Here is a 144,179-nt window from a genome sequence, read left to right as displayed (position 1 = left end):
TGTCTCCAGATATTGCCAAAAGTCCCAGTCTGTGAGCGGAGTGTGGAAAAATACCCAGGTTGAGGACTATTGTTAAAGGGGAAAATCAAACTACAAAATCGCTTCTATACTATAATTAAATCTAATGAAATTAGGTATGCTTCTAGATCAGAACAAAGATTAAACAAAAAAAAAATAAGAACATTGATTTATTAAGGTGGTGGGATTCTGAATATAAATTCTTAATATAAATTTATAAATTCTTAATAAACAAAAATCTGTAGAAAAAATATCAGAATTGGAGTAACATATTATAATTGTAATTTCTTAATAAACAATTTATAAATTTATTGTTTAAAAACAACTTATAAATTCTTAATAAACAAAAATCTGTAGGGAAAATATCAGAATTGGAGTAACACAATATTACAATTGTATTATTTTTGCAATATAAATGGAATGGTGTAGTTAAAATTATAAATGAATGAATGGTTTTTTTTACCTGTAGTCTTAGTGAAGCCTACCCAGTGGACGTCAGTCACCTAGAGCAAATTTCATGATTTATCTTCTAGAAGTTTCCTACTCACCAAATTATGATAACTGAAACATAGTTATTTTTGTACCTCTTTTTTTCCTCAATGACGGAACGTTAGTGTATTAGTTTGCTAGGACTGCCATTACACATACCACAGGCTGACTGGTTGCTGTAACACATACCACAGACTGGGTGGCTTCTGTAACACTCACCACAGAACAGGTGGCTTAAACAATAGAAATGTTTTATCTCCTAGGTCTGAAGACTAGAAGTTCAAATTTAAGATATTGGCAGATTTGGTTCCTTCTGAGGGCTGAAAGGGAAGAATCTGTTCCAGACATTTCTTGGCTTATAGATGGCCATCTTCATGTACACCTGTTTTGTTTCCCTTGTATCTTCATTGTCTTCCCTCTGTCTTCTGATTTTCCATTTTCATAATGATACCAGTCATACTGGATTAAGGTTCACCCTATAGACTCCATTTTAACCTAATTATTTCTATAATGACCCTATCTCCAAATAAAGTCACATTCTGAGATACTAGCAGGTTAGGACTTCAACACATGAGTTTTGGGGGGGCACAATTCAACTCATAACAGTCAGATTCTCAAGATGAGCAGGAGGAGCTATTTTTAACTGTAAACAAAGCCCTGAAAATTCTGATTGGTTTGGTTTTAGGTTGGCTCCTCACACATTTCTTTCTAATGGACAGGTGTCCCTCTTTCTTCCCCTCCTTAACCCATTTCCTAAAGGAGTATCTTGCCTTGGGAAGTCACTGTTACTGATGAGAATGTGTGATATCTTCCAGGTGGTACTGGGGCAAAGTATTAACCATTGGTTGTCAGTAATATTTTAATAACCTAGATAATAAATATTTATATACTATTAAAGTGAGCTTTTTTCCATATGCATCAACTCAATGTAGACCAAGAGCTGAAAATAATATGCCTTCTATGGCTTAAGAACAAAGTAGATTCATATATTGAAAAAAATAATAATAATAACCTAATACTATAAAATATAATCTAATAAATTAGATGGAATGATAAAAAAATTGTCAATAAATTTTATATATTGAAAAAAATAATAACCTAATACTATAAAATATAGTATAGATGGAATGATAAAAAAAAGAACAAAGTAGAAAATTTATATGCAATAGCCATGGATGGATTTATTTCCATAAAATGGCATTCTCTGCAGTTTCAATTTCATGCAAAGAGTTCTAAGATTTCCAAGATGCTACTCCATAGACCTCTGCTTATTTGATGTGCAGTGGAGGAACCTATCTTGGATTCTGTCTTAGTTTCTAATCTAAAAGGATTTAAAGAAAGTAGTATTTTCAGTTCTAAGTCTCAAAAGTTTACCATATTCTAGAATTAGGTCAAACAGAAGACATAAATTATGCTTTCTATGGATTATATGAACACACACTCAAAGTTGATGTTAAACTGAGACCATTTCATAGAGATTCCAGTGTACATTTTAAATGACTTGGCCAAGAGTAATTATTAAGTAGCATTGGGACATTTCACAAATAAGTCAGATGTCAGAGGGGGTCTAGATGTCTGTGTTTATCTATGCTTTTCCTATATGAGCCAAGTGGAAACCCATATTTGGAATTCAAACTCTTCCCAGATTTCCACAAATCATTTCCAATGACTTCAAGGATATATTGGGACTTGGTACACATATGGAAGATCCAGGGATTACTGGGAACCTAGAGAAGGGCATTCTGATAGTTCCTAAGCCCCTTTCTTCTTACTGTCTTTTCTTGTTTTCTCCTTTCTGTGTTCTCTCCACCCTATACCCCTCCTCAAACCTCACCGTCCCTGCAGCAGCAATGACAATTCCTTCTCTCGGGTCATGCAAAACATGGAATGCAGCATGTCAAATTATTTCCTTCAATAAATGTGGTGCTTTCCCTTAACACAATCAGCAGAATAAACTTTTCTCTATTCCATTACACATTGACCATGTAAAACTTTCTTAACCTATTTAAAGGAATACAGTGAAAGTCACTCTATAGGGTCAAAATGGATATACGATGATTGGCAATGACTTCCAGACTCTGATCAGCCCCATCTCAATCAAAGAAAGCTAAAGTTTATTTGGGTGGGATAAAAAGAAGGTGAATACAGAAAGGAAAAGAGGAAATAATCTCAACTTGAGGAAAGCAGGAAGAGGAAAATGGGTTCCTGAATCCTGAATATTTTCCTGGTCCAAACTGGCCATGTAATTGAGAAACTTTAAGACTTCAAACTTCAGCAGGTCAAAGGCAAATATGGATGGTATACTTGGGCCCTGGAACTTCTTGCATTTATCACACACTAAAATTATTCAGTATCTTACATAACTGACGTTTTAGACCTCACTTATGTTATGATGGGGTTTTATATGAATATGGAATTATTTTTAAAGCCCTTTAATATGGCCTAGCACTCTCAAAATAACTACCCCTTTAACACTAAACAACAACAACAACAACAACAACAAAAACCCAAAACAAAACAAAACAAAAATCAGACCAGACACTTCTGAAGAAAGTGAAGTTCTTAACAAGTTAATAACAAGAGTTGGAACTCCTACCGCCCTTCTGATGGCAACGACACGGGTTTTTCCTGGACAGCATGTTTCCTTCCCCAGGAGACCTCATCAAGACTAGATAACAGAAACTTATTTTTCCTCCAAAACATTTATTTGGACTGATATTCAGTTAATTATCTCATGTTTCTCCTGGCTTGTATCCATATGTTTTAAAAGCTATGTGGGCCCATGCCTTCCTACTGGTGGCCTCTAACTGCAAGCCAGGTCTGAAACCACCTGGCAATTTGGTGAATTCACACAGGCAAGCAATCATTTCAGTTAAATAAATAAGATGGGTAGTTTTATGTCCCACCCCACCTCCCCTCAGTGAAACTTTCACTCTGTACTGGTGTAAAGAATTTTGCAATGACATAGAGGTTGAAAGTAGGGGAAAACTGATTCTGTAGTGCTTCTCTGGCTAAGATGTGTAAGAAGAAGAAGAACAACGATAGCATCAACTTCTATTTATTGAGTGCTTACTGTATTGCAGGTACCGTGCTAAGCACATCATATAATTTAATCTTAATTAGAAACAATTTTGTAATCTATCTTTGTCTTTTTCACTATAAACAAAGAATTTTGTGTTCATGACAAAATATCTAACTTATAAAAACAAAAACTCTAGGCGTTGGTGCCTACTCCCTGAATTAATTGAGCAGATGTGAACAATTATAACTGAAACTCCAAGCATTGCTGTCACATGGAAGAACAAGACTCACAAGAAATGACTGTGATATATGATTTTGTATTTGCCTCTTCTTTTTTTTTTTATTTTTCTTTTAATGTTTATTTATGAGAGAGAGAGAGAACCAGTGGGGGAGAGGCAGAGAGAGGGAGATGCAGAATCCAAAGCAGGCTCCAGGCTCTGAGCTGTCAGCACAGAGCCTGACGCGGGGCTCAAACCCATGAGCTGTGAGATCATGACCTGAGGTGAATGAAGTCTAACGCTTAACTGACTGAGCCACCCAGACACCCTGATTTTGTATTTGCCTCTTTTTTTTTTTTTAACATTTATTTATTTTTGAGAGACAGAGCATGAGCAGGGGAGGGGCAGAGAGAGAGGGAGAAACAGAATCCAAAGCAGGCTCCAAGCTGTCAGCACAGAACCTGATGGCGTGGCTTGAACTCAGAAACCGAGAGTTCATGACCTGAGTCAAAGTCGGATGCTTAACCGGCTGAGCCACCCAGGCGCCCTTATATTTGCCTCTTAAACATACACTGCAACGTTTGTTTTCTCTATTCATCTACCTTGTGGGCATATGCTAATGTTTGTTACCCGGTGCTCTGTAATGGCCACTTCTCATGAGATAGAAAATACTCATATGCCTTACAAGAAACAGCCTGATAATACAGTACAATTTGCCTATGTGTGTCAGCACTGCTTGCCCTCTGCTTTCACAAACAACTTTGATATGTCTTCTAGACAAGTAAGGATATTGGAGCAATTTCGGTTTTAAAGTTCCTGTAGCATCGTTTTTTCATGAAGACTTTTATATTTAATCCCAAAGCCATGCAGTCCGTTGGCCATGCAGTCTGAAGCAGGATTTGGAGACCAGAGCCAAAAGAGTGGCCCACAAGTTATAGGTTGCATGTTGGTATTTTGATCATAGGCAGTCTGGGTTTAAATCTCCCTTCTACCATGTATTAACTGTGTGACCTTAGTTGTTTTACTTGTCTTCTTTAAGCTTTCGTTTTCTCATCTTTAAAATGAAGATAAGAATAGTGACTGTCTCATGGGGTTAGTGGGAGGGCTTAGGGAGGTAAGGCACACGTGTTCACGTACTGCCTGGCATAACAAAAGCTTAATAAATACCAGTTATTATGAAAGCGACTCATCCCTCTGCCACTCTTCGGGTATGCAACTTTGGCCGAGTCATGCAATGGCTCTAACCTCTGTTTCTATAGGGAAATAAACCACACTAGATATTGTCTAAAATCTTTTTCAGCTCTGACTCTCTGAGAATCAAAATCATTCTGTACGTGCATAGCAGATAGTATTCACCAAACACTCTACACACTCCTCTGTATTTCTCAGTGCCGTAATTAGTTTGGGATGTCATAACTAGTTTTGGCCAGTGGAAATGTGAGTGTGAATGATGTTTACTTAAAGATCAGCATGTGGCCTAAGAGGCTTGCACGAAACAAGGAAGAGGCCAAGGCACCTAATATGGCATTGTTTTATGTGCAGTTCTAGGATTCTTTTGGCATTTACATATGCCACCCTCTTTCTCATTAGCTGGGTTCCGGGTTTATTTTGCTGTATATCTAAGATGGCTCTGACTCTTACATAAAAAATTCTTCAATCTGTTTTTATACAACCTTACCATTTCTTCTGGTATCTCACTGGTCTTTATAAAATTCTTGAAGCACAATTAATTTTCTTATAAATACACTAATTGTAAGAAGCAAGACTTTTCACATTGAAGGTAAATTGGAAAGGCACACAGTATCTGGTAGTCCTACCTCACAAAGATTGTTGTGAAAACCAAAGTAGATACCAGAAACTGAAGAGCGAAGTGTTGTGTAGTAAGGTGAAGTGGGTGACATGATTGATGGAATGAGAGGTATATTGGAAAGGCACTAGAACCCATAAAACAGTTTGAATATCTGATATAGGAGATCAATATTTGTGAAGAGAAGAAACACATGAAAGTCAAAATACGAAGTATGGCCAGAGACCTACACAGGAACTTTCAGAAGAGGAACCAGTTGCCTTTGTTATGGTATATCTCATTTCCCTATTTTCTTTCTTTAAGAAGAAAAGAGTACCAAACTTAATATATATATATATATATATATATATATATATATATATATATATAAAACAAATAATAGCTCCTTCTTCAGAATAACTGAAATTCTAAGAGCAGTAAGAATGGTGTTTTTAAGTAGCCACATATTTCCACATCTCTGGATAATTTAGGGAAACTGGAATTCTTTGAGTTTGCGTCCATATTTTCTTAACTAGGAAATAATGTTGGTGGACATACATCAATGCCATTTTATTAATAATTATTGATTGAAATGTGAATTGGAGAAGTAAATAAATATTAGTGATTCATCTCTCTCCATCATTTATCAAGATGGGTTTATCCACGCCATTTGTGATTTGGATGGAATGTTGGAACACAGACCAATGCTCCATAACAAACAAGATAGATGAAAATCTCAGAAGATGACTGTTGACTTAATCCAAACAAAATATCTCCTGGTTCCATTTGCTGTTGCCAAGTCTCAGTAGAGTGCTAAGAATAAATATAGCACAAGTGCGGAAAGGGGTCTGTTTGGCTTTCTGTTTGTGATCGTTCAGGCAGATGAGTGATAGAACTGTGAGCTGTTCTCCACCAACTGCCTGGCAGCCACCAAGTCATTGACGTCAATGCTCAAAATGAGGCATGCTGTGGAAGCAGTAGTCCTTCACCAGGTAGAAGAAAAAAGTAAATAGGTGACCTGAAAAAGAGAATGAGGCACGAGGCAATGAATTGGGTCATTGAGGCGAGAATTATGAATCAGTTCTCTATACCAACAGTTACCATCCAGTGAAGCCACACTTTGGACCCTGGTAGAGGGAGGTTTCCTAAAAGGGAGTTACATGGGAACTTGGTGGGTGATGTGAAGAGGCACTTAACAGTATTATATTAATATCAGAAGAGCAATGATCCGTGTATTCTTTGAGCCTTTGAGCTAGGTACATTGTGTAATTTACAGGAGACCTGTTTCTCCAAGATAGAGCCAATAGTTGGCCATTTCCTCTCATATTCAAGCTATGTATTGAATACACTATGATTTTAAAGAGGCAAAAATCTATGTTTAATAATTGTCAGGGATTCTATATTAGATATAACTAACCATCAAATGGTGCCATGACACTGACATACTGAATAGCTGTTTTGTTCCACACCCAGTGTTTACAAATCAGTGAGAGGCTTACTACCAATAGGGATAGAGAACAGGAGTGAGAAGTGTAGACCTGGAGAATGGAGGGAGGAGGTAAAGTACCATGGGAATAAACAGTACTGAGAACATGGTGCCTGCATTTCAATAATTTGGTCTTCTTCTGGCCACAAATTCCCTAACTGGAGGAGGAAAGACTCGCCAGCCAGCTGGTCTCCCCTCAACCTCAGTCCCTACCTCTCTGCCACACACACACACACACACACACACACACACACAATCCTGAAGATTTTATTTCACTTGCTTTTAAAAAAAATTTTTAATGGTTTTATTTATTTTTGAGAAAGAGAGAGAGAGAATGGGAGCAAGCAGGGGAGGGGCAGGGAAAGAGGGAGACACAGAATCTAGAGTAGGCTCCAGGCTCTGAGTTGTCAGTTCCCCATGTCACAGGGCTCGAACCCACAAACTGTGAGATCATGACCTGAGCCAAAGTCAGACACTCAACTGACTGAGACACCCAGGTGCCCCTATTTCACTTTCTTGGTCAAATGCACTGGCAAGAATCTCCAGTACAATGTTGACTAGAGATGATGAGATAAGACATCTTTGCCTTATTTCTGATTTTAGGGGGGAAAACTTCAGTCTTGAACAATATCAGCTGTGACTTTTTTCTTGGTGTCCCTTATCAGGTTGGGAAAGTGCCCTTCTATTCCTAATTTTTTAAGTGTCTTTGCCATGAAAAGGTATTGGATTTTGTCAAATTTCTGCTGCATCTATTCAGATGATTATGTAGGATTTTTTTCCTTTATTTTATTAATATGACATGTTATATTATTGATTTTCAGATGCAAAAACTAACCTTGCATTAATCCTACTTGGTCAAGGTGTTTAATTCTTTTCATATGTTGTTGAATTTGGTTTGCTAGTATTTTGTTGAGGACTGCAACTACATTTATAAGAGATATTGGCCCATGTTTTCCTTTCTTCTAATGTCTTTGGGTTTGGTATCAGCATACAAATGGTCTCATAGAACGAATTAAGAATTGTTCCCCACTCTTCTATTTTTTAGAAAGTGTATGAAGAATTGGTATTAATTCTTTAAATGTTTGGTGGCATTCAAAAGTAAAACTGTCTAGGCCTGAATTTTTCTCTGTGCATAGTTTTTTTTTTGATGTCTAATTAGATTTCTTTTCTTGTTATAGGTCTATTTAGACTTTGTATTTCTTATTGAATGAGTTTTTGTAGCTTGTGCCTTTGTAAGTTATCTAACTTATTGGCATACAATTACTCCTATTATTTCTTTTTAATTCTTTTTTTATTTCTGTAAGGATGATAGTCATGTCCCCACTTTCTTTTCTGATTTTAATAAGTTGAGTCCTCCTTTTTCCCTTGCTCGGTCTAGTCTAAGTTTTACCAATTTTGTTAATTTTTCAAAGAAGCAGTTTTGATTTCATTGATTTTTCTCTTTTTCCCCTATTCTCTATTTCATTAATTTCTGCTGTAATCTTCATTACAGCACTGAAATGAGAAGGGAAGCATAAGCTATCTTGTTCAAAATCCAGTCTTATGAGTGAAAATAAGCAAAGCCTCAAAATCATACTAAAGGAAGCTAATCATTGCCTTAAACTGTCCTTAGACTCTCAAGTTCAATCACCCACTACAGAAGTTGGTTTATGTGTACTGATCTTCCTTGACTTTCTCTGGGGTTATATCCCAATAAACCAATCACAAATTAAAATATCTTCAGTTGAAACTACATTTAATATACCTAAACTACCAAACATCACAACTTATCCTAGCCTACCTCAAATGTGCTCAGAACACTTAAGTTAGTATACAGTTGGGCAAAATCATCTAAGACAAAGCCTATTAAAGTGTCAAATATCATGTAACTTATTGACTATTGTACTGAAAGTGAAAACCAGAATAGCTACATGGATACAGAATGGATGTAAGTGTATCAGGTGTTTCCCTCCTGATCGCATGGCTGCCTGGGAGCTGTGTGTTACTGCTGCTGCCCAGCATTCCTGAGAATATCCCACCACATATCATCAGCCCGGGAAAAGATCCAAATTCAAAATTTGAAGTATGGGTCCTATTGAATGCATATCTCTTTCATAGCATCATAAAATTGAAAAATTATAAGTCTAACCATTGTCAGTCAGGGACCATCTGTATAGCAATCTTGAATCCAAAGCCTTGGAGTTAGATCAAAAAATATCACCCCCTGACAGCACTCCTCATCAAAATCACCACATAATGAAATCAAGTAGTCTTCTATGGAGGTATAGCTTCTACCTTTTCTCTCTCCCTAAAGTGAGTTTATAAATGCTTCGCTAGTCAGACAAAGGTGAATCCCATATCACCAAAGGACTAGAGCAATTGTTCACAAACTTTTCACCACCAATGCAACTTTTCAAAATTTGTTTCAACTGTGCCCCCCATGCCAGTGGAATCTTTAAAAGATTTTGTCTACTAAAAAAGCTGCATATGTTTTAAGCAACACACAATTTGTTCTGCCTGCATTATTACTATTTTTTTTTTTTTTGGTCAGTATTCATGTAGTTTGCAAATGATTTATTAATAGCAAAGTTTATGGTGGTATAATGAACTCACATAAATTGCCATAAGAGCTGAAAGGTTATTAATAAATAAGATAACTAGTAATCCAGTCTTTTAGAACACAGAACTCTTGGTTGCTTAATATTGGTCATCATCGTGGCAGATTCAACCCGTTTAAGTCAAACACTAAAAACAGATGACTTGGGTGCCTGGGTTGCTCAGTTGGTTAAGTGCCTGACTTTTTAGATCAGGTCATGATCTTGCAGCTCTTGGGTTCAAGCCCCACATTGGGCTCTGTGCTGACAGTTCAGAGCCTGGACCCTGCTTCAGATTCTGTGTCTCCCTCTCTTTCTCTGCCCTTCCCCCACTCATGCTCTGTCTCTCTGTCTCTCTGTCTCTCTCTCAAACAGTAAAAAAAAAAAATTTAATACATAAAACCATATGACTTCTGAGAGTTGCATTTGTCTTAGTAGTCTTCTCTTAACTATTTCTTTGATGTCATTGATGGCCAAATTAAGCAGGAATTGTAATAACTTGGTCTTAGTAATATGATCAACACACAATTTAGAAGCTTTGGTCAGCTCCATGGTTCCCAAACTGTGTGCCAAGGGACCCCAGAATATTACAACAAATTCACAAGAGCACACAGAAAGACATTTTAAATTTTCCAGGAAAACATGGCAATTTCTCTTGGATACCACATAAACTATCAATTTGTGTGGATATAAATATTTAATAAACAGAAGTATTAGAAATTTCTTTTGAGGGGCACCTGGGTGGCTTGGTCGGTTAAGCAGCCGACTTTGGCTCAGGTCATGATCTCACGGTCCGTGAGTTCGAGCCCCGTGTCAGGCTCTGTGCTGACAGCTCAGAGCTTGGAGCCTGTTTCAGATTCTGTGTCTCCCTCTCTCTCTGCTCCTCCCTTGTTCATGCTTTGTCTCTCTCTGTCTCAAAAATAAATGAACGTTAAAAAAAAATTAAAAAAAAAAAGAAATTTATTTCGACCTACGAATGCTATGAAAAAATTACCAAATCACTGTGATCCAGAAAAGTTTTACAACCTCTGGATTATCTATTTTAGTTTTCCCCCACAGCCTTATTAAGGATAGCTACAAGGTTTCATCAGTCTTTATGAAATATTTAAAAGAGCTACAAGAAACTTTTTGGCTTCCAGAGCCCTTACTTAGTTAGTAAGATAGACTAAACTGTCTCTAAAATCACATAAACAGAACAATACTTCCTTTTCTTGATCACCTGTCCCCCCTCCAAAATTTTCTAGAGGAAGAGAATGAGCAAAGAGGACACATTTAGGGAGACACTCCATTCATTTAACAAAAAATGACCAAGCATATATTTAGGTGACACTTAAGTCAAAATCTGAATGAAGAGGGAGAGAGTCACATAAGTGATCAGAGAAAGGGTTATAGGCAGAGGGTTGCAGTAGGTGCAAATGTGAGAGCATGTTTGCCATTCCACAGAAGAGTGTGGCATGGCCAAGTTTGAGCCTCTTGCATTTGACTCTCAGATACTGGTTAGCTTATAATACTCACTTTGTGAACCTACAAAGCCAAGAGTCAAGTAAGTTTAGGCATGTCTCAGTGACTTGACCAAGATGCAGACCACCCCATTAAGCCTAGCAAAAAGAGCCTGCCCTTCCTTCCTCCCTCCCTTCCTTCCTTCCTACTTTCCTTCCTTCCTTCCTTCCTTCCTTCCTTCCTTCCTTCCCTCTTTTCTCCACTAAATCCTTGCTGAAAGTCTACTATGCACCATCCACTATTTTGGCACTTATTATGCAGTAGTAAATAAAACAGACATGGCCCCAGCCTGCTTGAAACTTGCAGACTAGCAAACTAGGAGCTCTTGTAAACAAAAAAATCTTGAGCATGATAAGTATTTAATGCTTGTTCAGTGAACCTGGCCCAAATTAAAAGATAAATGTTTGATCAATGAATCAATGTTTGAATGAATGAGCAAATGAAGAGATGGATTGGCTGACCTTTAAGATTTTATAACTCTGAGATTCTTACCATAGCAGGATAATTAGAATTTTTTTTCTCATTCCCACTTTCTATTCCTATATTGGTGTGAGTGAAAAATGTTGAGAAAGAATTAAGCTAAATCTGCCAGTCATAAAACTTCATAAGAAAATCAATTAAGTAGCTCAAAATCATTTCTGTACTTTCAGAAAAAAAAAGAAGCAGCTGCCTGATGATATTTTTAATTGAATTCAGAAGCTATTACCTACAAGAACCTTTAATTTATTCTTACCCAGTCAATCGAAAACAATTTAAGCAAAGCAGAATCTGTTTTCTTCTAAGTTGCAACTGAGCTGAGAGCTGTCATGCCAAGTTTCACCCAGTGTGAATTTCAGCAGCTGAATGATAAACACCAGTAAAAGAAACCCTTTTCTAGAAAGCCAGTAGGACTGCGTTAGCCAAGTTTATGCTACTAGGCAACAACCTAAGAAAACCAATATTCTGTTGCTAATTACCCATCTAAAAGGCGAGAGAGGAAATTACAGAAAGAAGCAATCTTCTTAATAATTCCCCCATTACCCAAACCTGAATCATCTCTTACCCATGAAAGGATGAGCATAGAAGTTTCAGAGAATCCCAGTTCTCATTAAAGTAAAAAAAGAGATTGCCTCTCTAAAGGAATGGGCTTAAGGGTTCTAGGCAAAGGTTTTACCCCCATATAGTAATTTACAATTGTAGTGATTGAAAGTGACAGGCAGGGTAAGCTTCTGGGGGCCGAAAGGGTGGTAGCCACAACCCCAAATTGATGTCAATTCTGTCAGCCACATTGCAACCTGGCCTTTCTTGGTTCAACCATTCACTCATCACATGTGAACAAGACGAAAAAGCTTACAGTGTAATATGGGGGTCAAATGAGATACAGGTAAACAAATAAACATCACAAAGATAATTGTGCCTGGAAGAAAATTTCCAAGGTGATATGACAGGAAGGAACTTAAGAAGCATCATTTAGTAGGGTGATTAAGAAAGGCCTTTCAGAGTATTCTTCTGGCCTAAGGTTTTATTCATGTTGCAAATGCTCTTTGTTCTTTTTAAATTGGGTCTAACCAGACTCCTGTCACATTAGCTAATGGAGCTTTCTCTCTTTTCCAGCCAACTCATAATAAGTCTGTGACAAGGAAGGGAAAGGAAAGGAGTGGAGGAAATTCTTAGCACGATGGCTGAAATAAGCCAACATAAGAATACCAGGAGTGGGGAGCCTGGGTGCTCAGTCAGTTAAGTGATCTCACGGTTCATGAGTTCAAACCCCGCATCAGACTCTCTGCTGTCAGCACAGAGCCTACTTTGGATCCTCTGTGCCCCCTTCTCTTTACCCCTCCCCAGCTTGTTCTTTATCTCTCTCAAAATAAAGAAATAAACTTAAAAAAAAAAAAAGAATACCAGGAGAAAACTCACTTCTTCATTTATGACCATGGCATAAGCAAATTCCTTAGGAAGGCTAAAAAAGCAAGAATATTAAAGAAATAGTTGAAAACTTGGATTTCATGAAAAATTCAAAGCTTTTGCGCTTAGAAAGACATCACTTAAAATAGGAAAAGGGAGACCACAGGCTGAGAGAAGATATCTAATATATATACAAAATACACATGTGTATTTGTATGTATACCCAATATTATGTGTATACATGTATGTATACATATATGTGTATACATGTATGTATACATATATGTGTATACATATATGTGTATTTATATGTATATGTGTGCGTATATACATATAGGACATATGTGTGTATCATATTTCATATATATCTGAAAAAGGACATGTATGGAACATATAAAGAACTCTTAGATATCAGTAAGAAGAAGAGAAACAACTCAATTTTTAAATGAACAAAAGGTTTGAATAGGAACTTCACAAAGGAGGATACACAAAAGGACAATTGTACACAAAAACATGGTCAACACCATGAGTCATCAGACAAGTACAAATTAAAAGCACAATGAGATATCCCTTCACAACCCACTAGAATGGCTGAGATGAAAGAGTAACCACACCAAGTGTTGGTGAGCATGGGAAAAACTGGAAGTCTCTTACAATGCTGGTACACACACAAACTTGTATACAATGTTCATAAAACCTTCATTCATAATGGCTACAAACAGAAACCTACTGCTCATCATAAGCAAATAGATAAACAAGTTGTACTATACCCATAAACTGGAATACTATTCAGCAATAAAATGAGCTACTAATGCATCCAACAACATGGATGGATCTCAGATTCAAAATACACCAGGCACAAAAGTATATGCTGTGTGATACCATATATATGAGATTCTAAAAAAAAGGAAATATAATCTACAGTGATAAAAAGCAGCTCAGGGTTGCTGGAGTTGGGGTTCAGAATGGACTGATTGTAAAAGGGTATAAGGAAAATTTTGGAGGTGATGGAAATGTTTTGTAATATGGTGGTTACAGAGGTGTTTGTATACATCTGTCAAAACTCTAAAATGTACACTACACTTCAAAGAATCACATTTTAGTGTATGTAAATAATAATAATGTTGATTTTAACACAAGGTTGATTTTTTTTTTTAATTTTTTTTTTCAACATTTATTTATTTTTTGGACAGAGAGAGACAGAGCATGAATGGGGGAGGGGCAGAGAGAGAGGGAGACACAGAATCGGAAACAGGCTCCAGGCTCTGAGCCATCAGCCCAGAGCCCGACGCGGGGCTCGAACTCACGGATCGCGAGATCGTGACCTGGCTGAAGTCGGACGCCCAACCGACTGCGCCACCCAGGCGCCCCAAGGTTGATTTTTAAAAAACTTGCTTCTTTCAAAAAGTAGTCTTGGGGCGCCTGGATGGCTCAGTCGGTTGAGCCGCCGACTTCGGCTCAGGTCATGATCTCACAGTCTGTGAGTTCGAGCCCCGCATCGGGCTCTGTGCTGACGGCTCAGAGCCGGGAGCCTGCTTCGGATTCTGTGTCTCCCTCTCTCTCTGACCCTCCCTCATTCATGCTCTGTCTCTCTCTGTCTCAAACATTAAAAAAAAATTTTCTTTTTAAAAGTAGTCTTAATGTTTGCTTATAGTGCTGGTATAGGTGTGTCATTCATTGAATCAATTCACAAAATTTTAGATTGGAAAATTAGGCAGATATGGAGCCAATATAATAGCCATAGCCTCCAATATTGACTGAACTGGTTTTACTAAATTTGCTTGGAAAGAAGTTCTGTGAAGAAAAAGTCTCTCTGATCCAGTAGATTGTAGAAAAAGACTGGATCCTCTACCTGTACAGTCACGTTATATTTACCATAAATTTGGTTCTGAAAATCCTATGAGGAATATCTAGTGGAACACAGTTTGGGAAATTCTGTATTAGTTGATCAATGTAAATCTGGAGGGAAGTGTCTTAGAGTTTTTAATCATCCATATAAGTTTTTTATCTTAAAAAGGGTGGTTTAGTATGTAGCATTTTCCACATGTATTTGAGTACAGTACTCATTTTCAGCTGCCTATTATAAAATTGGTGTTCCATTCCATTTTCTTACAAAAATAATTTTTTTAGAGTTCTTACAAAGAGCGTGGTCCTTGAGTCTATCCTTAAAAACAACTTGGCCAAATGGCAAAAGCTAGATTGTCAAATTTTTAGACGACACAAACTATTTTTTTTTAATGATAATCTATGAATATTACAGAGTTTGAATTTACTAAGATCTTGGATAGGCAATATGGATTAGATTAAAAAAAACTATTAGGTTTGGAAAATCAATTAGTTAAAATATATATGTTTTGTGGGGGAGAGAGGAGAGCAGGCTTTGGAGTTTTAGTTGACAATAAACTCAACGAAAAGTATAATATTGCACCATTAAAAAACAATTCATCCCTAGTCCACACTATTAACAGAATGATGTCAAGAACAATAAGAGAACCATTATAAATAAGTACCACTGTAGATCTACAAGACAGAGAAAGATCTGAGAATAATGCCAAAGGAATAGTGTCCAAAATCTGGGGAAAAGAATATGCCATCATTATAGTATTTGCCTCCAAATACGTGGGGAAATTTCATGGAATGTCATTCAAGCATCTTGATTGCCAGATTCTAGACCTATTTTTAAATGCTCCAATTGAACCTAACTAGGCCTATTTTAATTAGAAATTCGTTCACAAAATCCACAGAACGTGGGAAGACCAGGTTCAGAAAGGACGGTGGGAACTCAGAGACAGTGTGACCAGAAGCCCAGTGGGGGTCACACACAGGACAAACCTTGTCCCTACAGGCCTGCCTCTATCATTAATGGTGAATGACCAGCACCCATCCCATGTTCTTGCATTTGCAGCACTCACTCACAATTCAACACCGCACTTGATGGCAAAAAATTTGGACCAAAATCATGGGCCTGGCCCTGGTTGGATTTATTCTGAGTTCTTCCAAAAACCAGAAATAGCAGTAATGAGATGGTTATTGGCCTAGGACCCTGTAAGGATATCCCTGCTTGAAGAGGGGGTTTATACTAAATGAACTTTTATCAAAGATTCTCTCTCAATTTGGGAAAGGGGATAATTACTCAGTCTCATTCAGTGAGAGCTTTAAAATCAATAACGGAATAAAATTTTTAAAAAATAAAATAAAATAAAATAAAATAAAATAAAATAAAATAAAAGACAAACAAGATTTTAGGAATGGAATGCACCTTAGAGGTAATCTACAACAATTAATCTTTATCAACATGGAAAGTGGGACCTAGAGTAATCACATGAATTTTTTTCACAGATTCTCAGTGAATGAGAAGTGTAGGGGCCAAGGGCAGGCTTCCCCAAGGTGGGCCATTTTGGCATGAAGATAATTTTGAGTTAAAAGCAATCAAACCCCAAATGACTAAGAAAAAGCTGTTTACCATTCCACAGCTGCCTAAAAGAATTTCAATAGAGGACCTGCTCTAGGACTGCTCTGGAACTATCACCATAGATAATGACATTATAATACAAACTAGGTATGGTAGACAGGGAAGAACCTAGCAAGTCCTGTTTGATCAAAGTCTTCTGTGTGTGTCCCACTCTTTCTGTGTGGCCCTATGAACTTTTGTTTACCAAACATTTACTTTTTCATCTTCCTGTGAATTGCATTCCTTTCCTTTTGAAGTCTCAGACCCCTACCCTCTCTTCTTCCTAGTTCAGAGTGACATATATACATCATTGTGCCTGACTGTCTTTGGAATTTTCATGTCTATGTGGATTCCTTATTTATACAAAATTAAATTTGATTTTCTGCTGTTAATCTGTCTCATGCTGATTTGATTCTTAGTCTGGCTAGAAGGACCTTAAAGGGCAGAGGAAATTCTTCCTCCCTGGCAGTATCAGAAGAAACATAGAACCCAGGATCTCCGTGCCTTTAACCTATCCTTCTCTATTATAAAATACAGCTTCCTGGAGCACCTTGGTGGCTCAGTTGGTTGAGCGTCTGGCTCTTGGTTTCAGCTCAGGTCATGCTCTCACCGTTTGTGAGTTCAAGCCCAGCATTGGGCTCTGTGCTAACAGTGCAGAGCCTGCTTGGAGTTCTCTGTCTCTCTCTGCCTCTCCCCTTCTCTCTCTCTCTGTCGAAATAAATAAATAAAAATTAAATACTGCTTCCTTTTTCAACTGGAAATCTCACTAATATAAATATACTGAGATCCCCATGTCGACGTATTGTTGTTAACAGAATGAATGTGAACACAGAAAAGTATGATCATGTGGGGGCAGGGAGGAAGTTAAGGGGGGAGGTAAAGACAAGATAAAAAAATCCATTCAAACCTAAATGAATTTCTTTTTCTGATATGACCTCTAATTTGCCAGCATGTCCTTGGTTTTCATGCTAACCTTTTCTGGTAATTAAAGTTTGAGTGTTTAAGGAAAAACAATGCCTTTAACTATTAGCAAGACCTTAGGAAAATGTCACTGTGAAGGCAAATTATTTTTCATCTGCTTAGTAAACTTTTTGACTGATGAAAAATCAATCTTTCACCAATTCTTCTTTCGGGTGTTGTGTGTCTGATATGTCTCCTATGTCATCTGGAAACAACAGTTTAAATACTACTTTAATGAGAAAAATCACCCATGGCCAGTCTGCTACTGCCTTAAATGGATTTGTGGCTGATAAGTGACTGATAAGATGTTTGCTTGAAACATTTTTGGAAGGACAAATCCATTATTTGTTGCCACTTTTTTCAAGGTCCATGGAGAAATTAGCTTTAATTAGTCCTTTGGTTGCCAGAACACAGCAAATCCTCCTTTTTCTTGAGAAAGAAGGGCAAACATACTAGACACTGATTTTGTTCAATTCTTTAATAAATCAAAACATTGAAACTAGTGGTTTAAACCATGAGACGGCATTCTCTGAATGACAGAGTATATTACATTAATTCTTTCTCCTTATCGTAGAGGCAGAAAAAAATAAGGATTTCCTTAAATGTTGTGTCAAATATCAAGATAAAACATGGAAACTTCGGTCATTCAGATACTTCATGTATATGTCAAATCTAGCCTCCCACTTGCTTTCAAATTGATATAGGGTATGGATTCTCTAACTTCTCCCATCCTGAAACATAGAATCTTTTAGCAACCAAGGATATAGCATAACCCAGAAACATTCATTTAAAAGAAAATCAAAAGAGGGGTGCCTGGGTGGCTCAGTTGGTTAAGCGGCCAACTCCTGATTTTGGCTCAGGTCATGATCTCACACTTTGTGGGTTCAAGCCCTGAGTCAGTCTCTGCACTGACAGTGCAGATTCTCTCTCTCCCTCTCTCTCTCTGCCCCTCCCTGTTCAGGCTCTCTCTCTTTCTCTCTCTGCAGATAAATAAACGTTAAAAAAAACTTAAAAAACAAAGAAAATCAAAAGAAAAATAAGAAAGAAGAATAAAGGACATTGATGGACAGGGAAAAAGAGGCTATGCAAAAATTGAAGCCGCTCATCACTATTATAGTTCTCTCTGCATGATTTCTGGGTTCATTTTCTTTAAAAAAATTTTTTTTAATTTAATGTTTATTTCTTTTTGAGACAGAGAGAGACAGAGAGTGAGAAGGGCAGAGAGAGGGGGAGACACAAAATCTGAAGCAGGGTCCAGGCTTGGAGCTGTCAGCACAGAGCCTGATGCGGGGCTTGAACTGCCAAACCCAGGAGATTGTGACCTGAACAGGAGTCAGACACTTAACCAACTGAGCCACCCAGGCACCCTTGGGTTCATTTTCTAATAGCAACTCGACAATCCTCTCTTCTGTTGATCAGTATCTCTATTAGAGATACTTCTCAGACTCTGAATCTTCTTCTTCTCAGACTCTGAATCTTACCATTTGGCTGATTCTAGACATGATTTTCAGTGACATCCTGTTTCCCACCCCATAATACCACAGGTCAGAAGGGCTATCATTGCTGTTTCTTAGCTAGCTCAGTCTTCTTAGAGCAGAGCTCACATTGTGCAAGTCTCCATCCAGACTTCTAAGTAACCAACTTCTTTCTCATTTGAATTTCACCATTAATTCACCCTGGAGTGTTGGTCATGACATCTCTCTTTACATCCCTGATATTTCAAGAAGAGATGCTCATAGTGAACTAACTCTGGGAACCATCTGGAAGGAAGTGTTTGCATAACCCTTTTCAAAATAACATCATGGCAGGGTTCCCAATTCACAGCCACAACATCCTGTGGAATCAGCTAAACTGTTTAAAAAGCCAACAACCAATTTGAGTTAGAACAATTCCATGGGCGCTCAAGGCAGGAACCTATTTATTCCTAGAATCTAGGATAGAATATTGGTATTCTTACATCATGATCCAGACAGATCTGAAACAAGTTTGACCCCCTCTCCTCAAAACCACACTTAACACAAGTATGGCTTTTTCTCCATTCTATTGCATTTTAATGCTAGTAGTGACCAATTAAACTGTTTCCATGATCCACTAATTGATCATGACCTGTTATCTAAAAAGCACTGCTCTAGAGCATGGAGAATTTCTCTCCTAATCTGAGGTCATTCCAACTCCCGTGTTTTAGAGATTCTAAAGCACTGCTCTACACGAGGGCCACCTGAGACACTATAAAAGTTAAGGTGGCTCAGTCCCCTGACTGGAGAACCGGATTCAACTGGTACCAAGCAGCAGTCATTTGTAAAAGTCTCTAAGCATTTCTAATGTGTGGCCAGGATTAGGAACCATTGCTTTAGTGTAGAGCAACTAATAAGAAAACCTACAAGATCCTTTATTGCAGTACACTTGTCCAAAGAATCTCTCCTTGTAAAGTCATTTTACGTACTACAAATTTGTCACTCCATAGGTTGTTTATCAGTTTGCCACATTCAGTACAGGATGATCTTTAAAGCACTTTACAATCTCTTGTTTTTCCACTTGAGCAGCAGAATTCTTAAAGGCCAGGAGCTCTGAGCGCTTGGCCTCTTGCCTTGGACACCACGTGGAGGCAGGCACGGTTATTACAGAGCCGCCTCTGGTCTATGTGACCTTTCCCCTAGTAAGCTTAATTTCCATGAACAGAAACTAGATGCCTGAGAGCTGACGCATGGAAAGTGACTGCTGGGCCATAGCAGTGACCCTTCACCTACTAAACTTCCCCTTGTTGACTCCATCCCCAGCCGGAACAGCCCAGGCTGTGGGTGTGGGACCGACCTTTCACCCACTTAACGGGAGAGAGGCCCTGCATCTGCGAGCTTCTGCAGGATGGGCTGTATTTCTTCCTTCCAACACAATGTTGATGAAAACTGTGCGGCAGAGAGTTACTTAATTTTTATTTTCAAACAAGAAGTGTAACTATGAATTAGGGCTCTGGCAGAAAAAAACAATCCTTTTGTTCCAATAGGCAGTGCATTTTGAGGTGCCTATTTGCTGCAAGAAGCCGTGGGAGAACCCTATTGCAAAACGGCTGAAAGAAAGAACACAGACGAGTGAGACACGGCCAGGCCCCTTTCTTCCACCAAAAGCATAAACATGTCACCCGAACTCAGCATTGCCCGATGTTGCCGGATCTTCCTGTTTATTTTCCAAAAGATTGAAAGCAGAAAGGAATGTGTGTCTTTAAAGTGTGATTACCGTTAAAGCTCAAGAGAGTATAGTTTTCTCTCCAGTGAAGTCTACCTGATGGTGTACATATGAAGGACACCAGAAAAAAAAAAAAATCAGCATCCTAGAAGAAACAAGCTGTTGAGTTTCCAACATCTTTTTGGTTTGTTTTTGAGCTCAGTTTTACACAGTTTCCTGGTGGGCCAGGAGGACAAACAGGCATTGTTAGTTCTAAAGAGTCAGAAAGGCTAATGTAAAAAATCTTAGACTTCCCAAACCCCAGAAGAGTGTGGCAAAGATTCCCGTTTAAACTGAGATTTAGAAAACTCATGTTTCCTACTAGCTATGTGTCCTGGGTGACTTAATGACTCCCCTGCCTCAGTTTTTCCTCTGCACGTGAAAGTGCTGGATGAAATGGACTGTCATGTTTGCAGTTAACAGCTTGTCACTCAGGGGCAGCTTTTCCCAAAGGGAAAAAGGAGGGTGGAGGCAGGGATTGCAGGCCAAAAAGTGGAGGCTGCTTGGACCTCTAGCCCTGGAATAACCAGGGGTTGCATCTTACAGACCCCACTCACTGATTCACCGGTCTTTAGAGTGCTATACTAAGAAGAATTCTGGGCCAAACCAGACCAAACAGGAAAGGATGTTATGATCTATTGGTGGTGGTGTTGGCCACCGCTGGAGAGGGAAGAACTTGTACAACGTGTGCTTGCTTAAACTAGTTATTTTCAAACAAACACAGTTTTAGTATGACATCTGGCTGGCTGTCCTTTTAACTGCTAAGCAGCGTGAAAAAGAAGAACCACAGGCCCAAAACAGCCTCACGAAGACTGACTTTCCAAACCCAGGCTTAGTATCTAACCAAATTGCAATTTCAATCTCCCCAGAAATGGAGTCCTAACCCTGGACAGTCAGGAGTTTCCCTTCAGTGAAAACGAGTCTGCCACTTGGGCTCTCTTCATCCCCACCAGGCTCCCCTAAGGAAGATGAGGTGATCTGCATGATAAGACCCCTGGCTTTTCCCTCCACTGGAATCCTTTTCCTTTGCTAGGTACTTTCTGTCCCCAGCCTCTTTCTATAAAAGCCTTCCATTTTGTGCAACTCCTCAGAGCTTCCCTCTACTTGCTAGATGGGATGCTGCCCAGTTCATGAATCATGTAATAAAACCAAATAGATCTTCACAATTTACTCAGTTGGAATTGTGTTTTTCTAGCAGCATATAGACGAACAATGCATTGCACATACTAATAGGCCAGTACCCAAGAATTGATTGAGTTAACCAGGCAATAAGGAATGTGTGTATCACTGACTAATTTTTCTCATGTTTAAGTGGATATTCAGTGAGATGTTGACATGGTTTTGACCACCCCCTTGCAGTGGGTTAAGCAAAAAAATCACAAATGGAAGTGACCTCTAAAATTTGTCTTCCAGATGACCTGGTGCCTGATTTGTGTTCCTTTTATTGTCTGGAACCCAATCAGCTCTACACAAACCAAGGCTGAACTTTAGTTTTCACTTTTAGTGTTTTGATTTTCCAAACGAGAGATTCCTGTTTGGATACTGTGTGTGGTGAGGGGCCAGGAGCGAATGAGGGTTAGAAGGAGAAGAAATGTCCTACTTGGTGATAATCTCAGGAAATTTAGGCAATGATCAGTAATCAGAGAAAAGGAAGAAGCCACAGGCATGGAAGTAAAGTTTCAGCTGACTGTAGTTCAATGTCAGTCCACAGAAGGCAATGGGCAGGGATGATAAGGGAGAGAAAGAGCTAATTTTGGGCTCTTCAGGCCTGGAATCTCCACGCCTCTCAGTATACCCAGTGGGGTTAGAACAGAAGGCAGGAGAGCACAGATCCAATTCCCTGTCCTGATTCTGCCTTCCAATTCGGTCAAAAGCCTATTCTGAATGGATATTTGCCAAATACTTTCACCTATTCTTTTGCTACATTTCAACTTTTGAAATAACATGTTTTTCTTTTTTTCTTTTTAGTTTTTTGATCTTTACCTATTTTTGAGAGACAGAGAGACAGAGTGCCAGCAGGAGAGGAAGAGAGAGAGAGAGGGAGACACAGAATCCGAAACAGGCTCTAGGCTCTGAGCTGGGGCTGACGCGGGGCTCAAACTCACGAACCATAAGTTCATGACCTGAGCCTAAGTCAGACGCTCAACTGACTAAGCCACTCAGGCACCCCACATTTGTTTTTCTTATAATTAATAAGTACACATGTTTCATCATTTAACATTTGGAAAGGCACAAGAAAAATAAATGTAAACACTAATATATTTACCCCCCCCCCACCCGCCACCTGCAATAACCACTATGGACATTTGGGGGGTATTTTCTTTATACATATGTTTGTTCATATGTCTGTGCATATAAATACTAAAAATATTAACCATGTATGTTAACATTTCTTATTATCCCATGACCCCTTCCCTCTTTGGGCAGCTGGACCATGATTCACAAAGGAAGCCAAAAATACCTATACATGTTTGGGACATCTGTTTTACTGAGGTATTATGAAACATGTTTTCTTTTTCTCAGATCCATAAAAACCTATGTATAGGTTTCTATAATCTACCCACTAATCCCCTTTTAAGTTTCATTTGAGCTCTTGTCAAGTTTTCTTCAACTTTTTTTCTCTTTTGCAACTCCCAAACCAGAGATTCTCTTTTTGTTCAATAAGTAATAGGTAATCACCTTGATGTGATTTATTGTGTATTTATTATGCTCCAAATCTCTTCAAGGCTTAGGCCTTTGAAACTCATTTTCTTTACCAAAACACAGCAAGGGTAGAAATGGCTGCAGGTGGAATGAGGCACAGGCCTAAATCAGCCTTCTAGAGTTTTCTGCAGCCCAATGTGCACAGTCATAACAAAGGGGCACTGAAGAGGATGGGATATGAGATGATGGTCCAGTATGTTTCAAGAACAACAGAATGAAATGTTCCCCATGAACCCCAGAGTAGATAGGGGCTACACAGAGAGAGACAACTAGACTCAAATAGGTCTTTTGGATGGGAATGAAGGATAATGGAGCTGCAATTTGCATTAACCAACTATCTAGGACCAGATTCAATGAGAAACATCTCAGTGGATGCTAGCATGGCTAGATGACACCAAGCACTTGATGTCCACTTGGCTCGATACTTTGAGCCTATATGAGCTACTGGGAACACAGATGCAGCCTTGGGGGAAAGCATGGTAAAATCCTACATTAACTAAAGGGCCTCAGAATAGACATTAAACTGACGTATAGGAAAGCAAAAGGAAAAATGTCAACAACTGCATATTTGGACTGAAATTTGTACATACTCTATATATTTAGAATGATTTAACCAGGATTGATTCACCCAGTAGGTGAAACAGAGAGAGAGTTAGGAGTTTTCCTAAGACTATAATCATGGTGTTGGACCATGGAGTCCACACTGGGTAAGAAGAGAAGAGATGGCATATAAAGTATGAAAAAAGGCAAAACAGGAGTTTCGGTGAGTTTGATAGATGAGTCAAACACTGTAGGAGAATGGGAGGTGGAATACAGGAAATGACATGTTTGTTTTTGATATTTTGGATGTGGTGGTATTATTCGTGAAGAAAAGTTGTAAGGTGTGGTTATGGAAATGGATAACTAAGATGAACTGTAGATAGATATTGATAAGAAGAGATGGATGAATCGAGGTGTGAAAGTATAGGTGGATCATTCACAGTGATGTTGAAATCAACAAGAATGATGACAGGAATCATGCTGTCAAGGAAGTAACCAAGTACTCGATAAAGGGCAGTGATAAAAAGGTAGCTAGTGGTGTTACTTGATGCCTTGTCTTCAAAGGTCCTGTGATTTTAAAGGAGAATGGCTGAGTAATGTTTTGAATGCAGAGACAAAGCAAACCAGGTGTGGGAAGAGGATGATACCCATCTTGCCTTCAGGCCACGAAATACTTGGAGTTGAGAAGAAAAGCCATCTACACTTAACAGGTTGTATAAGACAGGGGTGCTGGGTGGCTCAGTCGTTAAGCATTTGACTCTTTTTTTAATTTTTTTTAACGTTTATTTATTTTTGAGAGACAGAGACAGAGACAGACCATGAGTAGGGGAGGGGCAGAGAGAGGGAGAGAGAGGGAGACACAGAATTTGAAGCAGGCTCCAGGCTCTGAGCTCTCAGCACAGAGCCCGACATGGGGCTCGAACTCACGAACTGTGAGATTATGACCTGAGCTGAAGTCGGATGCTTAACTGACTGAGCAACCCAGGCGCACCAATTAAGCATCTGACCCTTGGTTTCAGCTCAGGTCATGATCTCATGGTTCCTGAGCTCAAGCCTCAGGTCAGCCTCTGCACTGACAGTGGGAAGCCTACTTGGGACTCTCTCTCTTTCTCAAAATAAATAAATAAACTAAAAAAAAAAAAAGTTTTGTGAGCCATGATGTTCACAAGTTGTGAGGAGAATATAAAGGGAATAGTCAAAGAAGAAACTGGGGATGTAGGAAGTTTGAAGACTAATGCTGAGTTCCAGAAGGCAAAACAGATATCCTTTGAAGATGAGCAAAGAGAGTGAGAAGCTAAGTCACAAATCAATCAGGAGAAGAAACTAGTCAAAGTTGGATGAACTGAGGGGAGGAAATGTCAAGTCTTACCTGAGTTAAATCAGGACTTGAGGCATGAGAGGACTGGTCCTGGTAGACTCTGAGGTCCTACAGTACAACATAGAGCCTAGAGAGCCACTTAGCTGAACTATGTAAAACCAGATGACTAGTATTCACTGTTGTACCTAGATATGTTATGACAGCCTGGAGGAGAAGGGTCCTGAAAATGATCCCATCAGGAACACAGGCTTAGGAAGACCTGAGTCGATATTCTCTCCAGGGGAAAACAATCTCACAGGGGAAGTAATGATGCCTCTTCCTTGGTTAAGAGATAGTAAGACAGAAACAGCAGTGGCACAAGAAAAGGATGAGAATAAGACGGTGAGAATGAAAGAACTAATGAAGTAGGGGAACTAGGGATAAAAGGGGTAAAGAAAAAATGGAAAGTAGCAGGTGAATGACCTATCATTAGCAAAAGGTGTGGTTACAGCCGGAAGATCTTCGTGAAAGCCACAAAAAAACTAGAAAGAGTGAGGAAATGAGCCAAATTGAAAAAAAAAAAAAAAGACAATGAGTTAGGATCAAGGAAAAGGAAATCACTCTGGCTTTCACGTTTTCGGGGATGAGGCTGTCCCCACTGGTGATCAGGCACATGAAAGGGACATTGGTAACAGAAATGCAATGGGTGTCAAATCACTGAGATTAAAGAGTTCAAGGAACTAGGAGGACAGAGAGCTAAACAATTCATCCACCTGGCCTTTGAATTTGCCTAGGATCTACTTTCCAGATCCCCAATTCTGCCTTTCAATTTAGTGACAGTAGTCCAAGATACCCATTGCTGGACCATCATCACTCATTGCATGGCATTTATTTCTCAAAATGCTCTCTCCACTGTACCCTCCTGAACCTCTGCACTCAGGGATAATATAGTCATGCTGGAACTGGCAGTCATGCAGTTAGCAATAATGATGGTCTAGGTCCTAGGTGCTTCAATCCACTCTGTCTTCATCCATAATCCCCTGGGAGAAGAAAAAAGTAAGGTCAAATAAGTGAAGGGGGACAACCTTTCCCACAACAGTGTATTTTATATATTGTTCATTGGTCAAGCACTATTCTTGGCTTTAGTGTATAAAGCACTAGGTCATACAGCATGGACAATGTAATACAGAGGTATAAAGTAAGAAGTGAGAGTTATTGCACAATTATACACACCTTCAATATCATGATTGAGTGTTGGGTGTGGTTCCTTCCCGGTCTCTTTACATGCATACATCAACTTATATTCACATATATAGTTTTTCTTTTCTTTTTCTTAAAAATAAAAATTTGACCTTAGTATATACATGTTGGTCAGTGTTATGTTTTACAATTAACAAAATATAGAGGACAATTTTCTAACATAGATGATGTCAGTCTAGGTCCTCTGGTAAGCAGATGCTGAGAGAGTAGTACAAGAGGGTCTGAGTTTTTTGATTTTGGGTTTTTGGGGATTTTGGAGGTTTGGAGAGAAACAAAAGCATACATTCACCAAATCAGTGGCCGTATAATATGTACCTGGAGCCATATTAATCTGCTTTAGCACAAATACCATGTGTAGCACAGCAGGGTTCCGACTCCATTGGTTTATAATAGTCTAGGGTAATTTTCAAGGAATCACCCAGTTTCCACAGATGAATTCAGTACACATATGATGGGACCAACCCTCCTGAAATACTTATAAGGATGGAACTAATCTCCATCATTCCCCACAGGATACTCTATTGGCTTCTGTTTGCTACCTTCTTTGGGGCCAATTTCAGAAGTTTATATTTGGCCCTCCCCACTACGACAGCTCTCTAACCTGACAGTCCACGGACCTGATGTGGGATTTTTCCAAATGCCAATTGCCATGTTTGTAAATCCCAGTTATATATACATTCCAGGAGCAGGGGAACGACCTCTGTCTCTGCCCAGCGCAGGACTCCTCTAATGGAATGCCTGCTCTGGAGCTCCCAGCCGGGTTGGTTGAGGGATGGCCTGTGAAAGGCTAAGAGGGAGGAAGCAGTATTGGATAGAGAAAGCTGGCAGACAGTGGGGCATAGGTGACATCTGTGGAAGGAAAGGGAGAGCAGGAAGCAGAATTGAGCTGGGACAGACTCACACCACAATGCAAATGTGACAAAGGCATGGCCAACCAAAAGAGGTCCTCGGAGCAAAGAATTGCCATTAGCAGAGTCCCCATTGAGAAGAAATGGCCAGCCGAGGTGCTTATCCATCACTGGAGGCCACGTGGGAAGAATATGGCCTTGGCTCAAATACTACACGGATCCCACAGGTGCTGCAGCAGGATGCTGTCAGCCAACTGCCTCCTTGCAACTAACAGTTGGTATTTTAGTGCACCGGCGTGTCGTTTACTTTTATCCGTTCCCTCTTGAGAAAACACGTCATTTTCAAAATTTTGTTCTTACAGGCAATACTGCAATGAACAGTCTTGTACACCTATCTTTATGCTCTCTATTGGTAAAACTCTAGGATATGTTTCTACAAGTGAAATGACTGAAACATGTGGTGACTATCCTTACAATTTTTATAGATTCTGATAGTAGCTTTCCAAAAAAAAATCGCCAATTATGCACTCCCACAAATAGTATAGGAGAATGCTTAGTTCCCCAAGACTTGCCAACATGAAAAGCTGTTATTAGCCTTTTTCATCATTTGCCAATCTGCTGGAAGAACTATAATGTATCATTATCTTATTACTTTTTGTTTTCCTACTCACTCATTAGTTTGAACATATTTCTATATGTTCATTGCACATTTGCTTTCTCCTTTAGTTAATTTTTTAATGTTTTGGTTTTTTTTTTTTTTTGAGGTGGGGAGGGGCACAGAGAGAGAAGGACAGAGGATCTGAAGAAGGCTCTGCGCTGACAGCAGAGAGCTGGATGCAGGGCTCGAACTCATGAATCATGAGATCGTGACCTAAGCCAGTCAGAAGATTAGCTGACTAAACCACCCGGATGCCCCTCTTTAGTTAATTTTTAAATTCCTTTCTTCCTTTATTGGTTTCTCAACACAAATATCAGACACAATTAAGAAATTTCTTGGGTGGTGGAGAGAAAGAATACTTAGCCCATATTTGGAGCTGAAGCAAATATTCTTTCTTCCCCCAAAAGGCATGATGTGTTAGCTTCAGGATTCACTCGCTTTTTTTCTGATAACATTGAAGCTATAGGTGCCAAAAAGGAAAAATGAACTGTTTTACTTTGGTGTTACTTTAGTGGGGGGAAGGATTTTAACCTTTATAAGTGTAGAGGTGAAGAATGAAACCAAGGGCTTCTCCAGAAGGAAGTATTGTACATAGAAAAAAGAATGAGCTAGAGCTGTAGGCTGGTAGAACAGGGGAGCCTTGTGTAAAGGAACTGGTGAGAGGCTCCCCCATTTATCTTCACTTCTCAGTAATGGCCTAACAGCTTTTGAGTCTCATCTTCTCTTCCCCAGTTACCACTGCCATGACTGTTTCCCCAGTGGTTTCTCATTAGCTCAAAGTGTTCCCAAACTCTCATTTTGCGTTCCCCCTCCTCAGTCAACTTACCCTTTCCTCCTGACCCTTTGACTTCCCTGCTTCTGTTAATGAAATCACCCCCTCCCAGTAGTATAGGGTTAGAACATCATAGAACTCTTTAATTCTTCCTTCTCAGATTTGCAAAAGCTGGAGATCCTACCAGTAAAATAGCTCTTTTCATTCTCTCTTCCCAGGGCCCCAACACCTTTCCTTTTTGTGTGCCTATGAGCTTCATTCAATCTTCATCTCAGACAACATGTCTACTCCTCCAAGGAAGTCTTTCCTGACCTCCCCCAGCCCCAACACATATCTTATAGATACCTCATTATTTTTTCTTTAGATTATTTACATGTCTTTCTCCCATTCTTGAAAATAGGGACTATGCTTTTTTTCATCTTTATTTCTCCAGCACCTATCATAGTGTCTGGTACAAAATGGGTGTTAAATGAAGTTCCGTTGCATTGAATTAACTGCTAACAAATTTGAGCCCCAACAGTTCCAATGTTGCCTACCTCAGGAATCTCAAAGTCTTCATACCAGCATTTAAGGCTTTCATGATATAACCCTAAGCTCCCATTTCCTCCTTCCTTTGGGTACTCAAGATGGCAGCTAGACCAAACTAGTCATTATTTCTCCACTATATCCCTAGCTCCCACATCTGTGCTTTTGCTTAGGTTTAGACATCCTTCCTCACTGTCTACCAATAATTTGCGCAAATCTTGCTCATGTTTCTCAAGCCACCTCCAAAGCCAGTTCTTAGAAGAGGTGTTTTCTGATCCCCAACATAATCTTACTTCCGTACATACCTGAGCACCATTATTATCACCACTAACATGACACATTGATCAAATCTCTTTTATAAACTATTTTTAAATGCATTTAATTGTAATTTTTTTTGCTCTGAGGATTAAATGAAAGTCCCATGAATAAAAAAAAAATGTTTTTTAATTGGCCATTGCTTTCCATCACCCATTATTAGCCTGAGAAACTTGAAAGAAGATGTTTTCCCACCAACCAAAGCATCTAGTCCAGCTCCTGGCACTAGGAGCCTCTAAAAATACCAATTACAAGAAACATCACAGACCAAATGGTGATTTAAGCCTTGCTTTCCCCAATCTCTTCATCAATATGCTTTCACCAATATTCCCTTCTCATTCCCCAAAAGAAGACTGTTCAATCTCCTATAATTATCACTTTGTCAAAGAGACTTTTCTTGCCTACCAAATCTAAGATAGCTCCACCCATTATATTTTTCATGTGCATTTTCTTCATAGCCCTCATTCTAATTTTATGCATATGCTTCTAGCCCATTTGATTTTTAATGCCTATTTTTACCACAGATCTGTAATCTCCATGAAAGAATAGAACATGACTATTTTATTCTTTGCTGAAACAGCCATTTGTTAATTAATCATTTGTCTCTTACATATTTTGTAAATAATTTCTCCAGATCTGCTGTTAGTTTTTTAACTTTAAATATTCTATATATATTCTCCCTCTATATGTATATATATTCTATTATATATGTATGCATACACACAAGTTCTTTTTAAATATATATATATCTTTAAAATATATTAAATACATATTACACATTAATATAATTATATATCATATATACACATATATACAAATATATGTATATGCATATATATATTTAAATGCTCCAGTGCAATATGTCCCTAGAAGTGAAAAAAATTGAAAAGGCATCTCTTTAAGAGTCTTGAAGCATTTTGTCAAATTCCATATGTCTAGCCCTCTGACAAAAGTGTGGCTTGCATTCTTAAATCTCTACCAGTGGCCTCATGTTATTAGATTCTGAAAATTTCAGGAATCAGGTGCATCAAGCAGGGATGCTGTGTTCAGCACTGTGTACAAGGGGGAAGCTTTGGCACTCTCCCTCTGCTCATTAGCACCAAATCATTTGACAGTCTTCTCACGGTTTACCTTTACTTGAATGAATGCACAAATCTGTCCATCCCCATTGCCCTGAAATAATAATTCCCTTTACTTCCATAGCCACTGGATAACCTCCAGGATCTGTGGTCAGCCAGAGAATACAAGTGCCAGTGTCTTTCCAGGACACTCTGTAATCATGGTAATACATAGCATCTTAGCCAACTGTGTAAACAACTTTACCAGGCTATTCCAACCCAGTTATCATAAATGTTGCCAATTATAACAGTTTCTATCATAGAGAAATGACATAGAAGAATGTAATGCACTGTGTGAGTAACCTGGTAAATATTATTGGATGGGATGACATGGAGACAAAAGTTTGGTGACCTCAGTACACACTTAGCCCTGAGCCATCATATGACTTCCCCTGATCTTTAATCATCCCACAACACACAGGAGGGTAGCGCTGGGTAAGCCAGGGGAGCACTCAGTGGGGATTTCCTAAATTAGACTTGCCTGTCATATACCATTCCCATTGCCTTTCCTCTGCAAATAAAGAGTATAATTCTTTATAATATACATTTTTGCCTATTCCAAATCCCACATACATGGGAAGAAAAGCAAATGCATTCTTTCACTTCTGTTCTTAGGATGTAATCCAGGGGGGATTTTTACCTTAAATTTACTTGCTTCATCACAGAGAGTTTTACTTCACTGTCTGGCTTCTTGAACATGGTTTTTGTTTTGTTTTTCTTTTTTCATTTTTTTTTCTCTCTTTCTCTTTTGGCTTCTCCAGCTATGCAAATATGGAATAAAGGATTCAGAGTACAAAAACCTATCTCCAGGAGCAGATGGGTGACTCAGTCGGTTAAGTGTCGGACTCTTGATCTCAGCTCGGGTCTTGGTCTTGGGATGGTGAATTTGGGTTCTGCTTTGGGCTCCCTGCTAGGTATGAAGCCTACTTTAAAAAACAAACAAACAAACAAAAACAAAACAAAGCAAAAACCTGTCTCCAAGTGTGGATGCAACTTGGAGCTTCCCCTGTGTTTCCAAAACTGTTTAAGCTTGAGTAGGCATAAGCAGGGTAGGAATCACAAAGAGAGCATCAGACTTGGTCCGAACCCTGATCTTCTACAGGGAAGGGGGTTCAGAAAGGACAATATAATAGCATAAGTAGTTACAATATAATGACAGAAGTAACAATGTCCATAGTGGGAGAAGGATGGAGGAGAGGCAATCAGGAAAGATCTCTCACAGCACATAGTTTGTGCTGGACATTTAAGAGTAGAAAAGAATGTCTTAGGCGAAGATTTGGATTAAGGGCATTCTGTACAGGAGGTCAGAGTGAGCAAATTCTCTGGTGGTAGAAGAAGGCAAGTTAAACTGACATATTGATCCCTTTTTAACTGTGTTTTTCATTAAACCTAATGAAGAGAGTTAAACCTAATGAAGACAATGTATTACTGGAGAAAAACAAATTGATGGCCTTTTATGGCCATAAGAAAAAAAATGTATTTGGGACAGTTACCCAAGTCCGAGTCCCAGCAAAAGGAACTTTCAGTTCCTGACTTGTACCCTTTGCTCCTGGAGAAAAAGCTGGAAGAACTCTTTAGGCTATTTATTTCTTCTAGGCAGAGAAGCTCATACTTTTGAGTGCAGCTGATTGGCTACTGTAAAAGCCCGCTCTGAGCAGGAACCAATCACATCCCGGAGCCCAGATTCTTGGAAATAGTTTCCGGCCAAGAATGCGTGACATTGAGACAGCCTCCCACTTGTAAACAAGGACGAGTCTGGGCGGGTCCCCAGCCTACGCGATCGGCGACGCTGTCCCAAGGGGCTGATGATCTTGACCCCAAGTACCTCCAAATGTCCGCTTCACCTTTCCTCCTCCCCCCACTTACTCCTCACAGCCTCGGGTACTGGTGCCAGGTCTCTCCACCGACAGGACCCCGCGGCCGGGGGCGGGGCCCAAAGTTCTTTATCTGAGCTGATTGGCACGGCCCCAGTTCTGGACGCGTCTCCAAGTCCCAGTGACTCCTCCCCTTTGGAATTGGGGGGAGCGTGTGGGGACACAAATAAAACCACGGGAGGCGGCGGGTGGTGGCCAAACGCGAACTTGAGTCTCCAGCTGCTCTCTGTTCCTCCGACTCACAGCCGGCCACCTCCACTCGGAAGCATCCCCCGAAACTCAGCCCAGGCCAGGTGCACAAGCCAGTCCTCTCTCCCTAGAGGCGCACTGCCCCCTCCTCGGTCCCTGATTTTGCTTTCCTCAGTCTACGTCCCTTAAGCCAGCCCCAGCGCTCGCCAGGCAAGGTGGGCATCAAGATGAAAGCGGCCCGCTTCGTGATGCGCAGCGCCGGCTCGCTGAGCGGCGCCAGCCTGGTGCCCCGCGAGGTCGAGCATTTTTCGCGCTACAGTCCGTCCCCACTGTCCATGAAGCAGCTCCTGGACTTTGGTGAGCTGGGAAGTAGGGGTGGGTGGGGGCGCTGGGGTTGGGGAGCTGCCTTAACTTTCAGCCCTTGTGCAGGGAGGGCTGGGCTCACTGCTTAAAATAACTGGGGTCCCCAATCCTGCTGAACCCTGTAGCCTCGACGCCTGTGCACCCTGCCCTTTCCTAGATCTGTCTTATTTCTGACACTTTGTGCCTACAGGTGAAGGCCACTTGCTGACCCGCTGATACTGGATGGTTTGAGCTCATCTTTCCGTCCAAACCTTCCAGTCAGAATACTTTTTGCTTTCAGTCACCATTTCACAATGGATTAAAAACTTTATCCCCTCCTCCACAACATAATACTTTTTGGAGAAGATTCCTAATGTTATAAAGTAGCCTCAAGTTAATTGAAATTTTAGCCCTTAACCACCTTCCACCCGTTCACAGGGTATATACATATCTCTGCATTGCTGACAAATTTGTCTCTTCCATATATTTGTATTACTGCCAAAAATGTTTGCAAACTTTCTGCAGTAATCTTATGAAGAAAATTTCAAGGATTTAAATGTGATATTATTTAATACTAATCTGGAAACATCATGACTCTTATCCACCCTCTTATCCCTCTGCTCCAATTTCATATCTAGAACTCTCTGAACCAAGTTGTCTGGTTAACATAGTGGTGTTGACTGAGCTACAGTATATTCTGACTTCATGGAAATTAATCCTCTTTCAAAAAAAGAAAACAATAATTCTCATATTGGTCATCTAAAAAAAAAAGTAAAGAAAAAGACAATGAAGAAGGAGATACTTACTTATGAATTACCTATAAATAATAACCCAACTGAGGGTGAACTATAATTGTATGATGTGTGTGTGTTCAATATTGGATATTTAATGTATCATTTGGATCTACTTTTCTCCAAAAACTAAATAAATGTTATCTATTACAGGTTCTGAAAATGCATGTGAAATGTATCATTTGGATCTACTTTTCTCCAAAAACTAAATAAATGTTATTTATTACAGGTTCTGAAAATGCATGTGAAAGAACTTCCTTTGCATTTTTGCGACAAGAATTGCCTGTGAGGCTAGCCAATATCCTGAAGGAAATTGACATCCTCCCTGATCGATTAGTCAATACCTCTTCAGTGCAATTAGTTAAAAGCTGGTAAGTGGTCAATCATTCCAAAACAGTCTCTGTTGTGAAGACAAGTATCTGAGTATGAATTCTTGTAATTTATTAACATCATAATTGGAAAACGGGTGGTCTGAACAGTGACTATTTTTGAAAGATGTGAAGATTTTTTAGTAATTCAGAGTAAGTTATCATAAGGACAGTTATATAGCTATAAACAGACATTTTATCCTGAAAAAGTACATAATTTCACAATATAATTGTATTTTAAATAATAAAAGACAGGGTTTGATATTGCAAAAGAAATCCTACTCGAGAAACAGACAGGAATGACTGCTACTTAGAGGGTCTAATCTTTGTTACTTACAAACTGATTAACAGCAGGCTTTGGGTTCAAATCCTGCCTCTGCAGGATTCGCTATGCCTTAATTCCTCCATCTGTGATAGAGGAAGACAAAGTATATGCTTCAAAGGAATATGTGAATGAAATTAAATGAGCTAATTCGTTAAAGTACTTAAAACAGTACTTGGCACACAGGCAGCACTTAGTAAGTGTGTTATCATCTCATTTTAAAGATAAGGATACTGAGGCTTGGAGAGGGTAAATCACCCAAAGGAAAAGATTTTCAGAGAACAGGACCAAGGTATGCAGACAGTCACCTTGCATCACTCTAATCCACTGACTGCACAGCTTTTTGTTCATTGATTCAAGAAATGCATATTATATTATATTATATTATATTATATTATATTATATTATTAAGCAATTATAATCTGAAACACATATTAAAAATTACCGTTTGAAACTCATATTAAATCTGTAGTATTTACTGACTTTCATGACTTCTACTCACCTATGAATGAATATAGTGGGAAAAAATAGGACGGAAGTCTTCCTTAAAAAGTTATTTCTAAATGCAATAGAAAAAGAAAACATTTGTCAGATAAAACAAAAAACTGACTACTGATTTGGAATGATTAAAGAAATATAAATTTTACGTTAGAAAGTTGAACGTTAAAGTTGTAGCTTCATATTTTTTTTAATTATATTGTTTTCCAGAGGTCTTGAAAGAAAGTTTTAATTTTATTTATTTATTTTTAAAAAATTTTTTTAAATGTTTTATTTAGTTTTGAGACAGAGACAGAGCATGAATGGGGGGAGGGGCAGAGAGAGAGAGGGAGACACAGAATCTGAAACAGGCTCCAGGCTCTGAGCTGTCAGCACAGAGCGCGACGCGGGGCTCGAACTCACGGACCCGCGAGATCATGACCTGAGCCGAAGTCGGAGGCTTAACCGACCAAGCCACCCAGGCGCCCCGAAAGTTTTCATTTTAGACATAGTTCTTTCTCTTTTTGAAAGTCATTTTGAAATGAGTTAGCCACTTGTATCTGACTGCTCAATTTTGAAACTTAAAGCACACCTGTCACTTTATAGGTATATCCAGAGCCTGATGGATTTGGTAGAATTCCATGAGAAAAGCCCAGAGGACCAGAAAGCATTATCAGAGTAAGTTCTATGCATTGGAATAAAAGTCTAAAACTTTGGCTATTTCCAGACATACTCCTAAGATTTTTTTTTTTAGACATAAATTAAAGGAACTACAACTCTGAATGACAAATAATCTCCCCTTTCCAAATGACAAGTTTGGGCTTGTTGGTTTTTTAAAAATGATAAAGAATGATAGCATTGAAAATGATGCTGAGTACGAACAAGTGCGGAGAACTTTTTATGTTTAAGGAATTCTATTTTTACTATAAATTTAGTCTGATGATGGCATTTGCAGGTGGATTTAGTATTGCATAATATTAATAAATGTCATTGTCATGGGAGATTGGACACTTCCTTTCAGAGTCACTGACAGTTTCTGACTATAAGAATAAGAAAGAAGAATCTTTTTATAAATCTGACAAGAAAATTCAAAAGTGTTTTCCCACAATGGCACTCTAGAATCCTCCTTCATAGTAATTATTTTTTAATTATTATTTTTTAAAGAGAATGCATAAGGAACTCTTAGAATGAATTCACCAGTTAGAAAGCTGGTATGTTTACATGTAAGTTAGAAGCCAAATAAATCTGTTTGTGATACTATTTCCTCTACATAGTCAAAGAATCTGTAGCAAAAGCCTTAATAAAACTTCATCCAAACATTTTATCATTTGAATTTGTTAGATGGGTACTTACAAAAAGCTTTAGCTTTCTTTGAAATAATCTAAGGACTATAAGTGAAAGAAACTTATTTGAACTTTCACTAACTGTTCATGTGTTTTGGCTTAGTTTTGTAGATACTCTCATCACAGTTCGAAATAGACACCACAATGTGGTTCCTACAATGGCACAAGGAATCATAGAATATAAAGATGCCTGTACAGTTGACCCAGTCACCAATCAAAATCTTCAGTATTTCTTGGATCGATTTTATATGAACCGTATTTCTACCCGGATGCTGATGAACCAGCACAGTAAGTTAGTTCATCATGTTCATGGCATACGGAGATGGGTGTAGAATATAAGCTACACCCCAACCAGATCTTCTGTTATTCGGGGGCTCACATTCGTTTACAACGGTAGCTTTAATCATTACTATCCTGATGTTTAAAACAACTGTTCTTATTTGTCAACAGTTCTTATATTTAGTGACTCACAGACAGGAAACCCAAGTCACATTGGAAGCATTGATCCAAACTGTGACGTGGCAGCTGTGGTCCAAGGTAATTTCTAGATTTCTGTATTCCTCTGATTAAAAATACATGCTATATGATTGACATGTCTATAGTTAAGGTGACTTTGTGAATGAATTTGTATTCAGAGTGTTCCATTTATATTTTATAAATACTGTCATGAAGGTCATTTGCTTTGGAAAGTCAGGGGTTTAAACATTCATTTATAAAATTATAAAAATCCAAACATGAATGGCTAATCTCCATATTCTTATATATTTATTTGATCTCCGAAGTGGGCATAATCCTATTGCTACAGCTATAACTTAACCACTGCCTTAATTTTTTCTTCAATAAAATATTTAAAAGGTATTTTTTCAGGTAAATAAACACGTACTCTAAAGAACATTTCAGATATTTAGGGTACAGGGTAGTACACAACTAACTACATGAAAGATTACATGAAAAGATTACATGAAAATTTTACTTGGCATAAGTGTATTTCATCATTATGAAAAAAACCTTCTATTTCAGATGCCTTTGAATGTTCAAAGATGCTTTGTGACCAGTATTATTTAACATCACCAGAATTAAAACTCACACAAGTGAATGGTAAGCTATAAATAAAACATATTTTAATTTATAGAAAATTCACTACTCTCCCAGTATGATTACTTCTTGTAAATACAGAGCAACTTCTGTGTTGCTTTTCCCGCTTCTGAACTTGTCTAGAATTTGTACGCTTCTTTTTTGAAGCCACGGATCTCTTTATCTCCACTGGAAAGTTCCAATTGAGCATATTCAGTTGCTGCTGCTGATTCATAAAGAAGAATGGTTTAAACAAATAATTTAAGATTTAGAGTAGCCACAAAGTTCCAGTATCTTAGATCAAAAAGATAGCTTATTACAGAGTATAGGAGTCGGGGAGGCCAGAAATAGGAGGAACCACTGGTTGTGGATGTATCCTCCTGGAGAAGTTACTCATAAGATTGGGGGGAAAAACACTTTAAATTTACTGTAAGAAATAAGCTAGTCCTAGAAGGCCAAATACTGTATGATTCCACTTATCTGAGGTATATAAAATATTCAAACTCTGAGAGGCAGAGAGTTGAATGGTGGTTGTCAGAGAATGGGGGCTGGGGGAAATGGGGAGTTGCTATTTAATGGGTGTAAAATCTCTGTTACATAAGATTAGTAGGTTCTAGAGATCTGCTGTACAACACCATGCCTATAGTTAACAATACTATGTTGTATGCTTAGATATTTAAGAAGGTAGATCTCATGTTAAATGTTCTTTTAAAAATGTTTTTAAATTAAAAATAAAATTATTTTAATTGCACTATAAGTATACACCACTGTTCTGGAAGCAAAGCATACTTCAGTGACTTCAACTCTAGGGCACCTGAAAAGACAGGGTCTTCCTACCTTGAAGTGATAATATGATGAATGTCAGGCTCTGTTTTTAGCTTATCCCATGGTGCTTCTTAAAGAAAAACAGTAAAAATTAAGTTGTTGGAATTAAAAGTGCCCTAACTTATGGACTGGGGATATGTAAATATAATTGCTGAATTAAAAATAGGAATACAAATAAAGATTGAAAAATACCTCTAAGCATTAACAGCACTGTTGCATAATACTTGTAGATAAACTGCTTGAACTGTTTGATCAAATAAAGAGGGAATTGTGCCAGACCTTCTGTTTTCTGATTCAGACTTTGCCAAGGCCTGGAACACCAGAGAATAATACTTTTATTTTTCTTCTCAAACAGTATTATGAGGTTTTTGTTTCTCTGTTTTCTTTAACCTCTCGGTGAAATGTAAGCATATTTTGCCTGTAAGATTTAATGTTTGGGTGATAAAGATCAAGAATAATCAGATATGCTGTTTCCCATAAAATATGAAAAGTATAGTTAACATTAATTTCAATGTTATGCTGTGGACATATTTATTTTTTTTCTTCTTTCTTAAAATGCATATAATTTTAACTCTGAAATTTCCCAGTACAAAAGTTATGAAAGCAGAAACAAATAATCTACATAATCTAATTTCATAATCACCCTTGTGACACACTTCATCTGACTTTATACATTGTTAGAGAAATGCAAAAACTTAATCAGAGAGCACAAGACAGCAACTGTAATAGCATTTTGAAAATAAGCCAGTTGTGTTTACTGTTTAAGAGGGAAGCTTCTTGGGGAGAGTTTCGGAGTACAGAAAGATGGGGAGTATTCTAATCTTGAGAATAAGGGGTATCTGTTAATTCGCATAGATATGGAAGTTTGTTTTAATGAAATATTTGCTTGCTGATTTTAAATGAGTTTAAATTTTTTCTAGGGAAATTTCCAGGCCAGCCAATTCACATTGTGTATGTACCTTCTCACCTTCATCATATGCTCTTTGAACTATTCAAGGTATGACACTTCACAATATAATTTCAGTTTTGTGGGTTTGTTTTTTTTTTATTCACAGGTTACATTTTTATTTCCTTTATCATTTCCCACTCAATGGGAGCATCACTGTCTTCTCCCGAACATGATTCAGTACTCCTAGCAGAAGGAAGCTCCAGTTAATGTTTGAAAGGGCACATGCAGTTCATTGTAACATTAAAACGTACTTGAGAATGCACAATATGATTCACGATGTCTTTAGTGCTCCCTGTTCTTATTATTTTCTCAGGTGTCCAACAAAGCACTAGTCATTCATGCATTTGTTAAGGAAGGTCATTGGGTAAATGTTCCAGTGAATGAGGCCTTGTTACCTCCACCCCCACAGGACACTCCAGCTCCAAATCCAGACATGGCAGGGCTCCAACCTGAGTCTGGAATATACTCAGAAGGCAGGGAAGGCAGTTCCTTCCATGATCAGCTTTAACATGCATATGAATCACCTGGGGTTTTGTTAAAAATGCAAATTTTGGGGGCGCCTGGGTAGCTCAGTTGGTTAAGCATCCTTGGGCTCAGGTCATGATCTCACGGTTCGTGAGTCAGAGCCCTGAGTCAGAGCCCTGCGTCGGGCTCTGTGCTGACATCTCAGAGCCTGGAGCCTGCTTCAGATGCTGTGTCTCCCTCTCTCTCTCTCTCTGCCCCTCCCTCCCTCCCTCTCTCTCTCTCTCTCTCTCTCTCAAAAATAAACATTAAAAAAATTTTCTGATAAAAAAATGCAAATTCTGATTCAGTGGAACTGTTATGGGGTTTAGAATTTTTAATAAGCCTACAGGTGATGTTGCTGGTCCACACTCCACACTTTCAATAGCAAGACTGTGGTTCAGTGCTTCTCAAACTTCAGTATGCATTAGAATCATCTGGAAACCTTGTTAAAACACAGATTCTTAGCCTCAGCCCCAGATATTGCGATTCTGTATATCTGAGAATTTGCATTTCTAACAAGATCGCAAAGGATGTGAATGTTACTGGTCTGGGGTAGCCAGGTACCATGGATCAAATCCTGTCCTAGGTTTTAACATCAAATTAAAACTGTGCTCACACCGAAAAAAAAGCTCCGTGATGTTTTTCAAGAATCTCTTGGACTGACAGAGGAGGAAGCCTAAAAAAAGTGAAATTTGCCTCTAATTCTGATACAACTTTTCTCAGACTCACTGTTTCCTACCTTATTCTAATGTTAGTGCAATGAGGTATCGATTGTACTACAAACATCTGATCTATTTTCTTTTACTTCAGCTAATGATTAGAACTTGCTATTATATACAAACCAGAAAGCAGATAATGTACTACAAAAAGGTTAGAGAGGAAAATGGGTGAAATAAACCAAAACTTTATCTGCCTGAGATTCATGCATTTGTCTGAAAACTTGTTTGAGTTTCTTCTTCTGTTGAAGGCCAAAAGATGCTTTTTTCGTTAATTTCATTTATTTTTAAATTGAATAGTCCAACTCCTAGAGTTATTTTGCCATCATTGGTAAAAGTTAAGATGATAATCAAATGCAAATTGAAATTTAATTTAGAATTATTTACTATCCTTTTAAATAGTAACAACCTTTCCCAGCAAGTTTTATAAAAGCCAATAAATTGGTTCAATGATTCACTGTTCATTTGTTATGTAATAGTCTTTGGTGCTTGGATGTAAAATGTAATGGAAAGACAAAAAAGAGAGAGCCAGGAAATGGACTATAAAAACCAATTTCTACATTTAAATTAAGCTTACAAATAAGAAGTTGACAGCTAGCAGAATTGTTTTTCCATTAGACATTACTCCCAGGAGCTATATTACATGGTAAATGAATATTTTTCATTATACATCCTGCATGACACATTCATAAATGGCTATTTACAGAGCTGTTTTACTACTAACTTAAAAAAAAAATAGGAACTTTGAATTGCCCTCTGTGCTGCTTTTATTTTAAACATAAAAAACAGTTATTTATTGTTTCTCATTCTTCTGCCATTGAATTCCTTATGGTTTTGATTTCCTTAGAATGCAATGAGAGCAACAGTTGAACACCAGGAAAATTGGCCTTCCCTTACACCAATTGAAGTGATTGTTGTCTTGGGAAAAGAAGACCTTACAATTAAGGTAACCATTCTCTGTGTTTCTTTTGAGTCTCTCTTGAGACAAGTAAAAATGTATCCATAAAAATCAAGCTCTCTGCTTTTAGCAACAGATCAAAGTCTTGTATACCAGGTGATTTTTAAATGAAGGAAAAAATACTTTTCTGTAGATAAATGCACAATTGTTTTTAATGTATAGCTTTGGTGACTTGTTTGTTTGCTTAAGATTTCAGACAGAGGAGGTGGTGTTCCCCTGAGGATCATCGACCGCCTCTTTAGTTACACATACTCCACTGCGCCAACGCCTGTGATGGATAATTCCCGGAATGCTCCTTTGGTAAGACCGATTAAATGACTAAGTTCATCCCAGCCACTCAGTTCTAAATGTAAAGCAAGGATTACAAAGACGTGTTTAGTCAAGTTAGTCAGTTTAGTTAAATTGGGCATGGGGGGTTTGAGGAAGAATGATACAGCAAGCTGAAAATGGTAAAACAATTCTACAGGAGGTGTCTGATTGGAAGCAGAAAATATTTATCTAGGTTCTAGAACATCAGTTTCGGGGAGGATAACTCCTCCCTCCATTTTGTATTTCAGTGATCAGGTATACTTCTTTGCCACTAACTGATTTTTCCCCTCTAGGCTGGTTTTGGTTACGGCTTGCCAATTTCTCGTCTCTATGCCAAGTACTTTCAAGGAGATCTGAATCTCTACTCTTTGTCAGGATATGGAACAGATGCCATCATCTACTTAAAGGTATCGTTTAAATGCAATAGAAACAATCACAGTTCTGAAAACAATGCCTCCTTTACAGACCCGAGTTCCATGGTCCACAGTAAATACCCCAAACTGAGTTAATGCAAATAATGATGACTACAAGTCATTTTATTTTCTGTTTGGTATGTGTAGATATACAATTTAAAATTTACTATGGTAACTTACCAAACTGGAAGTGGGGCCAGGCTCCCTGCCTCAAGTGAAGCAAAATTATTTCTCAAGAAGCATGCAAGCTTCCAAATGAGGAGATGCTCATGTGAATTTTTAAAATCAACACCTTTTGGCATCTGTGAGAATAGTGGGGAGTATATGCTAATAATGTTCCAGCCTAGAAAACAACTGATATCAACATACTGAAGACGTTAAGCTGACCTTATTAGAAATCCAGGGAAGGAAAAACTAACTGCTCACAAGCTGTCAGTGGGATGTCTGGCATTTCCTGATTAAACTTTAAAACTTGGTACATGTTTTTTTTCTATTTCTGATAAAGCCTCAATTTATTTGTTAAGGTCACTGCCCTTATTCGTTAATCATTTTCCAACTGTTTTGACTGAACATGTATTTACAGATTTTAGCGACTAAAACATTAAGCTTGCAGGCTCCCATTTTGTGCAAGGGAATTATTTGCCAAGAGGACTTTGACTACCTGAAATAGTTAATGTATTCATTTCTTAAATGAGCAAAAGTCTTCAAAGTACTGGGAAAGATTAAAAGATCATAGATTTATAGTCTCAGATTTTAATTAATTGTATCGGATTAGGGCTCTATCACAGATACAAAGGTTTTCGTAAAGAAAGAAGAGCTTTGCTATTCAGCTCTATCACATCGGCAATATCCAAACAAGGGGCATGTGTAAATATGGAATACAAATTCTGTTCCCCAATTTATAATTGTATATATACTGTTTCAGCCCCTATAGGGTAGAAATAACATTTGCTTTTTTTAGTTTTCTTTTATACACGCCTAGCATACTATGGATTGGGGTGTGTTATTACTGAATCAATCAAAGGGATATATTTGAATGTCTGAGTAATTTTGAATAATCACTTCAAATACAAATTATGCCATGAATAACTTCTTTGGTTTGATTTTTCTTCCCTGTCTTCTTTCAGGCCTTATCTTCAGAGTCTGTAGAAAAACTCCCCGTCTTTAACAAATCAGCCTTCAAACATTATCAGATGAGCATTGAGGCTGATGACTGGTGTATCCCAAGCAAGGAACCAAGGAACTTGGCAAAGGAGAAAATGGCTCTGTGAAAAGGGACACTCAGGACACTCGAAGGGATCAAAGTGGGCCTATGCCAGTGCTGCTTCTTGAGTGTTTGTGTGTGAACTCCTGTTTCCTCAAAAACAAACAAAAGCAACCCCTTGATCACAACAGTGGTGCAAAGAGGAACGACACCCGTTTCCGTGACCCAGGAGAGCGTAACGTAGGCATTAACAGATGGCCAGTCTCTATTCTTTTAATGTAGCCTAACGTATGAGCTTATATCAAATCCTGAAGCAGAATAAAGCCTCAAGTGTCCATGTCTTTATCAACAAGAATGGGAGTAAAGTGAAGATATAAGCTAACAGTTTCAATAGACTGATATTTAGGCCTCTGGTTGATGGCAAAAGACACTGGTATTTATTGCACACCGAATGTCAATATGCCAGTATTCCCCTGCCATCAAAGGGCTGGGGCGTAGTTTAGGCTATGAGATTAGACGTGTACGTAAATGTACATCTCACACATTTCTATGCGCTGCAGTGGGGGTAAGCTGGTGACTAAATAACATTTACTTTGAACGTTATTTGAATGAGGAAGAAAGAATCAAGACATTTCATTCAAAGTTGCAGCCAAGGCATTGGGCCCGTGTAAAAATCTCAGAAGAAAACCTCTTCTGATATAGTGTCTTCATTATGCTGCTTTCCTGTTCACACTTCATGTAATAAGTGAACAACACAATATTGCCAGGTGCCTGCCTAGTCTTGAGTGAGTTTTAAAATATGCACTGAATTCAGGATGTCGGCAATTAGCAGGGGAGGAGAATTGCCAAAGTGATAACAATGATATCTCTCACCTTGCTTTATTTTTAAATGAAATGGTAGGTTGGAAAAGCCAATGTTAGGGAAAGAAATCATGCATTCAGAACCTAACTCGGTAGCAGGGGCTGTTCTCTACCCTGTAGTGGTGGTAATCCAATGATGGTATCCATTTTCTAGGCTTAACAAGATATATTTTTGTTATATTTAATTATATCCTCTACACTCCTGCATTACTATGTCTATAAAAACAATTTATAATTTTCAAATGGCTTGGGGATGTTAGAATTTAAATACTTTTTGGGATATTTTTAACAAATAGCCTGGGAGTAAGAGGTTTTCATGCCAGGATGCTTTCATTTGAATCATTGAGAGAGGGCTGATAAATGAAAGTTGTAATGCATATGGAAATTTCTGGAGCTCAAATATAATATGTAGGTTGACAGGCCAGTCTACTATATAACTCCCACAAAAAGAATGGAAAAATGAAGGAAGGAAGGAAGGAAAGAAGGAAGGAAGGAAGGAAGGAAGGAAGGAAGGAAGAAGGAGGGAAGGAGAAAAGAAAGGGAGGAAGGAAGGAAACAGAAGACAGGCATCTTGCTTTTTTCCCTACAAATTATTTCAAGAAAGTATCTATATTTTCATAGATAAATTACTGGCAAGAGGATGAATGGATGTCTTTCAAAACACAATGGCTTCTTTAAATGGTTCTCTCACTCTTGTGAGATAATAGGCTTTAATGAGGTAATAAACTCACCTGTTCAAATTGATGTATAAACCGGGATTTAGAGAAAAATATAGAATCTTCTGCATTGTTAAATAATCGGTACTGTTTGTATATGTTGAATTTAACATTTTTGTGTAATTTTCTTGTGGCCTAGAGTTGTGGTGTTTCTTATAGTGGCCAAAAGGGCCTCAAACAATTTGTTGTGGATGTCAGACTTATCATGAGAAGTCCTGCATAGCAACTTTTCTTGATGGTGGGACTCTGGCTCATGCATTTATCGATTGCACAAAACTATTTACAATAGGTTATTTGACTTTTCAGTTTTTACTTACTGAAATTTAAATGTTGCATATAAATACTTGTATTTACCAAAGATTTAAAGCAGTTGATTAATTAACCCAAACACTGTGAACTATCTTTAAAATACTAGAGAAAAAAATGTTAATATCTCAATAACATCAACTGGGTAAATGGAGTTCTACGAAATAGAAACAGTCTACATTGGTATTTGTAAAATCTGTGGAAGAACTTTAGGATTCTAGCAGTTGGATACTGAATGTTCAGGCCCACTTAAGTTATTGATGTATAAATTGTGTTTTTGTTTCTATGTACAATGAGATGTAACCATTTTTATAATAAATATTTTTATTATAATAGTAAACATGGTCTTTTGATTTTCATTTCTCAAATTAATGGCAAAGTACTAAGAAAAATTTGAGGTAAAATTTTCCTCACTTTGTATTCAAATCTAATTTATCTATGTATTGGGTATAGCCTTTTTTTTTTTTTAATTTTTTTTTTTAACGTTTATTTATTTTTGAGACAGAGAGAGAAAGAGCATGAACGGGGGAGGGGCAGAAAGAGAGGGAGACACAGAATCTGAAGCAGGCTCCAGGCTCTGAGCCATCAGCCCAGAGCCCGACGCGGGGCTCGAACTCACAGACCGTGAGATTGTGACCTGAGCTGAAGTCGGAGGCTTAACCAACTGAGCCACCCAGGCACCCCTGGGTATAGCCTTTTAAAAGTATTGAAAGTAACTAAAAATCTTGATTTTTAAACAAAAGATAAGTACTTTACAGCAGTCCAGAAATTTCCGATTGTCCTTGGGTATGCCCCAATAGCACATAGTACATAGTATGATTACTTCCATAAATATATTCAGCAATAATTTCTGTGATGCATATATTCTGTATAATTTTTGGTACATTAAAAGTTTCATTTGGTGACTGTTTTTACATAATAAATACAGTAAAGTACCAAAATAATGATAATTTACGTTCCCAAACAACTTCTGGATTAAATATCTGAATAATAATAAGGTAGAAATTGAATAGAAAATACTAAATTAATCTTTACACAGTCTTTCTTAACTAATTTAATCCTGCTTTATCTTTAGACAATATCCTTTGCCTACATTCATAATGCCCTTATGGCAAAGTTTTGTAAATAAAAAAGAAAAAGGTGGGGGGAGAAGAAAAAGGAAGAAAGAAAGGAAAGAAAAAGAGAAAGAGGAAGAAGAAGGAAGGAAGGAAGGAAAAGTGGAATAGGCTTGTCATAACTAAATTCTAAAATCTTCTCAGAATAATCATATTTAAATCAGAAATGTCATCGACCTAAGGCATTAGACCTGACAGAGCATATTGTAAAGCCCTTTATCAATGATACTCAGGGGAAGTACTCACCATGCCTCTAAGGAAAGTGCATGCACACATGTGAGCACACACAAACATGTACACACACACACACACACACACACACGGATTTAGGGGTACAGTTTTCTTGGATTAAGCTGCTTGGAAGGTAGAGGCTTAGTGCACTTTGCAGACCCAGAACGTTCATCCACATTTCCATAAAAACTGCAAGACTTCAGTCCCCACAATTCTGTATGTATGTATGCACACATACATCTTTTTGACTCCAGTCCAAGGTTACTAATTTTCAAGTTAAACAAAGTTGGCCAAATTTTCATCAAACCATCTTTATACCATTTCTCCCAAATTTCAAATTTGGCTAGAAACTGCAAAACTTTTGATCTTAACTACAATGACATGTGCAGAAAGAGAGAAATCACTGTGAGCTAGCAGCTTAAGTATTGACCTTGATAATGTCTTCATTTTCCTAGTATACTTTCAAATAGTGCACTTAACACTTAGATGTGTACCAACACTGCAAATGTCCATGAACTCTTCCAGATCACTTCCATATGGCCTGGTGAAAGAATTGAGGGACTTTCATAATTTCACAGGAGCTTAGGAAAGAAGTCCCTAAGCCTCCAGCCATGCACACTTAGAGCAGCAGGGTTTTTATTTCCATTAATGTTTTATCCATATATCTCTCTTTTTGATTTTTCACTTTTTTATCTTACACCACAGTTATTTAGGCAGTCCATAAACAGTCACCGGATAAAAATATGAATAAATGAATAAACACATAAACATAAAATTTCATACGATTTTATGCTTTAAATGATATCCAAGGAGTTTTACAACATTGCAGAAACTCTGGAATACTTTTCCAGCAAGTTAAATTGCGACTGGTCTTTGTTTAAGATCACTCTCTGTTGGTCATCTTTGGCCATTGGAAATTATCACATATTTCAAAACAAATGAAATAACAGGTAAAAGTTATTACCACTCAGGAAATTTCTTGAGCAAATGGGTCAGTATTTCAGATCTATGAATATTCTTTCTTCTTGTTCACCTTGGACTCAGATGAAAAAATATCACCATCTGTATTTCATGGCCCCTTAATGGAAATGAGCAACCGTCTTTTAATGAGATTTTTCGGTCCCTACTCAAGTGCAAATAAACATTAGAAGCCACTCAAAACCAACAGAAATGTCAGTAGCCTTGAGAACATGTTGAATCTACTAAATGATGTGAAAATGATGTGAGCTGTCTTAGTGATAAATTCAGCAAGAAAATGATAAAGTTTATCAATGCATTATGAGACATCATTTTCATGTTTACTGCTACCATTTAATGTAATGAAAATAACATGGGACTGGTTGTCAAATAATGCAATAGAGCTAGGAGTTATTTATTAGCATACTGTTTTCCATAAATGTAAAAGGATGTTTTAATATCTCAGACAAATAACACACTGCATAGCCAAGTCTTGAGGCTTTTTTTCCTATCAGTTCCATTAAAACTATGCCCTTTAATGTTTCTAGCCCCAAAATATACTTTGATAGTTGGTAGAATTGCCCTTGACTCAGTGTTTTTCTTTTAAATTCAATTTAAAGCATAACAAAATTTGTTCAAAATTACAAATTTATGATCCGGAAATAAAATTAAAAATTGAAAACAAAAGTAAAAGCCTTACACTGTGTTCTTAGGCAATTATCTTTACCTCTTTGGGTCACAGTTTTCTCTTCTCCCTAAATGAGATCTAGCTATGTAAGGCACTTCTAAAGTTTTGAATCTATATTTTCTAATAATTCTTTACTGCATACTCTGCCTCCAATCTTTCTCCAATCCAAATTAGGCTTCTCATAATATTTCTGCTGACTTTCCAGTGCCTAAAAATCTGATATTGATAGTTTTCTGCGTGACCAACCTCACAGTTTATACCTCCCATTACATACATAGCTCAAATCCCATTTTCATGGACTGAGCATCCCAGTCCAAAGTGGCCTCTCTCCCAACTTTCTCCTCTAAAGTCTCACATGGTTAAGATCATTTTAGTTTTTATTACATAATTCTTAAGCTTCTTAGTTACACGTTATAGAGAGGTATAGAATCCAGAAACCCAACTAGACAATATGTTCCATGCAATCCAAGACCATTAATCTTTACCTATATATATATATATAAAAATGAGGTTAGCCCTGTCTCATGCATAATTGACATTGAAAAGCATTTCTTGAGAGACAGAGAAAAACAAGAGAACAATTCCTAAATGGGCAGATGATTCTATTTATCTAAAATCAAAGCCACCCATCTTAATATTTTTTAATGACCCTCAGCATTTCATCTTAATCTGGGAAGGATTCATGTTTTATTTTGTGATGGATTATGGCTGTAATATATACATACAAACTAACCAAAACCTTTTATTTAAGGCTTAAAACCAGGTCTTTGTCCTCAAGGAGCTTAGAGTCCTAGAAAAGAATTAAAGAGACACAAGACACATGAGGAGTTAAATCATGACCAATGATTTCAATAACAGTTCAAATCAACAATAGAGGAAATGCCATAATTCTTAACATATATAGCCAGACAAATGCACTACCATTAATTGCTATAGAAATTTAAAGAAGGAAAGGTGATTTCAGGCTAAATTGACTAGGTGGAAAGAGGCCAATTGACATGGAGGAGGTGGGGAGAAGACCATGAAGAAAGTGTCTGGAGAGAAGTTGGAGCTCATCTGCAGAGAGTAATGTCTGGATATAGTACGTGAGGCATCAAGGAGCCAATTACTAGGATAGTGAAAGGATCAGCACAGATCTGTTGACTAAATCTTAAAATCATATATTTCATTGCCAGTTTATTTACAAAATACATTGCAGCAATCAACGCAATTTTCTTAAATGAAAAACTAATTTTATCTTCAAATAACAAAAGACAACATCCTTGGTATGTTAATCAGTGAGTGAAAACAGTGGGTTTTCAGCCTGACTGCCTAGAGTTCCATGCCACCTCTGCCACTTAATAACCAATGGGAGTGATATAACCTCTCTCTGCCTTAGTCTTCTGGTGTGTGAAATGGGGATAATACAACATCTTCTTTATAGGGATCTATGAAAATTAAAATGAACCTATATGTAAAGCATTTATAACAGTTCTTGGCACATAACACATCTTATATAGAATTAGTTCTTCTATCCATAAGGTTGTTTAAGTTTTAGATACTGGAACCTTCTGTTGAGCTTCTATACGAATGAGTTGATAGCAATAAAAATAAAGTACCATCCTTCAGATAGGAAGTCATACAGTGTGAACACACAGTATCAGTGACAGTAACAAATTTGCTCTAATATTTCCTATTGCCTGATTTTGACTCTGGGGTTAGGTTGTTAGGTCAAAGCATGCTTTGTGACCCAAAAGTGCTGAGCAAGACGAAAACCTCTTCAGGTAAGAATCAAACATAGACCTTGACCTCTCTGGTAATGCCATCCAACCAAAAACTGGGTGGATGGTGATGCCACGTGTTACCTAATGAGATCTATTAACTCTTTTGGGTCCCTTTGAGAGCGCTGCACAAGGCTGCCCCTCCCTGAACACGGAGGAGATGCTAACTCACCACACTTAATAAATAAACACACGGACGGTTTAATGCACACTTTGCCCAAAGCACACTCTCAATAATTATTTGTTGAATGCATGAAAAGAGACTTAAGCCATTAAAGCAACAATCAGGCTTTAGATGTTCCCTAAGCAGCCTCTTTCCCCTTCTAAATATTATATTTCATCTTGTGAAAGCAGACCTCCAAATGATAATAAAAACAAGCACATCACATAGTCTTTAAAAAACCTTTGAAAATAGTTCCTTGGCTTGTTGGAAAGTAGAGAATGTTTTCCTCCTTTTTTTTTTTTCTTAGAATGTTTGACAATAGTTCTTTGTAACTAAAAATATACCCTGCATTCTGTATAGAATCAGATGTGATTCTTATTTTTACATATTCCAGATGGTTCCGGGCAGGATTTCACTTACTGTGCACTAATTTGGGGGAAATTACTTTAGGGATAATACTTGCCACTGAACCTGAAGAAATGATTTCTTAACCAAAGAATCTATAGGTTAGAATGTTGACTTGATTTTTTAAACTATATTTTTCATTGGCCAAAAAATCTTTTTTTCATGTATTAGAATAGAAAAATTGTTTTACTGAACTTTTTTCTTCTCTCTCAGAATCCTTCCTAAATTGAATATTACATAGGCAAAAAAAAAAAAAAAATCTGTAGAACTGATGATGTGGCAGGTATTTTTCTAAGGATTTTGTAGTAATTAATTCATTTTTTCCCCTCACAACTCATTATATTATTAACTGCTCTGCATAAATAGCCTCCCTTTATCCTCACAACATTGGTGATTTTATTATCCTGCCCATTTTACAGATAAGAAACTGAGCCACAAAGAAGTCCAGTAAGTTGCTGCTGTCAAGGGACGGAGCTGGGATTTCATTCAAGGCGGTGCACACTCCAGAGCCTTCACTCTAAGGAAACAATCCATCTCTGAGGAATGCACCCAGGACAACAACAGGTCAGAGTGATGGCTGAGGCCTTACAAATGAGTAACCCACTGCTAATCTAGCAAGGAAAGGGACAGAACCACTGGCCCCATCAGCACTGAGCCTACTGACCAGCTGCAAGCCCCTGGATTTCTCCAAACAATATTACCAGAAGACCTCACTTATTTGCAGAACGATCGCGAGCTTTGGATAATTAAACCACTCTCACTTTCTACTGAATAACACTTAATCATTCTTCAGGCATTGAGGCAATTCACTTACTTGCTCAGCAAGCAATCAACAAAGATTTCTTAAGCACCACATACTGCCAGGCACTAGGAATACCATAATGAATCTCAAGGATTTCTACACTCAAGGACATTATAGTCCATTTGTGAACATAGAAATTAAATTTGTAAATATTGACATGTTTTAATATCTATATTTATTTATATTATCCTGAGAGTTAGAGACAAGATTTCTGGGGCAGAGAAAAACTATTTGTATTTGCTTACATTAAAAAAAACAAAAACAAAAACTGCACCATTTCCCTAGCCCCAATATTTCCTCTTCTGAGGTTGATACGATGAGAGCCAGATATCACATTATACCTTCTGGAGTCTCTTCTATAGGTGAAGAACCCCAAAAGAATGTGAGAATTTACATAGAAGAGGCATTACTGTCTCCCTTCCTTCTCTTCATAAGATGATGAGAGAAAACTCTGCTCCCTAAGATACACTAACTCTCCTTTGGGAAAGAATAGGAAACATCCTGAGTTTTTACCCTTTGGAATGTAAATGTTTCCAGGGGAGATAGAAGACAAGTTTCTCTGAAATGAACTCCACACAAGGGTCATATCCAAGAGTACTCTTGGAATGTCTCCATGCCTCCAGACCTTATCATTCCTTGAAATAAACAGATACCTCCAGGAAAGCGAGTCTCTTACTATCTTAAGTTTCAAAGTTAGTTCTTTAACCCAGGTCCTGGAAAAATTTGCCCCCAAAACCCTAACTATGCAGAAACATAAAAATATTCACTTCCTGACCATTATGAGGATAGTGACCACCACAGACGACACATTCAGAGTGCAGTGGAAGGGTGAAATGAAACCTAATCTACGCTTAGCGAGGGAGGGGCGGTCATGGAAGATATCTCTGAAGACTGACGTTTGGTCTGAGGCATGGAGAGGAAGTTAGTTATGCAAAGAGCAGGGCTGGTGGGGGGTGAGGGGGTCCAGCTAGTGGGATGATTAAGGCAGGTAACTGAAAGGTGGTTTCAGTGGAAGAAAAGCCGGCTGTTGACTGAAATCTGGAGTAGAACTGAACTTGGTAATGAAATGGGAGATGTAAGTAGAAACCAGACCATAAAGGGCCTAGCCAGCCTTGCACATTTCTTTTACAATCTGGCAGCAAGTCAAGGCACCTGGCTGGCTCTGTCGGTAGAGCATGCAACTTTTGATCTTGAGGTCATGAGTTTAACCGCCACATGGGGGGTAGAGATTGCATTAAAAAAAATCTGGCAATAAGTCAGAAGTTTTTAGGTGGGGATAGTGGCATGATTTCTGATTGTTGTTTTTAAAAGTCACTAGGAACTACATTATGTGGAATGGATTTGATCGAAAACGGAAAAATTGGAGGGGGTGGGAGGCTGAATCTCTAATCTCTGTGATGTTCACAGGCCACGACATCGAGCTTTTTGACAATTTTTTGAAACCATTTTTTGTCAATCGTTCTCTTTGTTCCTTTTTTGATGTTCCAGTCTTAGGGAGATCATTTGCTTAGTGGTTGGCAGTTGTAAACCTGCATTTCAAGCTTTTAAGAAAATACAATGCACCAGGGAGATTATTATGATAGCTATAAGCAGGAAAATTCCCGATGTTTGCAGTGTACTTCAGAGCCATGACCCCTAAGACTCAAGCCAATCAAAGAAAGATCTCATTGGAGGACTCACCCATTGAAACCAAGTGGGTGCTCAGTGAGCAAGCTGAGTTTCAGCCTCCTCAAAGTGTTAACCTAGATACAGCAGATAGTATGGACCACAACGCAGACAGCATCTTGCTCCCCTAAAAGACAATCAGGGGCTATCTTATTATCAAGAACAACGCTGTTTAGTTATAAAGGGTCCAAGGACTTTTCTTGGATCTAGCAGCAGATTCTGCAGATTCTGCAGTATTTTTAAGAGTTAAGGAGAGGTTCCTGGTTACAGTTACTCCTAGCCGGGGAAGTAGGGCTCTGGCAAAGGAAGTGTATCCTGAAGCATGAACGACTCCTGGTAATTCCTGTTTCAAACTGTAGCTTGGGACTTGGAAGGTGACAGTCATGAAAGCCACTAAAATTTTAAGCATCTAGAGACAACACAACCAATTTTATTCTCATTACCTTTGCCTTATGTTCTCTCTCTCCCTCTCTCGCTCTCTCTCTTTCACAGAGTCTGGATACAGAGTTCCCCAAGTTTGAGGTTGTTAACCAGAGACAGGGAGACAGACCAGGGGGTCTCCAGCATCGTGACAGTCTGAGAAGTAACCCCACCCCCACCCCCACCCCGCCTCCCTTAGCCATGGCCTGGGAGATATAGATGAATGGCATTATCTTTACAGGCCAATACCAGAGTAAAGGAAAGAAAGACTCTCTGGGCACAAAACTCTCTGGGCTTAGGAGAGAAGGCCTAAAAACTCCTATCAGGCTCTGAATATCCTCTTCTGACTGGGACAAATTTCTGACCATAAAGTTATTAAATCCTTTCAGACATCTTGTCAGTTTTCACCTCTCACAGTAAATACATATAGCAACATTAAACAAGCCCAAGGACCCAAGAGGCATCCTCAGTGAGGATATAAAAAGTATCTTCACAAGATCTAGATCAGTGAGGATACAAAAGTTGTCTTTACAAAATCTAGAGTCACTGCCAAAGGTAGCCTAAGGAATGGACAAGCTGCATGGCCCTGGCAGGTAGAAAGCTAATCCAAGTTCTTAGGATCTAAAATGAGACAAGTAAGGCAATAGCTAGAAGAGAATAGGATCAATAATTGATTGGTCTGGATATGGAAAGGAAGAGACAATATAAAATTTTATTTCCTTCTCCGAACTGGCCTTAAGAGTTAATCTATTTTACAAAACCTTTTGAGGATTATCCCTAGGTTTAAGAAATTCTTTAAGGCCCCTAGTTTGGCCTTTGACCAGAGAGTGAAAGATATCTGAAGAGGATTGCCTATAGCTTCAGATGGTCTAGTTTTAAGAGGCAGCTGTTAATAGTCTCTTCGGAGTGGAAAGGCAATTCAGAGAGGATCACCAGATGAAGCACTGAAATGAAGGAGGGTAGAAGGCAGCAGCAGGAATCCCCTCAGTCTGATACCTCCATCTTATGGTCTTTTAGATACCTTTTATTTCTTTCTCACTAGTCTTTTGCAATGAATCTTTTAGTGAAACTATTTTGGAATTTTGAAAACTTTTGGAGGCTTCTGCATGTGAGTTTAAAATAGAGATCTTGGGGCACCTGGATGGCTCAGTTGGTTGAGCATCTGACTCTTGATTTCAGCTCAGGTCATGATCTCACGATCATGAGATCCAGCCCTGCTTCAGGCTCCCCCTCTCTCTCTCCCTCTGCCCCTCTCCTCAGCCTGGGTTCTCTCTCTCTCTCTTTCTCTTTCAAAAAAAAAAAAAAAGTAAAAGTAAAAATAAAAATAAATAAAATAAAATAGGTATCTCATTCTGTTTGTTTAATTTTGGAACCCTTGTTTTCAAGTGCACTTCTTAAACAATCATATCTAATTGGGACATTCCTTATAATGGCCACGGTAAATCTAGGTTGTCTTTAGTAAGATTTTGCCATTTTCATAAGTATCTACAGCTTCCAGGACAACAGTCCTTATACATACAGTAAGTGGTGGTGATGGTTATGGTAGGTGCCAGTGATTAACTTCCTCCACCAGGAGAAGGGGATTGGTGGGCATTTTGACAACTGGGGTTCCTCACACATGAGTGCTTTGCAGTGAGTCTTTGCTGTAGCATGCTACAGAGAGGTGGAAAGGGGGCTGTTGAAATGGAAGGTTTGTCTGTTATACTCCATCACATGCCAGGACTGTGAGAGATATGAAGGAAGCCTAAAAATTGTATTATATTATAATAAAAAATTAGAAAGCTCTATAAAATAACATTTAACCAAGCACCATATAGTTTCACACTAAATAAGTAGCAGGGAGAAGAGCTATTGGTCATCAAGGGAGCTTCCTAGAAGGAAATAGAACTTTCTAGAAGGAAATGAGCTTTAAAGAAGTTTACAATCTGGCTAGGAAAAAGGATATAAGCAGACAGCAGAAAAGGGAAAAACTATAAGTAAAAGTCCCAGGGCCAGAATACATATGGTGTGTGTGTGTGTGTGTGTGTGTGTGTATTTGAGTAAATATTGTGTGTATAAACCCATATGTGTTGAAGCTAACAGGGGGAGAGAAAGGCAATAAAATAAAGGCAATACATTTTATGATGGGGAAATGTGAAATAACATTTGGGATTGGTGGGATGGGTACCGATTACCAAGTATCTTGAATAGTGTAGACATGAGCTGACATACAGGAGGATGCCATCATCAATTTTGACCAAGGAGCTGAATGATCAAAGCAGTATTTTACAAAAAATTAGAACTACATTTGTGTACAGAATAGTCTGGAGAGGAGACAGACAGTTTTACAATCCTGCAAAAGTGCCGTTGAAAGTCAAAACATATTTAAATCTTTGTAGAGCTAAATTGAAGAACTCCCAACAACATATTTTCTTCCTTCCTTCTCAAAGGAATGCTGACGTGGCAAGCAAAACAGCTTCACCATGTCTTTGTTCCTTCTTTTCACAAGGAACATAAAAGAACTGCTATGTTCTTCTCATCTGAAGAGCTCAGTGTACAGGGGCTTTAAGTTCTACATACGAATTTTCTTGTGGGAAGTTTTCCTTTCAACATGCATACTAGTTATTTTTATTTGGTGTATTAAAATCAATTTCCAAGAAAAAAATAAAAATAAAAATAAAATAAAATAATAAATTCATTTCCACTTTAAATTGATGAGGAAACCCTCCTTAAGAATACAAATACTAAAAACCAAATGCCAAAGACTTTAAGTTATTCAATGAAGAGTGGGGAATAACAACTCTTTCCCCCAATGGTCACAGATTTATCTTATCACATAGTTTGTATCTCTACTAAAGATATTGCGAGAACAAACAATTTTTTGAACTATGGTTTCAAGAGGAACCCAAAAGAATTTTCTCATCATAAGTGGAAACACTAAAACAAACTCTTAAGGAAGGTTATCGATCTTCCTAGCCTTAAGGGTTTTGCTAACATTGGAGGTCTGATTTGAGCTTAGGTGATATTCAAACATGTTATATGCAGAGGCGGCAGAGATCTAGAGAAATTAGGGTGAAAGGAATATTAAATATAGAGACCTATTTTAATATTGAGAATATTTTGAGAATCATTTGACCTTTACCTATTGAGAATCATTTGACCTTTACATTTAAGACAGACTCAAATTTACCAGTCTACCAAATGGCAATCTGAAGAGGCAGACATCAGAAAAACATGTTCTGCAGGATGAAGCCAGAGGTAATGAAGTCATTCAAGAAAGAGTAAGGACCCACAAGAAGGGGAAGACACAATTTTGGAATTTTGAGTATAGGATGTTTCTGTGACTTGGATTTTTTTCCAACTCAGTTTCCATCAAATATACTTTTTTAAAGATTAATATTAGAAAAATCATACTACTAGTGTGGTGACTTCCAACTTTTAGGTATTGGGTTCCATGCACTGCTCTGGAACGCCTCTAAGAGAATGTAACTGGGAGGAGCTGCCATAAGAAAGTACCACAATCTGGGCAGCTTAAACAATAGAAATTTATTGTCTCACAATTCTGAAGGCTAGAAGTCTGAAATTAAGGTGTTGAAAAAGTTGGGGGGGTTCTGGGGGATGTGAGAGAGGATGTGTTCCATGCCTCTCTCCTAGCTTCTGACAACCTTGGAAATCACTTGGCGGGTAGATGATGTTCTCCTTGTGTCTTCACATTATCTTCCATCCCTCTGGGTTCACAGCTCCCCTTGTTATAGAGACACAGTCATAAAAGGTTAGGACCCACCCTAATGACCTCATCTCAATTTGACCATTTGCAAAGACCTTATTTCCAAACAAGGTAACATTCACATGTATTGGGGGTTAGGACTTCAACATTATTTTCTGGGACACAACTCAACCCAAAACACGCACCGTTACGAAGTGGTGAGGTCTCAACACCAACCATAATGCCACATTGGCACCTAGTGCCATTGCTTCTGACATGGAGCAAATCCAAGTATGGGGGCAGTGTTAGGTAGAACAGGAACAGAGGAATTGCTGGCAACAGATTCTTTTTTTTTTTTTTTTTTAAAGATTGGGTGAATTAAAACCACTTGGTGGATATGTATGGCTTATGAAAGCCCACACATTTGAAAAGTCTGCACCAAATTTTACCTAATGTCTAGACCTAGAATACTACAAATGCTAATTTAATACTTCTCTTGTAATGTTTCCATTTTCCCACAGGACCTACATGAGGCTTTGTTTTTAATCCTTTATTTAAAATACAATATGAGGAAGTAGGTCTTAATTCAGCATAAAATTTTGTTTAGCTTGAAAAAGAAGACAGTTACTTTAAAAAAATCTTATTAAAACTTTAGTTGCTTTTTTTTTCCATCCCCCAAAGAGAAAGAAAAGCACTATATTCATCAAAAATATGCCACTGGGAAGATAATGTAATTAAACTTAATTTATAGGAAACAACCAACAGCCATGAAAACATCTGACTCTCTAGAAAGTTTTGGAAAACCTCATTTGAAGGAAAAGTTCCAGAACTTGGCCAATTTTCCTCTTTTTGCCAGAAAAAGAAGGCACTGGGTGTGTTGACTCTGCCCTTGCAAATAGAAGAGTCAAAGTTCCTACAAAACCAGGTTTGCATTTTACATAGCTAGGAGGTAGAGAGTCCAGTATCAAAAGCAAGGTCTTCTGCTGCCTTACTTAGTGCCACTGGCCATAAGTTTCAAAACCCTTCAATCTTACATAACAATTCCCTAACTACAGTAAGCATTCTTATTTGTACCAGTTAGAAATGGTTTCATCATTCTCACAACAAAGTAGATTAATATTATCTTAAATAGATAGGGTTTGGAGGGGGAAGGATTGTTTTCGTTTTGTTTCATTTTTTGCTTCGTTTTGCTTTTCCATAATCCAAACTCTGGAAAGAGTCTAGGACATGAGTAGTGATTCAATCATGTCATTCAGAATCAGGCTTTTTCTACTCTACCATTCTCAGTAAGTTGACTTTTTGTTTTTATTTTGATCGCTTCAAGATGGCTGTCAAGCACCAGCCTTCCTGTGTGTGTTTAGGCTGAAAGAAGGAATCACAGGAGCCAGAGAGCCACCTTTTCCTCTCTGTTGTTTTTATTAGGGAGCAAAGACTTCCCCAGAATCCTCCAGATTATCCTTTTTCTGTCAGACCTCAGTCACATGTCCACGCTTAGTTATAAATGAGGACAGGAAATTGAGTATATGGTAAAGGGACATAAGATCATTATGATTTGTTTAGACTAGAGCTAAAAACCTCATGACACTGAATCAAATCATGGTTCTGCAATCGAGAAAGAATGGGGGAAATGGCCTTTTGAGTCGAGTGTCTCCTGGGACAACCTGGAGGGGTATGTCAGAAGGCTTTTAAAAATCCATAAATAATTATATTGGAATAGAAAGTACAGCAGAAAGATTAAAACAATTAACTAAAGGAACAAATGAGAAAAAATAGGGATTCTTTATCACTTTGAAAAGCTCAAGAAATACCATTGGATAAAATCAGAGCCTGTTACAATAACAAGCATTGACTAAATTAATAGTAGCATTAATATAGACACAAACTAATTATTTGCTAAGCCTTAATAGTCATTTGCCATCACATATTTAAATGCTGAATGGAATCATTTCAACAAGTGGTTGTATGAACAATTTTACAGTATCTAGAATGGAGCTTTGAAAACTCTAATGTGTTTACAAGTATGTGGGAATATTTTCAAAATGTGGATTCTGATTCAGTAGGTCTGGGTAAGGTCTGGGAGTGAATTTCTAACAATATTCCAGGTGATGTTAATGCTTCTGGTCCATGGGCCATACTTTGAATGGCAAAGATCTAGAAAACAATTCATATCTCTTTAATTATTTCAGCATGGTCAATATGAAGTTTACTTTTGTTTGAGAGTTTTGCAGATAATTGCCCTTGGTTTTGTAAGAAAAACAAAGACTGGTTTCTAGAATGTTAGTAAAGATGATTTTTGAATAATTTGTTGTTACAAACATCATTTCTGCTTTTTTTAAACTTTATTTTAGAAAGAGAGAGAGAGAGAGAGCATGAGCAGGGGAGAGGGGCAGAGGGAGAGAGAGAGAATCCCAGGCAGGTTACGCACTGTCAGTACAGAGCTTGACATGGGGCTCAGCACAGGGCTTGATCCCACGAACCTGGGATCATGACCTGAGCCAAAATCAATAGACTCTCAACTGACTGAGATACCCAGGTGCCCTCATTTTTGTCTTTTTCACATAGTTTCAGTCTCAACCAAGTACCAGACACAAGTGATTTTTCCTCTTTGTATTGTTGGAAAACACCCATTTCTGTTCTAATCCCAAATGCCTTCTAAAGATAGAGAAGTCTTTCTTTCTTTTTTTTTTAAGTATGAAATTTATTGTCAAATTGGTTTCCATACAACACCCAGTGCTCATCCCAAAAGATGCCCTCCTCAATACCCATCACCCACTTTCCCCTCCCTCCCACCCCCCATCAACCCTCAGTTTGTTCTCAGTTTTTAAGAGCCTCTTATGCTTTGGCTGTCTCCCTCTCTAACCTCTTTTTTTTTTTTTTCTTCCCCTCCCCCGTAGACTTCTGTTAAGTTTCTCAGGATCCACATAAGAGTGAAAACATATGGTATCTGTCTTTCTCTGGATGGCTTATTTCACTTAACATAACACTCTCCAGTTCCATCCACATTGCTACAAAAGGCTATATTTCATTCTTTCTCATTGCCACATAGTATTCCATTGTCTATATAAACCACAATTTCTTTATCTATTCATCAGTTGATAGCAACTTAGGCTCTTTCCATAATTTGGCTATTGTTGAGAGTGCTGCTATAAACATTGGGGTACAAGTGCCCCTACACAACAGCACTCCTGTATCCCTTGGGTAAATTCCTAGTAGTGCTATTGCTGGCTCACTGGGTAGATCTATTTTTAATTTTTTGAGGAACCTCCACACTGTTTTCCAGAGTGGCTGCACCAGTTTGCATTCCCACCAACAGTGCAAGAGGGTTCCTGTTTCTCCACATCCTCACTAGCATCTATAATCCCCTGATTTGTTCATTTCAGCCACTCTGACTGGCATGAGGTGGTATCTGAGTGTGGTTTTGATTTGTATTTCCCCGATGAGGAGCGACGTTGAGCATCTTTTCATGTTCCTGTTGGCCATCTGGATGTCTTCACTGGATTATTTGTTTTTTGGGTGTGGAGTTTGGTGAGCTCTTTATAGATTTTGGATACTAGCCCTTTGCCCGATATGTCATTTGCAAATATCTTTTCCCATTCCATTGGTTGCCTTTTAGTTTTGTTGATTGTTTCCTTTGCAGTGCAGAAGCTTTTAACCTTCATGAGGTCCCAATAGTTCATTTTTGCTTTTAATTCCCTTGCCTTTGGGGATGTGAGAAGTCTTTCAAAGGATTCAAAAACCCCCTTTGTTTTGTGAGCACTTTGAGAGATCTGGCTTTAAGGTTTTAGCCAGAAGGTCTTTAGATGTAAACCAATTATTTAACACTTCTGTGTTTATTACCTTCAGCACACCTTCCAGATAAAGTATGAAATTAGGGAGAAGTTGTTCTTTATTCATCTGTGTGCAGCTGCTTGAAAATGACATTTTAGTCGCCCACTAGGCAGAGCCAGTATTGGTGAGAGGAGGCCACAATAAGACACAATAAGGGATCAAGGTCTTTGAGAAGGACCTCAGGGGTCATGCAGAGCACAAGGGCTGATGCAGCCACGTAGCATTTACCTCTGCGTAGTGGGGTGCCAGGAGGCTTTCCCTCATTGATAACAGAATGCTAAAATCAAACACTGCATCTTTTCTTATTTTAGGTTGATAAACTTCTTGACATGGTGCATGTTTTGTTAAGGATCTTTTCTTCTAATATTTGGTAAGGACTGAGAAGTCAAATGCATTTGTTACCTTTAAGGTTCTGTTTCTTCATTGGTAGTATCTATATGAACATAGGCTGAAAGTGACAATCAGGTTTAATAACTATGGACACTGAATTGTATAGCATCTCAGAGCCAGAATTAATCTTTCTGTCTGTTATGGACTGAATGTGTGTTCCCTCAAATTCTTAAGTTGAAACCCTGTTAATGCAACGCTATCTGGAGATGGGGCAATTGGGGGATAATTACATGAGGTCATGAGCTGTTGACAAAGGGGACGATTGGAGGGGGGATTCGTGATGAGATTAGTGACCTTATAAGAACAAGAAACAGGGGGGCGCCTGGGTGGCGCAGTCGGTTAAGCGTCCGACTTCAGCCAGGTCATGATCTCGCGGTCCGTGAGTTCGAGCCCCGCGTCAGGCTCTGGGCGGATGGCTCGGAGCCTGGAGCCTGTTTCCGATTTTGTGTCTCCCTCTCTCTCTGCCCCTCCCCTGTTCATGCTCTGTCTCTCTCTGTCCCAAAAATAAATAAAAACGTTGAAAAAAAATTTTTTTAAATAACAAGAAACAGGAAGATCTCCTTTCCCCATTTCTGTTTCCTTGTGATCACAGAGGAAAGACCACATGAGGACAAAGTGAGAAGGTAAGTGGCTGTCATCAAAACAGGAAGAGAGTTCCTACCAGAAACCAAACTCCATCAGATGTTGCATCTTGGACTATCCAGCCTCCAGAACTATGAGAAAATAAGTTGTTTGAGCCACCCAAACTATGGTATTTTGTTATTACAGTCTAAGAAGATTAAGACATACACACTTGTTGTGTCCATTCTTTCTCTCTGTCTCTTTCAATCTTTCTCTCTTTCCCTAAAGAACTCTCTTGGAAACTGTGAACAAATATTATAAGTATGTCATTGGTCATTTCCTCAGAGCAGGGTCTAGTCTGGCTGATTTAAGCAAAAAGGATTTTTTAAAAGACCATTAAAAGGCTTACAAATTAACTGAGAGAGAAACTTTCCAGGTTGAGCATCCAGGAAGAATTTTCCAAAGCCACTCCACACTGTGGTGGCCCCTGGGAGCTGCCATGATAGGAAATGCCATCAAAGCTGCTGGACAACGCATCACGTTGCTGCTACAGTTGGATTTTAAGCCCTCTCCCCACTTGCTTCAGTTCTGAATTCACGTTCCTCATAAACACATCTCTTTGGCAGAACCTGAATCGTGTACAGAACACTAGCTGCACTGGAGTCTGAAAAGTGTTACTTTTAGCTTTCCAGCATCTACAGTTTAGGAAGGAGGTTGAAGAGATTATTAATTAGGTAAAACCATAATACCAGTAATAATAAGCACAACAAGATGGCACAAATTTCAAACTCACTCAAATCAACCTATGAAATCCTAGCTTCTGGCACCTATGGAATATCACCCAAATCACACACTAAGTCACACATTTGTCTAGGCACCATTCACTCTAGACATGCTTAGCTTTTCACCAACTGTTTTCATCCCCAGACCTATCTCTTACCCTCCTCAGATCCACGATGACTCATCCATCCCCCCCCCCCCAGAGTGCTATTTTCCCTGATTCCTGATAAAAGTAGGCCAGCAATGGTTGACTGGCTTATGCCGTTCCAATGGTCATAAAACTCTGAAAACATTATTTAACACTCTGGTTATCTCAGGCTTTCCTGCAAATCGTGGGGGGAAAAGGCTAGCTTTTGACATGGCCTCCATCACTCTCCTCATGGTAGAAACCACAGCAGCTCTGATGGTTGAGTCCAATCCCAGCAGCTGTCTGGAGGGCAGATGGGACAGTTAACCCATGGGCAAACCAGAGACGAGAAACAGGAGACAGAAAGAAGTCAGTAGAGAGGTTCTTTGCCCTTCTTTCCACCAAAGGACTTTCTGAGATGTTCTTCATAACTGAGCAACTTTTTGAATTTCCTGGATAACTGGAACTCAGTAATGTGGTTTTTTATTTGTTTCTATCCATCCTTTCTTCCTCATTCTCGCTTCTCTGGGATTGCACTCCACGAGAAAGAAAGCATGTGTTCATAGAATTAACCCCAGACTCTCTTCTCAGGTTCCCCGGGCTAAGATAATACATTTACAAATAATATTCCCTGCAGCATGGAAAGACATTTCCTCTTTGCCAACCCACACTCAACTTCTCCTCAAAATCTGGGTCAAACATCCTTCTTATCACATCTCATCCATTCTATTTTTTTTCCTGAATGTTTTCTGTGTCCATATTAACTTGTGCTTTTCTTCACTTGTTTTGCCCATATGACTTTTCATCTTCCTCAAGCTGGTAAGGGAATGGACTGTCTCTTTTTTAAGATATATTTTCACAGTTACACTTAATGCAAAGGATCTACCACAGGAGGGTATCCAACATGGTGGAGAGATGAGGTGACTGTCCACCCTCCAGCCCTTTCCTGCCTTCATCAGCATTTCTGGCAAGCCCACTTTGCCTTCCTGAGGCAACCCCAGACTCTCTGGGGCCAATAGGCTACCCCTCCCTCGCTGGGTCTACCCTACAAGTGCAATTATCCTCCTGTTTGCCTGTAATTCTCGCTCCACTGCCCAGCCTCAAAAAACAAACTTGGTTACTTGGTTACATTCTTGATTACTCGGCTAATAAACAATTTATGCCAAGTTACTAATGACTAAAGGGAGAACACCTTGGGTGTATTCACATATTTAAGAATATCCTATAAACAGTTGCCTTAAACCAATATAGACTTATTCTTAAAATGTAATTTGGACACTCTAGTGGCTTAATGGAGAAAAACTTTCTGAGCACGATGATTTTAATTAGCCATTGCAGTGACAATTTTCAACCTTCTAGAACTCGTGCTTCTCATTGTTAAATACCAAAGCACCAAAATTTTTGTTGGTGTGATCTCATTATTTCAGTATTTAAAGAAATCTGTAATCTGAATTATTAATGCTTTGAGAAGTACCTAGAGAGTTAAGTACAGCATTAAAAGGGGTCTGGTCTACTAGCAGAAAAAGAATGAAACACTAACCCAGATTTTCCCAGATCAAATTCACCCTAGTTCTCCTTGAAAGAAGTTGGTTTTGTTTTTTTGTTTTGTTTTGTTTTCTTGTTAGAGTTCTGGGAGTATGCAAAAAAGAGCTTCCTAAAAGAGAATTATAAGGAACAAAGACTCAGTCTTACCCTCAAGATATCAGCACCTTGAATGGGGTCAGGTTGATAGGAAAAACAATCAGTGTTTACTGGTGGAAACTCCTTATCTGTCTGATTGATTTGTTTTGTTTGTTTGAACAAAGGCTGTTTCATAGCAGAAGCTAAGAACCAGGCTTCTTACAAATTGACTGCTGGGCATTAGTAACAGAAACTACAGCTCACTGTCACTAAAACTATTGAAGTCTTTATTAAAAATAAAAATTTATAAAAGATTGTCTTTATATTATCACATAGATGTGATGTTATTTGTCTATAACAAATTCAGAGAAAGATACTTTGGCTTAGTTTGTATTTATCTTCTCACTCTTTCCCCAGCTAGCATACAATATGAAAAAGCTTTTCTAGTAGCTGGAAAAATTTGCGCAAATACTAGGCTCGCCATCAAAGATAACACCATTGATACGCATTGTTCTTAAGATCATACTGCCAAAACCCCAAGTAATTCAACTTATTTTCAATTGTCAAGATTGATTTTCTTCATTTTATGTAACATATTACTTAGTTTATTTTGTATACTTATTTTTATTGCTCTTTTCTTATGATAATATATGTTAATATTTATGTTTTTGAAACTTAAGTTTACTGAATGCTGTGCCAAATGTGCTTATACATTTTATTTGCAAAATATACCAAATTTCGCTGATTTATATTTTTTTCTGATTTCTAAATACAGTAAAACCTTGGGTTGTGAGCATAATTCATTCCAGAAACATGCTTATAATCCAAAGCACTTGTATACCAAAGGGAATGTCCCCATAAGAAATAAATGGAAACTCAGATGATTCATTCCACAGCCCAAAGATAGTCATATAAAAATTATTACAATGCTGTAATATAATACAAAATAATAAAGAAAATACAAAATATAAAGAAAAATAAACAAATTAACCTGAACTTACCTTTGAAAACCTTTGTGGCTGGTGTGAGAGAGACAAGAGAGAGGAGGGTTATTGTGTAGGATGACTTTCACTATCACTAATGGAATCACTGCTATCTATTGGCTCAATGGAATCTTTTTTCTGCATGGGAGTCATTGTATATGTTCACTCAGATGTTGACTACAGTACAGTATTAATAAACTCTTGTCATATACTGCATTTAATGTTACTGGCAATAAGGCAACAGAAGAAAGGGTCTATATCTGCAGGCAGCCTGACCTAGAATGAAGCAAAGCACTCTTAAGCTTACTCTTTAAAAAAAAAAATTTTAATGTTTATTTTTGAGGGAGAGAGAGAGAGAGAGACAGAGTGCAAGCAGGGGAGGGGTAGAGAGAGAGGGAGACACAGAATCTGAAGCAGGCTCTAGGGTCTGAGGTGTCAGCACAGAGCCCAATGCGGGGCTCAAACTCATGGACCATAAGATCATGATTTGAGCCGAAGTTGGTTGCTCAACCAACTGAGCCATCCACGCGCCTCGAGTTTAGTCTTGTAGGGAAAAGCAAAGGACTGTCCATAGATGCTTTGAAGTGACAAAAAATACACTAGTGCCAGTTTTGGGTACCTTCCATGTTCTGAAAAATCACTGATTTCTGCCAAATACCTCAGCCTGGGACCAAGCGTCCAAACGTGGGAGACAATCCCCCACCATCCTGTAGAGAGAGAGAGAGAGAGAGAGAGAGAGAGAGAGAGGGAGAGAGAGAGAGAGAAAGAGAGAGAGAGGAGAACCATTGGCTCAGTTGTGATCATGCGACGTTCAGCATCACGTACTGCTCGCATTGCAAGACATCCCTTGTTTATCAAGTTAACGTTTATCAGAAATGTTTGCTGTCTTGCAGAACGCTCACTGAACAAATTACTCTCAATCCAAGGTTTTACTGTACCGTTTTTAAATAAACTCCAGTATTCATACCGGGATATCAATAAATTATGAAATAAATACGAAAATATTTTTTCTTTTTGCACTAGCCGTTTCTTAAGTAGCGTTAATTCAAAATAATCTGCATGCCGAAGTGGCACATTTTGAGGGTGGCCCGCCCTTGGCCTCACACCAGCGTGCCATTCTGCTCCAACGGCATCATCGTGACTTTCAAAACACCACATAAATGACCACCAGTTTTAGTTGACTGACTGTGCAAGGGAATGTTCAGTGGATTTTCTCTGTGCCACCCTCCCCCATGCCTCTCTTGTGACCAACTCCTAACCTCTTCTTCCCATTGGTGTCTCCTGACCCTGAAACCTTGGAAACAGGAACACAGCTATTTTCTGAATGTCAGCTGTGTGCCTAGCCCTGTGCTACATGCTTTACATAATCATTTTATTTAATTTTCACGATTATTCACTGCGGCCCTTGTGAAAATCCTCATGTTACCGTTAACAAGATGGGTGCTAAGCGGGGTTGAATAACACACGAAACAGCACAATGTTGGGGTCTTCTGGCTCCTCTCCACCAGGCCCAGTGTCGTTTTCCTTCTTCAAGACATTGGGACTCTTGGTCTCCTCTCTGTGGACTAAAGCTTGCAGGCATTGCTTTGTCTACACACCTAGGCAAGATATTTTGTTTTTAAGAACTTTAAGTATTTCCTCAATAGTTAACTAGTAGTTTGCCTTCAACTAAATTGGACGTGAGAAGAAATGACCTTCATGATCTCCTCAACCCCCTGGGGGGCGGGGGGAATCTACAAAGTGACAAAGAGTGCAAATGCCTGGAACAGCAAAAGGAACATGGTGAAATAGCTCAGAAAATATTCTGAGAAACCCTTCATGAGGAAAATGGAAACTTGAAGCCATAACGAGCACAATATACTTTTTTCTAGACCAAAAATACAAACTGAGTATCTGATCTGCTCTTCAATATTAAAACATACATAGTCATTTTCTGAATATTTATTCTCTTTAGGTGACTGGGAATAACATATCTCTTCCATCTGTGGAGCACCACCTGTTTGCTGAGCACTTTATATTTGTCAGCAGTTTATTAAACACTGTGAACTCAGCAGGTTCAAACTCCATAGCATTTTATTTTTCTCCAATCGCAGCTTTAAAACATGCTCCATTGAATCTCCCCTTCTCAAGACTTTATGGCAACTCCAGCAGATGCCAGTTTTCTGACCTTCTCAGATTATGAAGGATAAACTCCAGTGCCACCCACTTCAGTTTCTTAACCAATTGAAATGTCCATCTCCTTCCCCAGACCCAAGGACAGGCTTGAGGCAGAGAGATGAGCAAGGAGCTGGGATTCTCTTGATGCCTTCCCTCTACAACTGCATCTTCTTGATGCAGAATTTGCAAAGGGAGCAGAAATGCTTTTACTTACCTGTTGCCCTTGTGATCTGCTCCCTCCTCCATGGAAACCATCCAAATGCAGCACCTCCTGGGAAACACCTGATGATTCTTTGGAAGGCCCTTCAGAGGCCTCTCCTTTGCGTGTCTGCCTCTCCTAGGGAATCAGCTCCAGCAGACCTTTTCCAGTCTCCCTCAGCTCCCATTCCTGTGTAATCCACCCTGTATACTCGCTGCTGGGGTCTCTTGCTTCAGTGAGTCACATTTTAGGGTGGGGTTCCATCACAATAATTCAAGCCTTTCGTGATGTCCACTTGGCCTATGGAAGACTCGTGTATCTTTTTCCTGCCAGATAATGGGAGTGTGCCCTATTCCCCCACTGCTCATTTTCTCTATGCCACATTCTCTCCCCAGATCTCTTTCCTATTGCCCAAGTAAACACAAAGGGCAGCTTGGAAAATCCATTACAGAAGTGGAAAATGATATTCTAGGCTCAATTCTAGCGCCCCTCTCTCATCTGTACAAATCATCCTCTTGGAATACACCATTGGCTTATTTTTCAAAGAGTGCCCCTCAAGAGTGGAAAGAAAAGACATGGAACTCTTTCTGAGGCCAAAGATGGACAATTTAGTATTTCCCCCAAGCCTAGATTAATGAGTAGAGACTGAGTAGGGGGCAGTAGAATGAATTTGCTCCTTAATAAATCACAATCATCTCTTTGTCCTCGAATGATCATCTATCTGTTCTGAGACAATGAGAAAAGTCCCACTCAGTATCTTGTCACACATACAGTGTTTATGAACTTCACACAACTCTGCATGTAGGTATGGTGCTGCCTCAGGAAAGTGAAGCTAGAAGAATAATGTTACAGTATGAAAGCAGGGAAATTTCCATCACCTCGCATCATGTTTGGCACAAGATAGGGCTCAATAAATATTTACTGAATAAATAAGTAAATAATGTGAATGAATAAATAGCCCAAGGTCATGCTTAGGAAATGGATAAATGGCATTCAAACTCGCTCTTTTTACCCGTCAATATCTCCCTAAATAAAGTATCATCCTCACACTAGCAGTGACTATAGCCACAACTCAGTGTCATAACAGTTCCTCAGTCTGACTCAGACATCTCTTTTAGTGAAAGATCTAATTTCTCTCCCCATATTGGAATCTGGTCCCATGAGGGTTCCATCCACTTACATGTGAAACCAATTAGCAGGTCCCAAGCCCAGAATGAGCTTATCCTGCCTGGGCTTGGCTTTCTATATTTTGCTGTTGCATATGGTTGGTGAGATCTCTCCATGGCAGAATCCTTAGCATTCACACAGATCATTCTCCCCTGAGCTTTTCTATTTCAGTTGCTTAATAAGCAATAGTAACTGTGTGACATTTATCATCTCTTAATTACTGTAGGTTCTCAACTTCAGGGCTATAAAGGCTGGTTAGTTACTTGTAGGGACTTTAAACTCAAAAAGTATTGGATGCATGGATGGATGGATGGGCGAACTGGGTGAATGCCTACATTTCAGGTCCATGTGATGCTTCTTGGTTAGTGTCAATTTCATAAACCAGAAAAGCAGTTGAATCTTAGAAACTTAACAGAACTAAGCAAATAGTTTTCAAACAAGAAGCAATACCTTGTACAAATAGGGAATATATGAAAAACTCACTTAAAATATTTACCTAAAAATTGACACTTGATTCTTTTTTTTAATGTTTATTTATTTTTGATAGAGAGGGAGAATGCCAAGGGGGGAGGGCAGAGAGAGAGAGGAAGACACAGAATCTGAAGCAGGTTCCAGGCTCTGAGATGTCAGCACAGAGCCCGGTGTGGGGCTCGAACTCACAAACTGTGAAACCATGACCTGAGCTGAAGTTGGATGCTCAACCGACTGAGCCATTCAGGCACCCTAGATGCTTGATTCTTATAGGTATTATTATATGGAAGAACAATTTTTAAAAATATTTGGTTTTAGAGCTGGGTGGTGATGGAGACACCAAGGATTTGGAAGCCTCGGGAAGAGAGCTGGAGAGACACCTAGTACCTCTGAGAGAAAATAAAAGTTTTCTCTTCTCTTCACTTGCACTGGCTGAATTTCAAGTAACCTTTGTGCTCTTTGCTGGAGCCAGAACAGAGGGTGAACTTGGGGGGACAGCACTCAAACTCTGCCTGTCCCTGACTGAAATGGGCAAGGGCAGTAGTTATTCTCCTTGGGTGCTACCTCCCCGGTCCATGGTCTGGGCCTCTGACATACAGAACAGATGAAAGTAGAAGAAACATATTTGCATTTGGCTTTGGATAGCGTAATTACAGTCATCCCAAATGTGCAGTGGCCTCTAGTAATCACTGAAAAACCTGTAGATTGAGAAGTGCAGGGAAACAGTCTGTGGACTTGGCTGGGAAGGCTAGAGGAGCAAGGAGGGGTGGTGGCAGCCCAGTGCCACACAGTGTCCCCTTCTGTGGCAGGAGAGAGGCCTTGGTGTCTATTCTTGGCATTGATCTGACTCTCTCATAAGTTTCTGGCAAACTCCCAGGGAGAACAGCATGTTCCCTGCTGAGTGTATAAAGGGCTTCAAAAACATGTTTGTGTGTGCAGCCCAGTAGGCAGGGCCTGGCTTAGTCACTCCGTGCCACCTCCTGCCTTTGCCTTTCTGGAGTGTCAGGGGGAAGTTTGCTGCTCAGACCTGCTATGTAACTCCTCACAAGCTGGTCTGGCCCCTGGGCCCAGGCTGGGCACATGGTTGGTGTTTTTGTGATGCCCATATAATCAGTGTGCAGATCAATTTTTAGGGAACCAAAATGCTCCTGTAGGCCATGGTCCAAAAAATATTCTGTTGCAAGGAGTAAATATAGATTGAGTTTCAGCTAACTTCCAACTATGGTCACAAAGGCCTCCTTTAGAAACTTGCACCTGTTTTCCAGTGTTAGATCTTCTGGCTGGGCACGATTACTCATCCTGTGGGAGCTAAGATAACGCAGATTAACACCGGCTCTGGGTACTATTTGCTTAAAGAGACTGACTCACTCCGTGCTCCTCATACTACCTTTTCAGGAGAGTGGAATCTGAGCAGAGGGAGGGATTAGTCAGCTTGGCCTCAGGGACCCCTGAGGGAGCTGCTGGGATTTCCAGTAAACAGAAAAGGGGTTATCAGAATGACCACGAGCTCCTGGGTCCCGTGGGCCGGCAACCCAGGTCCACTTGTCTTGGATGCTAAGAGCAAACAGCAGCCAAAATATTGTGGAATACCTTAGACACAAACTATTATAGATCATAAGATGTTATCATTACAGACGTATTCTTCTGGATGAGGTGGGGTCCATAAAAATGGGGTTTGCTGTAGAACTTTCTGAAATCAAACTATTAAAATTTCTCCATATTCGAATGTATTTAGCACTCTCTCCAACCACTGCTAACATACCTCTCCCAGTATGGTTTGCACTGTAGTTTGCTGATTGCACAGTCTTACTATAGTCCTGCCCAGCCCCTCCCCCCATGCAGTAACTCTCTCCTAAGTGTCTGAGCTTTCCTGGTCTTCTCCTTCCTGCTGTCCCATAAGCCCTTCAAATTCAACATGTCCCAAAATAATCTTGTCCTAAGAAACAGTCTAGTATAGTGGTTTAAAAACAAAACACAACACATAGGCATTGGTATGGGACTGATTGAGCTTGAATCCTGCTTATACCTCTTAATTAGCTGTGTGATCATGAACCATTGCATAACCTCTCTGTCCTGCAGCTTACTTGTCTGTAAAATACAGCTAAGAGTACTTTCCTCATAGGGTTGTCATGTGAATTAGATGAGTTAAAACATGTAAAATGATCAGCACCATTATATTTGCCATATTAGATCTGCCATCAATAATAGTTAAAAGAATGAATGAAGAAACACATTTAATGGTGAATCCAATGTTTGATTGGTCAGGCTACTAATAAAAAAAAATAATAAAAAAGAAGTCAAAACGTGAAATACAGACTTTGAGAAGCCCAGAGCTGAGCAGCAATTTTGACAGTTAGTAATTAGGTAACTTTGGTCAAGTCACATATCTTTTCTGATCTTCAGCACCTTACATATAAAATAAGGATGATACTAATAGCTACCAATTGTTGACTGCTGACTATGTGGCTGACGTTATGCTAAGCACTTTATAAGAATTAGAAATAACTAGAGAGATTTAATAATCATATCAGAACAATCCCTGGTGATAGACGATATATTCTTTTATTCATTCAACAGTTTGATATCAAGTGACTACTAAGTACCAGAAGTTGAGATTCAAAAAGGAACAAATTACAAAATATTCGAACCAGCAGTCCACCAAAGAACCTGAATAGTCAATAAGCACATGAAAGCTGTTTAACATCTTTAGCCCTCAGGGAAATGTGAATTAAAACTACAAAGACATATGAATATAGAGCCATCAAAATAACTAAAATTAAAAAGACTGACACCACTAAATGTGGACAAGAATGTATAGCAACCAGAACTCTTATATATTGCTGATAGAAGTGAAAAAATGTACATCACTTTGGAACACTGTTTGGCATTGCTTATAAAGTGAAATATATGCCTCGACTGACCTTTCAATTCTGTCCCTTGGTATTTACTCAAGGGAAATGGAAAAGTGTCCACAAAAAGACTTGAAGAAGAATGTTTATACAGGTTTGTCCACTGTACTAGTCAGGGTTCTCCAGAGACACAGGACCAATAGGACTTGAGAGAGAGAGAGAGAGAGAGAGAGAGAGAGAGAGAGAGAGAAATTTTAAGGAATTGGCTTATATCATTTTAGGGGCTGGCACATCTAAACTATGAAGGGCAGGCTGGCAAGCTGGAGACCCTGAGAAGACTTTATGTTTTCACCGTGAGTCCGAGGGCAGCCTGGAGGCAGAAAAAGACTGGGGACCTCAGTCTTTTTCTGATAAAATCTTCAACTGATTGGGTGAGGCCCACCTTATAATATGAAGTATTATGAGTTCTAGTAAACTCAAAGTCTAACTGATTTAAGTGTTAACCACTGCTAAAAAATATCTTCATGGCACTGTCAAGATTGGTATTTGACCAAATATCTGGACACCATCTTCTACCCAAGTTGACACATAAAGTAATCACCACATTCATCATTACTCCCAACTGGAAATAAGATCAGCAGGAGAATGGATAAACGTCTTGTGTACATTCATAAAGTGGAATACTAGTAAGAAATAAAGAGGTACAAACTACTGATACATGTGAAAACGGATGAATCTCAAAATATTATGTAAAGAGAAAGAAGTCAGACACAAAAGGTTATATGCTGTATAATTCCATTTCTATGAAGTTGAAGAAGTAAATCTAACCTCTGGTGATAGAAATAGTATGATGTTGGGGCGCCTGGGTGGCTCAGTCGGTTGAGCGTCCGACTTCGGCTTGGGTCATGATCTCACAGCTTGTGAGTTCAAGCCCCGCGTCGGGCTCTGTGCTGACAGCTCAGAGCCTGGAGCCTGCTTCTGCTTCTGTGTCTCCCTCTCTCTCTGCCCCAACCCACTCGCATTCTGTCTCTGTCTCTCTCAAAAATAAATAAACATTAAAAAAAATTAAAAAAAAAAAAAAGAAAGAAATAGTATGGCGTTGCCTAAGGGAGGTGAGAGTTTACTGGAAAGAGGCAGGAAGAAACATTCTGGTGTAATAAATGTGTTCACTATTTTCATTGAAGTGTGATTACACCAGCATATATGTTTGTAGGACTTCATCCAATTAAATATTTAAAAATCATGGGGGCACCTGGGTGGATCAGTTGGTTAAGTGTCTGATTATCTCTGCTCAGACCACGATCTCATGGTTCATGGGTTCAAGGCCCACATCGGGCTCTGTGCTGACTGTGTGGAGCCTGCTTGGAATTCTCTCTCCATCTCACTCTGCCCCTACCCCACTTGTGCTTTCTCTCTCTCAAAACAAATACACTTTTAAAAAAGCATTTAAAAATTATGTATTTTTCTGTTTGTAAATTTTACCTTAATTAAAAAAACAAACAAAAAACAAAAACAAAAACAAAAAAACCTCTCAGTTACAGTTCCTTCCATCCTAGCTGGGGAGACAGATAGGCAGAAAGACATTGTCAACATGATGTGATGAGTGAGGCACGTAACGTAATTAGCTTATTAAGGCTTTTAAAGAGTAAGTGGGGAATGGGCACTAGTATTTCTTAAAGCACCTCAAGTGTTCTAATGTGTAGCCCAGAGTGAGACCCACTACCTTATCAGTGCCCCACATACGCTGAGACTTTGTCTGCCATTATTTACCTTTGAATCTTCATCACCTGGTAGAAGGTCCAGCTCAACAAATATTTGTTGAATAAATTCTGTTTCCTGAAAGAAAGAAAGAAAGAAAGAAGAAAGAAAGAAAAGAAAGAAAAGAGATGAAAGAAAGAAAAGAGATGAAAGAAAGAAAGAAAGAAAGAAAGAAAGAAAGAAAGAAAGAAAAAAGAAGACCTTGTACCATAATCATCACCTGCCTTCTAATTCTGTCACCTTTTTACTTATATAAACACTTGACCATGAGTCTGTGAGAATTTTAAGAATAGAACCCAGCAATCACAAAAAGATTTCATCTTGCCTATCAGCTCCTAGCACATGGCATTGGCAGTCTAGATACCGTGTTGAGAGAGACTCTGAGGCTGAGTCAGGGTTCAAAAGGAGAGAATACCTTGATTCCTTAGTATTGCCTGCCGAAGGAGTGAAAAGTGACGTGCCACACTTTTTTTCATTCTAAGAAGCTCAAACTGCGTACCACGAATACCTAAATAAGAAAGGCAGGCTATGCCTATAGAGAGGATAAGTTAAATGTACCAGTCATCCCAAGGCCAAAAAAATATTTAAGGACTACTGAAAACCGAATCAAATATCAACACATTGCAGGAGAGTTGGTCTATTTGACTCACGTGGATGTGTCCAGGGTCTACACACGTACAGATTTCCTTCTGTGGGTTGCAGCACGTACTAACGACATATCATTGACTAGGTATCTCCATACATTCCACTCACGTTGGTTTGCTAGATGTGCGTGTGTGTAAACTTTTCTGGCATGTGTGACATCTATAAGTCACATGGCTAACTGCTTCTTGGTATGTGTGACCAGCTATTCTTCTAGACTATCTTAGGAAGGGACATTAAATGAATGGAATTACTAATGAAGTTGTCTACCTCAGTGCCACACGAAAGAGAAACTATGTGCAATGTTTTTTCTTCCAGATTATGTAACCAGAGGGTAGAGACCTGTGGTTCTAGTATCTCTTCCTGATTCCCAGACCTCTTTCCAACCAAGAGCAGAGCGGATTTGTCTGAAACTGCAGCCAGAAGATCAACGCAAGTTGCCACAGAATACCCTTTTGCCTTCCTTGAGCTTTCCGGTTTAATTTTCTCCAAGGCTGTGTTTTAGAAGAGCTGCCAGTAGTCCACAGCTCTGATTCATGGCAGGGAGAAAGCTCTACACTGCCCCCTTCAGGCCAAGTTATAAGAGCAGAGAACCATAACCAACTGGGCTTGGAACAGCTTGCCACAGAGAGCTGTCCCATAGGAAACTCATCGTTTTAAATAAGATGCAGTAAAAACCACAAGTCACTTCTCTGGCCTGTGCACATGAATGTCCTAGAAACTGTATGTCCTCCGGCACATGCTATATAATGCCCTCGCCCACAGCCGACCCAGGTAGCGTCTGAGCATTTTCTGGGGTTCAGCTACAGACGGGAACCCTGCTTTAGAAAATGCTTTCTGTGCATCATTTCATCTAGCTTCCAAAAGAGCCTTGTAAATCAGATAGCTAATTCCTTCTATCCAAATAAAGAAATTGACACCTGGGTTAAGAAACTGGCTCAAATTCACACAGATATTAAGTGGCACAATCAAGATTAAAATCCCAAACTATTGAATTCCAAAATGCGTATTTTTCCTTCTGGGCTGCACTGCATTGCTCACAGATGGGAGCAGACACTGCAGTTTCTTTGTATGTATCTTTATTGAAGAACTACCCAAAGGTTACTTAGAAACGATTTGCAGCTGCCTAAGCTTTCCTGAATGGATCATCCTAAGAGGTCTTTCCTTGCTGCTCAGACTTGAGCAGAGTCGGCAGTCCTGGGGCCCCTGAAGGACCTAATCATGTCAGTACTTCTGGGAACAATTTATCCTTTGAACACTGCCATGGAGAGAATTATATGCAGTCCTAGAACTTCAAAGTTTGCCTCTGTTCCCTCATCCCCTTATGTGCTGGAAGGAAGACTTCCTTCCCTCCATACCCGTGTCCCAGTGCAATTGAAAAAAAACACTCTTTGGGGTGCCTGGGTGGCTCAGTCGGTTAAGCGTCCGACGACTTCGTCTCAGGTCATGATCTCACAGTTCGTGGGTTCGAGCCCTGCGTCGGGCTCTATGCTGACAGCTCAGAGCCTGAAGCCTGTTTCAGATTCTGTGTCTTCCTCTCTCTCTGCCCCTCCCCTGTTCATGCTCTGTCTCTGTCTCAATAAATAAACATTAAACAAAAAAACATTAAAAACACCACACTCTTTAGCTTTTGATATTAAAAAAAAAAAAACCCAAGGTTATATAGTCGCTTCTTTGCTTGAGTAGATCATTCCATATGATTGGAGTGCTTTACATGAGAAGAAAAGGGTTAATTAATGTCATGTTTAGACTTTTTTTCAAGTCTAAATCTTCAGAATTGTATTGGGGAAGGCAGGGAAGAAGAGGGGAATGATAAAGGCAGTTATCTGTATCAAGCATCATCAAAGTGCTCTGAACATGATAAAATACCATATAAATGTTATGTGGTTGTGTCATAATTATGTGAATAATTATTCACATAATTATTCACATAATTATGACACATAATATTGTGTCATAACTATCATAAAAGTTATGTGGTTAGAAAAAGAAGTAACTATGATAAGAATAATACTCTCTTGGTTTCCCATGGTGCTTCCCCATTGTTCAAGATACTTCATAGTCTAATCCTGCCCCCACCCTGCCAACCTCATCTTCCACTCTCTACGACAAAGATTCATCTTCTGCTTCCATCAAGGTTGTCTAATTGGTGATGGTGAATACCTGTCATACATTTCAACCATAACCCTTCACAGAGGCTACTGACTTACCTTAAATGCCTCCCTCTCCACTGCCCTGCTCTTACTCAAATTATTACTCAAACCCCACCCCTCTTCAGGTCACAGCTCAAGTCCACTTGCTTGACCACTGCTCACAGTGACCTCTGTCTTCTCTCAAGGTCAAAAGCTCTTACCATCTGGACCACCACCGAGGCTGTCACTAACTTGTCACTTCCCTGTGCTTGTGTGTGTCAAGATCCCTAGAGGAAATGAATTGCACACTCAGAAGGGGTGATTGAAGATAATGCCATCACTACAATGCATAGAAGCGTAGGTAGCAAAGAATGATGAAGTGCCTGGGACACAGACAACAGGAAGAAGTGTCTGCTACCCTTAGGTCTGGAGAAACAAGTGGAGGAAGCAGTTTGTATAATCCAAGGGACACAGTAGCTCAGAAGTGCTCCTCACAGGAGCTGTGCCTTGGGAAAGGAATTCAGCTGCCATCTAGAGGAGGCTCAGCAAGAAAGGAACCAGGAAGTGTCCCAGTCTCCATTTCCTCTTGCCCTTCAGTCTTCAGTTGGTCTTGCCATTGACTGAACCCAGCAGGAAGCCAGGCAGGCAGGGGTTCAGCTGACACAGCCCATGCATGCTGTCCAGCCAGGACCCAAAAGAGAGAGAGTTTATGTTTCGAAGTGCAGCTCGTTTGTATGACTTGTTGTTGGAATCAAATTGGTCATAACCTCCCCTGGTTCCCACTTTTGGTCACCCAAACACTGACTTTTAAGTTCCCATGAATATGGAATGGGGTAGTGAGTAAACATCTTCCTTTGTGACTGTGGACAGTGTCTGGGCTCCTGAACCTTGAGAAGACCCCTGGTACTTAACTTCTACCTCTAAGATACCCTTAAACTCCCCATGAGAGTTCTGTTGTCAATTCTTTATGCTCGATAAGCACTAAGAACTAGCCCTCCAGTGTCTCTAATCTAGGACATACAAGGTGGCATCATTATTTTATTTTCTTGGCTGGATTAGCATATATTTGCATAATTGTTATCCAATATCATTGAAGCATACCTATATCTGAGAAAACCAATTACTAAAGAAGAATTTTAAGCACCTTAATCCACTTAGTGTTGCTAAAAAAAGAGAGAGAGAAAGAAGGGGAAAGAAAGCAACTGTTTTTTGAATGATCCTTTTTTCATATTTCATGTATTACTTTGCATGGGTGATAAGTATGACTCAAAATAGAAAGCAGGCAGTTTATCATCAAAATATAGGTTTTGAAAACCATTTCGCATCAACCATTTTATGGCAGGCTGACAGAAAAATAGCTCAGGTAGATAGTACCTAATTAAAAAAAAAACCACAGTATATTTTTTATTCTTACCTTTTAGTGAAAACGAAGAGAAACATTGTGCCACTGATGGTGAATCTTGCAGCGAATTGGCATCAACACCCCCTTTTTCCTTCCACTTATTTCGCAGAACCACACCTTTAGTAGTACTGAATAAATTCTTGAAAGCGAAAGAATAATTGAAAGAAATTCTTCAGCCCTCCCTGTTCATTCGTTCTGATGTGCAATAACCCTCACCTGTAGGAATCTTATTGCTAACCTACATTCCTTCTGCTACAAAGTTAACCTCCTCTGAGTCTTTCCCTCTTTGAAGATGGAAACATGAAGACAGCTGCTCTCTGTCCACATGATGAAGTTCAAGTGACTCCATAACCCTCATGAAATAGTAAAAGGAGCCATTACCTCCTCGATAAACCCATTTAGGAAAGGTCAAAGTTTCCTAAAGTAACTAATTCGCTTGTTTGCTAATGGTCCAAATCCATGTTAGTTCGACCTTCATCCCCCACCTCAAAAAATGCCCAAGAAGGTCAAGGACCCAGTTTGTCTTGTTTCCCTGATTGATTCCAGCTCTGAGCAAAGTGCCTAGTGCACGGTAGGAGCTCCAGAAATATTTGACAACGTGAGAAAAATGTACCATGTATCACCTTTGGCTATAGTTTCACTCTAAGAATACATCACCTTACTGGAAGAAGCCTCTCCCTAAATAATAATGATTATGAAAGTAACAAGGACTCTTAAAAATTGAGAACAAACTGAAGGTTGACGGGGGGGGGGGGGGGGGGGGGGGGAGGGAGGGGGGATGGGGGATGGGTATTGAGGAGGGCACCTGTTGGAATGAGCACTGGGTGTTGTATGGAAACGAATTTGACAATAAATTTCATATTAAAAAAAAAAGAAAGTAACAAGGACAATGATAATAAAATGCTTACTATTTTATGTGCTTTAATGTATAAGCAATTTAACCCTCTGATGGGGTTTTAGGACATGCCACCCCAGAGTATGATACTTTGGCATATTGGATATTTTAAGCTGAAGGAGTCTGAGAAAGCAACAGAAGCAAGAAGGTGGCTCTGATCTACCCCACACCTTCTCCCCTGGGAGGTGCCCTCCCTGTACCTGGAGGGAAGACTCATCTTTATCTTTTAAAACAAAGGAACACCAGAGAAGAATCCTAACAAACAGGGCTGGCTAATTTTCCCCTCATGCTCCTTAAGGACCTGTCATATTTTCTACACAGCTGCCCACTCTTTATCAAGCTTAACATAACCATACTCAGTTCTGTTTCTTCAGATCCTCATTTCCTTATGAAGGGTCCAGTGTCACGTAAAACTTGTATGCTTTTCTCCTATAATCTTCGTCAGTTTAATTTTCAGACCCAACCTGAGACCCTAAGAGAGTCAAGGAAAACTCTTTCCTCCTTTACACCTCAAAGCAATCATATACAACTTTTATGATATAGATTCCATATTATCCCCATTTTATAAATGAGAAAGCTGAGGCATGAAGCATATGCCTAGATAATGGATCGAATAAGGTTGGGAGGCAGAAAATGAACCCAGATAGATAGGCACCAGAGCCAGGACTCTTAACATCTACCTAGAATGTATCCGTTTATACTCCTAAGGAAAGTGACAATGATTTTCTTCCAGATACTAGCCATGGTGTCTGTGTTTTAAAGAAAACCAGTGAATAATTGAGTTTTTTGTTTTTGTTTTTAAGTTTTGAAGGTGTGCCAGTTTAAAACTTGAGTTCTTCACCATCGGGTGAGTAACAAAAATATAAAGCTCAGCTGTTTTTTCCAGCATTGATAACCCAATGCAAATTGTTTGTTACTTTTCTTGTCTGTACAATCAGCTTTCGACTGCTGTGTTTTTTATTAGAAGCCCCTGAATTCAGGACGGAAGGACCAAATGACAATGTAACACTACATGATCAAGAAATGTGTCTAGGGGCGCCCGGGTGGCTCAGTCGGTTGAGCGTCTGACTTCACCTCAGGTCATGATCTCATGGTTTGAGTTTGAGCCCCGAGTCAGGCTCTGTGCTGACAGCTCAGAGCCTGGAGCCTGCTTCAGATTCTGTGTCTCCCCCTCTCTCTGCCCCTCCCCAGCTTGTGCTCTGTCTCTCTCTGTCTCAGAAATAAATATTAAAAAAAAAATTTTTTTTAAAGAAATGTGTCTAGATCCTGAGAAGGGAGAAAGCTGGATAGATGGTCTTCCCTGGAATTAAAGATCTTTCCTCACATGTAACTTACGAAAATGAAGAGGTCTGTTTTCTCAGGTCACTAAATGACTATTTACAGAAAGTTACAAAAGTGGCATCATTTCTTCTGTTGCTGTTGCCCCGGGTTATGTGAATGGGGAGAATGAAGACAAATGAAAAGCCCAGGAGGACACAGATGGTGACAGGTGGGAGAGAATGATCTGATACCATTTCTTCATTATCTTTAAAATACTCTTGTTCCTACAGCAACTGCCTGCCTTTTATTTGTGTTTACCCTTTACTTTCTTTTGAAAATATTATTCATTTACAGGCACATTTCCTCATCCTCTTTTTCTTTCTAAATGTTGAAGAAAGCAATGACACATGTAGAGCTCTTCAGAGGTCTATCGCTTTAGTCAATTGGGAAAAAAAAAAAGTCTTGTCGGTGAATAAACAACTCCTGAAGATGAAAGGAAACGAGGGCTTTATTTAAGTCCTCTAAATAAAAGTTCAGAGATGAGGAGAAATAACTTTTAAATGTACGAGTAAACAATTCAAAACAAGTAGGCTTGTATTATGTGCTAATTAACATAAAATGTTTAAGTACAAGCAAGCAGATTGAGAAATGTTTTCTAATGCAAGGAATATCCTCTCCCCTTGCCCTCAGCATTAAGTTTTATTGACAAAGACAGTGCATCACAAATGTTTTGGCCAGAATATTCCTGAAGGTGAGGGCAACATGTGTCTCCCCCCAGCACCTCTTGCTGCAAGCAAACCATTTTCTGAAGGACCATGTTTCACATGACTAGTTTATACAAATTCAGCAACCTATTCCACAATGTATAGATCTTGTTTTAGTCCAGAACAGTCCTCTCAAAATATTTGAGTAAAACTGAAGAAAACCAGAAAGGTTATTGCACCTACTCATGATTTTTCCTACAGAGCTCAGGGCGTATGAAAATCCCAGTCTACAAGCACAGTCTAGGTGGTGGGCTCGCGGAATATGTGACATCATCTCTACTCAAAACTCAAGCATCTAAAGTTAAATAAAAGAAACTTGCCCACAACTGGCAAACGGATTTGTTTGTGCTTAATTACTTCTTCTCTAACCTCTAAAAAAATGGTGCTAAGAGGCAATGGTCTTGTCTGAAAGTGATTAGCAAGAACAAAAAAGTGAAGTGAACTTGGCCTCACAAACCCTGAGGTCCAGAGGTTAATAACTATATTTCACTTTCTGCAAACCGCTAACTAACAAGACTGATTGGCATACTTCTCTTTCCAAGTCTTTCAAACTTTTACCGTTTTCAAAAAGTCTCTCGATTTGCTTTCTGTAGCCAGCCATTGCTAGCAAAGGGTTCCTCATCTTCCAGCTAAGATGCTCTGAAATGTCAGGGTAGTACACAATGAGGCCAAGTAACCAACTTAAGTTCTTCCCTTCACACACTTTCTGGTACACCTTTTACTAAACTTTCTTGTGGCATACAGGGGAGCCACTGAGTGTGCAATATTTTTCCCGAGGGGAGCACTGAACAGGAAGTCCTACTAAAATAAAAAAAAAAGTTTCTAGATGTTGGGAGAAACTGAAAGTGAATCCATTTACACTAACAGCAGCAGGAGCTCCCTTTACGTCACACAGTCCCTTCACTCTTAATATTCATGCTTAAAGGAAAACCACACTTCGGGTCAGAAACACGACTTTGAAAGACAAGCGCTAAAAATGAGTCTGCACCTGTACTCTTGCCCCTGACATTTGACACTGCAGTTCCCTGCTCGTATGTCCGGATGCTCTGCTAAGCGGTGAGATTCTGGAGGGCAGGAGTCCTCACCTTACACTCATCTTTGCTTCTCCAGTCTCTGGCTCAATAAGCATGGGTTGAAATGTCCATTTTTTGACTATTAAGTAGATTTTGCTTTTCGTTTCAAATTTAACTCAAAATCTCCTTGTTTTGACTATGCTCATGTGCTCTCTTCACCAAGAAATAAGTTAAAGAGCTTAGAGTGGGGATCGGAGTTTGCAAAACTAGTGACAGTACTCTCTGCTAAGTGGTTACGGTGGCAGGAGGGAGGGTGGGGGGAGACACCGAGATTAAGAGGCCAGTCACAAAAGCCTATGATTTTGCTAACTCGACAGTAATGTAAACTTATTACTGACAAGGGAGAGGACGAGATTGGTTGTAAGAAAACCTGGGTCCCATTTCAATTGAGATGATATACGAAAAGTTTTACAAAAATGTATCAGGCACCAAGTAAAAACACTATACGCACTAGTTATCACTGCTGTCGGTACCTTCTGGATCCATTCTTGTCTTTGAGAATTCCTTAACTTTACGTCTTGTTTATTTCCCCTCACCATGATACCCTAGGATTAATGACATGGAGTTTGTAAAGTGTTTTGAAATCCCTGAAGTGTTATAATCAACCCAAGTACCGTTTTATTTATGCAAACTGTGTCTACCCGGTGAGTCCACTTAAATATCTAGGATTGGGAACTTCTGTCTCATAAGGCTTAATAAATGATTCCCTCTGGCTCTAAAAGCAAGTACTTTTTCAATGACAATGGGAGGGAAAGCAAAGGAATTGCTCTGTGACATCTGTTGTGCAACGTTCTTCGAATGGCGCATCTCGATAAATGCATGAGAGTCCTCGGAGAGTTACTGCACACAGTGAAGAGAGAGTGGTAAAAATCCCAGTATCTCTGCAAAGGAAAAAGCAAGACAGGTTAAAACCAGAAAAGCCCCGGAGTCTACTTCAAAAGAAATCCACAGTGAGGCAGTGAGTCCCTACTTTGTACACAATGGCAGCTTTCCAGCGTCTCCCACAGTGAGACAAAATTAAACACGAAATTGGGATGGGGGCTGAGATGGTGGTGCATGAAGAGAGAAGAGAGACGAGGGGGATATAGTACTCTACGCCACAATTCCGAACCCAGGAAATGAGATAAATTATACTTATGTGAACTGCCTGAGCCAGTGTATATCAAAACGGGCAATGTGAAATTAATCTAAATGCTATTGTATACACTTGACATGCCTTATGTGGCCCATACGCTCAGATATTTATTCTATTAATGACACTAAAGCCGGTTAAGTGACTTTTTAAGGGTAAGATAGTTAAAAAGTAGCAGCAGAATAAGACTGCACCTAGGCGGCAGGGCTCTGAGCTGCATGAACTTTGCACTCTGCTCCTGATACCTCCCCACGTGTTGGAGACAGCCTGCGAGGGCTAAAACCAAGAACAGGAGGCTCTGTGGGAGGACTGGTTTGCAAAGGGAGCAAAGTCCATTTGCCGAGTGGGAACTCAGCTTTGTCAATGGCTTTCTGCAGAACTTATTAAGGATTTTTAATACGGCTCCTGCCTACTTCAAGGCTTCAAGCTATTGAAAAATGAATGACACGATCTACATAAAAGACACATCTTCTGGCAAAAATATTATACATGAGCAATTGCAATTATTATTATTACTGTTATTACATTATTATTCAAGTATCTAGATTATTGAGGAGAAAGTAAAATTGTCACCTCTGTACCATTGTTCAACATGCCCTTAAATGGAAAAGTCCCCCAAGACATTCTCAAACACTACAGACTTGATGCATCTATTTATTCTTCTTCTCACACCTGCATTTTATAGCCATATGCTTCATGTGACAAATAAATATTCGAGTAGGTCTTACAGGCATTCTGAAACCCAGTTCTTCAATTAGAATGTTCTGTACTTCCACTGCAGTCTTGAACTACTTTATAGTGAAAACCATGGGAAGCAAATGGATTCGCTACCTCCAAGTCATCATCTGGGATGGCTCTTTTCCACTTCACGTTCCACCTGATGTGTTCATAGGCATTGACTACAACTTCAATTGCTTTGGGACAAGAATGGCAGGCCTGTATCACCTGGAGAGGAAGCAGACAGGTTTATTTGTTCAATGCACATGTACGATTCATGCATTTCCACAAAGACACCAAGAACTGATGGATCTGTTAGGCTCCTTGCAGCCTTCAAACGCTTTTGCCAAGTCTCCCGCCTTTGAGTTTTCAAACACACTGCCAGCCCCAAGGCGGATGGGAAGATTAATAAAATCACAGGACTTCCCTTCAACATTCAGGAGCAAGTGAAAACGAGGTGCTAACGAAGCAGGTGGAAGCCTGATGAAATGCACATCTTGCCCTTAGAAGCCTCACCCCTTCCCAACAGCTTCTGTGTCCACCTGAACACCTCCAGCTTCTCTCTGCCAAATTGGCCTCGTCTCCGGAAGTCCTTTGAGTACGGCCTATTTTCATTTCAAAGGGACCCAACTGGTTCTGCAATGTTTCTGCCAACTGGTCCATAGGCAACCTGCAGCACAAGTACTCTGGACTCCGAATTTACTCACCTTTCTTTCCTTTGCCAACAGACAAGCAGCCCCAGCCACAGACTTTCACCTTTAAATTTTCTCATCGTGAGTTACACATCGGTTCCATTTTTCCCTTGAAACTCCAGAAAACTGTGGAGTTCTCTTCACTGGACTTGAGATGCAGAGAAAGCCCCCCATTGCTGACATTACAAGGGACACATGCCTTCGCACTCAAACAACTTTATCCAAAGAGAAGTTCTTTCTGCTTTCCCAGTCCTTTCCAACCTCAGCCTACTGTTGCTGGCCAAAGGGACGCAACACTGGATTTCCCCACCTCCTTTACAAGTTTGTCATAAGTGATCTAGAATTCCATTTTTTAGTGTGGGCTGTTAAGTACCTATCGGCTTGAGGCCCCAGGCAAAAGTGAGGCAGAAAGATTATCATTCTAACGCCATGTGTGTGTGTGTGTGTGTGTGTGTGTGTGTGTGTATGAGTGTGTGAGTGTGTGGTCACCGGAATGGAGGGCCCATGTCAGGAAAGTGCTGATGTTCAGAGCAGGTAAGATGGAACCAGCTGACAGTGCACCTGCACTGCCAGTCTGATGAGCTTGGGACTGACTTCACAGGCCATAGGAGGCTATTACATTTTCTTAACAAGAAAGGGTTATATTCAATCAATTCATTCCATTAGGAGGCCTTTATTGAGCGCTGTGTTTAGCAGTATGACAGTAATTCCGAGAAGTTTATGACCTGTTTTTTGTCTTCAAGGAGTTTACGGCCTAGTTGAAGAGAAAAGATACACATTTTTCAAAGAGAGAGCAATGTAAGCCAGTAAATAATAAAAGACTAACTTAAAGATCATCAAGTGTCCCTTGGGCATCATGAGCAAAAGCACAAAGGAGAAAACAAGGATATGAAGGTCAGAGAACAGTGAGGAGGCTGAATGGGGGTGTATCAAACGGCTTCTCAGCTAGCTTCACTGTCAGTCCTGAGAATGGATGGTAACTGAAGCTCTGAGAAAGAATAGTAGGGCTTAATGACTACTCAGACATGGGGAGTAAAGAATGCAACTTTCAAGACTGAGATCAAGGACATATGGGGGTGCCACTGACAGAAATGAACAAGTTGGAAGGGTATACTAATTGGGGAGTTTTCAGGTCCCAGACAGGAGGATATGTCATATGCAATGTCTTAATGTCAGTCAAAAATGTGCATGATAGCACTCCACTGAGAAGGCCAAGAAGGAGGTGGAGATTTGTACATCACTAAAGAATGTGCTGGCTAAAGCCAAGTGGCTCAATAATGCTCTAAATGGGAATAAATGCAAATGGTAGAGGACCGTGGTCTAAAGTTTGAGGAATCCTAATAGGCAGGAGAGAGGAAGAAGGAAAAAAGTAAGTTGTAGCTATCATTTTTTGAGTACTTATTATTTGTCAGGGACTATGTCAAATCTTTGCATATTTACCTTGCACAATCTTCAAACAACTTTATGAGATTAGCTCTACACTTATACCCATTTTACAGATTTAGAATCTAAGAAAATTTAAACTCAAGGTTATTTAGCTCATCAATGACAGAGCTAGGATTCAAACTCAGGTCTGTGTGACTCCAAAGGTCAAAAGAAAACAGGACCTGTCAGAGTGAAAGACATCAAGCTAGGAGAGCTTTGGAAGCTGGATTATCACCAAAGCCATGAGGATCAGAGAGATGAAGACAGATTAGATACCACAAGATCTGATTAGAAAGCCAGTTTACTAACAGTTGGGTGGATTCAAACAGGGAGGAATCAGCTTGTGAGAGACAGAGGATGGATACACAGCTGTAACTAGGGCTGATCTATTCTCATCTTCAAGACCTTGGTGCCATAACATACACGGTTTTAGAGATCCCAAAAATAACTTTCCCTCCTGACTTTAGAACCTATTAAAAAATAAGATGAAGGTGACAATCCAAGATCAGAATGTCGTTTTTATTACTAATACAATTGATTACATATAATATCTTGAATTATGGGGCCACATCAAGCTTCCTTACACTACACACCGAATGTAAATTTGCATCACCAAACTACAGGCCTTTGCCTGATGTAAAGAGGGTGTTCCTAGAAGCTTACCACAAGGAATAACCAAGAATTCAGGTATTCTCTAGGCCCACAGTTAATCAAGCAAGTTCAGTTCTTCCTCCCAACTTATCAGTAGGTTAAGTGGAAAGTGATAAGGTTGGAGACAGAGGTTTGGGGTGGGGAGGGTTATTTTAGCAGAACTTCCCTTACAAACACATGGGACCAAGGAGATGGCAGTTCTTTTCTATTGTAACAAATCAAAACCCAGCTCCAATGGCCAAGACCCAATGGGAATCAGGAACAACAAAATATGGTGAGATGAAGCAGAGTCATCAGAGTGGGGATTCTAGGAAAGAAAGATTTTTAAGAACTTGTTGAAACACAGTTTCAAATCAGGAGGCATGGCCTCAGCAGAGGACTGTGTCAGCCCCAGCAAACAGGGCAACCAGAAGGTCTCAAGAAGGAATAAAGAAGTTTTATTGAAATACAGGTTTGAGTCAGTGGTATGCAAAAAAATGTTCAATTACAGGCTTTCTGAGGAAAAAAAAACCTGTGTATATCTATATGTACATAAATGCATTATAAATGTTTACCAATATAATGTGCAGCCCGCAATTTATAAATAATAAAATGTCCAATACTCTTTATTTCCAATTCTGTAGAGCTGATTGGTTCCCACAGAATGCCTTCACGGATTTTGTATCGATTTTGTACAGATATTGAATTGCATTCATAGCCAAAATCTATGTCTGCCTTTGAATAACACATGTAGTTCTTATGTGAATGTTGCTTGATATTTTTATTACACGGAAGAGTAATTGTTCCACAAATGTGAGGCAATGAAGACAACATTGGAACTTCACTCATTCATCAATGACATGAGTAATTTTTTGTTGAAATATATAAATGTTTTCGAATACTGGAATCATACTTCCTCACTTTTTGGTGCTACCCACTTTTTAAAAAAATGTTTATTTATTTATTTTGAGAGAGAGAGAGTGCACGCACAAGAGACAGGCAGAGAGACAGGGAGAGAGAATCCCAAGCAGGCTCCATGCTGATAGCACAGAGTTTGATCCCATGACCATGAGATCATGATCTGAGCCCAAATCAAGAGTCAGGCACTTAACCAACTGAGCCACACAAGAGCCCCCACACATTTAAATTTAATCTGTATTAGTAATATTCACCCCATTAATTTCTTAGGTCCAGACATCAACAAAGCAACAAATCAAGGTCTGGTCAGTAGCATTTGCTGATTTCTGTGGGGTAAATACTCCCATCATGGTCTATTCACAGCTACCAACCTGAGGTCACTGAATGTATGGTTGGTAAGAAATGTGCAGTAACAAATCATTACATAATATAATATTTCCACTACACAGGTATAATAGATGCATGTAACATCAAGAGCATTGATATATAGAGTAAAGTGATTAAGAAATATAAAGATGTGCACCTGGGTGGCTCAGTTGGTTAAACATCCAACTTCGGCTCAGGTCATGATCTTGTGGTTCATGGGATCGAGCCCTGTGTTGGGCTGTATGCTGACAGCTCAGAGCCTGGAGCCTGCTTCAGATTCTGTGTCTCCCTCTCTCTTCCCCTCCCCTCCTTGTGCTCTGTCTCTCTCTTAAAAATAAATAAACATTAAAATAATTTTTTTTAAGAAATATAAAGAAAATAATTGGGAAATAATGTGTTTTAAATACCTATGATCTTTGTTTTTAGTATACTTTACTTGTTGTAAGTTTATTTTATTTAATTTTTAATAATGGCTGCACTTAACAATCAGCTCACACAATTCCTGATAAGTTGTCAGCCCTCATAAGCCACGGTGAAGCAATTCCAGCATTCATTTGCTTTTAGTTGTCTCATATTTAAGAAGCACCGTTATAAGCCATGACAGAGTAACTGTATCTACTGAAGCTCTAAATCAGTCAAAGTGGCTGGGTCCAAATGAACACAACATAAATACTTGCTTAATGCATAGGAACCACTCACATACAGATTCTGGGCAGAGTGCCCAAAACTGAGCTGCCGACCATGACTTTTTCAGCCGTGCCTAAACAAATAAAAAGGAATCCTGTATCATCAATCCATAGGGAGTAAGGAGGTGGGTTGAAGCCAGAGAGCCATTGGTAAAGGACCTCTGAAAAGTCATCATTTTTTGTGTTTACAAAAAGTGTAGCTAGAAGAACTTCCATCTCGGTCCTTGGCTGTTAGGGTAGTAATTTTTCAGCACCTTGGTCTTAGAAAATGGAGGCAAATGTGGCTGCTCTTTTCTCTACAGCTGGGATGAGGACGGCAGATGGGTAGTTCCAGGTGAAAGAGACCGACAGAATCTGAGGCTGACAAATTAATTTGTACACTCGTTATAAACTACTAACGCAGTGTCATAGAATGCTACAGTCCCAAGAGACCCTAAAGGTTATTCAACACCCACGCCCCCAATTTGGAGAGGAGAAAATTGAAACCAGAGAGGCACATAGTAAAAGGAAGCATGAGAACTTAATCTCAGGTCTTCTTAATCTGAGTTTAATGTTCTTTCAAATATATTCTGATTACCTTATTTTACTTCTTAGGTAACGGCCGGTGAAATTAATAGTTTAAGGACACAAATCTCATTGCACAGATATTTTGACACAAGAAACACTCTTTACCATAATTATGTTAGGCTGAATTTTGTTGAAACTTCAAACTAATTCTCTTTTAAATGTAAAGATGTTGCTGCTAACATAAAAATAGCAACTATCCGGAACTCCATAGACATCCTTTTCTAAAAACCTCCAGACAAATCCTTTCTGAAAGGATGATATGTGGTGAGAAGTACATTGGTAATCAATTGATAATCCAAAATACAGATTTAAATGGCAGAGTTACTAGTACAGGGATGATAGCTGAAATTAATCCAAGGCTTGAATCAAAAATATATTTATACTGGAATTATAAAAACAAAAAGCTATAAAAGTATGGAGAAATGAGACAGCTTGTAATGAGGTTTAGCACATAGTTTCAGGGTTCACTCCGAAAACTGGCCTCTGCTCTGCATTAATTCCCTGGGTGCATTCACTCTACATGGAAGCCACACTGGTTACATTTAAAGACAAAATGCTCACATACCCAACACAGGCAATTTGTCCCCAGATATTCCTTACTTTCCCCTTCTGCCAACACCTTCATCACAGATGACCAACATTTTGCAACACATTACCTACTTCCCAACTAGGGTTTGCAAATTTAACAAATACAGACTGCCAGGTTAAATTTGAATTTCAGATAGACAGCACAGAATTTTCAGTGTAGCCATGTCCCAAACATTGCATGGGACATGTTTATATTAAAGATTACTTATTATAGGGGCACCTGGGTGGCGCAGTCGGTTGAGCGTCCGACTTCAGCCAGGTCACGATCTCGCGGTCCGTGAGTTCGAGCCCCGCGTCAGGCTCTGGGCTGATGGCTCAGAGCCTGGAGCCTGTTTCCGATTCTGTGTCTCCCTGTCTCTCTGCCCCTCCCCCATTCATGCTCTGTCTCTCTCTGTCCCAAAAATAAATAAACGTTGAAAAAAAAATTAAAAAAAAAAGATTACTTATTATATATCTAAAATTCATATTTAACTGAGCATTCTGTATTTTATTCAGCAACACCATTCATAGCCCCTATTCAGAAAAAGTTCCAACTAAGTTATGGCTACAAGAACACCATCCATTCATAGTTCAGGAGCCTAATTCACACATCTGGTGCCTCAATTTGCGCCTGGTATACTCCCATATATCACAGAGAGATAACTTGCCACCTTTCATGAGGCTAAAAAAAAGAATTAAGTAGTTCTTAACCTGCAGTCTTTCAATGCACGAAGTCCAAAGCTCCCACTGCTGTCATTAGGTTTTGCTGACACTGACCACTAAGTTTTCTGCTGACAGAAGATGGTTCTCACAGCAGGAAATGCTCCTCTGAGGAGCCTGACAGCCTCCCAGCTCTCTTCACTGGCATATCAGGATTCTTCCAGAACTAAGACAGTTGGACACACTGTCTTCAGGCTTCAATAATTATTACACTAGGCAACAACAATGATAAAGATCCTTAAGAGACAGCAATCCCCAAATCATCACAATACACTGATTCCCAGGAGCCTTGACCATCAAATGAGAAAGGACTATTGTGGACCCAAAGGGAGAAGATTCTGCTCCTTCTTTGTCAGCCTGGAAAACAAGATGCCCAATGAATTTCACTTTCTGTCTCTGGGATCTCTATTCTTTCTTCACCGAGGAACAACTGGACAACAATTTCTTCCCACGCTGGTGGCAACTGGAGACACCTTTGGATACTTCCCCTCATCATCTGACCCCTGAAAGCATAGATTAAAAAACAGATTCAAGATAAATCTCCCTGCCACCCTTCCCCTACAAGTGCCGCCTCTGTAAGCCACGTCAGCAGAGAAACTCTTAAGACTGCCTCTGCCCTTTTGTGTTGATATATCTGTGCGGAAAAGTACTTAATGATCAAAAAACTTGCTTGTATTCTGGGCTTCATTTGCAGCATTGTTCAATGGCAGAAATCATCCTTCCCTCTCCCAAACCCTCATGTACATTTCCCTCCCCTAGAAAAATGTCTTTCTTGCCCTACAAGAAAACCCAATCTTGGCTCCCTGGGGTGTCACTTCCTTCTGAATTATGCTTTGAGAAAAAAAAAAATCAAATGTCCTTTTGTACCCTGGAAAGCAATTGCGGACCCTATAATTCTTTTTTTTTTTTCCCTTATGTAATTTATACATTGGCTTTCAGTGAAATACACCCTCTACAAATTTGCTTTGTATTTGGAAGACAGCATCTTCAGCTCTGACCTTGTTCCTTGTAAATAAGGAAACTGAATTCCCCATCCACATGAGAACAAATCACTTTATCTTCTGGATAAATGAGTCAGTCATTTACTTGTCGTAAAGATGACTCTCTCTTTGGAAAGTCGGGCTGTGGAGTAGTTGTGCTAAATCACTTTGAAGCATCTGCATAGTAAATTGAATAGTTTTTCTTTAGTTTTCCTTTGGAAGGGGGCCAGTGCTCTCACACTGTCTGTTGGGTAGCAACAAAAATGTTTATAATACAAGCCATCAACCGGTAGCCAATTCTATCCTAAATCTCTTTAGCATATGGCTAAACCAGAGGAACTCAGAGAAGCAAAACACAACTAAGAACACACTAACTCTGGATAGTGTCCTTGGAACACATAATCGTACACCTATTTTACAGGCTGGTAGAGCCACCAAAATTAGGCTGGCAGGAGGGACTCCCACAATAGACCCAGCGTGCGTTTTGAGAGGAGGAGTATGAAAGGAAACCATTTTATTGAGTACCACTACTGGGCTGGATGGTTAACATATCTTACTCACTTACTCCTGAAACATTTTTGAAAAGTTGATATTTTTACCTTCATTTTTTAGATGAGGAAATTGAGATCTGAGAGATCAACGACTTGTTCAAACATCACACGGCAAGTAAATGGCCAAGCCAGGACTCATCACTAAGCCTCTGCCTCTAACCTTCTTCACTGTCACCTCTCAGAGGAGTGCCTTTGTGAAAAGAAAGGGATGTTCTTCACATTTGCAGGAAAGACTTCTTGCTGGAGAACAGAAGCTCCATGGGAAGGCCCGTTCTCCTTAATCTGGCTCTCAACGGGGAATGAGGAGAGGGTATTCTAGTTACTTTTGCAGAGATCTGTTTCATCCACAGTCAACTAGCAGTGAGTCTCAGACTAAAACTCAATAGTTTGCCTCTGGACAGTCTCACACGTTGTCTCTCCTGGTTGGAAAGGACCCTGTGGGTAAACCAGGCCCAGAGCACTGATTCTACTGATCAAGAAATATGTAATAATAGCAAAGGGATTGCCATCACTTCTTCAATGGTTACCACAGCCCTGGCACAATGCCAACACTTCTAAAATATTATCATTTAATTCTCAAAACAAACTTATGAGAAGGTTATTCTTTTTTTAAAAATTGTCTGACTTTCTTGATTTACTTTGAGAGAGACAGAGTGAGAAGGAGAGGGGCAGAGAGAGAGAGAGAAAGACACTCACAAGCAGGCTCCGCACCATCAGCACGGAGCCCAGTGTAGCGCTTGAAGTCATGAACCACGAGATCATGACTTGAGCTGAAACCAAGAGTAGGGCACTTCACTGACTGAGCCATCCAGGTGCCCTGAGAAGGCTATTATTATTCACAATCAAATGAGGTAGGTACGTTTCTCTGGAAGCTCCATGCCCTTCATCCCTCTCCATCCTCTTCTATAGAAAGAAGGTAGCCTTAGAACATAAATACACAGAAAATTATGTTTCATGGAGTGAGCTGTATTTGAAAGAGATCACTTGTATGTCTTCTGGAAGTTGCACTGTGAAGATGGCCAGCCTAATGAGGTGTGTGTGGGGAAAGAAGATGGACATAGACCAAAGGAGTGGTACTCACAGATGAGGGACTGGGTGGGGGCAGAGACTGCAAAGACTGTCAGTGACTCCAGAGAAAGAGTAAAGAAAGGTTTGCACCATCCCCTGGGCTCTGAAAATACCTGTGTGCTACCAGTAAGATTAATTTCTTTCAAATGTAGGACCGACTCTGCATATTTTTGCCAAGCCATAAGGACAGAGTGTACCCATTTCACAGGGGAGGCATTTGAAGCTCAGGAGGTTTAAGTAATGTATTCAGAGTCAAATTCTTAGGTAAGTGGCAAGACCTCAGTTTGCTTGACCCCAAAGTCTATGCTTCTTTATTCCTGGCATGAATAGCTTGGTTTCTCTAGAATGAATGAGTTACTGGAGACAATGCAGAGATAAAAATTTAAAGCAGGAACAATTCCATGTGTAATTTAAAATATATTCTGCTTAAAAGATGGCGAGTATTTGCCTGTGTGACACTACTGACCTCTCCAGTAGCCTTAAAGTGGCCTTCTGATCTCTCAATTCAGTCCTGGCAGAAGCTGCTCCCAATTCACTGGTGCTCACCCGAGACATGGAGAAATATCTGCCACTCTCGTTCTCATTCTTCGCTCTCAGCCCCAGATTTCAAACAAACTTGGACCACGACAAAGTAGCCAGGGTTGTGTGTGCAAACGTGAGGACAGTTGGAATTAGCCCAAAGATTCAAGCCTCAAATAAGCTTGAGTCACCAGAAGAGTTGAGACCAAACCATCCTTGAAGTCTCTGGGAACCCTGCTGACTACCCTGTTCTATACTTGGCACCTTTAGATATAACCTCACCTTGTGGAACTGTGGAGGGTATATTCGAGCAGCCCCATGGTTCAACAGCAGTTGGTAGCAGATCTCAGGCTGGGCAGCTGGGCGCACAGAGGTGACCTTCAGCACATACTGAATGGCAGCACAGCCATTGATATCCATGAGATTGGCTTCCGCGCCAGCCTCCAGCATCATGTGCATGAGCACGTGGTCACAGTTCCAGGCTGCCTTGTGCAGGGGAGATTTGAAGTCGTCATCCCTGGCGTTGACCTCAGCTTTGTAGTCCAGCAGCATGCGGCAGATGAGGTGGTGGTCCCTGCTGTACTCCTGCTCTTTAAAGCGGAGGGCCCAGTAGGTGGCGATAGCCAGCGGGGTCTCCATGTGGGCGTTCACACTGTCCACGATGGCACCGTGCTCCACGTAGAAGGCCACCAGCTCAGGGAGGCCGAAGTGGGCAGCTGTGTGCAAGGGCGTCTCCTCATCCTGGTTGTTCGTCTTCATGTTCACGTTGGCCCCTAGAAAGGGAGATTGAGGAAGACAATTTCGCAAACATATTTTGCCATTATGTCCCAAGTTCGAGCGACTTTTCTCACCGCCTCCCTTTCAACCTCTGATTGCCTTACGGGATCCGTTCTTTCCAGGGTAACTTGGTCTCCTGGGAAACCAGGCGTTTGAAACAACAGTGCCATCTTCTGGACAATCAGCAAATGTACCGGGGTTGGGTAGGGGTAGGGAGAGAAGGGAGGATGTCCGCAGAAAAGCTGGAGCGCAGTTCCTTGAGTTTTAATTCTTACCCCCAGATGGATGGGGAAATACAAAGTGATTCCTATAACTAAACAGCTTTTATCGATAAGATAGCAAATATCATTGAAAAGAAAGTTTATATTGCAACCTTTGAAGCTCAGTTGGTTTTAAAAATCATCAATTTCTTTTCATATTTCACAAAATCCTGTTCTTCTCTTTCAAAGCTGGGAAACCCGAAAGTTTGGTCCAAGCAAACTTTAGTGTTGTGGAACTTGCCCAGCTCTGACTGAAAACAGCAGGTACTAGAGCCACTCAAGTGCAAGGCCCCCCTGGGGTACACTGGAGAAAAACAAAAAGCACAAACACTGACCACCAAACTAGCCTAAAAGGTCATATTTTGCTTGGAAAGGGGTAGAAGCCAGTATAATAGAAATACTCCTTGAAAGAAAGACAGTGACTTCAAGACAAATTTGATTACAAATTTGTAGTATTTGGAACGTCCCACAGAAATTATTTAACCAAACCCACTTATCCAACACACCAGGAAAGTGAAGTGAATTTTATTTTTCTGATAGAGAATGTTAAGTACTAAAATGGTCAACTTAAGAACCTGAAATTTTCTTCCTTGCCTAATTTAATGGAGTGAACGCGATGACCCCTGGGGGCCTACTCTATAATCAATTCTACTGGAAATTTTTATAGCTACTTCAAGCACAAATCTGGAAAGGTATTATTATTACGATTACTACTATTATTATTATTATTATTTCAGCAACTAATATTTACTATGCACTTACCATGTGCAGCATTCTGAGCTAAATGTTTTCCATATAGTGCCTTATCGAATCTTTTTAGCAACCCTTTACAATAGGGGCAATTTTTATCCTATTTTTACAGATGAAGAAATTTGTACTTAGAGAGGCTAATAACTCCCTCAAGCTAAGAAGCAGTAGAACGGAGGTTTGAAAGCAGACAGCCTGGTTCTGAAATCTCTTACTACTGTACTATTCCACCTCATTTTTCTAGAAGTCTTTCCTGTGCATTGCTCTCTTTTGGTATTTGAAAACTTGAAAGTAGTAGAGAAATCACATTGCATTTTGTTAATTTTTTAAAAATTGGTTTTTCATGGATTGCTCCTTTGTGCCCTTTTTTATGGCATCCTCTGGTCACATGGAAACTGCTTGAGAAAGGCAATACTCCCACAAACATGCTCAGTATCCTATACAAAATCAACCCCCCGGTGAGGTTTCTGAAAGCACATTGTTCTATAAGATCCGAGGCTGCCTGTACTCCCAACTTGCAGAAAGCAGAATTCTAACCAAAGACGGTCTTGTACAGAGTCATCTGTGTTCATCAGTATTCCACCCCTGAGAAATTCTGGGTCAGGTGTCTTTCCAGGTCAGCCCTTCTTTGCTCTGTAGGGAAATGGAATGAATAAGAATGTCTTCCCAAAAGCCAAATGTGGGGTCACTTCAGACACTGGAGAAATTTCCAGTAAGGAAAGGAATCAAAGGGTCAGAATGAAATTTTTACAGGCCAACTTGGAACAAACCACATCCTTTATTTTTTAATGTACTTGGACATTTACAATTGATCCTTGACCTGTTCGTACAACTGGATGTGCTGCATAGTTTTCTTTTCTGAATAGGCGATCTTTATTTTTATATTCGAATTGTATCTTTGAGTGTAACTTTTCCAGAGAATATATAAAGTAGGATGATTTCTTTTTTATTTTAGATTTTGTGATTTATTCAAGAAATTAGACACCATAAATATAAATTCTTGGAACCTTTTTAAAAATATTCTTAATGTAAAAATACAATGTAGGGGCCCTTGCGCGGCTCAGTAGACTGAGCATCCGACTTCAGCTCAGGTCATGATCTCATGGTTCGTGAGTTCGAGCCTTGCGGTGGGTTCTGCACTGACAGCTGGGAGACTGGAACCCACTTCAGTTTCTGTGTCTTCCTCTCTCTCTCTGCCCCTTCCCTGCTTGTGCTCTCTCTCTCTTTCTTTCAAAAATAAATAAATACACATTTAAAAAAAGAAGAAAGAAAGCAAATACAATGTGTTAGTTGCCTAGCACTGCCGTAATAACAAAGTGCCACAAACTAGGTTGCTTAAAACAATGGAAATTTATTCACAGTTCTTGAGATGGGAAATCTGAAATTAAGGTGTCGGCAAGGTTGGTTCCTTGTGAGGGCTTTAAGGGAGACTCTGGGTCGTGCCTCTCCCAGCTTCTGGGGATGGCTGGCAATCCTTGGTGTTCTTGGTTTGTAGGTGTATCACTCCAACATCTGTCTTCATCTTCCCATGGCCTTGTGTCTGTGTCTGTGTTTTCACACGGCTATCTTCTTATAAGGACGCCAGTCATACTGTGGTAGGGGCACGTCCTGCTCCTACTCAGCTAATAACATCTGCAACAACCCTATTTCCAAACAAGATCACATGCTGAAGTACTGGGGATTAGCACTTCAACATACAGTGAAACCTTGGTTTGCAAGCATAATTGGTTCCAGAAACATGCTTGTAATCCAAAGCAGTCATGTATCAAAGTAAATTTCAAGAACCATTGGTTTGGTTGTGATCGTGTGATGTTAGGCGTCATGTACTACTCATATTACAAGACATCACTCGTTTATCAAGTTAAAATTTATTAGAAATGTTTGCTCATCTTGCAGAACACTCACAGAACAAGTTACTTACAATGCAAGGTTTTACTTTATCTTCTTTTGGGGAAGTGGGGCTAAGATTCAACCCGTAACATAAAACATGCATTACATAATATATAAAGATATGTATGTATAGTTTTTTTAAAATATTGTAAAGCCATCACCCACAGAGTCATATTCCAGGTCAAGAAATGAAACACCTCCCAGAGCCAGAGAAGACCTCTACTTTCCTGCTGTCTTTCCCCATTGCCAGAGGAACCTAATATGCGTTTCTTTAGAGTTTTGCTACCTTTTTATATATCTCTAAACAAGATAGTTTCATTTTTTTGAACTTTATATAGATGAAATAATAAACACATATTCTTCTATGACTTGCTTCTTTCATTCAACATTATGTTTGTGAAAATAAGCTATGTTGTGATGTTTAGCTGTCTTTTGTTCATTTTATTGTGTTCTGTCTCACTGCACAAGAAATTCACAATTTATCCATCCTACTGGGTATTGGAAATTTCTAGTTTCAGGCTATTGCCATTACTGCCGCTATGAGCATTCTTGTACATTCTTGTACCCTGGTGCTCATGGGTAGGATTTTCCCTGGGTTCCATACCTATGAATGGAATTATACGATCATTGGTTATGCATATCTTCAACTTCATTAGATAGTGTTAGGCAGGTCCAGTTTATGCTTTCATAAGCCATGCGTGAGGGTTCTTGTGCCATATTCTCATGCATGTTTGGTATTTTTGGTCTCTTTAATTTTAGCCAATCTGCTGGGTACATAGTAATATGTCATTGGGTTTAAATGTTTGTTTCCCTAATTAACAATTAATTTAGACAAATTTAAATATTTTTATTGACCAATACTGCCTTTTGTTTACTCTTCTAAGCATTTCCATGTTGTTATAGAATTACTTTAAATGTCATTTAAAAATAACTACCTAACAGTAACTACATAACTCCATGCAGTGAGTTTACCCAACTGTTGGATAAGAAGATTTTTTCCAAAATTTTGATCTTATAATTAATGCTACAAGTAATAAATTTGTATGAAAACTTTAGGATTATTTCTTTGGCATAAACTCCCTCCCCCCCCCACACACACACATAGAATCATTAAGCTGAAATGTGTGAACTGTTTTAAAGACTTTTATGAATAATTGTTAAAAGTTATATAACTCATTGATGTATAGCAGTGATATTTCACTCATCGGTATGTTGTTACATAATTTTAATTTTTTTTGTCAGATTGTAAGTAAAAATGATCTTCTTTACAAAAAATCTAGGGGGGCCTGGATGGCTCTGTTCGTTAAGCGTCTGACCTCTTCATCATCTCGAGGTTCATGATTTCAAGCCCTGCTTCGGGTTCTGTGCTGACAGCTCAGAGCTTGGAGCCTGCTTCAGATTCTGTGTCTTCCTCTCTCTCTGTTCCTCCACTGCTCATGCTCTGTCTCTCTTTCAAAAATAATAAACATTAAAAATTTTTTTTAATCTAAATGCATTTGATTATTAGAGTGTGAACACTTTTTCTGTAATTATCAACTAGTGGTATTTCTTCTTTAGTTAATTGTCCAGAGTTTTGTTCTTTTATACATTAAATACTTTCTGCTTTGTTTACATTTATAGGACTCCGCCATTAAATTAAGATGTAGGCCTACATTATCATAATCGCTATAAATTTTGTAACCAACTTTTTTGCTTTTTATTAAACACAATGATGTTAACTTCCTTTTTTTAAATATTAGAGTGTGTTGTACTTCTCAGAGGTAGCATTGCTATCCAGATTAATTATAATTTTTTATAGCTTTTTATAGATTTTTAAAATATTTAACATTTGATTCATCTAAAACTTATTTTGGTGTAGACAACAATTTAGGAAGAATTGACATTCTTAAAATATAGACCCTCTTCATACAGAAATCTGGTCTATTTCTCCAAATGGTTTTCTTTTTTTTCAACAATTTTTAATGTTTATTTTCAAGAGACAAAGAGAGACCGAGTGCTAACAGTGGAGGGGCAGAGAAAGAGGGAGAGACAGAATCCGAAGCAGGCTCCATGCTCTGAGCTGTCAGCACAGAGCCCAACACGGGGCTCAAACTCACACACTGTGAGATCATGACCCGAGCCAAAGTCAGAGGCTTAACCGACTGAGCCACCCAGGCACCCCTCCAAATGGTTTTCTTTTACACTCTGTAAATTACACTTCCCAAAAATTTGTAGCAATTTTCATTCTAGTGGATAAATTATTTCATCCTCGGGTAGATTGTTTCTGGAGTAAAGTAACTTTTAATGAGAGAAGGCCTTTCAAGAACCTTTTAATTTATGCAAGATGATCTTCAGAAGTACTCTGGAATGGTAGCAAAAGAGACAGACACAAATTTTAATTTGTACTGCTTGATAAAGAACAAGAACTTTTCAGATTCTGTCTGTGGGCAAAAACGACAGATATTTGTGTACACTAAGAATGGGATGAAGAGAGGAGATAGAATAAGAATTTGAACAGAAAGAGTGATTGCTGGCCACAAAAATGACCAAGCATGGCCCTAGGGAAAAAGATAATTTTTTTCTGAAAAATTATTGAAGCCAGGATTACAGAGGGACATAGTACCAGTCAATACTAAAATTTTTTTCTGTTCTCCCATAGCATGTGAAAGTTTTCTTTCATTACTCTCCAACGAATAGAATCAATTTCATCACATTTTCTTCTTTTTTTTTCCCCCCCAAATAAATTTAAATTGCCTCTCAGTGCCCTTTTGTTATATTGCCCAATCATCAGTGCCTAGTCATCATGGGGCTCCCTCTGCTGGACTTTGCTTCTCCCTACAGGCTAATACGGCCGTCAGAAGCATCCTCTCCAAAGCATCCACATTCCCCCCAATTTCTGTTCCCTCAAGAGCTGCATAAGAGTGAGAGCAGAGAGCAAGTCTCTGTCACTGCACTGCAGAAACTCACTTGTCTATCTTCCCAGACTCAGGGAATCCACATCGCCCACCATATCCCCAAGCCAGCCCCTGACTTCCTTCTGTTCTAATGGATTTAATTTCTCAAAAAGCCTGTGTGTGAGTGGGGAGATCCGAGGTGAGGTGAAGGACAAGGCCAGGCCAGCACGTCTCAACCCTTTATGACATCCTTCCCAATTCTTCAAGGAAATGCAGACAATAACATCCACCTTCGTATGTAGTCTTCTAAAAATAAATATAATGCCTAACTAACCTCTACAGGCAAAATGAAAGTACTTTCTAATAATCAACACCACCTAGTTACGATTATTATACATTCTATAAATAAAGTATAATGATGTAGTATAAAGTCAATATGTTAATGACTATACTGGAGGCCATAATGAAATAGTGATTTGCTTGAACCCATATGTAGAACCTAACAGCTACGAATTTGAACCGACACAGGTATTTTGTATTGTAATTCAAATGCCACAAAGGTCATTGCCATAATGAATGTTATTCCAAAATGAGGAAAAACATTGGTAAAGTTCTGAATAAATTGAAGCCCAATCTTGCCCTCATTTATACCATAACTGCTTTCTTGAAAATATTCATACTTATTTGCAATTCAAAGGTATTTTGTACTTATATGCACAATGGGGTTAGGTTAAAAATCTGTGTTACTACATCTAAATATCTAGTATTATATCAGCACCAAATCTAAGATGTGTTACACATTATGAAATAATTCAAACATACAGAAAAAAATGTGAAAATATTATAACAGACATATATATATCACTGCCCATATTTGACAGATAATAATTTTTGCCATATTTTCTTTAGCTTTATTTTTTCCAAGACAAAATTTTATAGAAAAAAAATCCAGCTCATTTCTCCTTTCTTTCCTTTCTTTCTCCACCAGAATAACTACTATCCTAAAGTTGGTTTTTGTCATCCCCATGTAAATTTTCTTTCTTTTATAACTCATATGTGTACCCATAGACCGTATATATTATTATTATTTTGTGTTCATAAAAACTATATAAATGGTATCTCACTTTTTAACCTGTTTTTATTAGTCAACATTATGATTTTTTTATTTATTTTTAAATGTTTGTTTATTTTTGAAAGAGAGAGAGACAGAGCACGAGCAGGGTAGGGGCAGAGAGAGAGGGAGACACAGAATCTGAGGTGGGCTCCAGACTCTTAACTGTTAGCACAGAGCCCAATGCGGGGCTTGAACCCATGAACTGTGAAATCTTGACCCTAGCCAAAGTCAGACACTTAACTGACTGAGCCACACAGGCGCCCCAACATTATGTTTTTGAGTGGAGAGCTGATTTTTTTTCACATCAGCTGCTGAATAGCTTCTCAGTATATAATTAAACTACAGCTTAGTTAAACTTAAACTACCTCTACTAAAGACAGTTGCTAAACTTTTTCATAATAACAATATTTTTTAGGTAGTGCAGGAATTTCTTGAGAGAGAGAATTAGAATTACTGGGTACCAATGTATGAGCACTTTTAACTAGATTAGATTATACTCACCAGTGGTTATACCATTTTATATATCCATCAATAGAGTTGAAAGGTTCAGTATCACTTCTAACACTTGATAGTATCAAACTCTTTAATGTTTATCAATTAGATGGTGCAACACGGTATCTTTTTTACTTCATTTGCATTACTCCTGGTTGCCAACAAAGTTGAGTGTCTTCTCATAAGTTTACAGGCAACAAGATTCCCACTTACATTAATTGCTTCTTCATAGCCTCTGCCCATTTTTCATTGGGTTGTTTATGTTTTTCTTATTTATTTTCAAGATATAAGTAAGATCCTTATGGAGATAATGGTAAAGATTTGATCAAAGACAAAGGACTTCAATTAAGTGGGACGTTTTGCTGTGTTCATGGATAGAGAGATTCAGCATTGTAAGGATGCCAAGACTTCCTGAGTTAATCTATAAATTCAATGCCATGCAAACATTTTTTTCACAGAACTTGCACAGAGTAAAGAGCACATCAATTTTGGAAAACAAAAGTAAAAAGAATGAGAAGGAAAGAAGAGATTGTGAAGAAGGGGAACTTATCCTACCAGGTATCCCTGCAAATTGTAATTAAAACAATGTAGGATCGATGCATAGAAAGACAACTAAACCAGTGAAACAGAATGGAGAGCTTAGAAACAAACCTATATACAGAAAGCATCTGTAAAGCATCTTCAAGTTTGCAATAAAAAGTTAAAATATTTCTTGGTTTTAGCTTTCATGGCATATTTGATATTCTTTTTTAAATATTTTAATCTAGTATCATTGTAACAGAAAAAACCTACATGTAAGCAAAAAAGAAAACACTCTATTATTTTAACTTCCTTTTTTTTTTAAATTTTAGGAGAAGGGCAATGTCACCATCTTTCCTTGAAGATTTGGCTAAATTTCTTTCATGCTTACGTATCCTGATGTATCTTTTTCTGCTTTTGTTTCTAAGCTTTCTCATTTTACATTAGATTACTTTTACAAGGTATACATTACTGGATTTTTTAAAAATCAGTAATAGAGTATGCCTTTGCATAAGTAATTTAAATAAACTTGTCACTCATCAGCCATATGTCTTTAAACCACACTGCCCCTATGAGCAGCAGGTGCTGGGAACCAAAATAAAGGAATACATGCGATCTGTTTTCATAGACCCATCTTCTTCAATAAATTTATGACAGAGCTTCCTTTCAGATTAACTTACTTTCATTAGATAAATTTTTATTATGTTTTTATTAAACCATAAGGTACGTGTTTAAAAAGAAGTATAGAAGACCTTGATTGACAATTTCATTTGTGCATTTACAAAGACACATCTTTTTTTTTTTTAATATTTATTTACTTTTGAGAGAGAGAGAGAGAGAGGGAACAAGCATACACACACAAGCAGGAGAGGGGCAGAAAGAGAGGGGGACAGATGATCTGAAGTGGGCTCTGTGCTGACAGAAAGCCCAATGCAGGGCTCCAACTCTGTGAACCACGAGATCAGGACCTGAGCCGAAGTTCAGCATCTAACTGACTGACAGGCCCCCCTACAAACACACATCTTTCAGCTATATTTGTTTTTAGATCTTTGGGCAGTTATTCCCATAACTCCAGCTAACTTACTTTTTATCATTTATTATCAAACTTAGATGGAATTCTTTACTTTCTGATATAAAAGGCAATTTTTTGTTTATTTGTACTAATCCTTTTCTTTTTTTTTTTATTTAAAACACTTTTAAATGTTTATTTAGTTTTGGAGGAGAAAAAGAGCGTGAGTGGGGGAGGGGCAGAGAAGGAGGGAGACAGAATCCGAAGCAGGCTCCAGGCTCTGAGCTGTCAGCCCAGTGCCTGACGTAGAGCTCAAACTCACAAACTGTGAGATCATGACCTGAGCCAGAGTCAGATGCTTAACCGACTGAGCCACCCAGGCGCCCCATAATCCTTCCTCTTTTCAATGTTTGATCTTTTCATCATGTTTTAATTCTTCTGTTGGAATATTAAAACTTTTTTGCACCTAAGTCTCTGCCATTGAATTCGTTATGTTAGCTCCACCACGTGCTTTATGAAATGAGGTTATCTCCAAGCTATCTCCCTCCTACACTTACATGCTTCATTTCTGACAGCCACAATTTATATTGTCAAAGCTGTAAGGTTATTATATTCAGTTCTGCAAACCTCAATCTAGTCTTCAGGGTTTTGTCCATGGTTACTGATAAAACTTTTCAACCAATAAACAGTATTTAAATGATTATGACTTAGAAGTTGAGGTCATTTTGGCCTCTAACTAAAAATGCAGAAACATGAGCCATGTTGCAATGCAACTGGTAATCCCCAACCACGGCTGACTTTGCACAGAACCCCTCACCCGGAAGGGCGCCACATTTGGTTTAATGCTTTATTGTCACCATCTTTGAAATTCTTAGTTGTTTTTTTTTTTTTTTAAATAAGAGGCCTGCATTTTCATTTTGCATTAGACCCAACGAATTATGCAGTCTGTCCTTTTCTCAGCCCACACCCAAAAAATCAATTTGAGTCCTTACAACCAGTGCATGATATGTTATGAATCCCTTAAACAAGTGGGAAAGTTTTATTTGACTACCTGCGACCTAAGAAAGGAAAAAAAGGCAAGTTAGTAAGTAAACTTAAAATGTCACCTGCTGCCTGAAAGGTTTCACCTCAGAGCATACTGCCATCTGGCAAATGGTGAGCTGGCCCACATGTTCAGGGAAATCAACATGGTGGAATAGGTGACCAGTGTGTGTCCTGTAGGACAGCAAGGAAAATAGGGAACTCATCCCTTGTTTATCCTACCTACCATTGGCCCCCACGTTCCTCAAATTTATTAATCTTATCTGGGGTTGTTAATCTTGTGTTTATTTACAAAAGTAATAAAAGAGATCCTTCTAAAACAATTTTGACTAAGGCATTTGATTTTTTTAACCACTGAACTATAGTTATTTTAATTTATTTCTCTGTGCTTATTGGTTGCAGTCCTTTAAACATCTGCCAAATGAGAAGGTGGCTAAGCTGGATTCCTACAAGAACTTTCCTGCTCTTCTTATCTCTCCTCCTTTTCTTGTGCATCATCTCTGAAAGGGTTTGGAGCCCATTATTAGTAAAATGGATAAGAACAAATAGAAGCACGAAATGAGGAAAGAGTATGTATTCCTTCCCTAACTGGATGCTTCCAGTCTGCAGTGGACTTGAGCAACAGAAGAGGAGAGTTTAAGTCAGGTCTGAATTATCAGCTCCGGATGTCCAACTTTTGAGTTGAGAGTGACTTTTGAAGCTTAAAGTGACTATACAACATTTTCTTACCTAAACGTTGCTGGAAATGACATGGACCCACCTGAGTTTTCTTCCCACAGTAGGGGAGACACTCAAGCCTCTGAATAATTTAAAGAGAAATTTATTATTAAATTTAATAATTTAAACAAAAACAAAATTCTTTTATGAATAACATCCCTTGTATTTTACACGATCCAGTCAAAAATCAGGTGGCTAGTAAATTTTTCATGCAGGGCACCTTTTGGCATATTTTCTAAGAACTCAAATACATGAGACTATTTTTCTATTGTCATCATACAATTAAAATAACATGGAAAGAGAGGCCTGGGTGGCTCAGTCGGGTAAGTGTCCGACTTCAGCTCAGGTCATGATCTCACGGTTCATGAGTTCAAGCCACGCGTTGGGCTCTGTGCTGACAGCTCAGAGCCTGGAGCCTGCTTCCGATTCTGTGTCTCCCTCTCTCTCTGCCCCTCCCCCACTCGTGCTCTGTCTCTTTCTCTCTCTCTCTCTCAAAAATAAAATAAACATTAAAAAAATTTTAAATAATAAAATAACATTGAAAGAGTATAGAATTCTTGGGTAATTTTCTCCACAATATTCTGTAACTTCATTCTACTCTTTTTAAATACTAAACATTATAGAGTAATGAAAACCACTAAATCTTTTGTTTCTTTAAAAGCAATCTTCTTTCTTTTATTCAATCATTTGTACACTTTTACTATTTTTTTTTTTTGCTGTTGACATTGAATATTTTATTTAAGATGTATCTAGGCTTAATTTGTTTTCATTAATTTTGCCAGGAACCAAACTTATCCATTTCATCTCCATGTGAATAAGTGTTTTTAGACAAGAATTTTAAATTCTTAAAGTCTTAAATTTTAGACCAATTTAACTATTCATCATATTAAAAAGGAAATATTGCTTTATTATTGAAAACTATAAAACTTTATTTTGGCTTAAAATTTTCATCACCCACTAATTATCAAGTTATGGTTATTGATAAGAAACTCACTCTCACAGTTTTTTTTTTAATTTTTATTTATTTTTGAGACAGAGATAGACAGAGCATGAATGGGGGAGGGTCAGAGAGAGGGAGACACAGAATCGGAAACAGGCTCCAGGCTCCGAGCTGTCAGCACAGAGCCTGATGCGGGGCTCAAACTCACAGACAGTGAGATTGTGACCTGAGCCAAAGTCAGATGCTTAACCGACTGAGCCACCCAGGCGCCCCAACTCTCACAGTTTTTTAAAACCCCAATCCTCAAATACACCAGTGAAAACATGGTAAATTACTCATGGCTTTCTTTTTAACATCACCTTGAAAAAATTATGATTTTCTTAGAAAAATAACTAAGGGTAAAAAGTATATAGTCTCTGGTTATAGTGGCCTGCACATAGGGAGACGTGGAAAAAATATTATCATAGGTCATAATAGGAAGGGTTTGAGAAGGAATTTGGTTCAATTTATTAACTTCAGGTAGGCATTTAGATTCCTCACTAGCTACTAGTTTTGTCTGAGATGTCTTCTTCCCCCTCTGCTTGAATGTCACCTGCCTCAATTTGGCCATGCTAAGGCTTGATTAGGCTTTTGTGCAGGTAAAAGACAGTACATTTGTTCTGTGTTCTTTTATAAAAATATTAATAATGTCTGCTACTTTTCCAGCACTCACTAAGAGTTTTACATATATTGTCTTGCTTGTTATTAACAGTAAGCATTCTTTAGAAACATCTATTATTCAAAGGTTAGATTTCTTTTTTCATATTCAGGGCTTTTCATTTTCTGCGTGTTCTGGGATTGTTTCTCAAGTCTGCTTCTTTGTCAAGGAGGCAATTTTGTACAGTGTCAAGTTTGTTATTAACTGTCACCAAAGCGTATTTTCAGTTGGCTGCTTTGTTCTAGTTTCAATTTTGCCCTTTCAATCTACAATCTATGGCAAATATATTTTCCTGTATCTTTCATAGTCTTGTCTTAAATGAAATCTTAAATGAAATACCATTTCCTGTAAAGCCCCGTTTCTCTAATACTCACATTCTCCAGGGTCTGGAGTTGAGAACTACCTTTTTCTAGATCAACAATGGTCTTCTGAGCCATTACTCTCTCACATTACTCTCTCACTCTTGTGTACAACCCTTCATCTGTTAAGGTTTATTATCACCCAACAAGGTTACTTTTTATCCCTTCTTATCTACGATCTCACAAACTCCCAATCACTCTCCCATTTGCAGTGAGGACATAGGTATCTGGCTCAGTCTTTCTTTTGTCTCTGTCCTGATACCATCCTGCAATACCCTTGTGGATGTCCCATCCAACACGTTCACACGCACAGTTCCTAAATCTTCTGAGGCAGAGTATATTACCATTATTAAACGTCTTGTTGGTCCTTCTTGCAGTGGCTCCCCTGTTGAAGGTTTCTGCATCTCTGCCCTGCTGAAGTCAGTTTGAATGACTGATTCTAATTGCTTAGCTGCCATCTCTATCCTTTCCCTAGCTAAGCTGCTCCACTTTTCCTTGGTCACCGATAGATTTTTAAATTTTCCTTAGGCTAGGATTTAATCAGGACAGACAAATCATGCTGTTGTAATTATGCCACTCACACATTAGTGTCTGGATGCAGTAAGGGTGTATTTCTCACTCTTAACAATGCATTGTAGTTCCAGAACAAATGTACTCTGTTTGATCTCTCAGGAATCCAAGCTACCTCAGTCTTATGGCTTCACCATCTTTGCTTGAGGATTCCTCCACCATCACAATACCGTGGGGAGAAATAGACTTTAAAAGTCCTGCATGGGCTTTTCACTGCCTGGAAGTGACTAATTTATTCTGTTCATATGTCATTAGGCAGAAGGTACATATGATCCTGCTGAACTGCAAAGGGACTAGACTAGAAAGTATGGTTTCCATGAGCCTGGAAGGGAAGAGAACTGGCTACTGATGACACTAGTTATTGCTACCACGGCTGAATTGAGTTTCTGTAGGTCTCAGTAAACCTACTGTAAACCTCAGTAAACCTCAGTAAACCTCAGTAAAAATACGGACCAATTCAATACTTACCTTTACCTTCTCCATTTCATTTCAGAGAAGAGGAGTCTCCCCCCAGTTCAAGACAAATAGCTCCATCTTTGCAACTGATCATGTGTGCAGCAATGGGATGTTGTTCCACAAATAATATCTCTTTACTGTCCAACACCTCCCTCTCCATTAACTTTTTGCCCTCATCGAATAAACATACTTAAGCTTCTCCCAACACTTATCTCCGTTTTAAGCACCCTCCGATTTCTTTCTATCTCTTTTTAGCCAAACTTCTTGAAAGTGAAGTTTCTACTTTCTGCACCATTTCCTCACCACTCACAATCCCCTCAGCCCATTACAGCCTGCCTTCTGTTCCCTCCACACCATTGGAGCTGCTCCGACAGAGTTACCAGTGGCTTCCAACTGATCATTCCCATCTACAATTTTCAATTTTCATCTTACTACGCTTCTCTGCTATATCCAATAGTGTTGACAACTGACTTCCCTGGAATGTTTTCTTCTCTTTCTCTGGATATTCCTTCATTATTTTTATACAATTCTTTTTCTTCTCATTCCCTAGACTGTATTATTTCACATTGGATCTCATGATTCTTTTTCCCTGGACTTCTTACTGTGCATGACTTTCTTGAGCAGTCATAACTACTCTTTTCATTTCATCTATGAACAGATACCTTTCAGGGGCGCCTGGGTGGCTCAGTCGGTTAAGCGTCCGACTTCATCTCAGGTCACGATCTCACGCTCTGTGAGTTCGAGCCCCGCGTCGGGCTCTGGGCTGATGGCTCAGAGCCTGGAGCCTGCTTCCGATTCTGTGTCTCCCTCTCTCTCTGCCCCTCCCCCGTTCATGCTCTGTCTCTCTCTGTCTCAAAAAAAATAAACGTTAAAAAAAAAAAATTAAAAAAAAAAAAAGAACAGATACCTTTCAGAACTATATGAATGACCACATATCTGATAAGGGACACATCCTTCTCAAGGTTATATAGCACATTTACAAAAATTGATTCTATACTAACTAGGTCATAAACTCATCTTCACAAATTCCAAAGGCCAGGCATCACTACAGACCATTTTGTTGACCATAACGCAATTAGAAGTTAGCAACAGAAAAGACGAGTTTAATCTGAAATTTATTTGCAGATTGGGGGCACATTTACAAATGACTGAATGGTCAAAGAAGAAATCATATCAATTAAAATATCATTAAATTTAAAAGGGGGGGGGCACCTGGGTGGCTCAGTTGGTTAAGAGTCCAACTTCAGCTCAGGTCATGATATCACAGTTTGTGATTTTGAGCCCCGCATCGGGCTCTGTGCTGACAGCTTAGAGCCAGGAATCTGCTTCAAATTCTGTGTCTCCCTCTCTCTCTGTTCCTCCCCCACTCATGCTCTGTCTCTCTCTCTCTCTCCTTCAGAAATAAATAAAAACATTAAAATATATATATATCATTAAATTAATTATATGTTAAAATAAATTAATGATATCATATCGTTAAAATAAATTAACGAGGGTGAATAAACTTCATATCCTCCCAAAAGGGAGAGAACCCAATTCAAAATGGGCAAAGTATCACTGTGAAGAATATACATAAATGGTCAATAATCACATGGAAAGATGTCATTAACCATCAGGGAAATGCAAATCAAAACCACACTTGGATACTACCTTATACCCATTAGGATGGCTATGGTCAAAAAGACAAATAATAACAAGCGTTAGCAAGGGTATGGAGAAATAAGAATCCTCATACATTGATGGTGGGAGTGTAAAATGGTGCAGCCACTTTGGAAAATAGTATGGCACTTCCTCAAAAAGTTGAACATAGAGTTCCCGTACGAACTCAACAATTCCACTCCTGGGTATATACGCAACAGAAATGAAAACACATGTCCACACCAACATTTGCACTGGAATGTTCATAGCAGCATGATTCATAATAATCCCCAAATGTAAACAATCCAAACATCCATCAACTGATAACCGGATAAGCAAAATGTGTTATGTCGATACAATGGAATAATAGTCATCAACAAAAAGGAACAAAGTACTTAAGCCGTGTTCCATTTCATTAGTTCAAAAAGTACTGAAAACATTATGCTAAATGAAAGAAGCCAGATACAGAGGACTGCATATTCCATGATTCCATTTATACGGAAAGTGGCAGAAGAGGCAAGTACACAGAGACAGAAAGTGGATTAGTGGTTGCCTAGGGCTAAAGGGTGGGGAGCAGGGGCTGGAAGAAAATGGAGAATGATTGCTAAAGGGTACAGGTTTCTTGTTAGGTGATAAAATGTCCTAAAATTGTAGGGATGATTGCTGATTGCGTAACTCAGTTCAAATACTAAAAGCCATTAAATTGCAGACTTTAACTGGGTGAATGGTATGCAAGTGAGTTCTCTCGCAATAAAGAAATACCTGCTAAGAAATATCTGAAAGGTCTTGAGCTGACCCCTGAGTCTCAGACCTATATGTACAACTGCCTTCGGAACAAATCTATTTGGAGGCCCACCGAGCACTGACATTTAACAGGTCCCAAACTAAACTCTTTTCCTTTTTAATCCTCGCACTCATGTAACCTATATTTCAATAAATAGTGCTGCTCTGGCCCCAGCGAATCAAACTGAAAGTCAGAAATTCACCTTCTGTCCCTCCTTCTTATTCATCCTCCTGCCCCATCTCATCAATTGTCGAGTGTTGGCACTGCTGCTTGTTTGTACATCCCCCTCCATATGCTGAGAACAATGTATTTAAAATGCATAACTGACCATGTTGCCATCTGTCTTAAAATCTTACAGGAGGTTTGGGGCGCCTGGGTGGCTCAGTTGGTTAAACGTCCGACTTTGGCTCAGGTCATGATCTTATGGTTTGTGGGTTTGAGCCCTGCATTGCGCTCTGTCCCGACAGCTCAGACCCTGGAGCCTGCTTCGAATTCTGTGTCTCCCTCTCTCTCTCTCTCTGCCTCCCTCCCCCCACCTTGCACTCTGCCTCACTCTGTCTCTGAACAATGAATAAACATTAAAACAATTTTTCTTTTTTAAATCCTGCAAGAGCTTTCCATATTCTATAAGAGATGGTTTCAGCTTTTTATCATAAGAGATAAAACCATCCAAAACCCAATTTCAGCCTCTGTGACTTCTACCCTGCTATCTTTTGTCTCACACTTTGCTTTAATTATTGAGAAATCCTGTGTGTTGTTCTTTGCAGACACCTACGCACCTTTGCTTATGTTGTTTCCTTGACCTGCAATGACCTTAATTTCTTCTTTCCTCATCCTTCAAGTTCCAGTGTCATGTCTTCCAGAAAAAAACTTTCCTCCCCCCCCCAGGCTGTGCTACTTTTCCCTCCACTATAAAAATTTTATTTTCTCACTCTAACGAGTAACAGATTTGGGTGTCTTTTTCTTTACTTTAAGATCCTCGAGAACCGATGCTATTTCTATTTGTTTTTGTGTCCCTCGTATGTGGTACATTCATCCATTCAACAAATATTTATTGAGCCCCTACTATGTACCTGCTACTGTTCGAGGCTCTGGGAACACCCTAGTAGGTGAGAGAGACAATGTCCTTAACGTCATGGAATTCATATGCTAGAGAAGACGAAAAAGTTAACTCACATGTAGGGGCACCTGGATGGCTCAGTCAGTTAAGCAACCGACTCTTGATTTCGGTTCAGGTCATGATCTCAACAGCTTGTGAATTCAAGCCCCTGCATTGGGCTCTGCTGGGGATCCTCTCTCTTATGCTCTCTCTGTCCCTCCTCCACTCATGCACTGTCTCTCTCTCTCCCTCTCTCTATCTCTCTCTCAAAAATAAATAAACTTAAAAAAAGTGAACTCACGTATAAAGTTACAGGAAGAAAAATACGAAGCTGGGGGGAGTGATGGAGGATGACAAGGGAAGAAGATGAAGTATTTCATGTACAGGCTCTGAGGACATGACGTTGGTGCAGCACTGAAGGAAACCATCTGAAAAGCGGGGGGGGGAGGGCTTTCCTGGCGAAGGAAACAGCAAGGGTGCGGGTTCTGAGGCAGGCAGGAACAAGGTAGATGTTTTCAGAAAACGCAGAGAACACAAGCATTGAAAGAAGTGAGTAAAAGAGGGAGTGGTAGGAAATGCCATTGGTGAGGCCAGCCTTGACCAGAGGATGGCAGGCTCAGCAGATGACAGAAAAGACTTTAGACCACATGCTGGGTGTGAGGGGAAGCCTCAGGGAGGGAAATGGTCTGATTTACCTTTTGCAAAGATCACTAAGGCTGGATGTGTGGAGAGTGGATGGTAAAAAAGGAGATCATGAAAGCAGGGGAATTATTGAAAAGTCTGCTATCGGAGTCCAAGAAGAAATAATGTGGCTCGGTTTGGGTGGTCCCAGTGTAGTTGGCTTGAAGTGGCCAGACTGGAGATATTTTGATGGCACCAACAGGTCTTGTGAGGTGTGAGGGATGAGGGAAAGTGAGAAAATGGAGGTGCCTTCTAGGCCTAGGGCTTGAGCAATGGGAAGAACAGAATCGTCATTTGTTAAGATGGAGGCAGGGGCAGGAAACAGTTTCAATCTGGACATGGGAAGTTTGAGATGTTCATTCAACATCTAGTGGGAGATGGGTCATATGTAGTTGGGTAGGTGAGCTGGAGCTTGGAGAAGAGGGTCAGGCTGGGTGATACAGATCTGGGAGTGAACCCCATTTGATGGCATCTGAAGCCGTGGGACTAGATAAAATCACCAAAGTGAGTTTAGAAGGGAAAATATGTTTTCAACTGAGTCCTGGGACCCAGTAACGTTTAAAAGTGGGAAAGAGAAACAAATCCAGGAATCAAGACTGAAGAGAGCCAGTGAAGAAATAGAAAAACGTCTTGGCTCTATAAATGCTTATTAAACCAAGCTGGTTTTCACATGGCCTCTTCTCATAAGCTTTTTTAACAGCTAACTGTATTTTTTTTTAAACACATTGAAAACAGGAAGCAAATATCACAAACTATTTCCTTCTGTCTACTGAAGCGAATCTTTTTCATATCAAAGCTTATCTGCCAACTCCTCAGAATATTGCTTCTTATCCCTGGGGATGCAGACTTTTCCTCATACAGCCCATGTTTATTTATTCTTATGTTTATTTTTAATTTACTGAACCTTAAGGCAAAGTTATCTTTCTAGACATGAACAATCCAGATGCAGGCACTGAGCTCAGTCACCTTATACTTACTTTATTTTTTATCTTTTTAATTCAAAAAAACCCCACGTTGATGAAAATTTAGCCAAATAACCATAGATAAGCCTGAATAACTCAGACTTTGGAAAATGTACTATTATCATACTATTTTGCACTAATCTTTATGGGCTCATGAAGTCAGACCATATCTTAGGATTGGGGATGGTGTTTTTGCTGAGGGGAATGAATGCTGCTATTGTCATTCAACTGAAAAAAGAGATTAATCCTTGGGAAGTTTGTGGGGTTGTGTATTTTTTAAAGGCCAGGAATTTGGAGAGAGCGAATAATGATTTCTTCCTCTACCCCAGGACAAAATTCTGTTTGTTCTGGAACAAGTGGAAGCCTAGGCCAGACTCGAGGGTGGAGGGGAATGGCCCGGGCCGCTTGGAGGCGGCTGGAATGACAAAGGAAGATGAGGAGGAATGAATGAGAATGGTACCCCCACTCCTGAGGCAGAATTTGAGGGGGAGGGGAAGAAGCAAGTGGGGCATTAATTAGGTTAGCAGAAACCTACTGCATGAGAAGAAATTCGCCAAGCAACAAGGGGCCTTCCCTGTCCGGTGGCAGCAAAGCAGTAGTGGTAAAGCCTATCTCAGGAGCCAACATTCTGGACCATGAGTGAGGATTCCTTTAGTCCTGAGGAAACATGTGGCTTCTTTCTACCTCCAGGGGCCTACAGAAGGAACAACTGCTTGAACCCAGGTAAGTCACTCTGTGGATTCATCTAAGGAAAGGAGGTTTGGGGGAAGACTTCTTGCTAACACAATCTGTAGAAAATTAGAATTATCCTAATGTACCCGGGGGTACATATGAGTGATATTGTCCATGTCCAAGCTGGGGAAACCAGATATTTGACTACATAGAACTCTAGGACAGACCCTGAGGTTGAGGAAAGAGGGAAATTATCACACACACACACACTGCCCCGCCCCCCCTCAACCCCCCCCCCCCCCCCCCCAGCTCCCTTTGCATTTCTGCCTTTATCTCAGCCCCTTATCTGCTTAGGTTTCATAGAGGCCATGTCCCCTTCAAACTTTGGATGGAATTAAGTACAGGGCTTCAACATTTGTGTCTATTTTTCAAAGAAAGCAGTTACAGAATTATCCTCTCTCCTGAGTTGTCAGGGTAACATTCCTTCCCTGTGGGCCAGCATATTTTTCTTAGACTCTCAGTTGGACTTCTTTTTTGTCATCTTCGTATTTGAGAGCTCTGTAAGACAGGTAGGGACTGATCATCTGAGAATACAAGATCTTCTCTAATTCCTGACATGTAGCATGCTGTGAGTGGTATTCTCAATGGATTTAGACTGCTAAGTTAAGGGGAGGAAGAATTTGTGTGCCCTAAATCTAGACTGAATGTGTGAGTCAGTCTCTTTCTTTAACTCTTGGGGAGGGCCATCTGTCTTGTTTTATTTAAGAGTGTATACCATGTGGCATCTCTTCCAGAATGCACATCCCAATCCATTCCTTTGATGATGTAATTAATAGAAATTTCACTCATTCTTTGACTTACAGTTCGTTCATATATTTAGCGTATACAGTTGTTGCTAAAGGATTTGGGGGTCAATTTTAATGTGTTTTTATAGATATTTAACAGAGAGCAGGAAAGATATATTACCCAGGTCTGTGTTAGCCCAGAAGAACCCTGGTTTGGCAAAGAAGTCATAATGTTGGTGAGATAGTAGTTCAAGTATCAGCTAGGAAGCCCAGGCTGAGGTGAGAAAGAAATGATTCGAGGAGGGGCTGAGAGACTTGAATATGAGATGAGGTGGTCCCAGAGCTGTGAGTGTGTTCGGATCAGGAATCTATAATATTGAAATCCATCCCCAGGGATGGAAGTAGGGAAATGGACCCAAACTGAGAGACAGATGACCACATCCTCAGTAGGGAAAGACTAGTATTACAGTAGATGACAATAGGTATAATGGATAAAAGGTGAGTGTATTAGTTTCTCACTGCTGTCATAACAAATTACCACAGATTTAGTGGCCTAAAACAACACAGATGTATTATCTTATGGTTCTGTAGGTCAGAAGTTCCACATCGGTCTCCGTGGGTGTGATGGTCAATTTTACCTGACAACATGGTTGGGCCACAGTGCCCAGATATTTGGTCAAAAATTATTCTGAATGTTTCAGTGAAGGTGTTTTTTTCTTGGGGTGAGATTAATGTTTGAAACAGTGGATTTTGAGTAAGCAGATAATGTGTGCACCTCAGCCAATTAATCGAAGGTCTGAACAAAACAAAGACTGGCTTCCCCTGAGCCAGAAGGAATTCTACCAGCAGACTGCACTTCTTCCCTGGTCTCCAGGCTGCCAGCCCACCCTGCAGATTTTGGACTCATACCCCCACCATCTTGTGAAGCAGTTCGTTAAAACAAATCAATCAGTATCTTCCCCCTGCCCCCTGTTGATTCTGTTTCTTTGGAAAACTCTAACACAGTGGGCTAAGATCAGGTATCAGTGAGACTGTGTTCCTTTTGGAGTTTCTAGGAGAATCTGTTTCCTTACAGTTCTCAACTTCTAGAGGCCATCCACATTACTTAGCTCATGGCCTCCTTTCTTCATCTTCAAAGCCGATGGTGGAGGGTGTAGTCTTTTTCACAGGGCAGAACCTTCCTTCCATAGTCCCATTTCTTCTGACCACAGCCAAAAAACATTCTCCAATTTTAAGGAGATGGATAATCCAAAATCAGCCTCTCATGTCAAGGTCCTTAATTCAATCGCATCTGCAAAATCCCTTTTGCAATGTAAGGTAGCATATTCATAGATTCCAGGGATTAGGATGTGGACATCTTCTGCCTACTATAGTGAGATAGAATTTGCCCTCAGATCAGACACTGGAGGGAAGACTGATGTATTCAGGGCTGAGTTCAGTTCTTGCTTCTGGTTAAAAGTCCCAATTTCACTCTTTTGTGTCAGCATTGTGACACATAATAGCACAAGTCTATTGTGTGGCATATTAGCACTGTGAGATGCATTAAAAACAAGGACTCTGTGGTTAAATAAATTTGTAGATCTCTGTACCTTTGTATATACACAATTCACATTACCGTATGAAAGATTCTGCAAAATCCTCAGATGAGGATCTCTGTCTAATTTAACATGTGTTTTCCCAAACTATTTGACCAAGGAACTGTCCTTTTGTAATACTGTCCTTTTGTAATTAAAAGTCCCAGAATCAATGCACTTTGGGAAATGCATTTCTAGACAACACAAAGGTAAGAGGTGGGGAAAGAGTCACATACGAAAATTCACAAACCTTGTTTGAGTTCTCTAGAATCAGCTTAGATTATTATCAACATCCCCATTTATTACATGAAGGTTGAGATTCCAAGAGCTTAATTCTTGCCCTCACTTGTAGAGAATAAATGGAGGGCTATCAAGATTTGAAACAAGGAAAGTCGATTCCAATACTTACTTCGTTAAGCACTATACTTGAATGCATCTTTTCATATGGAGCTGTATTTGAGCCCCTTGGATTGAATACCACCATCCTGGTTTTATCGTCTATGGTGGGGAAGGATCCAGCGTTACATAACTTAACAATCTAAGCCGCTTCATCAGGGCTGTGTACAAGACAGTTCTAGAAGGGGCTGAGCGAGTGGCAGGTTTACTGATTGACATGTCCGGTCTGCAGTGGAGACGGATTACAGGATAAGGCAACAGCACAGTCCCAAGACTTATACTACTGGCAAGGATTGTAAGTAGCAAAGGGAAGGCAGCACCACCTAGTGGAGAGAGCAAGCGCATTGCATTGAGGTCATTCTATCTTCAAAACCTGCTCTTACCGTTAAGCAATTTGTCTAAAGCTCAGTGTTTTCATCTGTAAATGGGATAATAGTTTAACCGCATAGAATAACTGTGAGGATTATGGCAATAGAAATGCCATATCCGGTTATTATTATTATTGTTATTATTATTATTATTATTATTATTAAATTATTGACTCCAGGCCGACTTTTCCTTGGGGCTCTTATTCAGTCCTTTCCTCTTGCCCCCACCCAGTTAATTCAACGTTGCTTGCAAGAAGTGAATTTACTTCCTGCCCTTGCCACCCTGCTTTTGGGTTGGTGTGGCCCTCTTAATTGAAGAGTGATTCTGAGGGCTGCTGGGACTTCTAAGGCTGCAAGTAAATGAAAGCAAAAGATGCTGTAGGAGCTTCCCCCAAAGTATGGAGCCCTCTGTGGCTCTCAATTAAGCTGGCTAATACCTCTTCTGCCTACCAGGGGGATGTTTTATCTCAGAAAAGATCCACTCTGTTCTGATTAACTTTCTAGTCAGTAGAAACTTCTTCAAGAAGGTGGTATATGCTTGATTCTTAGCTTCCAATTCTGACGCTTTTTGCCATTCATCATATTTGTGTGTTTTCTTGGTTAGCTAAATAGAAAACTGAGCTGGGATCCCCAGATCCTTGTTTGATTTAACCATTTTACCTCCAAATCTGGGCCCTTGAGTCTCCTTCTAAAACGGTTTAGATTATCTTCCGTTAGTTATTACTTTTGGAGATTACAAAGAAAACACTTACATTTCTGTTTATAAATCTGATATCTTTAACTAAGTGGTGTTTAAAATGTTCGGGAGATAATCCTATCCAGCCTCCTCTGAGTAAGAAATAAATTAGAGACGTGCTGATATAAAAAAATAATAATAATAAAGCAGTGCAGGCCCATGAAAATTTTATCCTTCAATTTCTAGTGTCAGATGCTTCTAGTTATAAAACAAAGATAACATACCCAGACTGAAAACTCACAATGCAAGTCACATATGGCCTTTGATAGGAGTTAAAAGTAGAGAGAACCAGTCAGAGAAACCTTTAATACTGACAGGGGAGAGAAGGCTGGAATTAACACTTTCCCTCTAAAGAAGCACTGGGGAGTCATCTGGGGAAGCAATAAGCACCCCGAATTTTAAAAAATAGGCTTGGGGTAGTCATATAGGTGAAACTAAGCAATTAGTATTTGGAGGAAAAAAAGAACTAACAGCTAAGGTTGGGGACAAGGATATTTAACTTGCACCAAGTTGTTTCTATTTATTTTAAACCTTGCTATATCACATTATTAGAGGCAGAAATTAGAAATTGATCAGTGTTGCTTTTAATTAAAGAGTTTAATTTTAAGGAAAATTAATTCATGGATTTTTAATATATCTTTTTCAATCATTTTATCCACATCTTTGCTGGAGCAAATCCAAAAAAAAAAAAAAACAAAAAACAAAAAAAACAAAAAAAATGAAAAACAAACAAAAACAAATAAAGTCATTAGACCTAGAAGGCAAAAAGCAGCTTCTGTGTTGAGGGTCTGCCTTGCAACTTCAAGCCTTCCACGCACCAGGAAATGCAAAGTGGGCATAAACAATTGCTCTGGAGGGACTCGTTTTGGAAGAAGCATTGACAGTTCTTCACATCTTTTAATTAAACACACTTCTAATATAGCCAGCTGTCTTCTCAATTTCTTTTCAAGAAACGCCTTTAAAACCATCTAATGGTAGTGAATGTTTTCAAGCTAATGGGATTCTGATACAGCATTTACACTTCTCTTTTATATAGGCAATGACACCTTAGGACAAACTTTTCTCCTAATTTTTTAATTAGCCAAATGTTTCAGAAAGATAAGCTGTACACAATTTTCAGCAAGGCATAGTGGGAGCCTCACGGACCCAAACCGGGCAGAACTGGGCCTGCCTGAATCCTACCAATTTTGTGAACCAGGGCCTTATTTAACCTCTCTGAGTTTCTGATTCCACATCTGCAAAATGAAAGGAGTGGTATGCATGGTTGTTGCAAGGATTAAATGAGACATTTTATTTTAAAGTACCTGACATGCCACACCGTAGATGCTTAATATATGTTATTTTCCCTTCCATTTTCCCCTTCATATGCATATATACCAGCAACATCAATTTCCTTTATATGTAAAGCTGATGCTGTTAACTTTATTAGGCTAGATTTTCCATTAAGCATTTATTCTTATTCATTAGCTAGGAGGACTGACGCACAAAGATATTAAATTATTTACTCAAGTTTAATGAATGAAATTGAAAACCTTTTTCCCCTGCTTAACATGAATGTGCCCTTTTCAGTATGCAGAGCTTTGTTGCATTTATTCAGAAGCTATCGCTAAGTGCTTAGTTTGGAACACAGGATTAATGAGCCCGGAGACATGGCGTTGGTCACCATGGCAACCAAACTAGCTTTGCCCTGTTCCAAGCTCAAAGAAAAGATGCAGGATGCTTAACTCTGGCCTGCAGTATATAGCTGGGTGTTCTTTTTCATATGTCTGACTCCCCATTGCTGCTTCCAATTACTCCCTAATTCTCTCGAAAAAATAAATAAATAAAAATGAAAGGAACATCTCAGCTTCTTTAGGGCTCCGCTTTTTCATCTATACCACCTCCCCTCCTTCGTGAATACATTTATCTCCCCATCAGTTTCTGAAGATTTGGCTGACTGATTCACATTATCCTTTGCCACTCAAATTCTGGGTGATTTTAACAGCCACATGGAGGACCACCCAATGCCCTGGCGTCTCAAAATCTGGATCTCGTTTTCCTCACTGACTTAGTCCTTTTCTCTGACCTAGTGACTCCCACCCACTCTCATACTTGGACTCAGTTATTAATTAGTTTGGACTGATCAGTCTCCGGACAACATGAATTCCCACATTTGATTTTTTGACCATAGCTGCTCATCTTGGTATCTTGGTTCTGTTAGAACCCCTCTCTGTGACCTCTTTGTCCCGTACATGTTCCTTACTTTCCTCCTCTCCCTACCCAGTTGACTTCCATATTCCATCATTTCAATAACTCTTTTGCCAAGACCTTAAACCCCTTCCAATTCTTCCAAGAACCCACCTGTTGCAATGAATGAACCCAATTATCCACTGTCTCGGTGCCTGCACCCGAACAGCTGAGAGCTGTGTAGCAAAAATCACACTACAGGTGAGGTACCAACTGAACCAGACTGGGTACCACCTTGAACTCACACACAACACTCAACTGCATCCTCAAGACTGCTCAGCAATCCAAAGATTCTCTTTCTGTGCTTAATTATTGTACTGTTCTCCATAATGATTGTTTCAGACATTTTCCACTTCCTTGATTCTTTTTTTTTTAATTAATTTATTTACTTTGAGAGAGACAGAGAGAGAGAGAGAGAGCGCACGTGAGCTGCGTAGGGCCAGGGAGAGAGAAAAGGAGAGAGAGAGAGTCCCAAGCAGGCTCCGTGCTGCCAGCACAGAGCCTGATACATGGCTCCATCTCACAAACTGTGTGATCATGACCTGACCTGAAATCAAGAGTCCAACACTCAAACCAACTGGGCACCCAGGCACTCCTCGATTCTTTAATGCTTTCCTCTCTGCCTCCACTCTCAGATCTGCTTGCCTCCTATTTTACATAAAAAATACCTTTCAGATGGAAACTTCTTAACACCTTCCTACTACACATATCAACTCTCATCTTCTCCCCTTTTTTGCCATTCAGCTACATTGGAAAGATGCTCTCCTCTCTAGAGTCAATCCTTCTACATGGTTCTAGAACTCATTTCCTGAACTTCTCAGATTCCTCACACAATAAATTATCCCTCCTCTTTCCTATGTCTTCAATGTCTGCCCCCCTAAGGGATTTTGCCATTGGTTTTTCAAATGCTCAGGTTTCTGTTATCTTCTCTCCACAAATACTCTTCTTTAGAAGGTTTGTTCATACTCTTAAACAACATTTTTTAGTTATCAGTCCCCTCCACTGTGATTTCTGCATCCATGACTCAACTGATGTTACAATCTCCAAGTCCCTCCATGTCATTAAATTCAATGTAAACTTTTTAATTCTCAACTGACTAGATTTCTCGATAGTGTTTGACACTTCTGCATTCTCCTTTCTTCGTACTGTCTTCAGTGTAGGAAAAGAAGTTAGGAATGTAATGGACCATAAACCAAGAGCCATCTTGCCAGTAATAGTGACAGGATTGCTCTGGTTCAACCCCACTCTCCTCCTTAATTATAGTACCTATATTTAACTAAATGTCCAATGAATACCCCACAATCAGCAACCAATATGGACTATTCACTGGGCTATGTGGAGCAAAACTCTGCTCTCATGAAACATAGATGGGTGAGGAAAACAGATACTAATCAAAGAATTAAACGAAATGTAAGTTGCACAAAGGAAAACTATGTGCTATGAGAATTCAGAATGACATAGGGGCCTAATCTCATTTAAGGGAATTCAGGAAGAATGATCCTTGGAATTGATGTCTGAACTAAGGCTTTATGTGCTAGAAGTTAGCTCAGCCAAGAGGAGAGGGCAGAACATTCTAGACCACAGGCATACTTCTTAATCATTCCCAGCCCTGTGCCCCAACTCAGCACCTAGAAAAATGACAACTAAGCCTTAACCCAAGAAGAAACCAGGCAGAGGCATTTTGGGTTTTTGTTTGTTTGTTTATTTGTTTGTTTGTTTGTTTGAGAATCTGACCAACCTAAGAAAAAAGATCCAAAGATACTATGTAAGAGATTTCTCAAATAAAAGTTTCAGCCAGATCCCACATAGCAAAGCTAATAATTAATTAACCTTACTCATACACTGAGTTTGTAGTCACTCCATCTTAACTATCAGCAGACAGCTAAAGATTATAAAAATTTAAGGAAAGCCTTTAATAGGGTAGATAGAAGCAATTTTAAAAAACAGAGAATAATACTCTGAAGTAAATTTGCCAGGAAGGAAAGGATAAAGATAAAGAAATATAAAAGAGGAGAGACAAGATAAGACAATAGAGAAACAGTGTAGGAAGTCCAGTATCTAACTAACAGCAATTCAAGAGACAGGGCATACAGAAAACAGAAGAAAAGAACTCAGGAATATTTCTCAGAACTTAGAAACATACAGCTTTTGGGGTTGAAAAGACCCAGTACAGTGGATGAAAATAAACACAACAAGGCAGATCATCATGGAATTTTAGAAAGCTGAAGAGAAAAAGAAAATTCTAAAACCTCCAGACAGGAGATAATAAGTCACATATAAAAGATGAAGAAATAAAATGGTTTCTAACTTTTCAGCAGCAGTCCTGGAAACTGGGAAGAAATGGAGAAATGTCTTCATTATTCTAAAGGAAAATGATTATCAGTCTAGAATTCTATGTCACATGACGGTAGGATAAATGCATTCTGGGGGTTGTGTAGTCTCTTGCTCCCCTTCCCAGAAATCTACTAGAGGAGGTACTCAAGCAAAACAGGCAACACACCAAGATATGGAAACACTCAGGATCCAGGGAACAGGAAATTCAACATGGGTGAGAGGCAAAGGGAATCTTTAGGGTGATGGGGAATAGAGGTCCTAGGAGGGCAGCAGTTGGAGCAAGTCTGAAGGTTCTAGAAGGGATTTTTTTTCTAAGAAAATGAAAATGACCATATACTTGTTGAATTGAAAATTTTTCAGAAAAGATGAAAAGTATTGGCAAAAAGTTTGGGGTTAAAATGGTGATGATCTACAGAAAACAAACAAAAAGAAACAATTAACACCAGGGAAAATGAAGTATACAAAGACGTTACCGTAAGTTTACTACAAACCTCATGGTTGTAATATTGTCATATTGTGAGTATGGAAGATAGGAAAGGTACTTAGATTGGGGAGTCGGTGTAGAAAAACAGCCAGATCCTCATCTTCCATTATGATAAATAAATAGATTATCAGAAACTGCTCATGTTGCTACTTATTCTTTTCAATTTTATGCATAAATGGTATTTATTTAACAATATGGAGATAAACATCAAACTAATCAGGCAAAAGGAGGGAAAGTGGCTACCACTTAGGTGGGAGTCGTCAAGAACTACAGTTTTCATCATGAACCTTGCACATGGTCTCTTCTTAATGTCTTTCATTCAATTTTTATATTTTTTCCACCCTTTTGTTGACTATATTTTCTAGGTCGCTTAAAGTTTTCACGATATATGTAAATATGTCTTTTCTTACATGATGATTTCTTGCCACTTGGTTCTGGTATATACAATACAATTGATTTTTGCATATTGATCGCAAATGCAGTACCTCTGCTGAACTCAATGACAAATTCTAATCATTTGACCTTAGCTTTTCTTTGTTGTTGTTGTTGACAAACATATTGTGTGAAATAATAGCAGTTTTGCTTCCTGCTTTCCCATCTTCGTACATCTTATTTCTTTTTGTTTTCTCTTTGTGCCGGCAAGGACCTCCAGGACATAACTGGTGAGAGCGGTAGGCTTGTTTCACTCCTGGTTTTAAAGGGGATGCTTCTAAAATTCACCGCCAAATAGACCATCAACTTCAGAAAGCACTGCTGAAGGCAGGGTCTCCGACGGTGTGTTGTAATCTTACATGGGACGTTATTTACTGGGCTGGAATACCTGCCTGGGTGGGAGACATGGCCTGGAAATAAATTTCAAGTTCACTCATTCAGAGCTGAATCACTGGAGACACTGCTTCTAGGAAAAACAACAGCCAGAGATGAGGCTTTTGAGTCATTCTTTGCCATCTGAGAGAAGAGGGTCTCTGGGCAGATGGAGGTCAAGAATTTCATTGCCCATTATTTACTGTTACTGTTATGTTCTATGAATGGCCAGGGAGCTTGCCCTATTTTTTATAGTGACAAATCAATTTTTATGGTGATACAAAGTTTCTTTTAAAATTGGATTTAATAAGTAATGTCAGTTTGAAAAAAATATTAAATTCATATTATACAGGTGGTACTAGCCATATAGCAGATGAGGCAAAAACCCCCAAAGTTGTTTGCAAAGGACTGGGATGGTCATATCTGTGCTATTACCACATATCATTGAAGAGCCAGAAAGACACAGAGGGTGACAGACTGGGGAGGGGGTGCCTGTCCAGCCAGCATACCTGCTTCTTGACTAAAGGTAAGTCCAGTGACATTCTCGCCTTGCTATATGTTCTCATCATTGGACAGGGAGTTTCCTAACATGTGGGTAACGTGTCATTGTCACACCAAGTAACAGGGGATGGGCTTTTAAAAGGCACGGTCTCCTTTACATTGCCCTCATGCTACATTCTGGTAGGAAACATTTGAATTTTTATGGCTTTCCTGCAGTAACAAATTTTCCTCCAACTGTCAGGATTTGCTTCATGCAGAGTAAAGCAAGCAGCTTTCATTTTCCTCTTACGAATGGGAATAGGTAGAAATAATATGCTGCTATTCAGCCAGCTGAACCTGACCTGACTCTCTTTATTCGTAGGGAAATGCAGGATTCACAGAGAGGACATTTTCACTGAGGTAAATAAGCCCTCTCAGCTGATGAGCACTATTATACTAATACCAAAGGAAACAAAGGCCAGAAGATGGGGGGCATTAAGTAGAAAGGCAAACAGAAAAATAGCAGACAAAATCCAGCATGGGGACAAAGCAGGCTCTGCAATGCTGAAAAAAATAGGGGAAAATCCTTTAAGCGAAAATTGCATGCAATTTTTTGGCCTCAATTAGCCTTTTCCACAAAGAGCACTTTTTTTCTACAAAGAGTCCATTAAATAGCAAATGAAATTACATTGGTTTTCAGTTGCCATGGCATTGGTTCTTCCTCTAATGGACTTCTCTGGTCCGCAGTTTAATGTTAGCCTAACTTGCTTCCCTTGTCTGTGTGCTGTCTCAATTCCCTGTGTCCAGCCACGAGGTGATGTATGTGACTTCTCCTCAAAGTGCCTAGGACATAATCCAAGAGGGAGAAAATTCATCCCTTAACTATCCCCCGAGAGAGGGTGAAACTGACCAACAACCGCATTTCATTAACCATGAATATAACAGTTTCCATTTATTAGATGGCAGTCGTTCCCATCCATGCACTCAAGGCGCCTGGAGCCATTCCCAGATCAGTCAGAGACCATTTATTGAGTACTTCCTATGTGCCAAGCATTGTCCAGAGGCTGAAGACATAAAAATGCAAAAGAGAGAATGTAAGATGCTCACGGTCTTCTGGAGTTTCCAGACTAAGATATCTACTGTAAGCCCTTACCCTTTCTTCCTATTTCTGCATCCATAAAATGGGTAGAATTTTCCCCATTTATCTGATTCACAATTTGTTTTGCTTTTGATATATTTACCAGGTACCACACTTAAAAAAAAAAACAACACATGTTATCCTAGGAGTAAGGATCTAGAACAACAAATTGACTTTTTTGAAGTTGCTTAGTTAGCTACAGCTAAACATTAGCTATGATACCAGGTGTGACTCTGAGATGCATGATCATACATACTTTTTAGAAAAATAAGTTTATGCAGTTCATACTCTCCTCTAAATTTCTTTTTAAAACATTTTCCATGTCAACGAACATTTTTTACAACATAATTTTTAATGCCTATATGATATGGAAGTAACACAGCTTGAAAATTTTATTTTATTTTAAAATTTTAAAATTTTATTTATATGCAAACATTCTTCAGTTTTTCAGTAATAAAAGTAAATCTCTGAGGACAAAAATAAATTGGGCAAATATTTTGTGACTCTAAATACATTTAAAAATGAAAAATGTCAGTATATATATTTTAAATTGTGTTTTAAACGTATTCCTTAACAAGTCAAAGCTTCTGATGCAAAAATACAAAAGAAAACATAACATAACTACAATATTTTGAAGACTCTTGTAGAATCAGGAGAAAGTCTCTTAATTTCTAGCGTACTACAGATTGCATGACCAAGCACAATTCTGTTACATGCTAAATGTCTTTTTTCTTTCTCATCAGTTATCTCTTTGACTCAGTATATAGCCCTGTTTAGAGCTAATACCTGGAGTTTGAATTGGAGGCCCCACAGAAATGATAGCCTATCTCAGCCAAAAGGTACAAAATTAGCCCTAAATCCCAGAGGGGGAATTTCTGAGTTATAAAAGGTTTCAAGCTTATGACATTGCCCTCCGGACGATACCCATTCGCATCCCACGAAGGGTGTGTGAGAGCACATCCCTGTGTGTGTCAACAGATATACTGTCATCGTTTGTATTTTTGTTAAATGTAATAAATGACAACAAAAGCACCTGCCATTTTAATTAACATTTTACAGATAACCAAGGCAGGTGATCATTATGCTATCTTTATTTGTTGTTTATATACTTGGGTTTTATTTCCTGAAATACCTTGGTCTTTTGTTCTCTTTTTCTCTCTCATTCTTCGTTGTTAATCTCCTTACTTTAATTTTTAAGATTTCTTTCTAAAGGAAAACAAACCAAAAATCTTTCTTTCTATGTTAAGGATATAAATAGGGCCCTTGTCTACACAGTCTCAAATATTTTTCCCCCCGCTTTATGACAGCCTTTTAATGTTATAATTTGTTTGCCACTCGGACATTGAATATTTTTGCTTTCTCTAATTCATCTTTCCTTTATGGCTTTGGCCTTTGATGCCATGGATCTAAGAGTAAGTAGATCTTTAATTGACTTCCACTCTTCCTCTTTGATTGTTATTAGCCTCGTTCATTAGTGTCAGCCTACAGGGAGCGAGCATTGCTTGGTCTCTCCATACCCCTTTACTCCTTCTCATCTCCAGGTGGTCTCCCTATGTCAATAGGGATAAAGGAGATGGGCAAAAAGCCCTTGCTCTGGGAATGAGGCTCCCTCTGATTACAGCTCTGGGGAGTGAAAGCCTTGGCAGCTTTCTGTCAGTCTGTGGTTGATGAAGTCACATGAAAAGGCAGCAATATGAAAAGTCAGTAATTCAACAAATGATACAATTTCTTAACTTTCTAAAAATATTTAAAATGACAACCTTAAAATTTTAAATTAGTGAATTAAAATATAAATTAAAATAAAAACTAAATCTGAAAGCCATCAACGTATAAATAAATGTGAACGGTGGTAATGGCCGCGTGCCATAGGTGGCTAAGCCCTGATGGACACCTGCCCCTCTCCATGCATCTCTGCACTGGACCTTTCCTCTCAGGGAAGGCAAGAAGGAGAATAAGTTGGACTGATTTTCCTTCCCACCAAATACTCACAGGTTGAGAAGACCATGGCATCTTTAAACTTGTTTCCCCATTCTTTCCCTCATGACACCTCCATACCTTCCTATTCTCATCACAATGTCCACCCTTTCTGCTCTCATTTTTGCCTGATGACTTTGCCTCACACATTAATTGTATAAGTTCATACCAGACACGAACTCCTTCATCTCACCACCACCATATCAATGAACACTCTTTAAAGACATCTTTTACTTTAGACCATCTGTTAAACATGGGGATGTGTCTCACAGTCTCTGGATTTCACCCCATCTCAACCTCAAAGATTTGAACCTTTCAGTTATTCTGTCTCATGCATTTTTAACTGTTTGCTTTCTGCAAACCATTTCCTTTTACACAATTTCCTTTTATCTCCAACTACAGATAACACTCTCTTATGTCCCCTAGCCCCCTTCAGCAATCATGCTACTCTTACGCATACATGTGCAGCCAGACATTTTTTTAACAGTCGTCTATACGTGCCATCCTTAGTTTCTGACCTCTCATTCACACCTTATACCATTCTAATATGGTTTCTACACCCACCATTTCCCCCAAACTTCTTTTGTCAGTGATAACTCTGTCACCTAATCTAATGAACATCTAATGAATCAAGTCTCTCAAGTAGCCATTGATACAGCTGACCACCTCCTCCTTCTTCACCCTGCCTCTTTCTTAATCCCTATGATGCCAAAAATGCTCCTGGGTTTCCTCCTACTTCACTTACCAATCCATTTCACTCTCATTTATTGGCCTCTCTCCCTCCTGCTAGTATCTAAATGTAAGAATGTATCGGGGCTTGGTCCTAGATTCTCTTTTGTTTTTCCACACCTTTCATCCAAGTGATTTCATTGATTTCTTTGGCTTCAAATACAATCTATAGGCCAACAATTCCTAAACTTACAGCTTCAGTCCAGAACTCTCTTCTGAAATCCATACGTTTATGTCAAGTGCAGACTTGACTCATTCACTTTGAGGTCTAAAAGAAATCTGAAACTTCTCATGTTTAAAACTGATCTGGGGAAACTCAATCTGATTTTGAGACTTAATATAAAACTACAGCAATTAAGTGAGTGAAACATCAGCAAAAAATATATAAATCAATGGATTCATACATTTCTGGCCACTTGATTTTTGACAGATACCAAGGCATCTCAAAGGTGAAAAAATAGTCTTTTCAGTAAAAGATATTGAAGCAGTTGTATATATAAGATAATTCATCCATATATAAAGAAGATGAGCCTCAACCTGTACTTTATACCATATACAAAAATTAACTCAAAATAAGCCAAACACCTAAAATTGAGACCTAAAATTATAAAATCTTTAGAAGGAAACAGAAGGAAATCTTTATTACTCAGATTAGTCAAAGACTAATTAGGTAGGACACTCAAAGCGTAAATCATACCAGGTAAAAAGTGATAAATTGAATTTATTAAAATTAAATACTTTTGCTCTTCTAAAGACAGAAAGAATGAAAAGTCAAAGAATGAATAAAAATATTTGCAAACCACATATCTGATAAAGGGCTAGTATCCAGAATATATAAAGAACTCTCACAAATCAATAATAAGAAAACAAACAACCCATTTTCATGAAGGGGAGAGGGAGCAAAAGATATGAACAGACATTTCACCAAAGTGAATACACAGCTGGCAAAAAAAATACCTGAAAACATACTCAACATCCTTGGTCATTAAGGGAATTTTAATTAAAACCATAATGAAATACTTTATATACCTATTCAATTTACTAAAATAAATTTTTCTTTTAATCTGACATTACCAAGTTCTGGCGAGGCTGGAGAGCAACTGAACTCATACGTTGCTGGTGAGAATGCAAAACGTACAACTCCTTTGAAAAATGGGTTAGCAGTTTTCTTGTAAATTTATTACAATCTGTCATCCCACTCCTCAGTACTTACCCAAGAGAAATGAGAACATTCCCATATAAGAATCTGTAGGCAAATGTTTATATCAGCCTTTTTTTTTCCAAAATTGCCAAAACTAGAAACAATCCAAATGTCCCTCTACTGGGGACCAGATTAATTGTGTTGCATCCATACAAGGAATACAACTCAACAATAAAAGATTCAATATACTGGCTAATGCAACCACACGGATGAATCTTAAATGCATTATGCTAAGTAGGTAAAAACAGACCTGAAAGGCTACATATTGTGTAATTTAATTTATATAACATTCTGAAAAAGACAAAATTTTAGGGACAGAAACTAGATCAGTGGCTGCTGGAGGTGGGGATAAAGTGAGGTGATTAACTGCAAAGAGTATCAGGGAACTTTTTGAAATGACTGTGATGATGGTTTCATGACTATGTGTTTCTCAAAAATACCGAACTTTACTGTGTGTAAATTATAGCTCTATAAACATGATTTTTAAAAAACTAATTTAATGATCTTTTCCACATATATGCTTCTTCCTCAATTCTCTCCATCTTAGAAAAATGGCATTATGGGGCACCCGGGTGGCTCCATCAGTTAAGTGTCCAACTTTGGTTCAGGTCATGATCTCACAGTTGGTGAGTTCAAGCCCTGCCTGCATTGGTCTCTCTGCTGTCAGTTCAGAGCCCACTTTTGATTCTCTGCCTCCCTCTTTCTCTGCCCTTCCCCTGATCTCTCTTTCTCTCTCTCTTTCTCAAAAATAAATGAAAACATCAAAAACACTTTTTAAAAATGGCATCGCTCTCCACCCATTTTCTAAAGCCAGAAATCTGGCAAGGATGCTTGAAACTTCCTTTTCCTTTACCCCTCATCCATATATAATCCATCTCCAAATGCCACTGACTCTGCTTCCAGAATATATTGCAAACCCATCTTCTAATCTTCCTATCAAACTTTGCCCCTTGATACAAATCACCATCCCTTCTCACTTACACTGTTAAAATCGCTTTGCTGCTGGTCTCCCTGTTTCCATACTTGGGCTCCTCCAGCCCTATTCTTGTATAACTCCAGAATGATGATTTTAAGTGAAAATTAAACCATGTCATTGCCATGCTTAAAACTTTTCAGTGGCTCCATTTCTAAACCCCATACCTTGGCCCTCAGCAAGCTGTATATGATCTAACATAACCAGTGTCGTCGTGTGGCACTCCCGGAACACTCTTGTCCCTCCCACCCACCCCACACCCACGGGCACACTGGCCTTCTTCCATCTGTTGAATAGTTCAGTTGTTTTGCTCCCTTAGCAACTTTGCACATACTGTTCCTTGTACCTGGACTCTTCTTCCTCTTGGCTTCTTTTTTAATGGCTAGTTCCCTCTCGTTCATAAAGTTTCAGCTTACATGTCATATCTTTAGAGAAGTCTTTATACATTTTATAATAGTTCACTCTTGGCATTCTCTTCCATAACACCCTGTTTTGCTCCTTTCCCAATTTATTATTATATATTTACAAATTTATTTTGATAGTATTTATCTCTCCTATTAGAATATGATTTCTTCCTTTTTTAAAAGTTTATTCATTTATTTTGAGAGAGAGAGACAGATAGAGAGCAAACGGGAGGGGCAGAGAGAGAGGGATAGAGAGAATCCCAAGAAGGTGCTGCACTGTCAGTGTGGAGCCTGATGCGGGGTTCGAACTCAGGAACCATGAGATCATGACGTGAGCCAAAACCAAGAGTTGCACGCTTAACCAACTGAGCCACCCAGGCGCTCCTAGAATATAGCTTCTTGAAGGCAGAAACTATTTTTTTCAGTTACTTAACACATTAATTGACACCTCATGAGAACTAAATAAATATTTGTTAAATAAATGTGTAAACTAACAAGGCTCCTATAATGAAAAAAGTAATGATTTCAATGTGATCATCATTAAATATCCTGGACCAACACATATAGTTATATAAATATATACATACTTATGCAGTTTTAGGGCCCCCTGAATGAGGCTTATAAATGGGATGCCTACTACATTACCTAAAGTAGGTAAAGATCACTAAGTTTCAAAACCCTAGGTGTGGAAGTGGATGACAACGTCAGCCACCCAGAAAGGCTTACCTCTCCAAACCAATTGCTTGGCACAGAGAATGGAGCTAGGAGTTGTACAGAAGTGTAAAGCTGTGTGTCCACTTAAGGAGTAGCAATTCAGCTTTGCTCCACGGTCACAGAGGATTTTAACACAATCCAAGTTGGCCATTTCACAAGCCACATGAAGGGGGGTTTTCCCATTGGGTCTACAGTTGATTGTAGCATTGTGGTCCAGTAACACCAGAAGACACTCCACATGACCAAACAAGACAGAGAGATGCAGGCCTGTTGCCCAGGAAGACTTTAATTTATAACTAGGCAGCCAATAACCTGAAAAAGAAGAGGGAGAAAGTTTCATTTCGTGGCCTAGGATTTTTCTCTGTTTTGTGAGGATTTTTGCAAGGTCTTATACTTTGGTCACATCTATAAAATTGGGGGGAGTGATTCAGATGTTGTAAATTAGTAACTGATGGGTCTGCAAATAGAAGCATACTTGGATGTACTTGAGTGGAACAGGCACTCGCGAGTCTCTCTGTTTCTACTATTCTCCATTATCTTGTTCTTTTATTTATTTTATCTTCTTGGCCCTTCAAGGCATTTGAGTTTGAGACCTCATTTACATGATTGCATTTTATTTTAAGTGGTGAGTTACATGAGATTCTTATTGTTTTAAGTCCCAATCATGTTCTTGAGTGATTCCAAAGCTGTTAGTTACAAGCTTAAACTTTTTAACCTTACTTTACTGGTTGTTGTCAGTCTAAAATACGAATGTAGTTGGTGTCTTTAAAAAATTTATAACGCCAAGCTTTTATTTGCCTGCCTGTTGGTTTATACAATTCCTCTTTCAAAGAAGAATTTAAGGCAACTCACAAAGTTTACACAATACCAGCTTTTCTAACGATCTAGAAAACAAGGGCAAAGGGAAAAAATAAGGTAGGAAAATAAAAGTGATCAATGGGTAAGATAGGTACACAAAATATAAACTGTGTCCTATACACTAGAACCACATTGCAAATTGGCCTTTGAACTTCCTAGCAGCCAAAATAAATAGGAAAACATGATGTATTGCACAATTAACCATGCCCACAAGCTATGCACAAATTAATTGCCTAGGAGAAGCATAGCTGTTCCTAGAACTGAGATCTTAGATAAATTTTTCCCATTAGTCGTTGGAAATGTTCTCTCTCTCTCTCCCCATCTTCCTCTCCCTCTCTCTCTGTCTCTCTGTCTCTCACATGTCTCACAAGCTATAACAAACTTAACTGTATATACCTTCTTTCAATGTCAATACATAGAGCCATGGCATTAAGCCCACTACGAGTGGGTAATGGAAATAGCTTCAGAAAGATAAAATATTGATGGCAGGGTGAAGATGTAGACATAACAGCTTAGAAGAAGCTCTAGGGCTGAAACAACAAAATATATTTTAACATGGGTAAAACAGAAGTTTGCTTTTAAGGTATAAAATCCCACCATGCAAGTACAAGGTAAGCGGAATATGGTTTAATGGTAATCTATTTGAGAAAAGACCTAGGGATTTGAGTTGACAGTATTCTCAAAAGGAGCCAACAGCGGGATGGAGCTGCCGAAAAGCTAATACAACCTTAAGATACGTTAATAAAAGTGCAGTGCCCAAAGCAAGAGAGGTAAAAGTGGTAATTTTTACTGGTTACATGAGGTCAGAATAAATCTAGACTATTGTGACTACTTTTGAGCACCAATGATGAGCACCAGGAGGGCACTCAGAGGATGATGACCACGTTACCAGTGGGCCTGGTGGTCAGGAATCAAAATCCTCTCATTTAAGTGAGAAACATTACACACATGCTACTCCTGGGCATTTATCCTACAAGTATAATCACTCATGTGTGAAATGCCCTATAGGGGCCACAGTATTGCACAACTTCCAAGGACACCATCTGTACTGAAATCTTTGTGACAAGTATAAAGTTCTCAGGAGTTATAACCTGGCCTGTGGACAAGAATAGGCATCACACTACAGCATAGTTCTTAATGGTTAACAACTGGAAACAATCTCAATCCTCGTCAATATTTGGAGATTGTTTAAAAAATTATGGTGCACCCATATAATCGAATACTATACAGCTATTATAAAGAAGAGAGCAGTTCTGTGTATACTGGAAAATGGTATATCTTTGGAATGGATATGGAAAAATCTCAAGATATATTATTGAGCAAGAGAAGCAGGGGCTGACCAGTGCACTTAATATGCTATCATATGTGAAAATATTTATCAACACCTAGAACAAGAAACTGGTTATAGTGGTGGCCTCCAAGAACTGGGGGCTAGGGGACAAGGACATAGATTTATGTGTCTTTGGATGCCCCCTTTGAGCTTTTCAGTATGTTTGTGCTTGTATAACTATTTGTAAAAATAAGTAAAATTAAAATAAACTATTGCCCCCCCTGTTTGTAGGGGAAAAGATAATTTAGTTTAAAAGGCCATTTATAGGGGTGCCTGGGTGGCCCAGTCGGTTGAGCATCTCACAGCTCGTGAGTTGGAGCCCCACATCGGACTCTGTGCTGACAGCTCAGAGCCTGGAGCCTGCTTCAGATTCTGTGCCTCCCTCTCTCTCTGCCCCAACCCACTCACATTCTGTCTCTGCCTCTCTCAAAAATAAATAAACATTTAAAATAAATAAATAAATAATTAAAGGCCATTTATAGGGATGTACACAATATCAATTAATCATGAGATAATGAATGAACCCAACCTGAAGTTTGTTTTTCTGTAGCCTACTCTCCAACCTAGACACACACACACACACACACACACGCACAAATCCCTTTCCATTCCATTAGAATTCTACGGCCATTTTGCTCCCCATCCCTCTCAGCTCTTCCCTTATCCAAATCTGCTCTTTAAAAGGAAATCCAAAGTTAATTCATACTAAAGTCTAATGAACTGAGGATTTTTTAAAGTGTGACCCTCTTGGGATTATCTGAATTTATGTAGGAATCTGTATTCAACTAATCTAACTGAGTGCTAAGATACTAATTTGAGATTCCAGACGCTGAGAAGGGAAGTTATTCGTTGATATGGACTTTTCTCTGGCAGAGACAATTAGTATCACAGGTACTGCCAGAGACAATTAGTATCATAGGTACTCTGGGGCTGTGGGATTGTCATTCCTGTGCCTGTAGTGTGTGTATGTGTGTGTGTGTGTGTGTGTGTGTGTGTGTGCAAACAGGCACTCACACTACATGTGTACGTGTATGTACCCATTTATACATTTCTATTTAGCTATGTACATTGAATCTGTGTTCTGAGCAGAGTTTTCAGGCTATACGGTATGCAACCTGCTTTTGATCATGAATGAATAGCAACAATACCCAATACCTAATCAGTCATTGTAATGCTCAAATCTCCTCAACAAGCAATTTGCAAAGCTAGTCTCTTCTAACTGCCTTGGAAAGAAGCTGGTTCCAGATCTGGAAACCAGAGTATGTTTTGCCTGCTGATTAGCAGCAAAGATTTGGCAGCTCTGTGCACCAACTGATTGGAAACTCGTGCCTGCTTCTGCAATGGGAAGAAAAATGATCTCGGAAAGGAAGCAGTAGAGAGCTGATTAAGAAAACACCATTTTGATGTGAAATCAAAGAAAACACCGAATGTTAGCACTGGAGGGAAGATTATCCAGTCCAAGCCTTTCATTTTCCAGATGAGAAAACTGCCACTTTTTCAGCCTGCTAGAGCCATAAGTCGCCCACTTCAGTCCAAGCTAATGGACTCAGGATATCTGCAATGCAGCGTTTCCATCTGTCTTTGTCTTTGTGGAAGCAGAATAGGTTTAGCGCCAAGCCTGCTTCACAAATCACGAGGAAGGAAAGAAGGTCCTGAATGCATCTATAATATGCCACAGCTCTGATATGGAAATGCATTTGCTTGTTGATGTTTTTTTATTCTTCCTAGATTCCCAGTAGCACGTAGAGAGTCTATCCTGCCCATTTATTATATGAATCTGTCATTCTTAGCCTCTCAGCCCCTTTCATCTGCATGTCCTTTGCTCATAATCATTAACCAGTAAATCAGCCCCGGAGACAGCTGGGTTTTGGGATTCAGCCCACCCCCTGGGTGAACTTGTGCTTATAACTCCCCTCTCCTAGATGGAAACGTGTGTAGGTGGTTGGCAACAAGACACTGTCGCGGTGCCCGTAGAAACTGAATAGAGAAATAGGAAGGGGGCAGATTGTCAGATACAGATCAGGGCCGATATACTGAAGAATATCTTGAAGCCATGTTGCAGAACTTTTTGGTGATGCTATGTGTGTGGGGGAAGGGGGGTGGATTCTGGATAATTCAACCCCCGGCATAGCAGGAAAGCCTCCTGTAGAGAAAGGAAAAGCCCATAGCAAGAGGCCACCCACATACACTCACACCTTAAAATGGGGCTGCAGTCATGGGGCACCTTGTACCAAGGAGCAAGAGTGTCCTTTCCATCACACCTACCCTCTCTGAGGACCAAACCTGAAGTAAAGCCATCCTCGAAAACCATGGTGATGCAGCACCTATTAACATTCTTGTGTTGATACTGAAATGCCAAGACATCAGAATTTGTCCTCTAAAATATAACCAGCAACAGTAGCAGCATAACAGAAATACAGTTAACTAATTGGGTATAATCATTTTTTATACTCAGCCTTCTTTCCAGGGCGGAATTGTCCCAGGGCTTCAGAACCTAGCATGTGATTGATTCTTAGCATTTATCTTTCAAAGAGCCCCCCCTACGCTCACCTCTGCAGATGCCAGGCTGCTCTCTGTGTGCTCAGATGGGCACAAAGTGCAGGAATGGAGCAGAACCTGGCACAGAACCCCCAAGTGGGAGGGTGAGGAAGCTGCTGCCTCCCACTAACCTGAGCCACTCACGCTTCCGCCCCTCCCCCCAGGTCTGCAGTCTGTGTAGCCATGGCTCTAAGCTCTTCTTGAGCCAAGTGTGTAAATGAGAAGAGAAGAGACCACAGATCCTCCCTCCTATGCAAAAACCCCACAGAGACTCTCAAATACAGGCCATGCCCATGTGGATTTATAGTATCTACAGTTACTTTTCACCTTCCCCAGACCATGACACATAATCTGTTTATATAATTTCCCCTTCATAACATCGTAGATTATCAGCATGCAGGGGATTTAGAGAAGGTCCTGACAAAGCCTCCACTTTACAAATAAGAATAAGATTAAGTAGCATAAAGGGCTCACGCCTGTATAACTGGTACTGACAGATCCACTCAAACCCCGGGCTCCCCCAAATCTTTAAATAGCCACGGGTGATCTGACGGCTACACGCATTTCACTTCTCAACCAATAGCACCTGTAGGCAAAAGTTCTAAAGGGATTTTAGAAGTTTCACCCCTACAAAAATATGCAGAGTAATCATGTGTGTGTGTGTGTGTGTGTGTTTACTTTAAATGTGAAACCGAAGAGAGATGCCTGAGTAGCCGAGTGGAAAGCCCCCAGCTCAGGAAATATGGTAAGGAGAAAAGTGTTTGGGCCGTTTTTGGAAGAAGGAATCGATTCTGCTCTGTGTTTAGGGGGGATGTATACATCTCTGGTAAACTTTCAGCTACTCCTGGGTTCTGCAACAGTTATCAGCTATAATGTTATCTGAGTTCAAAGAACCCTACACATGAGAAGCTTCTGTTATTACAGCCAAAGTTTGGACACACTGCTCGTGGCGGGATTAGCAGACATTTGCTCTGCCTGTGTCCATGTATTTACACAGTCCTGAAGGATTATAGACTGACGCACAATTCTTGACTATTTTTTTAATAGCTAATGTTTTCAGGATAAATCTCAGAACTCCCCCAGCAAAGAAAAACAAAGTCAGCTTGAAATGCAAAATGTAAAAGAAAAACGTTTGAACGTTCAGGGAGGGATAAGAACCCTAAGATGGTAATAGGAAAGTAGGAGAGCGAATTTCTGGCAAAGCGAACATGAGGTGATAAAGAGTCTGTTCATTAAGAGAGTGGAAATAAGAGCTTTTGAGATACTTGGGAGGAAGTTGTGACTTAGTAAAGTAGATAGAGTACCTGCCAGAAAGTTTTCCTGTGAAATCATTCATTGGTTATTTTAATTAAAAATATGACTACCAACCGAAGTAGCTGCTGCTGTGGGCCATAAATGAAGTGCTTAGAGTGCATTACACTGATTAATAAAAGGACTCTGATTAACCTTGCTGACGAGGGAAATTCATACCCAAGAGATAAGTATGATATTCTGCCTGTATCATTAACGCGCCAAGGCTCATACATCGGAAAGAGAATCGAAATATGTAGTTGGAAAAAGCTTTGGAAACAGCTTTATGGATGTTGGCGTTTCCAAGGCAGAGAACACTGGTGAGAACCAATAGGAATTAGCTCTGGGTTTTCTTACAGATCCTGCTTTCACTCTGGATCCTGGGCGCTTGGCTCTAGGAAACTTTGTATCACGGAAAACCCTTGACCTCGCAACTCCTTGTATGGGGCACTTCAAAAGTTGGGCGTGTATTTAACTTTTCTTCACGTCATTCCCATCTTAAAGCGGTCGTCTGGTAGAAGGAATTTCGCTTGCCTGTTTTTGCTTTAAAGACACATGTCTCTGTTATGCTCCTGGAATTATCCCAAATGCCAACCAGAATGTTTTTAATGTTTGCTTTACAAAGTGTGAGGCAGATGTTTTTGGGGTTTTTTTTCCAATTAATAAAAACATGATTTTATTTGAAGATTTGATCATGAAGTTTAACATAACTTTAAAAAACATGATCTCTCTAACTTTAAGAATCATTCTTAAGTACTGGGTCTGGGCGGGCCCCACAGCTTGAACCTGAGCTCTGGGATTTTGTTCTTTGTTGCTAGAGATGAGGAAGCAGAAGTGAATTTCCAGATGCTTTGTTCTGCCCTCCTCACAAAATCCACATTTTACATTTGCTTCCATTAGTGTGCCAATTGGATTGTGGATTTGGGGAAGCAATGTTTAGACCCCAAGTTGATTTCCTTGCCAACAGATTTCTGAGTTGTCTTTCTAAAAATTATAAACCGACTTGTCTACTAGCTTAGACATACCATATTTAGGGGGAAAAGTGTGGTCGCTTTCTGAAATTCTATGAAAAATGCTGTATGTCCTAAAAGAAGTAAAAAAGGTTGGGGATAAATTGTACCCCTGTTGATATGCTGCAGGACAATGAAATATTGAATGTGGGTTATATTATTAATCATAGAAGCAAATTTAAAGGTAGCATGGTATCTTTCATAGGTTTGAAACATTGTCCTGCTTAATAAGCCACAAAATAACCAAAACCTGAAGATTCCCACACTAAAAGTAAACAGGTAGTGTTTCTGTTTCCACATCTTAATGCTGGCTATATAGGTTTGTTTATTTTGTGAAAATTAATCATGCTGTACACTTATGATCTGTACACTTTTCTTGGTGCAGAGCCTTTCAAGAGTGCTTGAAAAAAATAACTAGTGAAGAGCAATCCAATAGCATTCAATGTCCAAAAAGTCTGCTATCATTTAATAAAGTCTCACAAAGTTTAATCCAGCCACTTAGGTCGACTTTGCTTGGCTAGCAACTAAGATTCTATTTATCACTTCCATTCCTGACTGAAATATTAAAAGCTTTGATAATTAGGCTAGAAGACGTGTGAAAGTGTGAAAAAGAAAGTTAGAAGAAGCTTTGAAGAAAGATAAGACTTTAATCTGGGTTTAAGATTGAAGAGATAGATTCTTATACCCATACATGTATTTTCTATACATACAAACGTGCTCATGCCCACACACACAGTTCCTGTATAAACCCTGAAGATATGACCACATATCCTATTGTTTCTGTGCATACATTCATCTGGCATGCATAAGAATCAAACTCTTCTTTTTTCCTTTCCCAGAGGGTGTAATTTGCTGTTTCTCTAATTGAAAGGCATATTCTGTGGTCCTAACACTATGAAAACACCTGTTAGCATGAATGAATATTTAGCTCTATGAACACCACGGGAGTCTGGTCATATTGACAGAAAAGATTAAAAATGCATCTTCTTCTGATTCAGGGGTGATGACACCATTGGAAGCAAAAGAAACAACACCCTTCTTCCCTCGAACCTGCCCTAAAATGCCCTTTCTCACAACCTCAGAACCTTGGGCAATCCATGCAGTTTGGCATGTTTAGGAGATGGGAAAAGGCAGTCTTTACAGCTCAGTGTCACATAAATTATGCCAACTTGGACCTCAGTTATTTTACATGAGCACCCAGTATAAGCTTAAAACATATCTTAAAAATGTATTTAGCATTCGGACAGTCTTTCACCGAACAAATCCATAAGGTGAAAGTAATCTGATTACGTGGGACACACTCCTTCTTTCTAACAGAGCCCAATCAACTACTTAAAAAACAAAACAAAACAAAATAAAACAAAACAAAACAAAACACAAAAAACAAAAAACCAACTCTTTGTTATCTTCTAGCTAAAATAGCAATGTCAATGTATGATAAAGCCCTTCAGTAAGAGTCACAAACACAGTAACTGGCCTCCACTATTATACCCTTCCTTCCGAACTAACAACCAGAGTATGGTAAATAAATGTGAAAACATATACCATTAACATTGTTTCTGAACATTGATGGCACTGATGATTTGTATGCAAATGAAGAGTACTTTCCACCTGAAAAAAGAACTGCTATCTCTCCGCAAATGCTGACCTTATCGTCTCTTTTGTTTAAACAGAAGTGATGGAGAACGTGGTGTTTGCTTGTAGTCTGCTCACCAGATGGCCTCGCTACTCAAGTTCCCCCATTAAACTAGCTGATTTGGGAAATCAGAATCTGCACACTTCTAATTCATTTCTCATTTCCTAAGCATGGATTCCAGAAAATCCCCAGATAAAAAAAAAAAATTCAGTTCTCATTTTTGTTATCCTTAGTTCTTTAAAAGGCAGGTATTCTGTATGGAGAATATCTACAATTTTGATCTATTCTTGTAACCAAGGGAAAAAAGTTAACTTTTTGGTGTTTCTGGTTTCAGATTTTTGCCTGAACTAAAAACTCATTGACATGTTGAGGACCAAAAAGGTGCCTCAAGGCAGAGCCTTCCCCATTCAGTAACCCTCCAAATGGGGGCAAAATCCTCTTTTTCATCCAGATAGATACAGAAATGATATATCTTTAAGTGGTTGTATTAATAGACAGTTAGCAGTCACACTGGATTAGATTTTAGCAGTCTGTTTAGCCATAATCTGGAGATGTTTTCTTTATTCTATATCATCACAGGCAGAAGAAAAGTTAGAAACAAAAGCAAAGTACATTAATAAATATAATTGTTCACGATTTCAAATTCCAGACACAAGGATAGAAAAGGAACAGAACACAAAAGAAAAGAAAGAAAAACATATTTATACCACCCATGATGGTGTCTAGTTAAAAAAGAGAAAAGATTAAATCAGAAATATTTTTAAAATACATACTTAAACCCCAAGAACTACTGGTTTAGAGTGGGTGACTGACACTGCATTTAAAACAAATACGTTTTCTATCGATTTTACACTCACACCTATAGTTTTTACCTTGTTTATAAGATGCCAAAACCATATTCTCATCTTCAACTTCAAAAACTGTGTCCACATCTATTTGCCTTTGGATTAAAATGGCCTTCAATTTTCCGAAGTCATTTGACTTTAGAGCCTCAAGGAAATTTCTCTTAACTATCTTGGCAGCTGCAGATTTAGTGACAGGGGTGTTGGTGCCCTCCATCCTTCCTCTCCCTCTGGAAGCTTTGTTGTGATTTATCAGGAGAGTAGCACCAAGCAAACAGGCACAAGCGAGAGCCCACAAACTGTCGGCTAATTTTATCCCAAAGTTATGCTGATCCGTTCTATTTATATAGGGATCATTTCAAACTTCAAAATATCCTTCTTGGCTGTCACTCCCTTTTCAGGTCTTTTAAACTGGTTCTACACTAACTGATTCATTGAAGAATATATTGTGTCAATATCAAGGAAAACCCTCACAACACACTTTGGAGAACGAAATGTCAGTATTATTTCTTCTATGATCAAAGCAATAGTGTAAGATTTAAAAGCTCTTAATGCTTTTTTTTTCCTCTCTCAGTAAAAACATCTGGTGCCCAACTGGAGATCCAGCCACTTGCTTTGATTAACCAATAGGCAAAAATGAAAATTTGTTACAGTTGCTGATATGTGCACTCCTGCAAACCTATAATAATTGTGTAACATAAGCCTGTAAAAGCAAGCACAGTTGCGCACATTTGAAAACAAACAGAAAGTTTTCAAGTGACGTGGACTTGAAAACTTTCAATGTCAAGAGAGAAAGTGGGGTAGGGTATGGTGGATATTACTGTTCTAGGTAAAAAAAAAAAAGACTGAAGAAACAAAACAGCCAACTGCAATGAGTGAATGAACTTTAATGCAGTATTTAAAAAACAGAAAAGAGTATATATTGAGGGCAATTGTGGAAATATGAATATAGATTAGATATTACTTCATAATTTGGAAAAACTATTGATGTTTCAAGGCATGATGGAGGTATTATGGTTAGGTAGAAACATATTTTTACTCTTAAGTGATGCATTAAGGAGTAAGTTGTCATGATGTCTAAATCTTTTCAGATAGTTCACAAATGAAAAAATAATATATGTATGTATGTAAATAATATGTGTGTGCCTATATACACACACACTTGTGTGTGTGCACATGCAAGTGTGTGGGGGGGCTATGATTAGAGGCAGAGAAACAAAAAAATGTAGCAAAAAGTTGAAAGTTGGCAAATCTAATGAAGGATCTATGGGTGTCTGTTATATTATTTTTTCAGCTTTTCTTTTTTTTTAAAGTTTATTTATTTTGAGAAAGAGAGAGAAAAAAAAGCACGAGTGGGGGAGGGGCAGAGAGAGAGAGAGAGAGAGAGAGAGAGATTGGGAGAGACAGAATCTCAGGCAGGCTCTGTGCTGTCAGCATGGAGACTAACGTGGGGCTGAGATCACCACCTGAATGGAAATCGAGTCAGACACTTAACTGACTGAGCCATGCAGGTGCCTCTCAGGTTTTCTAGAAGTTTGAAACTTCTTCAAATAAAAAGTTAGACAGAGAAATAGTCAAATTTTAAATTTATAAATCATTAAACATTAGAAAAATGATGACAGTAAGTATAAATTTGAATGCAGTGAAATCACATCTTATATATTGTTGGTAAGAGTCAAAACTGGTGCAAACTTTTTGCAGAATAATTAGCAACATGAATTTAAGAAAACTTAAAATGATAATACTAAGCATTTGGTTCTTAGGATTTACTTAAGGATGTAAACATGGGTGCATACCATAGCACAATTTGTTAATTTATTTTATTAATGTGTTACATAAATACAAGAAGGTGGAAAGGGACAAGTCATAAACATACAGTTCGTTACATTTTTAAGAAGTGAACGCTCCCATGTGATGGACCTCCATATCAAACCATAGAATCGTCCAAACACACTTGAAACACTTTTTATGTCTCTTTCGAATCAAAACACTCACCTGACTCCCCAGTGACAACCATTGTCTTGACTTCTAATCCTGTAGATTCATTTTGCTTGTTTTTTAGTGTTTAAATGTTTTGTTAATATTCTTTTTTTAAAAAAAAATTTAATGGTTATTTTTGACAGAGAGAGCCAGAGAGAGAATGGGGGAGGGGCTGAGAGAGAGAGAGAGGGAGACACAGAATCTGAAGCAGGCTTCAGGCCCTGAGCTGTCGGCACAGAGCCCGACGCGGGGTTTGAACCCACAAACCATGAGATCATGACCTGAGCTGACGTTGGACGCTCAACCGACTGAGCCACCCAGGTGCCCCTAAATGTTCTGTTAATATTCTTAATTTTTAAATCTTCAAGCCTAACGTGGTATAAAATATTTCGCCTGAAAAGGATGGACAAATGAATATAAATATATGTGTGGGTAATTACATTGTTAATAATAAAAAAAGTTCTTGGAAGAAATCTAAATGACCAAGAGTAGAAAATTTCATAAACAAATTATGACATAATCATGTAATCGAATACTCTTCAGTCATTATGATTAGGTAGATATATGCTTATTAAAAATGTCTGAGATAAACAATTTATAAAATAGTATGCATAGTATAAATATCTTTAAAATATCTATATTTATATGATGTACAAATATGTATTCTTATATGCTTATATAATTTGTATATTATATTATATATGCTTATGTAGTCTGTATATATTTGTATAATATACAAGTGTATAAATACATATACTTTATGCACATATAGGAAGAAAAGTCTATAAGCATCTATTTGCAAAATATCATCCACTTTTATTTCCTAGTGGTAAGATTACATCTGATTTTTTCTTGATCTCTTTCTTATTTTCTGAATTCATCTACAATAAACATATTACATAATACATAAAAAGTATTTCTGTATATGTATATAGGTAACATATTATTAATAAGGATAACTTGTTAACTCAGAATAACTACTTAGTGCAAATGAATGAATAAATAGCAAATGAAAAAAGAATTATTAACTGATTATTTCCAAGGTCCTTAGTACTGTGCTAGGTGGCAAATAAGGTGCAGCTGTTCCTTTTATATCCATACGGGCAACTCACATAGAGGAATAGCATTTATAGATATGTTTTGTCCCTTTTTGACAAAGCTAAGAGAAAAAAATATCTCTGGTGGAGGAAACAAAGAGATCCAGAAGTTGTGCACTTTTGGAGGATAATTATTGCTGGAAAATTCCACCAAAATGGAATCTATGTAAAATGAAGACTAAATTTCACAACAGGGGGAGAAAACTCATTTTAAATTCATCTTAAAAAATAAAAGCAAATATTATGAGAAATATTTTTTCACCTAATATTTAACAAAATTTAAGTGGACAGAAGCTATATGTAAGTTGTAAG

At 39.0% G+C, this 144,179-nt stretch overlaps 2 protein-coding genes across 3 annotated transcripts; one reads left to right on the top strand and one right to left on the bottom strand.

Moving 5' to 3' along the window:
* The first annotated feature begins 32,708 nt into the window (after window positions 1-32,708).
* Window positions 32,709-45,522, top strand: PDK4 (pyruvate dehydrogenase kinase 4). 2 transcript variants are annotated; one of them, XM_043588922.1, is made up of 11 exons: window positions 32,710-33,061; window positions 34,067-34,208; window positions 35,611-35,682; window positions 36,451-36,635; window positions 36,798-36,884; window positions 37,368-37,445; window positions 39,167-39,243; window positions 41,263-41,361; window positions 41,563-41,673; window positions 41,976-42,089; window positions 43,223-45,522. In XM_043588922.1, the coding sequence occupies exons 1-11, from the start codon at window positions 32,932-32,934 to the stop codon at window positions 43,364-43,366; spliced, it is 1,239 nt and encodes a 412-aa protein (XP_043444857.1). In that variant the 5' UTR covers window positions 32,710-32,931; the 3' UTR covers window positions 43,367-45,522. The 2 variants fall into 2 exon arrangements, with proteins under 2 accessions (XP_043444858.1, XP_043444857.1); XM_043588923.1 differs by lacking the exon at window positions 35,611-35,682 and having other exon boundaries at window positions 32,709-33,061.
* A 35,262-nt stretch (window positions 45,523-80,784) lies between these two features.
* Window positions 80,785-142,129, bottom strand: ASB4 (ankyrin repeat and SOCS box containing 4). The gene is made up of 5 exons (XM_043588921.1): window positions 140,821-142,129; window positions 131,299-131,598; window positions 93,952-94,442; window positions 84,095-84,208; window positions 80,785-83,012 (listed from the first exon to the last, which is right to left on the bottom strand). Exons 1-5 carry the CDS (start codon window positions 141,005-141,007, stop codon window positions 82,824-82,826), a joined length of 1,281 nt encoding a protein of 426 aa, XP_043444856.1. The 5' UTR covers window positions 141,008-142,129; the 3' UTR covers window positions 80,785-82,823.
* Window positions 142,130-144,179: the final 2,050 nt, after the last annotated feature.

Source organism: Prionailurus bengalensis, chromosome A2 (genome assembly GCF_016509475.1).
Source record: "Prionailurus bengalensis isolate Pbe53 chromosome A2, Fcat_Pben_1.1_paternal_pri, whole genome shotgun sequence".
Lineage (NCBI taxonomy): Eukaryota > Metazoa > Chordata > Mammalia > Carnivora > Felidae > Prionailurus > Prionailurus bengalensis.
Note: the sequence above shows the minus strand (reverse complement) of the source record. Positions and strands in the feature narration are given on the sequence as shown.

Excerpts from the sequence above, each read along its gene's own strand:
- ASB4 (XM_043588921.1), bottom strand. The coding sequence starts at position 141,007 with ATGGAGGGCACCAACACCCCTGTCACTAAATCTGCAGCTGCCAAGATA. Across the intron at positions 84,209-93,951 it reads ACCCTCCACAGTTCCACAAG|GTGATACAGGCCTGCCATTC; the intron begins GTGAGGTTATAT and ends CTTCCTCTCCAG. Across the intron at positions 83,013-84,094 it reads TCCCAGATGATGACTTGGAG|AGATACTGGGATTTTTACCA; the intron begins GTAGCGAATCCA and ends TTTCCTTTGCAG.
- PDK4 (XM_043588922.1), top strand. The coding sequence starts at position 32,932 with ATGAAAGCGGCCCGCTTCGTGATGCGCAGCGCCGGCTCGCTGAGCGGC. Across the intron at positions 34,209-35,610 it reads GTGCAATTAGTTAAAAGCTG|GTATATCCAGAGCCTGATGG; the intron begins GTAAGTGGTCAA and ends GTCACTTTATAG. Across the intron at positions 41,674-41,975 it reads ATTCCCGGAATGCTCCTTTG|GCTGGTTTTGGTTACGGCTT; the intron begins GTAAGACCGATT and ends TTTCCCCTCTAG.